Source organism: Vombatus ursinus, unplaced genomic scaffold (assembly GCF_900497805.2).
Source record: "Vombatus ursinus unplaced genomic scaffold, bare-nosed wombat genome assembly UNPS02014941.1, whole genome shotgun sequence".
NCBI lineage: Eukaryota > Metazoa > Chordata > Mammalia > Diprotodontia > Vombatidae > Vombatus > Vombatus ursinus.
Window position 1 is genome coordinate 1385702 of NW_020954719.1, and position 107893 is coordinate 1493594.

The following is a 107893-nucleotide window of genomic DNA, read 5'->3' on the forward strand; positions in this document are numbered from 1 at the left end:
GTCCCCATAAGCAGGACTAATTCAGACTTTGAGCTTTCTGAGGGAGATTAGGTTATGGGAAAAGAGAAAAAGAAAAGAAAATTTGCAAGACTCCTTTTTTCTGTCATTTCAGCCTTAACCACATTGGAACTACAGAAATAAAGTCAGATAATCAAAGTTTGTAGGACTGCTAAAAACATCTTGGTAGATTTTGGGGTTTTGGAGATTAATCATCAAGGAGTTTGGAGATTAATAATTTTAAGATTGCAGGGGAGAACTCCTAGGACTTTGGGTAATTCCGGGAACTCACTCCCTTCTGAAATATCTTAGAGAGTTTTGGGGAACCACTTTATAGAATTTGTTTTAAGGGAAAATTCTGTAAAACTTTTACAAGTCAATGGCACTTAAATAATTTTATCCCCTGAAAATTTTTGTTTTAGTGAAGTGAAGGAAGGCAGCTAGTTTGGAAGTTATCCCACAGTAAAGAAAAAAAAATAGGTATACAGTTTGCACTTTATAGCCACTTCTTATTAAGCCTTCTTTGACCATGAAAAGAAAAAAGATTATGAAAACCAAATACCTCCTGTGACTCCCTCAGTTCAGAAACCCTCTCCTTCAGATCTTGTTAACCTCTCCCAACTCAGATCAGGTTCCCAAATAAAAATATTGGGAAAAAATGCTGGAAAAGTACAGGGAAACTTGAGTTACATTCCAGTTGTAGAAATTTATTAGCTGTGTAATCTTAAACAAACTATCTTATCTTTGTTTGCCTCAATTTCCTGATCTGTAAAGAGAAAAACAATAATGGTACTTACCTCCCAGGGTTTTCGTGAGGATGAAAATAATATAATTATTGTAACGTGCTTAACACAGTGACTGGCACGTGGGAAGCATTATATTATTATTATTTTTTTAATTAAGTTCAATTGTTCCATTCCTAATAACTCTAAAGTGGGTTTAAAATGCCACAACTTCTTTTTTAATCCGGATGCTGTTAGATCATGAACTGAGCTTCTAAAAGGATGTGATAAAAAAAATAGATATTTGAAAACTGTTAAATATTTAATGAGTCATATTTTGTTATAAAGCAGATAATAATAATAATGTTTACCATAATAGCAAATTTTCATTTGAAAATTTTTGGCTATTATGAAAGTGTATAGTGTGGTTTAAAGATGTAACTTCAGCATATTGATGATGAGTCAACTGTCAAATATTTGCTGTATTTCTGAAGCCCCAGAATATGGGTTAGTTGCAATTTATAAGTAAAGGATAAATGAAATGTTAAGTCTAAGGGAAATATAAGTAAAGATATTCAAGCCTTAAGTTGTAGTTACTGAAATTTTGCTATTTGAGGTAAAAATTCTTGGGACTGGAATTTGCTATTGTTTTGAGTTTTGACTACAGGGATAAGTTGTCTGAATTGTCATGAAGCCAATGGTAGAAAATGGCACGTGCTGCTGTCTGGGAACTACTAAAGGTGGAAGTCTGCACCCGGGAAAAGTTTTGGGAACAACCTTGGCATGGTCTAAGGTTAACTCTATTTCCTCATTGTGCTATTTCCTTTCTGAAAAGGAAATTTCCCCTACCTGGTTAATCTGAGCCTTGCTTTTTATATCTTATGACTACATGATTGACTTTCCCCCATGCCTGATATGCTCTCCCTCTTCATCTTCACCGGCTGACTTCTGTGGCTTCCTTTAAGTTCCAGCTAAAAGCTTGTCTTCTACAGGAAGCCTTCCCCAATTCCTCTCAATTTCAGTGTTTTCATTCTGTTAATTGTTCCCTATTTATCCTTATATAGTTCACTTTTAATATATTTGTTTGCATGTTGTTTCCACCATTAAGTTCCTTGAGAGCAAGGATTATCTTTTGCCTCTTTTTGTATTCCCCAGTGCTTAGCACAGTGCCTGGAACATAATAGGTGATTAATAAATGTTTATTGAATGAATGAATTTTTATATTTTGTATATGCAGGTAGTACGTAGTACTAGCAAGCAAAATGGTGACATGAGTTTTAAATTTTCTTTCTATTGGCTTCAGTGCAGCCATTTTATTTGTAAGGAAAATCATATAACTGGCTGAGGCTTTCTGTATAGTATAGAATTTAGCTGAGACCTCTAATAATTTAACTCACACGATTAAATGGTTAGGGGTAAAAGATTTTCTGCTTCAGCTTTATGATAAATATTACCCAGCTAATTGTAAATTCCAAAATAAATTCTCTCAGTTTTGTTGATCAATTTACAACTTGACCTGATGCAAATTTTTTCTCCATTTGCCTGTTAAAATTTTTACAAATTTATTTTGAAATGTAAATCTTTTCCTTTCCCTTTTGGCAGCTGTAAATTCCAGTTTTATCTTTTTTGCTGATATAACTTTTGAAATTGCTATATTGTTTATTAATTATTAATAGATTAATAATTAGGAGTATAGTTTAATTTTAATCAATGGAATCAGTACTTATGAATTAGTTTGATTGAAAAGACATTTTGAGTTTTTAACATTAGGATCTATAAGATAGTTTGACCTCTTTAAAAGAGTGTAACTTCCCTGTTTTTCTGGGCTACAGCTTGGAGTCTTGCTCTGGATAGGAGGAGGAAGGGGATGAAACCCTGGAGTCATAAGATGGTCCGCCTGGCAATAAGTCACAGGTTGCTTACCACTGGATTTTCTAGAGAATGATGATTAACTCTGTTTTGTTTTTTTTTTTCCTGTTGTCATGGATCCTGGAAATCTTCTTCTGTGAATCAGGTTAAAAGTAAACCCACTCTACACCTTTACCAACTGTATAAAAGACTGGTTTGTATGATCTAAGGTATCCTTGGCCACTGAGGGGTTGTAGGATCTCAATTTATTGGTAACTGCTAGCCTTGCTAAATGAATCATTCATGCTTGGAAATTTTGTGCCTCAGTTTCTCTTCATTGCAGATTTTAATGGTGACAAATTAGAGACTATATAAGAGTTACGAAAACTCTATTTAGTACTTAGTGGCCATTTAGACATTGTTCAAACCTTAAATCTCCCTAGAATAATGAATATTCTTGTCTTCATTCTCTTATCCACCACCAAGAATGGTGGCTATCAGGATCAAAAATGAAAGCAAATATTGCTCCCATGTAGACTTCTACTGTCATTGACTCATTTATTTCTATGAGTATCTGCATTGTGAATTAATATGTCTTGTTTGTCCAACCTATGCTCTTGGCACATAATAAACCAATGATTAAATTATCTCTGTGTTGATAAGTATGATTGGTATCAGTACCTATCAAAGTATCTTTAAAAATTTCCATATCAGTAGGCTGAGCTGCTAATGCTAGGTGAGGAAGACATTTCCTCCTTTGTGGAGGCATGGTTTTCTTTCACTTCCCTTCTCCATTAAAGAATGACTTTCCTTCCAAATCTATACCACCAAGCATTCCCTGCAGCCATCTGGCTTCCTTGGAACATCTCTGAGGAACATCTCTACTGTAAGCGTTGAGTTAGACAATTTCTAGCTACATAAAGTTATTTTGATAATAAGTAATAAAGTATTTTCCCACCATGGTGATAAAGACTTTTATATACAGAAGACAGCTATCACACTTTCAGACCTTTTCCATAGCTCCTTCAACAAAGGAAAAAGGATAATGAATTGTCCTGATCCTGTACAATAAGCAGACTAGATGGAAGAAAAGCCCCTTTTATAACTTTTTAACTGGAATATAGGTCTCATTGAGACTGAAGATTTTAAACTTATCTTTCATCCCTTTGTTGGTTGTGTATTCTATAACAAGGTATATACAAGATACATTCTAGACCTGTTTGACTCTAGGAACATAACTATAACTGTTTTCTATTTGATTTTTCTTCTAACTTAATGTCTTTAAAACTACCTCTGTTTTGAGATTAAATGAAGTCTGTTTATTGCTTGACACACAGAAAAAAAATTATACAATTACAGACACAAGAACATATACCTTTTTTTTAAGCAATTAAAAAATAGGATAAGGACTGGATTTGTGATTTCATTGGTATAGGGAACTGCTGAAGAAATTTCCTCTGATACATAGGTCAGCACTTTGTTGTTCTAGAATCGCTTAGAAAATTGAGAGATTAAGTGACTATGCTTTCTGTGTGTAAGTCACTCTACCTGTGAAAAAATAAAAAATAAAGTTTGGTAGTATCAACCTTCAGTGTTTGGTCTAAAAAGAAACAAACAAAATTATGTCATATATGTGCTGTGTATTCTCTATAAGCTAGCAGAAACATACATGTATGAGAGTCTCAGTGAAACTGAGACTCAAAGAAAAGTTAATTGAAAGAGATTATATATCCATAGAGTAAGGAAGTGCTTCCTCCTCTCTTCTGACTCAGGATGCCTGTATCAGCCAAAATTATAGTTTCCATAAAACAAGAGAGTGCTCCCAGGATGTCTGGTTTCTGTCAGCCATAAACAAGGAAATGTCATAAAATATGAGAATGTCATGACAAGAGGGGGCCATAAAACAAGATAAGAGAAATGCCATTAATCAAGATAGTGCATGGTTCAAGGTGCCTGGACTCTATCAGTCATAAACTACAGAGTGCTCCTGGTCAGCTTCGTCTAGTCTTGTGTTTTCTGACATAGCAAGAGAACCTTGGGTTCACTCAGAGAATATCACAAGCTATTGTTGGTATGTTAACTCAGAATGGGCCAAAATACCTTTTCTGATTGGTCAGTCCAAGATTTTGGTGTTTTTTGGGTGATGAGGGGCTTATGTGGGTCTCAAATTCCCACCCTTTTGGTCAAAGGGGTGCCGAAGGTACCACCTGCAGACCAAGGAAGAGATGGGGAAAATCTCATTTTTCTCAGGGATTAAACTGCAAACAAGCAGAAGGAACAGGCTGAAAGGGGGGACAAAGTAAAGGAGTGAGGGGCATAGAATAGTATAGCTAAAGTAAGTTTAAAACAAAAGCTAGAGCTACCAAAAGATATAGGCAAACAGTTTTGAGCATGTAAGGGCTCAAATGGGGAAGAAGCCCTTCTTGTAGACTTGGTCTGGAATCTTGGGAAAGCAGTCAGCATCAGATGTAATCTTCTTCAGGCCCTCATGGAGCCAAAGGGCAAGTCCTCCAATGGGTTCATGCATCTACTAGGAGCAGGGACCATCTTCAGATGATCCAGGAGTCCACATCCACAAGTTGGCAGCTGTGGCAGTAATCAGAAGGACCTAGTAGGGGCCTTTAGAAGACATATGGGTTGACAATTGAGAGAAGACTCCTTGTATCAATCTTTGGATCAAAGTTTCTGATCAGTTTAACATAGTCCTTGATTAAATGCATATAGAGGTGGTCTAGTTTCCCAGCCATGCAGGCCTAGGTTCAAACAGTATAATAAAACTGTTCTCACAGTTCCCGTAATTACTCAATTACATTAAGTCAGGAGCAGATCAAACTACTTAAGAGGGCTTACAATGGACTAGTTTTGAGAAGGGAGATTTATATGTCACTAAGGTAAACAAGAAAAATTAAATATAAACCATGCAAAGCAATACAATCATTATTACCAATGTTAACTAATACCAAGTCTCCTTGTATCCCAGTAACCTATTCTCAATGTCCATTTAACCAACACTTTTTGAGTCCCAGATGTCTCATATAGTATCTGGTCCTTAGGTATCTTTTCTTGGAAAATAGACTATTCTCAGGACAGATCTAAAGGGGTTCTCCTTCTCTGGTTCTGAATTTAGAAATTCCTAGATAATTCTGACTTAGAATAATTTAGTACAATTGTTTAAACTTGGTTCTCCAATTTTGAAACTTCAAAGAATTTCAGTTTAGATACTATTTGCTGTTTTTTATCCTCATCTAAATCAAAACTAGAATACATAGTGAATTAAGATGCAGCTGCACCAAAAGAGTGAAGAAAAGAAAAAGGAGGGATTTTGAAATATATGTATATTTCTTCTGCATATCACTCACTTAGAGGCTGGAGTCAGTTTAAACTGGGAGGGAATGTGAGAAAGTTTTTTTTTTATTATTTCCACAAAAGTCAAGTAGAAAGGAATGCAGTCTGGGGGCTAGGTGGACGTTGAACAAAGGGAGTTGTATTAGAAAACACTCTTGGTGGTGAATAGACTAACAGGTGGGAAAACTAGTTCTGAGGTTAACATAAAAAGGGGTATTCCCAAGTAAGGGCTCTGGTCTCTGAATTGTGGGGAGTGGGAGATGTAATTAGTGGCGGAGACTCACATGGGGAAATCAGGCACTTGGGGTAGGCTGTAACCTCTAAAGTACCCAGTGAATGGAGAAACAGGGGAAGGAAATTTGAATGGGGAATAGGGAATAAAAAGGTGTGCATTTGTCGATATATATGCTCTCACATGTGTGCTCACACATATGGGACACCTGACCTTCCCAGGTCATGAATAAAGCTTCCTAATTCAGCAATGGCTTCATAGAATTCGTGATATTGATACAGATAACATTTAGCATATGCCAGTCACTGCGTTAAGCACTTTACAACGATTTTATCATCTTGATCTCACAACAATAACCATTATTATTTTTCGTTTTACAAATCAGGAAACAGAGATAAAATAACTTACCATAAATTACATAGTTGATGCATTTCTGCAACTGAAACAGAGAAAGGTGGGCTTACCAAGAGCAGAGTCTGGCTGGCTCCCATACCTCATTACTGCCTGGCTAGGTGCTGCCAGAGGCACCCAGACTCTTCCATGCAGCAACTGGGCTTTGTGGTGGGAGAAAAGGAGTGCCGTAGAGGGCCCTGCTTGGGGCTGCAGTGGCTGGTGCCAGGACTTTCCCATTGGTGCTAATTCCTTGTGGTAGGGCTTAGGGAATGCTGGCCATGGGGCCTGACCCTTTCTCCTCCCCACAACTGCAGGTGCTGCTGGGCCTGGGGCCACTTGCAGCTGCTGGAGCAGGGTGGGCAGGATGGACTACACCTGGGTGATACCCCCCCAAGCTTGCCTAGAGGGGCAGGCTGCAGGATGCCCAGGGACACAGGGGTCACTGGGGCCACTGTCAGTGAGGCCCACTGTGGCTGCTGCCTCCTCCTAGGTGGAGAAGAGTGATTCAAGTTTCCCTACAATTCTCCAGCATTCTCTTTTCTTAATCTGATCTGAGATATGAGGGGTGTCGACCTGAAAGTTGGTTAAAGAGGCAACAAATTAGGTGATAAGTAAATTCATATTGTTTATCCCTTAAGTTAGCAACATGTATATGGAGCTAGAGTTTTAACTCTGACTGAATCAAGCAATTTTAGGAGGACATTTAAACCCTGACTCAGGATGTCTGTGTTACTAAAATATATATACATATATATAAAATACATATATATATATTTATATATAGCCTCCATATGTTTTTTAACATATAGCATGGGAAAGGAAGTTTCTTAGTTGAACATGTTGTAAATACAATAAAATAGGTGAATGTCAAAGTGTCAGTTGAAATTATAGATCCAGGATATCTGTGTTTCCCCTGCATAACATATGTCCATATGAGTGGGATGTCCCTATGAAGACTTCTCAGTGTAATTAAGGTTTGGGAGAAGATTATCCTGAATTTGAAGATAAGTTCAGGAGGCAGAATAGGATAAGTATAGATTTCTATAGTTCCCCTTTTCTCCCAGTGCCACATCAGTAGTTAAAGCTTGCCAAGCCTGAAACCCCTGAAACACACACACACCCCCCACCTATCCTGTTGTTACATTCCCGTCACAGTGACCTTGCCACAGCAGCGTCTAGCTTGATTGCACATTCTAAATTGTTTCGTTTTGGCAGCAAACTAAGGTGCTAAATACGGATATGTATGTTGTTTCTTTGTTCTCTGTCTCTGGGGGTAGATTTTCACGCTTAGATTGTAAACCAAATATTGGTCAGTTGGTGGGAGGGGGAATTTTTTCTCATTAGAGTTATTTAACCTGGCTTTCTGCTTCTATACTTTGTCTCCCTTCATCAGAGCATACTGGTGGAGTAACACTCGATCCTCGAGGACTGAAATAAACTTTCTGTTCCTACCTTGAGATACCTCTAAGTGTTTCTTTTTAGGTTGCATTCCACACACGTAGGATATAAAGATAAGAAAAGTCCCACTATTCAAGAGAATGTCTGCTCCCAGGTATCCTGTGCTTAGTGATCACAAACAGGAAGAGTGCTGATTGGCTCCAGCTGGTCCCGCAGTTGCTGACAAAGGTAGGGGCATTTTTAGTTCACTCAGAGAGAAAAGATTAATTCAGGTTTTTGGCTCTTATTGGGGCTCAATTGATCTTAAATGATTATCAGGGGTTAACAGGGAGACATGGGCTATCAGCAGTCCCCATACAGAAATACACTCGACTCTGAGGGGAGGGACTGGGGAATGCTGAGTGATCAGGATTGTGAGGAGGTGTTTCAAACCTAATCTTCCACAGAAAGCTAAAGGTGAAAGTTAGTACTCTTAATAAATCTTAACTCCAGCCCTTGGAAGCTTTTCTGGTCAGCTACAGTTTAAGTCATCAAGGTAATAGAATCTAGTTCACAGCACAAACATGACACAGACACAGAGACAAATATACAAGTCTAATTTTTCCTAATTTTGAATGACAGCAGAGGGAAAGTCCAAAAAGCTCAGAGAAGCTTATTAGAAACACCACCACCAAAAGGCTATCATCACTTTGAGGAAAGGTATGGAGGAGGAATTTCCAAGGATCCAGGACTGACAGAGTAGTCTCTATACCCATCAAGGCAGCAATAGGGTGGCCCTTTATTACCATGGACACCTCTTTTAGTTGAGAGAGGCAGATACGGATTGGATCCTGCAAACTTTCCTCAGAGTGAGGAGGATGGGATCCAGACCCCCAAAAGGAAAAACCATGGACTTTCCCACAAGGCCAAATCTCTGGTGTTCCCCTGAGGCTGTAATCCCATCAACCTGTCCTTCATTGTGGCTACACCCAATCTCCCAATTCTGTTACCCTTAATCTAGCCTAGCCCTTCCTATGGTCCCCCCCAGCCATTTCCCACACTTAATCCTAGCTAGGCTCTATTGTCCAGGCCCCAGGAGTTCTGCTCACCCCAGTTTACTGGCCACTCCCATCCAGATCTCCTTAGGCCTCTCCTCCAGTCACCCCAAACTACTTGGCCACTCCTAGATCCCTCCCACAATCTTTCTATATATAAGGTACATCTTGTCTCCATCAAGATTCTGGGACTCCTAAAATCTAGCCACTGCTCTGATTCTTATAATCTAGCCACTGTGCAGATTTTCACAATCTAGCCAATAGCCCACAGATGGTCAGATTCCTTAAAAGTCTAGCTAATATGGTGAATCTTCAATAAACCTTGTTTTTGGCTGAACGAAGGCTTGGGTTGAATTCTTTCAGGCAGGACTCTTGTGTCGTGATTTTGGGATTCCAGGACCCCTAACCTCTAGACCTCATCAAAAGCACCCCTAAGGTCCTTGGGGAGGGCTTTAGATTAGATTGTATATGTGCTGTTTATTCTTTATAAGCTAGCAGAAACAGAAAATGTTAACAGTTTCATTCCCACAGAATTGATAAGAAAACAGGACAGGGGGAGATTAGGTTATTGATTGATTTATTGGTTTATTGGTTTACTGGTTTACACAAATATGTAAACAAGATGGGGGGAGACTGGTTTTCACGGACTCTATAGAAACAATAGACATTGCATTGCAAACACAGATGTTAAATGGGACATGCAGGAATGTTGGGACAAGTTAGGGATTAAAGCCAAGTAATCCCATATAACTGCTTGCCCTGCTCCAGTATAGGTGTGTGATTCCAATGAGGGAACACACCCAATTCTCTGTTCTGTCACTCCACAACTGTGATTTCTTTATGATCCAGCTAACTCTTGTTTGGGGATTTCACCGAGTCCAGTGTTGGGCTGAATTCTGAATTGAGTCTGGGGTTTGTATAACAACTGTAAGAAATTATAAAGCAAAAGGTTTCAGAGAAACCTGAGAAGACTTATATGAACTAATGCAGAGTATAGTAAACAGAAACAAGAGAACAATTTAAACAAAGATAAAAATATTATAAGGTTAATAACTCTGAAAGACTTCGAAACTCTAAGTGTAATGATCAACCATGATTTCAGAGGACTCAGGATGAAACATGTTTCTTCATATCACTCTGCTCATAGAGAGAGCTGAATGAGTAAGTGCAGATTGAAGCATATTTGGAGGGGGACCCAGCCCATGTAGAAGTTTGTTTTACTTGACTATACCTGTTTGTAACAGGACTTTTGTTGTTCTTGATTTCTCAGTTGGGGGGGGAGAATGGGTAGGGAGACAAAGAAGGTGGATATTTAGCTTGTGGATGTTTAAGAATTAATTTTAAAAATAAAACCAAAGAATATGAATGGAGAAGAAAGGTCAGTAGAGCTCATCTAATCCAAAATCTTACAGAATTTTACAGAAGAAACTGATAGAAGAGGCTGAGTGATTTGTCAAAAGAATTAGTAATTTATAGGGCCGAGATTCAAAACCAAATATGCTGTCAACAAATCCCATGCTCTTTCCCTTAGGTGGCCTTCAAAGCCTTCCCTTAGGTAGCCTTCAAAGCCAACGCTTGGACTACAATTACCATGAGGCTTTACGAGGGTAGGGCCGTCAACAGTCCGGGTTCTTTTCATGGCCCCACCCCTTTCCCCCAGCTGCTTCCGCCCTCTAGAAAGAATGTCGCTGACGTCAGCCACGGTCCCGCGATGGGAGGGGCGGAGTATCAGGACTGTGGCCCGGCTACCTTGGGATTTTGAGGGAATTGGATCGGAGGCTCACGGGCAGTCCTTAGGCCGCCATGCCACATTCCCGGCGGGTCAGTCACCTCCTGGACCTGTGAGTGCCCCGCCCCTGCCCCGTTGCAGCGTCTCCCTCTTAGTCCCATCCGCCGGAGCCTTCCTGTCCCGGCCAGGCCTTGCCCCCTTCCGGCACTCCGTTCCACCGCCAGCCGCCGGTCGCCGCCCAGGACCCCAACCGCTTCGCCTCTCGCTCCTTGGGGCCTCTCCTCGAGAACGGCGCCCTGATTGCCGCGAGCATCGGGCGTCTCCGCGTTCTGTGTCTGTTCTTGTTTTGTAGGGCTTGGGCCCCAGTGTTTAGTCCCCAGACCTGGGGTGTCGGGGGGAAGTAGGAGGAGGGAACCCAAGCCTTTCTGAGCAGGCGCGGGCAAGCTAGGTTTGGCCCCTTCCGGAGGGGCCTGCACCCCAGGATTTCGGTCATTTATTCACTCACTCGGTAAACATTTATTAGACGCCTGTTATGTGCTAGGCGCTGTGCTCCGAGCGTATCTGAAATTATTAGCTCTAAACCTCCATTCAGGTTTAGGGGCTCAAAATGAATGAATGAATGAATGAATGAATGAAATGAAGCGTTTACGAAAAATAGCTAGCATTTTATAGCACATTAAGGTTTGCAAAAACAATTTACAACTGTTGTCTCATATCATAAAGCTACCTTGGGAGGTAGGTGCCATGTCATTATTATTATCATGTCCATTTTACAGAGAAGGAATGAAACTGAGTTTTGTTCAATGGCATAAAAATAAAGCGAGACTGGATTTGAACTTAGGTTTTCCAGATCCACGCTTTGTCCATCGGCCACGTAGCTGATCGTAAGCTATTAATCGCTCACTATGTACAAAAGCACTGTCCTAAAATGCTGGGGTTACAAATAAAAAAGTTGGACAATCTCTGCTCTCAAACAGCTTGTATTCTGATGGAGGGAGAGTAACAGAATATTTCAGCGGCAAATCAAATGGAAACTATCCATGGTCCTTAGGGTGCTGCAGCAAAGCAGATACTAAAAAATGTAAATTGTTAAGTCGTTTCAATGTGCAGACTTTTCTGGACCCCATTTTGAGTTTTCTTGGCAAAGGTACTGGAGTGGTTTGCCATTCCTTTCTCCAGCTCATTTTACAGATGAGTAGCTGAGGCAAACAGGGTTGAGTGATTTACCCAGGTTCACACAGCTAATGTCTGAGGCTAGATTTGTGTTTAGGAAGATAAACCTCAAGCCCAGCGCTCTATCCCCTGCACTACCTTGCTGCCCCTCAAAAGTACCCCACACAATTAAGTTGTTTTATTGTTGTTGTTCAGTCATTTCAGTCATATCTGACTTTTTGTGACCTTATTTATGATTTTCTTGGCAAAAATACTGGAGTAGTTTCCCGTTTCCTTTTTGTTTTACAGATGAGTAAAGTGAGGCAGACAGGGTTAAGTGATTTGCCCACAGTCACACAGCTAGTATTTGTCTAAGGCTGAATTTGAACTTGGGTCTTTCTGACTCCAGGCCCAGTGCTCTATACACTGTGTCACCTAGTTGCCCACAAATGTAAATTACTATACTATAAATAATTTTCTTCAAGTCCTGGGAAGACCCACAAATGAAGAAGAGGTAAAATTTACTTGAAGAACCATGTTACTGAATACACACTCATTGGAAAATGGGAGATATCTTTTCTCTCATTCATGTGATCTGGATTGCTGAAAAGCATGATTTGTCTCTGAGGACTGATACTTAAAGTGAAAGAAATAATTGAAGTCTTTCCACCATGATAGAAGCAGACAGAGCTCATGCTCAGCTGGCATAGTTAGAAAAGCATGGGAGAGATCATCTAACCCTCATTTTGCAAATAAGAAAACTGGTTAAGTAATTTGTCCAGAATTAATCGATTGTTGTCCTTTGTGCTTGAAGAGGACCAAAATGACATCACTCTGTCAGGGCCAACGTACAGTGGGTCTGACTGTGACTAACTGGACCAGTCAACATGAGCTTAAAAGGCTCTACTGTAGGTCAGGCACAAATAGTTCATTTAAACATTTGGAGTAGAGATGTCTCTAAATTTGTGCATCTCACATTTCTTTGAGCTACTACAATTCTGGTTTGCTCATGGAGTACAGTGCCTTCTTTGATGTAGGTATGCCATGCTGTGCCAGCATCACCCATGTCTCACCATTCCACAGTTCTTGATTTTCTGCATCACTTTCATTTCTCTTCCCAATTTTTCCTCTACCTCTCTTACTTGATTTTCAAAATCCTTTTTTGAGCTCTTCTATGACCTGAGACCAATTCATATTTTTCTTGGAGGCTTTGGCTGTAGGATCTTTGACTTTGTTATCTTCTGAGTGTGTGTTTTAATCTTCCTTGTCACCATAGTGACACTATAGTCAGAGTTTTTTTTTCCTGTTGTTTGCTCATTTTCCCAGCAAATTACTTGACTTTTAACTCTTTGTTAAAGTACGGCTCTGCTTCCAGATGGAGGGCTCACTGTCCCAAGTTTCAGGGGCTTTGCGTAGCTGTTTTCAGACACTTACAGGGACCTCTAAGGTTTTAGTTCTTTCAAGGTGATAGGATCTAAGGAGCGGTGTTTATTATTCTCCTGGCCTGTGCTCAGGTCTGTGAGTAACCACATGAACTGTTTTCTGCCCTGGAACTGTGAGGAGACAGGACCACTGTGGTTGCAAGCTCTGCTATGCCAGTGCCCCTCCTCACCCTGGGACTGCCACCCAGAATTACAACCCAGATCTGAGTATGGACAAAGCAACAGAGTCCCCTCAATGCTAGCAAAAAGACCCTTGTAATCTCCTTTTGACCAGTTGTTTGACCCCTTTACCATCTGTGGACTGAGAGCTCCAGAAGCAGCTGCAGCCACCGCCACTGCCTCTGCCGCTGCTGATTCAGTCACTCTCAAAGCCTGCTCCTGGTTTGCTGTGGCTGGGGCTGTGCTGGTGGGGCCTTTGCTGGACTGCATTCCACTCTCACTCAGGTGTGACAGACCTTTTCTGCTGACCTTCTAAGTCGTCTTTGGTATCCTTGGGCTGAGAGGTCTGGAAACTGCCACTGCTGCCAGTGATTCAGTCACCCTGAGGCCTGCCTCAGGTTTGCAGGGGTCCAGTCTGCATGGCACAGCCTGTGCTGTACTGCGCTTCTCTCTCACCCTGGTGCAACAGGCCTTTCTTGCCAACCTTGCAAGTTGTCTTGGGCTGAAAATTGGTTTCACTCCATCTTTGTTGTGGGTTCTTCTGCTCTAGAATTTGTTTAATTTTTTAAAGGTATTTAGAGTCCTTGCCTTTACTCTGCCATCTTGCCTCCACCCCCTCAATTCCAAAGTTCTTCAGAGAGACCTCGAGAGTGTTATATCACTTCTTCTGATCTCCATATGAGTGCTTGCCTTGTGTGAGTTTTCTGTAAAATAGTCTTTTAGGCAAATGTATGTTTGGCATTTGAACAATGTGGCTGGTCCATCAGAGTTGCACTCTGCAGTTGAGTTTGAATGCTTGGCTGTTCAGTTTGAGAAAGGACCTCAGGATCAGGTATCTTATCTTGCCAGGTAATCTTTAGAAACTTCCTAAGACAATTCAAATGGAAGCAATCCGGTTTCCTGGCAAGACTCTGGTGTACTGTCTAGGTTTCATAGGCGTACAACAATGAGGTCAGCACAACAGCTCTGTAGACCTTCAGTTTGGTAGGCAGCCTAATACCTTTTCTCTCCCACATTTTCTTTTGGAGCCTCCCAAACACTGAGCTAGTTCTGGCAATGGATACATCAACCTCATCATATATGTATACATCCCTGGAAAGTATGTGAATTTACCCACAGCATTCAATATTTTTTCAATTTTCTGTAGCCAGTGGTTCTACATATGGATGGTATGGTGCTGGATGGTGGAGAACCGGTGTTTTCTTGGTGTTACTTGTTAGGGTAAAATTAACACAAGCAGCAGAGAATCAATTCATACTTTGTGCATCTCAACTTCAGAGGCTGCATTGAGTGCACAATAATCTGCGAGTACAAAAAAAAATCATGCATCAATTCTCCCTCCATTTTAGTCTTGGCTTATAGCCTTTTCAAGTTTACTATCAGTGTGGTGGCTGATCTTTATGCTTTTTCCATCCTCATTGAAGGTGTCTAATAACACTGCTGAAAACATCATGCTATAAAGCATGGGAGCAAGCATACAGCTTTGTTTCACACCATTGGTGACCTGGAAAGTGGGGGATCATCATCCATTATCTAGAACCTATGCAAGCAAGCTGTCATGAAATTGATGTACAATATTGATGAACTTTTCCAGGCAACCAAATTTTTTCCCCTTATTTCCTTAAAAAATATTTATTTTTCATTTTCAACCTTCACTTTTATAAGATTTTGAGTTCTAAATTTTTTCACCCTCCCTCCTCTCCCCACTCCCCAAGATGGCATGCAATCTGATATATGCTATACATGTACTATTAAACACACTTCTGTGTTAGTCATGTTGTGAAAGAAAGATCAGAACAAAAAGGAAAAACCATGAGAAAGAAAAAAAAGAGAAAATAGTATGCTTTGATCTACATTCAGACTCCACAGTTCTTTCTCTGGATGTGGAGAATGTTTTCCATTATGAGTCTTTTGGAATTTTCTTAAATTATCGCATTGCTGAGAAGACATAAGTCTATCAAAGTTGGTCATCGCACAATGTTGCTGTTACTGGTACAGTGTTATGGTTCTACTCACTTCATTCAGCTATACCAGGGTCTTCAGTAGTAAGTGACCATTGCTGTTGCTGTCATGTTAGCCAATCTGATAGGTGTGAGGTGGCACCTCAGAGTTGTTTTAATTTGCACTTCTCTAATCAATAGTGATTTAGAGCATTTTTTCGTATAATTATACATAGATTTAATTTCTTCATCTGAAAACTTCCTGTTCATATTCTTTGACCATTTATCAATTGGAGAATGACTCGTATTCTTATAAATTTGACTCAGTTCTCTATATATTTTAGAAATGAGGCCTTTATCAAGACACTGACTGTAAAAATTGTTTCCCAGCTTTCCGCTTACCTTCTAATCTTGGTTTCATTGGCTTTGTGCACAATCTTTTTAATTTAATGTAATCAAAATGATCCATTTTGCATTTCATAATGTCCTCTCTCTCTTGTTTGGTCACAAATTCTTTCCTTCTCCATAGATCTGACAGATAAACTATTCCTTGCTCTTCCAATTTGCTTATAGTATCACCCTGTATGTCTAAATCACGTACCCATTTTGACCTTATCTTGGTATACAGTGTGAGATACTGGTGTGTGCATAGTTTTTGCCATATTGTTTTCCAGTTTTCCCAGTAGTTTTTGTCAATAGTGAGTTCTTATCCCAGAAGTTGGAGTCTTTGGGTTAATCAAAAGTAGATTACTATGGCCATTGACTACTGTGTTTTGTGTACCTAACCTATTCCACTGATCCACTACTCTGTTCCTTAGCCAGTACCAAGTAGTTTTGATGATCGCTGCTTTTGGACAACCAAATTTTGACAGAATTTTCCACAAGCCTTCATGACTGACAGTATCAAAGTCCATGGTCACGTCGACGAACATTGTATACAGAACTCTGTTCTGCTTCTGGCATTTCTCCTGCAGTTGTTGGGTAGCAAACACCATATCAACTATTCCTTGGCCCTCTCTGAAGCCACATAGGCTCTTATGCAGTTGACCATCTTCCAGGTGAAGGATTAGCCTATTAAGGAGGATTCTGGCAAGAATTTTGCCAGCAGTGATTAAGAGAGACTGCCCCCTCTTCTTTGATTGTCACAGGACAATCTATTTCCTTTACCTTGATAGGGATGGACAATGCAGGCATCCTTGAATTCCTGGGGGATAACTTCATCTTGCCAAATAACTCGGAAAATTTCAGTCAGCTTTTGTATGAGCAACGGACACCCTGCCTTGTAAATCTCAGCAGGAATAGAATCAGCACCAGGTGCTTTGCCATATGAGAGGAGCCTAATGGCCTTCAAAACTTCTTCAGTTGGCAATTCAGCTAGAGAGGGATTGATTTCAGCCTGAAGTATATGAAATATATGATTTCAGCATTGATTGATGACAGTCTGTTGTGAACACTAGAGGAGTGTTCAGCCCATCTCTCCAGGATCATGTCTTTATCACTAATCAATGTGGTTTCATCAGCACTGAGTAGTTGAGATGTGCCATAGATCTTTGGCTCATAAATAGCCTTCAGGGCATCACAAAAGTGTTTTGGATTGTTATTATCAGCATAAAACTGTATTTCATCTGCCTTCTTACTGAGCCAAGAATCCCTCATCTCTCTAAGTTTTGCTTGCACTTTACATTTGATGGAGTTAAACACTGCCTTCTTAGAGATGGATGAACTATCCTGCTGGTAAACCCCGTGGTGTTCTTGTTTTTCATTTAGCAGCTTCTGAATTTCCCCATCATTTTCATCAAACCAATCTTGATGTTTGTGAGTGTTCTGGGCCAGATGAGTACATGCAGTGCTGTACATCAAATCTCTTAAAGCTGCCCGCTCCTTTTCTGCTCCGCTGTTGCCACCTGTTTGTTGGCTCTTAAATGCCATTGTTTTCTGTGAGGCTGCGTTCACTAGGTTTTATTGCATTTAGGTAAGCAGAAGATAGTGTTGGTGATGAGAAGGTCATGCTATACTAGGGTCTTCAGTAGTAAGTGACCATTGCTGTTGCTGTTTCCAACTCCATTCCTCCCAAGAATTCCCTGCCATGTCTGGTAGTCTGTGCTTTCATTTGCATTAAGGTCTCCCAAAATTATAAGCTTATCTTCTTTTGGTACATTGATGATAAGGGTCTCAGGTCTCCATAAAATTTTTCTTTGACTTCATTAGGGTTCATCATGGTGGGATCATATGCACTGATGGTAGTAGTGTGGTATTTTCTTGCAGGTGGCAGTTATATTATCATGAATCTGCCATTCACTCCTTTGGTAGGCATACAAGTTTGTTGAGTAGATTAGTTTTGATTGCAAAACCTACACCAGCTTCATGGCACTTCCCTTCACTGTGGTCACTCCAGAAAAATGCTTATCCAGCTCTGACTTTGGTAAGTTGGGCTTCATTTGCCAGCTTTATTTCACTTAGGGCTGCTATTTGGATGCGATACCTGCTTAGTTCTCTCACAAGAGCTGTTCATCTTTCATGTGTACTGGATTTTGTGTTGTTCATAAGTGTGCATGTATTCCATGTACTGATGGGTAGTGGATTCACTTTTGCAAAAGTTTTTGTACATTTTTTTGTGTTTCAACCACAGGGTGGGTTCGTTGCCTGCCATGGTAAGCAGGCCGGGGTTGGATGAAGCAGAAAAATTTTAGGACACCTTTTCTAGTTCCTTCCTCACATTAGGAGGTGAGCAATGTGGTCCTTAAAAGGCGGCTCAGACACCGAAATTGTTTTCATTCACCCATTCTGCTGGGTGGACGTCTTCACATGTTTGAGATAGATACCCGCATAACTCACTAAAGGTTTTGAGACCCATTGGTTGCTCTCAACCTGGTTTAGCCCATCTGCCAAAACAGTTTACTGCTAAAAACAGTGGCCACTGAGCATGCTACAGTTTCTTGGAGCCACAGGTGAGAGTTAGGTGAATCAGGTGGACACCAGAGGTGGGAAGCAGCCCTGAAAAGGGCTCAGCAGCCCTTACACCAATGGTATTAGTTTTCCCTGAACACACCCTACACCCCTACAAGATTTAAGTTGCAAAATGAAGAGTAGAACCTAGCATCTTTCCATTACAGATCCAGTGCTTACTGTACTATGGCTTCTGTGCAATACCTCAGAGGTTCTTGGGCATGGGTTGTTTGGGGAGACTTAATTAGACCTTTAGGAAGAAACACTGGTAGTAGTTTGTTGCATACAACTGAATAGCTCAGATAAATAAGTCTTTATAAAACTAGCATTTATTGAATCCCATATCTGAAGTGAAAACATCCCTTCTCACCTTATAATCACTACCTTTTACTGAGTGGAGACTCAAGTGCCACCTCTTATAAGAGGCAAATTCTGATTCCTCACTCCTCCCTCTAACTGAATTGTTCATGCCTTTCTCTCTCAACTACTTTGAATTTACTTTGTATATATTTTGTGTGTACTTACCTGTGTACGTGTTATTTCTCCCCAACAGACTATAAGGTTTTTTTAATAAGCAGAAATTCATTTTATTAACTGTTTTAGGGAGAAAGCTGCTGTATCTACTTTTTATTTTAGTTCTGACCAGTAGAACCAAAACCTCCTGCTCTGTATTCAGTGTCATCTAAGCCTTGGACTTCTTCAAGTTCTGGATAAAAAGCTAGTTCACAAATCAGCTGTGTAATCCGGTTACCTTTTTTCATTTCAAATGTTTCTTTGCCAAAGTTAAATAGTACAATACCAACATTTCCTCTGTAATCTTCATCTATGACACCAGCACCCACATCAGTGAAATGTTTTGTAGCCAAGCCAGAACATGGAGCAACTTTACCATAACACCCAGGAGGGAGAGAATTCGGAATGTCTGTTTTCATGAGGGCTTTCTCCATGGATGATATTGTATAATCATAGGCATTGTGTAGGTCATAGCCTGCAGCCTGCCTGACACTTTGAAGGGGACCATAGCGTGCTCCAAGAGGCAGGCGAAGCAAAGACACACAGAGCTCCCTCATGCTGTGCAGGCCGGACCCACTTGCTGGGAGAGATGGCAGTGGGGAGCAGGGCATGATTACGGAGAGAGAACAGAAGAGACACGTGGGAGAGCAAAGCAATCACTCCCAGACTATAAGGTTTTTGAGGATAGAAATTGTATTCTTTTTTTTCTGTGTATACTCGTTGCCTAGCACATGGTAAGTATTTAATACATGCTCATTGAATGACTAAATGCATGCCCAGTCTATTGTATATAAAGTATACCTCTTAACCCAAGATCTCTTCTGCCTTTAGAAGGCAGAAGGCCCAGTTCAAGTCTGATCTCATAGTCTGATCTCTGCCTTTCCTGAGAGTCCTGGAATCAATGGATCTTTCTCTTCTCTGAATTTCTGTAACAGAAACCTTTTGTGTCAGTCAGTCAACTAACACTTATTAATTACTTATGTGCCAAACTCTAAGCTAAGCACTGGGGATACAAATAAGGGCAAAAATTAGTCCCTGTTCTCAAGGAGCTACAACCTAACGAGGGAGAGATCATCAAACTATGTACAAACAAGACACATACAGGTCAATTTGGAGATATTCAACTTAGGGAAGGGGAGAGGAGGAGAATCAGGAAAGGCCTCTTATAGAAGGTGGGATTTTCCCCAGACTTGAAGGAATCCAGGGAAGCTAGGAAGTAGAGATGAGGGAGAGTATGGCGTGAGAGACAGCAAACAAAAATGCTTAGAGCTGGGAGATGGTGTATCTTGTGTGAGAAATAGGAAGGATACCAGTGTCACCGGTAAATAAGACTGTAAGTTTGGGGATAAGATTGAGGGAGGAGATATAATGAATAAGAATACTAGAAAGATAGCATCGAAAATGGATTTTTAGGAGACTATAACTGATTCTATTTTGTGCTATATTTGCTGTTATACTCCAGTCTCTTTAAGGTTACAAGAGAAAACTCAAAGGACTTTGAATAGTTCCAGGAACTCACCTGCTTCTCTTTATCCTATCTAATTAGGCAAATAGTAGGAGCTTAACAATGCTAATTGACAGAGTGATAAAGAAGATGCTGTTTTCTTTGGTGTGGTGTGAAAATCTATGTTAAAGGTCTTTGTAACAGTTTAAGCATCTTTTTCTTTTACTAAAAACGTATCTTTTCCTGCCTATGTGCCCTACATGAGCTTACCCAAAACTGCGTTATAATCTGCCTGCATGACCTATATACAGACTGTCTGTCTATCTATCTCTCATCTTTGAAATTGTGAGAAACACATGTCCATCACTTATTGATGGTGTGTGTCATGCTTTTGAGTGGATAAATAAACTGCAGTGTTTCTGCCTGTCTATAACCTGTGTTGGCTTAGCTAGCAGTAGTTAGCAAGGACCCTGAAAATTCTTGCAACAATTCTGGTAACCAATGAAGAGACTGTTGGCTTAGATTCTCTCAGATTCTTATTCTAAAGAACTTTCAGCATGTGCTTAAAAGATGATTTCACCAGTTTGGAAACTCCTAGAGAAAAGGAACTGAGAGAGTTGAAGTCCAACACTTTTGTGCTCTAAATTGAGAAAACTTCAGAGACAAATTAGTCTTTTATATTGTCTTACAGTTATTTTAAATGGAATTTCTCTTTCTATCTTTTGCTGCTATAAATTGTTGGCAATATATAGAAATGCTGACGATTTATGTGGATTTATTTTATATTCTGCCACTTTGCTGAAGTTGTTAATTGTTTCAAATAGTTTTTGGTTGATCTCTAGGGTTCTCTAAGTCTCATTTGCAAAGAGTGATAGTTTTGTTTCTTCATTGCCTATTCTAATTCCTTCAGTTTCTTTTTCTTCTCTTATTGCTATGCCTAGCATTTCTAGTACAGTATTAAATAATAAATGGTGATAATGGGCATCCTTGCCTCACCTCCCACCCCACCCACATCTTATTGGGAAGACTTCTAGCTTTTCCCCATTACAGATAATGCTTGCTGGTAGTTTTAGATAGATACTATTTATCTTTTTAAAGAAAGCTCCATTTATTCCTATGCTCTCTGGTGTTTTTAATAGGAATGGGTACTGTATTTTGTCAAATCTTTTTCTGTATCTGTTGAGATAAGCATATGGTCTCCATTGGTTTTAACATGTTAATCTTTTATGGTTTATATTATCTGTCTATCTTATCTCTGATGCTTGAGAAGATTTTGTGTTTCCAGGGGAAAATCTCTTCTCTTTCTGAGTAAATATTTGGGTAGAACTAGGATTTTTCTGATCCCAGTAGCCCTTCATCTTATTTTTCACAGGCAACTAAGCAAGACACTGGACTGTCTGATTGTCAGTGTGTTGTTTGTGATTACTATATTGTCTTGACCGCTTTTCCTGTTTAATTTTTTTGTTTTGTTTCTAAGCTAATGTAAAACTAGAATAGTTAGCAGAATTGCTATCAATAATGATATAAAGCTGATATAAGCCTCAATTCTGACTTGAGTTGCAGTCTTCATTATGAAATCTTCTGTATTCCCTTGGCAAATAATTATTCTCATATCCAAATAGTGACAGAAGTGGACTAGATGGAGCAGTAATTGATCGTAAGTGCAATGGTCAGTAGTATTTATGGGATTTAATCTGTTTCAGAACCAAGCCCAGTGGGACTTCTGTTGGCAAACTGGAAAAAAAAATCTCAGAATGACTGGCCCAAATTACTTGTAGAGCTCTGTTCTAAATGGCCATTAAATGGTACCCTTTACAAATTGTAAAGAGTAAAAGACAATTCTGATGCAAAACTCTCCTTCCCAATGTGAAATTGAAAATTGATACCCTATTTGATTTTGCATTATTTTTAATAAGGCTTAGTCAATTTATTATGTATTAACGATAAATGTACTATATATTGGTTGGCCCCCTCATTGAGTTTGAGCTGCCTTAAGCCTGTAACTTAAATCTGTGAATTTGGCTGACCATAAGAGATGAGATGAATCAACCTGGTCATAGGATGTTATCCCCAGTGCTTAGTACAGTGCCTAGCACAATGGTAGGTACTTAATGTTTATTGATTGATTTTCTTTGTATTCTCAATTCTGGCCAAGTTGGGAAAGTAAAGAGAGAGATAAATAAGAGGAAATGTTTTTGTAAGTGATGAAATGTCCTACTGGATTCTTTTTTGGATTTTTTAAAAATTTTATAAAGTGGAAGAAAATGCTACAATCTACACTCAGAGTTTATTAGTTCTCTCTTCAAAGATGGGCAGCATTTTTCATCATGAGTCCTTTAGAAATATCATGAATCATTGTATTGATCACAGTAGCTAAGTGTTCCACAGTTGGTTGTCATTACAGTATTGCTGTTACTGTGTACAGTGTTCTCCTAGTTCTGTTCACTTCACTTTGCACCAGCTCATATAAGTATTCTCAAGTTTTTCTGAAGTCATCCCCTCTGTCATTTCATATAGCACAATAGTATTCCATCACAAGCATATACCACAACTTGTTCATCCATTCCCCAGTTGATGGGTTCCCCTCAGTTTCCAATTCTTTGCCATCACAAAAAGAGCTGTTCTTTGTGTGTGCATGTGTGTGTGTGTGTGTGTGTGTGTGTGTGTGTGTGTGTATGTATATCCTTTTCCTTTGATCTCTTTGAGGGTATAGACCTAATAGTGGTATTGCTAGGTCAAAAAATATTCTGTTTTATACCCTTTTGGGCATAGTCCCAAATTGTTCTTCAGAATGGTTGGACAGTGCCACCTCTTTTTGCTTTTGCTTTGTCTGAGATCATGATTATTACTCCTGCCTTTTTTACTTCACCTGAAGCATAACAGATTAAACGCCAGCCCTTTATATTAATTCCATGTGTATCTTTCAGTTTTAAATGTGTCTCTTGTAAACAACATATTATTGGATTCTGGTTTCTATTCCATTCTGTTATCTGCTTCCATTTTATGGGTGAGTTCATCCCATTTACATTTACAGTTATGATTGCTAGTTGTGTATTTCCCTCCATCCTATTATTTTCTATTTATAATTTCCTTTTTTTTTAAACTCTGTCTTCTCCTCAAAATCTGTTTAGCTTTTGGCCACTGCTTCCCTTAATTTCCTCTTCCCTCTTACTAGCACTCCACCTTTCTCTTAGCCTCTTCCCTTCCTATTTCTCTGTTACTGTTGTGTGTGTGTATATATCCCTACCTCTTTGAACTAGCTCAAATGAGAATGAGGTTCAAGCATTGACCACTCCCCACTCCTCATTTCCAGTTTCCCCTCCACTGTTATGACTTTTTCTCATGTGCTTCTTTTATGTAAGATAATTTTCCTCATTCTTCTTCTCCCTTCTCCCACTCTATCCCTGCATCTCTCTTTCTTGCCCTTCCAGTCTTTATTTGAGATAATCATAATCAGTTCACACCCATGCCCTTGTTTATGAAGATTCCTTCTAATTGCCCTCAAAAAGATAAAATTCTTAAGAATTACATGTATCATTTTCTCATATAGGAGTGTAACCAATTTAATCTTATTAAGCCATTTATGATTTCTCATTCGTTTACCTTTTTATACTTCTCTTGAATATTGTGTCTGAATGTCAAATTTTTTATTCAACTCTAATCTTTTCTTCAGAAATGCTTAAAAGTCCTCTATTTCATTTTTCCTCCTGTAGGATTATGCTCAATTTTGCTGGTTAGATTATTCTTGTTTGTAATCCTAGCTCCTTTGCTACTCTCCGATGAGGTGTTCAGGAGGACTAGCACTTCTGGTGTGAGGGCTTGCTGAGTCCTTTTCAGGGCTGCTCATCCACCTTTGATGTCCACCTGATTCATCCAACTCTCACCTGTGGCTCCAAGAAGCTGTAACATGCACAGTGGCCACACCCCAGTAAATCATCTTTGCTGATGGGCTAAAATCAGGTAGAGGGTAACTAGCAGGCATCATACCTGTGGTGAGTTTGAACAATGTCTGCCCCAAGCATGTGATGACTTTCCCAGCAAAATGGGCAGATGAGAATAATTTGTTCCAACAACCATAAAGTTGGCTGAATCAGGCACTGTGGAGCACTTAGAACTTGATCCAGCATTGAAGATGCCAAGGTTATCCACTGCATCCTGGGCCATTGCCAGTCATCCTGACTTTTGTTTTTCCACTGGACTTTGATGACTCAGGAAGAGAGAGTGAGGTTGATGACTGTGCAACTCTACCTCACTTAAATGCAATTCACGAGTGAGTCAAGACATTACCCTGTGAAGTTATCTTCACCTGATCTGTTGAGATAAACATATGGTCTCCATTGGTTTTAACATGTTAATCTTTTATGGTTTATATTATCTGTCTGCCTTATCTCTGATGCTTGAGAAGACTTTGTGTTTCCAGGGGAAAATCTCTTCTCTTTCTGAGTAAATATTTGGGTAGAACTAGGATTTTTCTGATCCCAGTAGCCCTTCATCTTCAAAAACAGACAAAAACAAAAATAATATTTCCACAATATTGTGTATTATACCTATATGAGTTTGTGGCATGTCCCCCTGCCTTCTATACTGTAAGATCCATAAAAGCAGGGACTATTTCTTATCCAAAAACTTTCTATCTTCCCCAGTGCTCTTCATGCAATAGATGCCTTAATAAATATTTGTTGATTGATTCTTAATTTAATATATTATTATTATTTCTGTCTTTAGAAGATATAATTCTAATAGTAAGATGTAAATTTCAGTATTTATCCACTCAAAATTATAACATGTTATTGATTATGTTGACTTGTGAAATCAGATAGTTGGGCAGACTCACTAGAGTCTCCTTTCCTTTCTCTTTTGTCTTTCTCTCACCCTCTCTTCCATCTCTGTGCTGCCCGGATCCCATGGGATGTCAGAGTGGGAAGAATGTCATGGCTACTTATACCACTTGGATGAGCTAGTACTCAAAAACCCTAATCTTCCTGGGGAGATGAAGGACCACCATTCCTTACAATCTTCATTACGTGTACACCTTCTGGAACTCAAAAGTACTGTATGTGGCCTGCTGATGGACCCTGAGGACCCGTACACCTCACCATTCACTTCTGTTGCTGAGTCCTAAGGGCTCTTTTTTATAAGTTCTCTTCCAAAATAGAGTGTGAGGTCCTTGGGGGCAGTTCTAGATTTTTCTATTAGTATCCCAAGCAATTAACATAATGCTTGACACACAGATACTTAAAATTCATTGTCTTAATGAATAAAAAACAAGGAGTCATCTAGTCTAAAATTGTCCGACACAGAGGCCAGCAGGTCACATGAATGTGTCTTGAACCAGATTAAAATGTCATTGGGAAATATTTAGCAAAATAAATCCAAATGAAATAACAATAGATAATATCACACTTTAAAATTAAGTTAATATGCCCCTGCAAGGATCTTCATATGTGGATTAATAGCCCCCTTTGCTATTTGAGTTAGATGCCACTAATCTAGTCCAATTCCCTCATTTTATAGATGAAAATATTGAGGCTCAAAGCAGTGCCTTCACCAGTCTCGTATGTCAGGAAGCTGAAGCAGGATTCTAACCTGATTTCTGTGATTCCAAATCCAGTATTCTTTTCCTGTACCACCCTTTTTGGTCGAGGACTCCTTGGTCAGGACAGACTAAACAAGAAAAATTAGAGTAGGACAATTAGTTGCCAAAGTAGGGAGCATGAAGTATAGAGGAAATGTGAGTTGAAGATGGAGATTTCTCTGGGGACCAGAAATAACAAAAAATAGAGAAAGAATGGTGATCTATCTTTTGCAACTCTGGCTAAGGGGAATTTTTTTTTTTAAGTTTTATCTACATTATTAACTTGTTTCCATCACTTAATTCTAGACAATCAACAAAATAATAAATCAAGTCCTGCCCTAATTTGCAGTGTGTGCCAATTCCTGAGGTATAAACGCTCACGATGAAAGGTTAACGGTTGACTCTTTTTAAAAAATTTAATATTTTACTTTTCCCCAGATACATGTAAAAACCATTTTTAAAGTTTATTCTTTAAAATTTTTGAATTTCAAATTTTCTCCCTCTCTCCTCTCCCCCCTCATTGAAAAGGCAAGCAGTTTGATATAGGTTATACATGTGCAGTCATGCAAAACATTTCCATGTCAGTCATGACAAGAAAAATAAAGAAAAGAAAAGACTCCATCAGTTCTTTTTCTGTAGATGGATAGCATTTTTCATCATAAGTCCCTCAGAATTGTCCTGGATCATTGTAATCCTGAGAATAGCTAAGTTACTCAGACTTGATCATTGTATGATATTGCTGTTACTGTATCCAATAACGTTTGGCTCTTGCAAGAGCTGTACTGGTAGCCTACATCACACCCCTGCTTCCAACTCTTAAAATTCTGTGGTTCTATGATAAGCTATCTTACTTTAAGTACAGCTTTTGTCACATTTGCTAATTGAACAACCTCCAAATTGATACATAATTTTGTGATATATTCTCAGAATTTGATTATATTTAAATTAGAATCCTGGCTTTGGAAGATTTCTACTTAGCACTGACTCTACAATAAAAAGGTATCAGGTTTTTGAGGCTATTAGGATACCAATGAGGATATTTCAAAGGTAACTAAGGAAATGGTGTCTGTGTTGATATAATGCCTCTAAATGTAACTCATTTATTCCTTGGGAACAATTTACACACTGAGAGGGTGATTAAATAAAAAAATATGGCATGCTACTTGAAGTCTCATTTCACTTTGTCTACTTAGTGAGATATGAACATTTTTTGCCTCTATTTTTGAAATTACTTCCTTATTTGAACAAAATAGTTATCATTACTTTTACTCATGTTCTAGCTGGAATCTAACTCTCAACATGGAGAGTTGCCTACTTTTCTGCTATATGAAACACACACACGTGTGTGTGTGTATGTATATATGTGTGTATATTATGTGTTACTCTGAATTCTCTTAATCTTTGTCAGCCAACATTCTAGACAATTATAATGACAATTCTTTATTTATTTATTTTAACGTTTCCCCCCAGTTACATATAAAAACAATTTTTAACATTTGTTTTTAAAACTTTGAGTTCCAAATTCTCTCCCTCGCTCCCTACCCCTTCCCCCGTTGAGAAGGCAAGCAGTTTGATATAGGTTATGCATGTTTAGTCATGCATAATAGTCACGTTGTGAAAGAAAACATAGGTGAAATAAAGCTCACGAAAAATAAAGAAAGCTAAAGAGATATGCTTCAATCTATATTCAGGCACCATCAGTTTTTTTTCTGGGAATGGGTACCATTTTTCATCATAATTCCTTCAGAGTTGTCTTGGATTATTGTATCGCTGAGAATAGCTAAATCACATAATATGACAATTCTAAATTATTCCCAGAGAAGCAATGATAACAAGAAAGTTCACTTCTCTTAAAATAATTTCCTTTGGTACTAAAGAGTGATTATTAATATTAGTGAAAAATGTGAGGGATAAAGGGATAAATCTTCTAAAGTGCTAAAAATAACAAATATGAGTCAATGCCATTCATTTCAAAGAAGAACAGTTTCTTCACTTCAATAACCCTAGGGGGTGTTGCGTGCCGGTGGGTCCCCTAGCTGACATAGTGCACTTAGTCAGCTATCCCACCCAAGCCTTCGCTTGCATACTCACCCCGCAGTCTTCGGACGTCTCCGGCCCCCCCGTGGTGAGAGGGGAATGACTAGACAGAACACCCGAGTTGGCAGTTGCGTCTTTATTGATTACATTGCTTGCTAAACTAAACTTGCTCTGCTCGCTCCCTGCCCCAAGTCCTAACTCCCCACCCCCTCCTCGCTGCCCCTCAACTCCCCCTGAACTCCTCCCCCCTACGCCCGTGTTCCTCCTCCGTTCCTCCTTCATAGGTGGAGCTCCGTCCTGTTACAGAGGCCCTCCCAGTGCCCATTCGACGGTTGGTGAATGTCATGCGTCTCTGGGTAAGCCCAGGCGCTCCTGGGCAGGTAATAACCTCCAGGCGTCTCAACTCCCCTACAGGAGGCCAGAGGTCCAGAGCAGGGCCCTAACAAGGGGGAATTTTTTTTTCAGCCAAAGACAAAGTTTATTAAAGATCTACCATATTGGCCAGACTCTTAAGGAATCTAAACATTAGTGAGCTATTGGCTAGATTTTTAAGCATCTGAGCCCTTGGTTAGACTCTTAAAGAATCTGAGCACCTTAATAGAGGACAGATGGACCTTATATATAGAAAGACTGTGGGAGGGATCTAGGAGTGGCCAAGTAGTTTGGGTGACTGGAGTAGGAGTCAGGGAGAAGGGGTATCTTGATGGGAGTAGCCAGTAGGTTGGGGTGACTGGAGGTAGATAGATTGGATTAAGGGTAGGAAGTAGCCAAGGGCCATCAAGAGGTAAGGATGGGCTAAGTTGAAGGTAACAGAATTGGAAGACTGAGCATTGGCTATAAGGAAAGGCCAATTGATAGGATGATAGCCTCAAGCAAATGCTAGAGACTTCTTTCATCAAGTGGGAATTCAAGGAGAGTCTAAGGTGGGGTTTTCCTAGGGCCATAGACAAATGGGACCCAAATTCTTTTTGGGGTAAGGAGTAAAGGTCTCAGCTTGGGCCTGTACCCCATCATTCCCCCCTAAAACAAATGGGACCCAAATTCTTTTGGGGTAAGGGGCTGGGGGAAAATTCTTAATTAAAGTGGACACGACTTCCTCTTTCTCGAAATGATCAGCAAACTAGAAGTAGGGGTGGAGAAAATGAATAATTGGGGGTGGTGTAGGTTGTGAGGGGGCATTAGTAACCTAACTCTGGCACTGTGGCATGGCAAGGAGATGAGAAAAGGAAAGTACTAAACTTTCTGACTTTGAAATCCATACCAGATAGTGCTGATATAGGTAGGATAAGGTAGAATCAAGGAATCTGAGGTCACAAAGAGGAGAAAAATCAGGTGTTAGTGCTATGAAATGGGAGGTAAGAAGATTATAGTTATAGGGAAGAAGTTTTAAGTTTGAAGGGTTGCTGTAGAATGATGGTAAGATTCAGAGTGAAGTTGTTGTTCATTCATTTTTTCAGGCATGTCTGACTCTTCATGACCCCTTTTGTGGTTTTCTTGGCAGAGATACGGGAATAGTTTGCCATTTCCTTCTCCAGCTCATTTTACAGGAAGGAAACAGAGGCAAATAGGGTTAAGTGACTTGCCTGGGGTCACATAGCTGCTAAGTGTCTGAGGCCAGATTTGAACTCTGGAAGATGATGCCAGGTCAGCACTCAACCCTCTGTACCACCTAACTGCCAGGGTGAAGTAGAAGGAATATAAAGATAAATGGAGTTGAGATAAAGATATTTTCAGGTTATTTGACTGATATAGCAGTCAGTGAAGATGCTGGCAGAGTATAGAGTGAAGAGGTGGACTATTAGATTGAACAGATGTAGTCTGGAAGTTGTTCCAAACAAGAGCCTGACTTCCAGGAGCCAAAATGAATACAGCAGGAAATCACCTGAACTCTCCCAAATTCACTTCCAAACAACTATAAAATAACACCTCAAAATAAATTCTGGAATGGCAGAACCAACAAAAAGATGGAGTGAAACAATTTTCCAGACCAAGGCAACTTAGAAGTGCAGAAGGAAAGGTCTGTCTCAAAACGAGAATTGTAGAGAACCTAGTGTATAAGCCTGGTATATAATTTTAATTTTAGAAATTAGAGTTATTGAAGAGTCATAGTTGATATGTACCACATATACATATACATATGCATGTGCAGCTCAAGTCCAAGAATTATTGTGTTATAATCAGCCCAGAACAATTTAAAAAGCCAGAGAATATCAGTAAAGAAGGCATTTTCATACTCCTCACCCCTCTTTGTTCTTATTCCTGCTTTTGCTCAGGACTGGCCCTTAAAAATGTGAAATAAATAAAATATGTCTTTTTTATAGCACCTTCTGTTTCTTTTAACAATCCCCTCTAGAGCCAGGACGGTACCCCAAACTCAATCCAAACTCAAAAATTCTCCCATTCCATTGGCAAAAGTTACCTATCCTATTTCCTCAAGTCTTTGTTGTCTTTTAGGTGACAGTGGTGTCGTATAAGTTAATAACTAGTATATGTCCAAAACTGAGTTATACTAATATTACTCTTTCCTAGCAACATGGAATTTCAGGGTTACGTACAATTAATTGTATGTGTGTGTGGGAGGCCCTGGATGCATAATTTCATTGCTATGGGGAACTCCCAGTAAGGAAACTCCTTTTACCAACCTGCTCTCAAATTTACAGTCCTAGAGAGTGGTCTGATGCATTGAGAAGCTGAATGAATGAGGCATTTATTAAGCACTTACCATATGCAAAACACTGTGCTGGGCATACTGCTTTCAAAGAGCTCTGTTTCTTTTATTATTATTATTAAAATTTTTATTTTTTGTCAATTACATGTAAACAAAAATTTTTAACATTTTTTTTTTTTTAAGTTTTGAGTTCTGGATTCTCTCCCTTCGTCCCTCCCTTCTCTCCCCACTCCTTGAGAAGGCAAGCAGTTCACCGATATAGATTATACATGTGTAGTCATGGAAAACCTTTCCATATTAGCCATGTTGCAAAAGAAAACTCAGACCAACAAAAGCAAGAATAATCAATAAAATTTTTTTTGTAAAGTATGCTTCTATCTGTATTCAGACTCCATCAGTTCTTTCTCTAGAGGTGGATAGCATTTTTCATCATAAGTCCTTTGGAATTGTCTTGGATCATTGTATTGTTGAGAATGACCAAGTCATTCACAGTTGATCATCCTTACACTGTTGATGTTATTATGTATATTGCCAGAGCTAGATCAGTGTTTGGGAGACTGTGAAAGAAAAGTGTGGGAGAGAAGAGGTTATTAGACTGCCTACCAAACTGAAGGTCGATAGAGCTGTTGGGCTGACCTCATAGTTGTATGCCTGTGAAACTTGGACAGTATTCCAGAGCCATGCTAGAAAATGGAATTGCTTCCATTTGCATTGTCTTAGAAAGATTCCGAAGATCACCTGGCAAGACTGAAGTTCTTTTCTGAGCTGGACTACCAAGCATGCAAACTCTACTGTAGAGAGCACAACTCTGGTGGGCTGGCCATGTTTGAATGCCAAAAGTATATTTGCCTAAAAGATCATTTTACAGAAAACTCACTCAAGGCTAGTGCTCACATGGAGGTCAGAAGAAGTGATACCAAGACACTCTCAAGGTCTCTCTGAAGAACTGTGGAATTGATAGTGATAGATCGGAGACAGTGGCACAGGACTGTCCAGTATAGCATGTCTACATCAAAGAAGGGACATCTTTAGAGACATCTCTACTTCAAATGTTTAAATGCACTATTCGTGCCTGACCTGTGGTAGAGCCTTCTGAGCTTGTATTGGCCTCATCAGTCACAGCTAGACAAACTGTACCTTGAACTTGATGTCATTTTGGTCCTCTTCAAGAGCGAAGGACAATGACCAACTACTATGTACAATGTTCTCCTGGTTCTTCTCATTTCACTTTGCATGTACAATCATATTAAGTATATTTCCACATTAGTCACGTTGTGTTAGAAGAATCAGAGCAAAGGGGAAAAACCAAGAGCAAGAAAAAACAAAAGAAGAAAAAATAGTATGCTCCAATCTACATTCATAGTTCTTTGTCTGGATATGGTTAACATGTCTGAGAGCATTGTATTGCTGACAAGAGCTAAATCTATCAGAGCTGATCATCACACAGTGTTGCTGTTACTGTGTACAGTATTCTCCTGATTCTGCTCACTTCACTCAACATAAGTTCATGTAAGTCTTTTTTTTTTAAGCTTTTATTTAGTGTTTTATTTTTCCCAGTTACATGTAAAAACAATTTTTAACATTTGTTTTTAAAAGTTCCAAATTCTCACCCTTCCTCTCTTCCCACACCTCCCCCCCCCATTAAGAAGGCAATCAATTCTATATAAGTGATACCCATGTAGTCATGCAAAACATGTCCATAATGGTCATGTTGTGAAAGAAAACAGACAAAAAAATTTCAAGAAAAATAAAGAAAGTAAAAAAAAAAGTATGCTTCAATCTGTATTCACGTACCATCAGTTCTTTCTCTGAGGATGGATAGTATTTTTCATCATTTTTTTCATCATAAGTCCTTCAAAGTTGTCTTGGATTGCTGCATTGCTGAGAATAGCTAGGTCATTCACAGCTGGTCATCTTACAATATTGCTGTTACTTTGTTCATAGTACATTTCACCTTGCATCAGCTCATGCAAGTCTTTCCAGGTTTCTCTGAGAGCATCTTGCTCATCACTTCTTACAGCACTCCATCACTAGTACATGCTATACTATGTATATATATAGTATGTACATACTAGTACCTACATCCCTGCAGTACAGTATTCCATCACAATCACCTGCCACAACTTGTTCATACATTCCCCAATTGATGGGCTTCCCCTCAACTTCTAATTCTTTACCCCCAGAAAAGAACTGCTATAAATATTTTTGTACATATAGATTTTTTTCCTTGTTTTTTATCTCTTTTGGGATACAGACCTAGTAGTAGTATTGCTAGATCAAAGGGTATGCATGGTTTTATAGCCCTTTAGGCATAGTTTCAAATTGCTCTATAGAATGGTACAGGCAGTTCACAGCTCCACCAACAGTGCATTAAAGTCTCATTTTTCCCACATTCCCTCCAATATTTGTAATTTGCCTGTTTTGTTCTGTTAGCAAATCTAATAGGTATGAGGTAGCACCTCAGAACTGTTTTAGTTTGCATTTCTTCAATCAATAGTGAGTTAGAGTAATTTTTGCTATGACTATAGATAGCTTTGATGACTTCTTCTGAAAACTGATCATATCTTTTGATCACTTATCAATTGGGGAATGGCTCTTCTTTTTATAAAGTTGACTCAATTCTCTATATGTTTGAGAAATGAGGTCTTTATCGGAGAAACGTACTTCAAAATTTTTTTTCAGTTACTGTTGCTAATTATATTTCCTTCCATCCTATTCACCCCTCCCCATTTATTCTATTCTCTTTCTCCTTTTACCCTGTCCCTCCTCAAAAGTGTTTTGCTTCTGACTACCCCCCAAATCTGCCCTTCCATCTATTACCCGCTCTCTTCTCTTATCTTCTTCCTCTCCTACTTTCCTGTAGGATAAGATAGACATCTATACCCAATTGAGTGTGTATGTTCTTACCTTTTTGAGCCAATTCTGATGAGAATAAGGTTCCCTCACTCCCCCCACCTCCCACATCTTCCCCTCCATTGTAAAAGCTTCTTTTTGCCTCTTTTATGTGAGATAATTTACCCCATTCTACCTCTACCTTTCTCTTTTTCCCAGTACATTCCTCTTTCATCCCTTAATTTTATTTTTTCATATCATCCCTTCATATTCAACTCACACCTGTGCCCTCTGTTTATATATACTCCTTCTAACTACCCTAATAATGATAAAGGTCTTGTGAGTTAGAAATATCATCTTCTCATGTAGGAATATAAACAGTTTAAAATTATTAAATCCCTTATGATTTTCCTTTCCTGTTTACCTTTTTATGCTTCTCTTGAGTCTTCTTTTTGAAAGTCAAATTTTCTATTCAGCTCTGGTCTTTTCATCAAGAATGCTTGAAAGACCTCTATCTCATTGAATATCTATTTTCCCCACTGAAGGATTATACTGTTTTGCTGGGTAGGTGATTCTTGGTTGTAATCTTAGCTCCTTTGTCCTCTGGAATATCATAATATAAGCCTTCTGATCTTTTAATGTAGAAGCTGCTAAATCTTGTGTTATCCTGACTCTGGCTCCACTATACTTGAATTGTTTCTTTCTGGCTACTTGCAATATTTTCTCCTTGACCTAGGAACTCTGGAATTTGGCTATAATATTCCTGGCAGTTTTCTTTTTGGGATCTCTTTCAGGAGGTGATCAGTGGATACTTTTAATATCTATTTTATTTTCTGGATCTGGAATGTTAGGGCATTTTTCTTTGATAATTTCTTGAAAGATCATATCTAGGCTCTTTTTTTTTTTATCATGGCTTTCAGGCAGTCCAATAATTTTTAAATTATCTCTCCTGGATCTATTTTCCAGGTCAGTTGTTTTTCCAATGAGATATTTCACATTGTCTTCTATTTTTTCATTCTTTTGGTTTTGTTTTATTGTTTCATGATTTCTCATAAAGTCATTAGCTTCCATTTGCTTCATTCTAATTTTTAAGGAATTATTTTCTTCAGTGAGCTTTTGGGTCTCCTTTTCCTTTTGGCCAATTCTGTTTTTTAGGGCATTTTGCTCCTCATTGGCTTGTTGGACCTCTTTTACCATTTGACCTGCTCTATTTTAAAGGTATTATTTTCTTCATTATTTTTTTGGTGCTTCCTTTACCAAGTTATTGACTCTCTTTTCATGATTTTCTTGCATTACTCTTGTTTCTCTTCTTTACCTCTCTTACTTGATTTTCAAAATTCTTTTTGAGCTCTTCCATGGCCTGAGACCAGTCCCTATATTTCCAGGTGTTTTTGAAAGCATCCTGCTCATCATTTCTTATACCATAGTACTATTCCCATCACAATCATATATCACAACTTGTTCAGCTGTTCTCCAATTGATGCACATCTCTTTAATTTTGAATTCTTTGTCACCATGAAAAGAGCTGCTATAAACATTTTTGTACATAAAGGTCCTTTTTCTTCAATCTCTTTGGGGTACAGACCTCGTAGTAGTATTGCTGGGTCAAACTTTTATAGCCCTTTAAGCATAGTTCTGAATTTCTCTCCAGAATAGTTGGATCAGTTAAAAACTCACATTCTTTTTTTTTTCTTTTTCTTTTTCTTTTCTTTTCTTTTTTTTTTGCGAAGCAATTGAGGTTGAATGACTTGCCCAGGGTCACACAGCTAGTAAGTGTAAATTGTCTGGTATGAGACTGAATTTGAACTCAGGTCCTCCTGACTTCAGGGCCAGTGTTCTATCCACTGTGCCACCTAACTGCCCCTCACACTCTTTTCTTAAAAAATTATTTATTTATTTTTAGTTTTCAACATTCACTTCCATAAGATTTTGAGTTCCAAATTTTCTCCCCATCTCTCCTCTCCCCCCACGCCAAGATGACATGCAATTTGATATAAGCTCTACATATACATTCATATTGAACCTATATTTACATTAGTCATGTTGTAAAGAAGAATTAGAACCAATGGGTGAAACCACGAGAAAGAAGAAACAAAGAAAGAAAAAAGAGAGAGCAAATATTATGCTTCAATCTGCATTCAGACTCCGTAGTTCTTTCTCTGAATGTGGACAGCATTTTCCATCATGATTCCTTTGGAATTGTCTTAGATCCTTGCATTAATAAGAAGAGATGAGTCTACCAAAGTTAGTCATTGCACATTGTGGCTGTTACTATGTACAATATTTCCTGGTTCTGCTCACTTCACTCAGCATCAGTTCACGTAAGTCTTTCCAGGTTTTTATGAAGTCTGCCTGCTCATAATTTCTATATAGTATTCTCAATATAGTATAGTATTCACAGTAGTATTCTATTACGTTCATATACCACAACTTGTTCAGCCATTCCCCAACTGTTGGGCATCCTCTCAATTTCCAATTCTTTGCCACCACAAAAAGAGCTGCTATAAATATTTTTGTACATGTGAATCCTTTTCCCATTTGTATAGTCTCTTTGGGATATAGACCCAGAAGTCGTATTGCTGGGTCAAAGGGTATGCACAATTTTGTAGCCCTTTGGACATAAAGAGCTCACATTCTAATGGCGGAAACTACACATGAAAGGTTCCAGCTGCAGGTCAGATGAAGAAGTCCCATTATTTGCAGGGTGGAACAGTAGCAAATGTTAATACTTCTTCTTTAAAGTAATTTCCACTCATAAAATCTTATCAGTTTCTGATGTTAAACTATTGTTCAACAATATTGTTTAACTGAATTAGTGCCAAAGATTTTGTTGGTAAGATCTTTCCTTTCTAGGTCTTCAGTAGCTATGGCCGTAACACCTGAAGGAGCAGTTGCTAGGATGTATCTCCACCAGGGTTGCTTCCCAGTATAATGGCTATTGGAATTGTGCTGGAAGCAGTGCTTTTGGCAAGGCTCTTGTGTTTAGGATCCTGGGATGTCTTCATCAGGATCCAAGGGAAAATAGCAGTTAAGGTAGTAATGATGATTTGATTTGTCAGGTGTATGCTGCCTTCTGTCTCCCAAGGACCCTCGTTACTTTAGCCAGGATGACTTGTCTGTGCTGTGGGTGTTGGATCGTTGACAGTTGGTGTGGATGGCTATCCCCTTCTCTGTAGTAGTTGCTTTCCTAGATGACTGCTGTGAGCAGGACTGTTTTTTGTGGTGCTACCACTCCCAAGACTCCTGTGCTTATCTCCCTTTTGGTAGCAGTTCCTCAGCAGTTTATGGTAGATGAGGTAGTGATGAGGAAGGCCCCCCACCCGAAGATCTGTCCTCTTAACAATGGCTATAGGGGCTGGGTGGGAAGTGGGTTTGGTGGTTTGATGGAGCACTGCTATTCTCGAGGCTCCTGGGCTGTCTCCATCAAGGTCTGATGGGAGATGTTGGCCAAGGTGTGGTAGTGGTGGTTTTAATAGCCTGGCACTGCTGTCCCCTCTCTTTCCCTCAGGGTACCCTACAGCCTCAGTTAGACTCGCTTGCCTGCCCTATGCTTAACTTCTCCAGGGTCGCACAGCCAGTATGTATCGCACAGCCAGTATGTATTAGAGATGGGACCTAAACTCAGGTCTTCCTGACTCTGATGACAATGGTCTATCCCCTAGGCCACACTGCTTGTCAGAATACTGTTTATCCCAATTAAAATGTCCTTGAAAAATTCTACTCATGTTAGGAATTTCAGACACTTGTGAATTTATGGAAAGACATTCATGAAAGTCATTTAGGATAGATTGTGATCTACATTACTAGAGGGAATATCCATATTGATAAATTCATAGATCTATTGGAATATTGCAGACCCCTATGAGAGATCATAGGATTTAAAGCTAAGGAACCTTAGAGATCCCAACCTATGATTTCTAATCCGTTGCTAAGGCCTGCCAATTTTATCCTGGTAACATATTTCAAATATAATCCCTTCCCTTCTCTAACACTGCCATATTTTAGTGTAGGCTCTCATTACCTGCTTTATGGAATATTCTAACAGCCTGCTTGGTGGGTCTACTTGCCTCAAGTCTCTCTCCACTCCAACCCATCCATATAGCCACTAAGATTGTCTTCCTAAAGTGCAGGCCTGATCTTGTCACCCCTACCCCAACTCAAAAAACTCCAGTGGTTCTCTATTATCTCCAGGATCGAATATGAAATACCCTCTTTGGCATCCAAAGCCCTGCATTATCTAGCCCCCTCCTACCTTCTTAGTCTTCCTATACCTTACTCCCAGACACATACTCTTTGATCTACTGACACTGGACTTCTGGTGATTCTGAGAACAAGACGCTCCATCTCTTGGCACTAGCCATTTTCTCTGGCTGTCCCTCACGCCTGGAATACTCTCTTTCCTTTGCTCCATTTACTGGTCTCGCGGGTTTCCTTTAAGTTCCGACTAAAATCCTCTTTTACAGGAAGCCTTCCCCAACCCCTCTTAATTTTAATGCCTTCCTTCTCTTAATTATTTCCTATTTACCCTGTAAATAGCTTGCTATGTATATATTTGTTTGCATGCATGCTGTCTCTTCCACTGTAAACTTCTTGAGGGCAAGGATCATTTTTTGCCTCTTTTTGTATCCCCAGCAATTAGCACAGTGCCTGGCACATGGTATGCTTTTAATAAATGTTTCCTGATGGATTGATTGAGTAGATAATTAAATCTATGTGAGCCGATAAGGTCACCAAGAGATTGAGTATAGTGTCGTATGTTAGTATGATATGGGTGATGAACCCACAAAGAAGACTGAGAATAAGTACTCAGACAAAAGAACAAAGAGAAAACTGTCACAAAAAAACAGAGGGAAGAGAATCCAGGAGGAAATTATAGTCAACCATCAAATGCTGTAGAAAGGTCAAGGATGACCGTTGAGAAAAGGCTATTACATTTGGCAATTAAGGGATTATTAGCAACTTTGGAGAGTAATTTCAGATGAATAATGTTAGAAGCCAGACTGCAGATGGTTTAGAGGAGAGTAAAAGGAGGGTTTTAGTAGAGGTTTTAAGTAGTAGAGATAAGATTTAAAGCTAGATTACAAATCTGGTACTCTTTCTACTACATTACATTTTGGTGTCATCAAAATCCATTATGGAGATCATTTCAGATCATTTCACACCTTACCTATTTATAAAGCTAACCCCAAACTTATTCACCATTTTGTTGCATATCCCTCTCTTCATGACCCCATTTGGGGTTTTCTTGGCAAAGATACTTTAATAGTTTGCCATTTCCTTCTCCAGCTCATTTTACAGATGAGGAAACTTAGGCAAACAGAGTTAAGTGACTTGTCTTGGTCACATAGCTACTAAGTGTCTGAGGCCAGATTTGAACTCAGAAACATGAGTCTTCCAGACTCCAGGCCCAGTGCTCAATCCACTGCAATACCTAGCTGCCCTATTCATCATTTAGATTATACTATTTGAATAATTTTTTTGGCCGAAGTTCCTTTCTGTATCATTTTTGGTGTATAAATAAATGAAAGGAAATACTGGAAATGACATATATCTTAAAAACTTAAAGAAGGGATGATTAAATGGGACCTTTAAGAGAATAACCATTTCATAACTAAGATTTTTAGGCCCCTGAGGAGTTGAAGGAAACTTGACTGAAGAAATATATTGCAGTAGTCAGTAAGCCAATCAATAAGCATTTATTAAGTGCTTACTGTGTAGTAAACTTGAATACTGGAAAATATGGATTTGGAGAAAGAGTATGCATGGGCAGCTAGGTGATGTGGTAGATAGAATACTAGGCTTGGAATCAGGAAGACTGCTCTTCATGAGTTCAAATTCCATCCTCAACTTACTAGTTGGGCAAGTCACTTAACTCTGTTTGCCTCAGTTTCTTATCTGTAAAATGAGTTGGAGAAGGAAATTGCAAACACTCCAGTATCTTTGCCAAGAAAATCCCAAGTGACCTCACAAAGAATCAGACATGACTGAAATGACTGAACAACAACAATGTAGTATAGGGATGAATAGTTGTTATTTAATAAGGTAGAAACATGTTCAGATGAAAACATAAAGATCAGTACAAAATATGTATATATACTATATGGAAGGAGCATGTACTATTAAACAACATTGGAATAGAAGTGGAAACCATAATACAATTTGTTTTGTCCTACTGTTTATATTTCAGATGCCTTTGGTGCTTGATGAAGAATATTTCCAGATATGTCACAGACATTAAACTTTTGCCTCCTAATATAAAAGATAAGATGATTAAAATAATGAGTTTTCAAGGGCGAATAACAGATTCCAATATTAGTGAGGTAAGAATACATAAACTGTTCAAAATTATGCTAATTATATATTAGATTTAATTAATTTATTCTAGGAATAATAACTTTAAAAAATGTACCAGAACATCAATTTTTCCCTCAGCTCAGCAAAATATTTATGTTTGCCAGCTACTCCTACATTTCTCCCAATTGCTTCCTTGACTTCTTAGTTATCTCCTTTACCTCATCAAGTTCATTAGACTCCACTGCTTCTAAACCAGTGCCAAGCTTTTCTACCCCACTCTCTCTTCCTCACAATAATACTAACCACCTTCAAGACCTCATATTCTTATGAACCTTTTCCTTTTCCTACTTAGGTGTTCTATACCTTTCATCTACCTATTCTTTCTACTCTTTCTAAGTAAATACTCTACTTGAGAATTAGAGATGTTGAGAGAATGAAAGTGTTAGTGAATTCCTGTGCCAGTGGTCAGAACTTGAGTTCTGAAAAGCAAGTGGAGAATTTATATGATGAAAGGGAGCTGCTCCTATTTGGAGAAACCAGATTGGTGGATGTACAGTAATGTTAAAATGCTAAACTGGCAGTATTACATTTTCTTTTCTTTTTAAAAATTTATTTAAGTACTACATTTTCTATGATGATACTATAGACAGTTTTTTTCCTGAGTGCATATGCATGAATATGCACTCAGTTTTTGTATTCATTTAATAATCTATTTTACTCAATCCTGCTGAAATCAGATTCTGTAATTACTGTTCTTATTGTTTTAATAGTTCTTGAAAGTGTATCAGTGTTTAAATATATAATATAGACATATTTTTGCCTTGCCTTATTCTTGACTTCAGAAATTACTCCCTTTTCTACTTTTAAATCTGTGTAAAATATGACTTGTCTCTCCAGAAGGAGACATAGAAGACATGGGAAATTAAGTATTAATCTTGATAGAATAGAAACAGTGACTTCCTCTTTTCAGCCTCACATAGATTTTTGAGAATTATGCCTACAAGAGTCAAAAGCCTGTGAAAGTAAAAATATCACAAAAAGGTCAAGAATATAAAGATTTTTATGAGAAATAAAGAAACAAAACAACTCTCCTATAGTGGGTGGGGGAAGGAGAGATGCTCCTCAAAATGTCAAAGGTTTTAAATATTTTCTCTTATAAAAATTACACTGAAATATCTGTGGAACTCAGTGTTTACTTCTGTATTATCCCAGTGAACTGTTTTATTAATCTTTCTATTCTTGTTCTTTATGTTTAAGAAACTGAAAAAAATACAGTTTCCTACATAGAAATATCCTTTGTATCTATTCAGTACTTTTTATGGTATCTGAACTTATTTTTTTTACATTCTAACTCATGCTTTTTTTTTTCTTGAAAAAGAGCCAAGCTAACTCTTAAGAAAGAGAATAGATTCAGCGAATATTTTAATCAATCAAAAAACATTCATTAAGTGCCTACTATGTGCCAGGTACTATGCTAAGTGCTGAGGATACAAAATGAGGCAAAAAACAGTCCCTGCCCTCAAGGAGGTCACAATCTAACAGACGAGACAATAAACAAATATATACAAACAAGCTACATGTACAGAATAAATAAGAAATAATTGAGAGAAGGAAAGTACTAGAATTAGGAAAGGTTGAGGCAGACTTTTTTATGTAGAAGACATATTTATTAAGCTCCTGTTCTGTGCAGGGCACTGGGCTATGCACAGGAGATTCAAAGACAAAAATGCAATATCCCTGCCCTCAAGGACTTTAACATTCTACTGGGGAGGATGTAACATGCACCCTTTATGCAAGGGGTAATTCAAAAGGAAGAACACAAACATTTCAGAGGATCAGCAGAAGCTTCACAGTGAAAATATGGCATCTCACTTAAATCTTAAGGGATAAAAAAGATGGAAACTTTAATAACCAAAATATAGTTTGTTATTGGATGGAGAAGCAGGATGGAATAGCAGGGCTTAGAATCAGGAGACCTGAGTTTGAATCCCATCTTAGATACTTACTAGCCATGTGATCCTGAATAAGTCTTTTAACCTCTCAGAACCTCAGTTTCCTAGTTTGTAAAATAGGGACAATCATTCTTTCACTGTGAAGAAAGTACTTGGAAATCTTAAAATATTTTATGTGTGAGTTATCATAAGAAAATTATATATTTATGCCTTCTGAGTTTTACCTGTTATAAATATTCAATGTTTCTCTAATTTTAAATAAAACCAAGCATTATATGGAGAAACTCATAGCTTCCTTGGTTTTCTGGTTTTTGCTGTAGCAGAAGTATAGTAAGAATATAAGCTGTTGGGGTGGCTAGGTGGCGCAGTGGATAGAGCACCAGCCCTGGAGTCAGGAGGACATGAGTTCAAATCAGACCTCAGACACTTGACACTTCCTAGCTGTGTGACCCTGGGCAAATCACTTATCCCGATTTCCTTCCCCCCCCCCCCACCCCCAGTAAGCTGCTTAAGGACAAGGACTTTAATTTTTTAAATTTCCACTGCCTAGCACTGTGCCCAGCATATAATTAGTACTTTATAAATGCTTATTGAATGACTGAATCACATTAGCACAGGGTAAACTTTAGAGATTGCATTGATCCATTAAATTTAGACACATCTGTCTTTTCCAAGAGAGTTGCATTTTTGTTACAGCTGTAAGTATGTAACAACTGTAAGTATGTAAGAGTAAATTTGTTAGTCTTTAAAAATAACTTCATCACTGATACTCCTAATCTTATCCATTCATTCTCTATACCTTACCATCTTGGAGCTTATATGTTTCAGTCTGTATTGCTTTGATGGTAGTAGACTGTTTGCTTTCTAGAATCCAATCATTGGTTTTCCTACCTTGTAGTTAGATAAAGTATTGATTAATTGCTTGCTGTGTGCCAAGAACCATGTATTGGGGGTACAAAATCAAGACCATCCTTGTCTCTAAGGAACTTATGCTCTAATGAAGGAAAACAACACATAAAAGTGAGTTGGAAGAAGGGGAAGGGGAAGAGTACCCTACAGTGCCGTGGTATAGTTCAGGGCAATCCCGGAATTTGTATGAAGGCCTGGTAAATAGCAAGATAAGGCAAAAGCTCACCTATTAGATTGGAATGACCCAGGAACAGAGTCCATTGTAACAGTGAGGAGGAGCTAGAGGTGATGGAAAAAGTGTAGAATAGGCTTAGAAGTTAATATTAAATATGATTTCTGTGGAGTTGTTAGAATTGGGGTGATTATCCTGGATTGCTTGATTTCTTTCCCCGTAATACCGTTGCTTATGCCTAGTCAATAACTGAGAAGGTAGCCTGGGTGGGTGGGAAGGAGAAAAAGATATCACTTTGGCCAAAGCTTTTACATCTACAACAATAACAGCTAGCAATTACGTAGCACTTTAAGGTTTGCAGAAATGCTTTATATGCCTATTTGAACTGCTCAGCCATTTTGTGAGTTACTAACAGGTATCATTACTATTTCACAGATGAGGAAACAAGGTCAGAAAGATTAAGGAACTGTGCTCTTATCTAGTGTCAGTTGGGATTCAAGCCAAACACTTTTTGCTATGAAAGGGTATCTTTCATTTAACTCCTATACCACAAAGCAAAAGATTTCAAAACATCCCTCTTCCAAATCTTCATTCATTCTGTTAGTATTTCTTTTTGTGACTTTTTACCTTCAAATTTTTATCTTCAAATTGATGTTAATTTGAACATGATTTCACCTATGTGAAGATATGTGTTGAGGGATTATACAGCATAATTTTTTATGGTCCCTTGCAACTCAATTTCTTTTATAGAAAGATGTTACAAATGAAATTACACAAGAAACCGTATATTACATTTATTAGCAAAATTAGAGAGCAAAGAAATAACAGTTTTTTGTAATTCTTTTAAAATTATATATCTATATATAATTTTTGCATGAAACTGAGGGAAATATCTTCAAATTTGAGTTTATAAATTTATAAACAATACCTGGTTTAATGAAAAATTATGTATTTTTTTAAAATAGATTTTGCACCCTGAAGTAGAGTGTCTAGACCTCCGAAGCTGTGATATTTCAGATATTGCATTATTACAGCTTTGTAACTGCAGGAAACTGAAGAAATTAAATTTAAATTCCTCAAAAGAAAGTAGAATGTCTGTGACGTCAGAAGGTATGTTTTTAAACACTGGTAAAAATTGATTATGACTGTTAACTTATTTTCTTTCCCTTTGTTAAAAGTCATTTTTTTTAAGATCTAAGAGTAGTCTGTTAAGACTTGACATAACTGTTCCATTTTGTTCTGTATTCACGTCTTCTGCTATATATGTCCTATGCATGAACTTTGTGACCAGCTTATAATATCTGGTTTTCCTTTCCTCCCCAAATTACCACAGAAGATAGTTGTAAAAAAAAAAAAATTCAATAGCCCAAGAACATCTGCTTTCCTTTATCTTGTCTCACAAGTGATTTTTGGTCCCCTTTGATTTACTACAACTAACTATACTAACAAAGACAAATTCCTTTTTATCTCCTGTAACTATTGATAAATATTCTCCTTAACAAGCTTACTTTTTTATCTTTGTATAACCAACTGCATTGTAATAAGCATTTTCCCCTCTCTTTGTCTAATGTAACATATAGATATTACTGTCCAAATTGTCAGAGAGACACATGTCTATCAACTGCTTGGTGTAGTATGTTTCATTCTGAATGTATAAACTGCAATGGACCTAAGAACAACTGGTATAACACCTTTTGTGGAAAGAAGAAAGAAGAATCTATTTAGAGAAGCAGTTAACTTTTTTTTTGTCATGGACAAATACATAAAATAAAATGCATAGGATTACAAAGGAAACTAGTTGTATTAAAATAGTTATCAAGTTTAAAAAAATAAGTTCATGGACCCCAGATTAAGAGTCCCTGGTCTAGAGTAAAACTGAAGATGATGAAGAAAGAAATTAAATTTATTAATAAAAATAATCATGGGTCTAGAGTACATAATCAGAATTTTTGAAAAGGAGGAACCAAGGAAGAGAAGACTTGTGAGGATACGATATTTATCTCCAAAATGGTTAGATTTTTTCCTGTGAATGCAGAGGGCTGAATTAAAAGTAGTAGGTAGTAGTTGCAGAGAGGAAGATTTAGGTTTTATGTAAGGAAAACAATTAGAGCTCTCAAAAAATGGGCTGCCTTAGGAGGGAGTGGGTACATTCACCTAACTTTTAAGCAAAGGCTATATGATCTCTGACTGGTTATGTTATAAAATAAATTAGCTACAGGTAGGATACATGACTCCAGAAGTCCTTTCCAATTCTGAGATTCTGTGATTCTGACCTACGACTTTACATTTTAAAGGCACTAAGAAGTAAAACTGTCTATTTATGGATAGCTCCATGTTTTTCCATGGATTATTCATGCATATTTATGGTCTTTCTGGATCCAGATAATAAAATAAGCAAAGATATAAAAGCAAGAAAAATTGTTCACTGCTAAAAATTTCATTCTCTTTTTATGGTCAATTTTGTGACATACCTTTAAAAGTGTTTGTCCATGGCCCACATGCTCAGGCCTACTAAATATATTCTTTTTCCTGTGGAGGTCAGATGATGACTTAATAATATACCAGTGCCACCATGTATATTCAGATCCTTAGACCAACCAGACTCCAAGACCTGTTCTTTTCGTATTGCTCACCTTAATGGCACATAAATGACTCTGCCAAAAAATCTGGGGCCATTCCAATCCAGAGGAAGAATAGCACCCATGGAGAGAGAGGTGGAATATGGTGGTTAAAGAATTACCCAAGGAGCAGCTAGGTGGCATAGTAGATAGAGCACCAGCCTTGGAATCAGGAGGACCTAAGTTCAAATGAGGCCTCAGACATATGATACTCATTAGCTGTGTGACCCTGGGCAAGTCACTTAACCCCAATTGCCTCACCAAAAGAAAAAGAAATTAAAAAAAAAAGAATTACTCAACATTTAGAATTGGATCAGAGAGAAATGATAGGACAGAGGGAAAATTAGAGAGAATGTGGGGCCCAAAATTGAGTATGGCAACGGATGCAAGGGAGATTGTGGGGTTGGAAAGGTCAGAAAAAGTAAATAAATAGTATGAATACAATGGTACTGACCTTTTTAATAAATGACTTTGAATTTAAATAGGTCTTTGTTTTTCGGAGACTTAAATGTGGTCAAAGTTAAGTTTTGAATATCCTATGACAATTATAATTATCATTAAGGATTTTTATAATAAAGTGACACTCATAAGATCATAGATCTCTGGCTGGAAGTGTTGCCATCTGAGAGGTTGAGATCCCTCAAAGACTGGAGTACAGGATGGGGTTGTCTGGAATGAATTCACAGACTCAAGCATTCTTTGAGTCAAGCTGGCAAAGATTTATTGTTACACTATATAGCAAGCAAGGATTCTTAAGGAACCTGCAGCCTTAGAGGGGTTCAGTTAAAGTTTATAAAGGATAAACTGTAGTAAAACCTGTGCCAAATATGCTAACTAGGTGCATCAGGGTGTGGTATTAGGGAGTAGTTAAGGAGTGGTCAGTTCTTAAAGGAACATGTACTTTTTGTATCTACTGTGCAGGTGTTTTACCCAGAGTTCACCAGGAGAAGCCCAAAGGGTGGCTACATGGAGATGTGGTTTTTTAGGTCTGCTATGTCACTAAGTTAACTGGTGGTCAGGGCCAACTGAGGGTTGCCCAGTCTGCCACCAGTCAATGTCTTGTTTGACAAGATAGATGTCTTATGTCTATATACACAGTCGTAAGTCTAGAATACACATAATGAGGAGTCCAGGATAGATAATGAGGTAGGGAGTTAATATAGATGGTCCAGTGGGTATGAATATCTTTATGACCAGTGCAAAGACAGTTCAAACTAATAATTCCTTCAGGTGTAGTTTGTAACTGCACCAGGGAGAGAGAGAAGTGTGTTGCAAGAGAAGTGTGTTGCTGAGGCCCATTCATGAGTAACTACCAGGCATAGTGTCCTTGGGCTGGGGGGAAACTGCCAGGGATAGTGTTTCTGAGGCTAAGGAGAAATATGATCTTGGAATTAGGGTTCCAGTACAAGCACCCCATCAGAAGATACCTCAGAAGCCATCTAATCCAACCTTCCATCCCCACTTTACAGATGAAGAAACCAAAGGCCAAAGAGGTTAAATGGTTTATTCAAAATCATGTGTAGGTGGTAAATGTCAACAACAGAATTTAAACTCAGGTTTTTTTTTAAACTCTAGAGCCAGAACTCTTTGCACTGTGCAAAATAGAGCAATGTTGGAATTAATATATTAAATTTGAAATATACTTTATTTTTTTTTAAGTTTTATTGTTACATTTTGCTTTTATATTGCAAACATTTACAAATTACTCCCAAGCTGTAAGAGTTCTCTTGTAAAATAGGTTAAGGAAAACTAATAATACAGTGGGTAAATGCTTAACAACTGGCTCTCTAGACCACAATTGTTCTTTCTTTTTTTTTTAACCTTTTTTTAAAGTTTAACCTACATTATTAACATTTTCTCCACCATTTAAGTCTGAACAGTCAACAAAACAATAAATTAAATCCTGATTTTTATCATTTAATTATTTCCAAAGTATAGATACTCACACGGAAAATTTAACAATCAGTTCCCAGTTTGGGCTGTCTCCAGCTACCCCTGCAGGACAGCATCTGAAATTACATACAATATTTCACATCTGTAGCTCTCTCCCCACTCTCAGTTTAAAAAAATTTTTAATAGACATCTGTTCTCTCCTTCCCATTCCCTACTCCGTTGGGCAAAAAGAAAAATAAATTTCTTGTAACAAATATGCATAGTCAAGGAAAACAAATCCAGGGATTATATGCAAAAATACATGTCTCATTCTCCACCTAAAATCTGTCACTTCTCTGTAATGGATAACGTGTCATCATTGGCCCTCTGAAATCATGAATGGTCATTGTATTGATTATACAGTTTTCAAAGCTGGTTTTTTTTTTTAGTGTTATTACAGTCTAAATAATTCTCCAGGTTCCACTCATTCTTCACCAGTTTCTAAAAGTCCTCAGAATTGTTTATTTTTATAATACTGATATTATAGTATGAATTGTTCTTCTGGTTCTGCTTACTTCACTCTGCATCAGTTTATATGTCTTTCCGTGTCTTTATGAAATTATTTATTTCCTCATTTCTTAACAAAACAATACTGTTTTGCCAGCACCTAGTATAGTGCCTCACACAATAGGCCCTTGATAAATGCTTGAATTGAACTAAATTGTTTTCTGTTATAAGAATGTGATTGTAAAGTACTAAAATAAGGTGTTTGTTTTTTTTAAAGAAACTTATCAGAATTTTAGTATCTAATTTACTGTGTCCCATTCACACTTGTCAACTTGGAAGGCTGTATATTTATTCCAGTGCTAGAAAAGAATTGCTGAAAAAAACCAAACTTTTAAAGTAACCTTCTTAGAATAACCTTCAAAGTAAATCAATCCACTGACTCTTAATTTTTTTTTTAACCAGAAAATGTCACCCACTATTATCAACCATCTTAGTCACCAAACTTAACTCCAAATAAGTTTTGGCTATTCAAAAAATCATATTCACTCTTTTAAAAAATGAAAATTTGTCACCTCATTTGTGATATTTAAAAGAATGCTTCAGTCTCTGCAAACAATCCCCAAAGAAAGTTTTTTTTTAAAAAAAAACGTTCTTAGTTGTGGCATCATCCTTGGAATAAATGGATAACCTCTTAAGGTAACTTTATTGAAAGGGACATTTATTTGGATATCTAAAATCTAGTGTTTGAGTTTTTAAAAATCAGTCATATCATTTTATAGTCACATCTTATATACTTTTTTCCTTTAGGAATAAAAGCTGTTGCATCATCTTGCTCATTCCTTTATGAAGCCTCTTTGAAAAGATGCAGTAATCTCACAGATGAAGGTGTCCTTGCCCTTGCCCTCAATTGTCGGTTACTGAAGATAGTTGACTTAGGTGGCTGCTCAGGTATTACTGATGTGTCTCTACAAGCCCTTGGAGAGAACTGTCCATTTTTACAGAGTATTGACTTTTCTGCTACTCAGGTAAATTATGATATTGGTTTAATAATAACTACATTGTTTATTTTATGTGGATATATTTTATACCTAGACATTTGTCTCAATTTATAAGATTTATAAATCATTCTTTCATTTCTAATTTTTCTCTAGTTTTAAGCTTTAAAAGTAAATGTGTTCATAGTTTAACCTCTAAAATAAATTTAAACAAAGAGGATGTATGCAAATGATATGTTTTCTCAGTACAGTGAAGTAAAACTTTCCTAAATGATTTCCAGACAGCTAAGTGAGACAGTAGATAGAGCACTGGGCCTACAGATCATACTGAATGAGTTCAAACATGACCTCAGACTCTTACTAGCTGTGTTCTGGCCAAGTCATTTAACCTGTTTGCCTCAGTTTCTTCAACTGTAAAATGGGGATAATAACAGCAGCTACCTATCAGAGTTGTTGTGTGATCAAATGAGATATTTATAAAGTACTTAATGTAGTTTCTGGCATATAGTAGGTGCTATATAAATGTTTGTTCCCTTTTCCCTTCCTGTCTTTTTAAAGAAAAGATATCACTCATATTTCTGTTTTCTCCATTTATAATATAATTCTCTTTCAATCTGTCTAGGTAACTGACAGTGGTGTGGTTTCCCTTGTTAGTGGACTATGTGCTAAGAAATTAGAGGTAATTTTAAAAATATTTATGATGATAAAACAATGCCAACAATAAAATGTATATAAATTGTGATACTTGAAAAATAATTTTTAAAAATTTATTATTAGCTAAATATCTTCCTAACCAAAAATAAGGAATAGGGTCATTCATTCACATATCAGCTGTGGATACTTCTTCAGTTAACCTACTTCTGTCCGCCATGAGTAGAACGAATTTATAGAATTTCCAATTACTGTGAGAATGAACTATGGAAAAAAGGTCAAGTTTACTGCCAGAGGAAGTTAATGATCAATGAAACTTATTCAGGCCTGAGGGAGTCTGCTTACAGAGAGACTGGAGCATGTGGGAGCTAGCAAATATCAAGTGTAATTCTTGAGAACTTGTTCTAGTTTATTGATGTTGTATTTTATATGATGACTGTTTGTTTTCTTGACTTTCTTTCTACTGATAGCCACTTAGCAGAAGTCATTTAGGAAGGTATTGAAAAGAGTTAGAATTCAGATTTTAGCTTTATTAGTTGATGTGGTAACTGCTTCCTAAAATGATAGAAAATTACTCAAGTCAGATTTTTACTTTTTATTTAAAAAAAAAAGAATCCTGAATTTATACATCATTAAATACAACCAGATGTTCTCAATGCCTAGATCTGGAAAACTGCCTCAGCAACCAAAAAAGTAGAATCAGAAATCCTGTTCCCCCAAACCATAGAGTTTATTTGTTTGTTTGTTTGTTTTTTTTGTTTAGGCAATGGGGTTAAGTGACTTACCAGTCACACAGCTAGTAAGTGTTATGTGTCTGAGGCCGGATTTGAACTCAGGTCCTCCTGAATCCAGGGCCGGTGCTCTATCCATTGTACCACCTAGCTGCCCCTTCAAACCATAGAGTTTGGAAATACATTTTGTTGTTTCATCCATTTGATTTTCTTTTGAGATGAAGAACCTGCCCAAAACACAATGAAAAGTTGAGGAACTATTTGGCTTTTTGATGGTGCTGTGCCAGCTCATAGATGTGGACCACATAACTTCATACAATTAATTAGTCAATCAATAAGCATTTATTATGCATCTGCTATGTACCAGCTACTCAGCTAAGCTCTAAGGATACACAGACAAAAATGAAACAGTCCCTGCTCTCCAAGAGCTTGTATTTTAATAAGGGAGACATCATGTACATACAGAAATATATACAGAATAGATACAAAATGAATGCTAAGTTATTTTTGGAGGGAGAACACTAGCAGCTGGAGGTAAAGAGAAGGTCAGGAAGGGCTTTATGCAGGTAATACTTGAGCTAAATTTTAAAAGAAACTAGTGATAATGACTGAGTCTAGTAGCCATCTACTGGAACTCCAAATGGGACAATCCCACAAGCATGCTGCTTAGATTCAAACATAGATCAGGAACTTGCAGAGCTCAAATTAAGAGAGCAATGATCTGATTTTATCTTGGATCAGACCCCTGAAAGCTTTTAGGTCCCAAGCCTGAGCTGTGCCTGAGATCCTGGTATAACACAATACTCAATACTCCAAGACAACAGCAGCAACAGCCCAGACATTTCCTCCAAAAGTGTGCAGAGCCTGGTCATAAAATAAAGTTTAAAGTCAGGAAGTAGACTGGGACGAATGAGCAAAAGAAATAAAAAGGCTACCCCAAATAGCCATTTATGGTGACAGGGGACTCTCAAGACATAAACTCAGAAGAAGAGAATGACTTCAAGTCATCTACAAGAGAAATCTGAAGGAAAAATACAACTTGGACACAATATTCAAATAGAAATCTTGGAAGAGATGAAACGAGAATTTTTTTAAAAAATTATAAATGGAAAAAATGGAAAAGAAATTAAAACTATGGAGTTAAGAATTAGAAAGGGAGTGGACAACTAGGTGGCACAGTGGATAGAGCACCAGACTTGGAGTCAGGACAAACTGAGTTCAAATCCGGCCTCAGACACATAACACTTACTAGCTGTGTGACTCTGGGCAAGTCACTTAACCCCAACTGCCTCACCAAAAAAAAAAACAAAAACAAACCAAAACCAACCAAACAAACAAACAAACAAAAAAGAATTAGAAAGGGAAATAATAGTTTAGTGCAAAACACACAAAGCCTTGCCTAAGCAACAAGTTCCTTGAAAATTAGAATAGGCCAAATTGAAACAAATGACTCAGTGAGATAACAAGAAATATTAAAACAAAGGCAAAAGACTAAAAAAAAGAAGAAGAAAAAGTAAGGCATATCATAAAAAAAAAAATTGACCTGGAAAACAGATGGAAGAGAGATCATTTAAAAATCATTAGACTATCTGAAAACTACAAGCAAAAAAAAAAAAAGAGCCAAGACATTTCTTTTATGCTTTCATGAAAGAAAACTGCCCATATCTCCTAGATCCAGAGAACAAAATAGAAATAGAAAGAATCTACCAGTCATGTCCTGAAACTCCAAAATGAAAAACTTCCAGGAATAGTCAAAATCCAGTCTCCTAGTTAAGCAAAAATACTAAAAGCAGCCAGAAAGTATTCAAGAACCAAGGAGCCACAATGAGGATTGCTCAAGATTTATCAGTAGCCACTTTAATTGAGCAGGGAGCTTAGAATAAAATATTCCAGAAGGCAAACACAACCACAACTACTTTACTTAGCAAAATTGAGTATAATCCTGCAGGGGGAAATGAACCTTTAATGAAAGAAAAGACTTCAAAACATTCTAGAAGTTATAAATATTATGAAATCAAAAGGACTAATAGTTTTAGAGGAAAGAATAAGCTTAGTTTGGGGTATGTCGAGTTTGAGGTATCATTAAAATAGACATTCAGGTCAGAAGTCTATAGTTAGTGAGAGACGTAAGTCTGGAGATGTCTGGACTGAGTCATCATTGTAGCATTTGAAGTCCTTCAAATGTTTGAGACTGCCAAGGGAGAAAATATAGAAAAGATGAGAAAAAACAAAACAAAACAAAAACTAAGGACAGACCTTTGAGAAATACCCATATACATTAGATTAAGCTCAATGGCTGTCAATGTCCTTTCCAACTCTCTAATCCTATGATTTTGTGATCCCAGAAAAAAAAGTTCTTGCCACCAAAGTCCCTTGCAAATGACTCAACATCAGAAATAGAGGGTTTTTCCCAATGGAAATGACATTAAGGAAGATGCATTATCATCTGTTTTGCCATCATATGCTAAGAACAATTGAGTCTTGTGGCAAAGAATTGGAAATTCAGGGGATGTTTATCAACTGGGGAATGGCTAAACAAGTTGTAGCATGATTGTGATGGAGTTGTTGTTCAGTCATTTCAGTCACATCTGACTCTTCGTGACCCCATTTGGGGTTATCTTGACAAAGATACTGAAGTGGCTTGCCATTTCCTTCTCCAGCTCATTTTATAGATGAGGAAACTGAGGCAAACAGGGTGAAGTGACTTGCCCAGGGTCAGACAGCTTGTAAGTGTCTGAGGCTGGATTAGAACTCAGGTCTTCCTGACTCCAGGCCTAGTGCATTATTCACTGTGCCACCTACCTGCCGTGATGGAGTACTATTGTGCTATAAGAAATGATAAGGGGAGTGATTTTAGAAAAAAAACCTGGCAAGACCTATATGAACTGATGCAAAGTGAAGTGAGAAGATCCAGGAGGTCATTGTACACCGTAACAGTAGTGTTGTAATGATGATCAATTGTGAAAGACTTGGCTACTCTGATCAATACAACGATCTGAGACAATTCCAAAGGACTCATGGTGAAAAAAATTGCTATCTACCTTCAAAGAGACAACTGATGAACTCTCAATGCAAATTGAAGTAGGATTTTTTCACTTTACTTTTCTTGCTTTTTTATGAAAATGTGCTTTGCATGATTTCACATGTATAATTTATATCATATTCCCTGCCTTCTTGGTGGGTGGAAGAGGAGTGGGAGGGAGGGAGGAAGAAAATCTGGAACTCAAAATTTAAAAAGAATGCTAAAATAAATGAATAATGGTGGAGGGGGGATTGAATCTTTCCATCTGACTTATAGTTGAAACCTTCTATATGTATTGACTTCCCATCATATTAGAATAAGAGCTTCTCGTGTGTAAAGACTGTCTTGATTTTCTACTTGAATTAACATAAGTGCTTAACAAATGGTTTTTTCATTCAGTTTTTCATTCCACTAGGGGGGTAGAAGAAAGACAAAAGTAATTATGTAAATTTCAGTGAATACTATTCCCATTCAACAATAAACAAATATTTTTTATTAAGTACCTTCTATGTGTCAGATACTGTGCTAAGCACTAGGGGGTACAAATACAAAGAATGAAGTAATCCCTACTCATAAGGAGCTTATACTCTACTAAGGAAGACAACAAGTACATATAAAAATATATAAAGCATAACTATAAAGAGAATACATATATAAACATGCATATGACAGTATAGACAAAGTAGTTAAATGCAAAGAGGGAGGGCACTAACTGGTTGACAAATTAGGAAAAGCTTCATGTTGAATATGGTGTCTGACAGAATCTTTTTTTTTTATTTAATATTTTATTTTTCCCAATTAACGTGCAAAAATGATTTTAACATTCTTTTTTTTCAGGTTTTGAGTTCCAAATTCTCTTCCTCCTTACTCTTCTCCCTCATTGAGAAGGCATGCAATTTGACATAGGTTGTACATGCAAAACACATTTCCACATTAAGTCATGCTGAACAGAATCTTAAAGGAAGAGAGGGACTGCATGAGGTAGAGACAAGGAGGAATTTCATTCCAGGCAAGAAGGGCCATAAGTGCAAAGGCATGGAGACAGGACATGGAATGTAGTAAGTGAAGAACAGAAAGGTCAGTTTGGCTAGGTTGCTGGGTACAGAAGAGAGGATCTTATCCGAAGAGGATGGTAGATTAGAACTAGGTTGCATAGGAAATTCAAAACTAAACAGAGGAGCTTATATTTTATTTTAAAGGTGATAGGAAGCCCCTAGATTTGGCTGACTTGGAGATTCACATGGTGAAAGCTTTGCTTAAGAAAAATCACTTTGGCAGTAGTGTAGAATAGACTGGAATAGTGAAAGACTTGAGGTAAAGAGACCAATTAGGAGAATGTTGCAATAATCTATGTAAAAAGTGATGACCTGAACTCCTTGAGAACACTGTCTACAATAAATGCCTCCACATTTCTTCTCACTCTCAACTCTCAGCAGTATGGCTTCCAACTTCATCACTCAACTGAAACTGCCATCTTCATAGTTACTAATGATCTTTATGGCCAGATCTAATAACCTTTCTCAGTCTTAATCCTTCTTGTCCTCTCTGCAGCTTTTAACACTGTTGATCACCTTTTACTTGAAATTCTCTTCTCTCTAGATTTTGATGACACTGCTATCTCCTGGTTCTCCTACCCATCTATTATTCCTTCATCTCCTTTACCAGATCTTTCGTCCAGGTTATACCTGTTAACTGTGGGTGTCTCCCAAGGCTCTGTCCTGGGTCTTCTACTTTTCTTCCTCTATACTATTTCATTTGATGATTTCATTGGCTCCCATGATTTTAAATCTTACCTCTGTGCAGATGATTCTCTGATATGGTTTTTTTTGTTGTTGTTTTTTTTTTACTGTTTATTTTTATTTATTTTTTTGTTTTCAACATTTACTTCCACAAGATTTTGAGTTCCAAATTATCACCCCATCTCGCCCCTCCCCCCACCCCAAGATGGCATGCATTCTGAATACCCCTTCCCCTAGTCTGCCTTCCCTTCTATCTCTCCCCCCCTTCTCTTATCCCCTTCCCCTTCTATTTTCCTGTAGGGCAGGATGGATTTCTGTACCCCATTTCCTGTATTTCTTATTTCCCAGTTGCATGTGAAAACATTTTTTTTTAAACATGTGTTTTTAAAACCTTGGGTTCCAAATTTTCTCCCTTCCTCCCCACCCACCCTCATTGATAAGGCAAGCAACTAAATATAGGTTATATATGTGCAGTTATGCAAAACACTTCCATAGTAGACATGCTGTGAAAAACTAACTCTATTTCCCTTAATCCTATCTTGTCCCCCCATTTATTCTATTCTTTCTTTTGACTCTGTCCCTCCTCAGAAGTATTTGCTTCTGATTACCCCCTTTCCCAATCTGCCTTCCTCTCTATCATCCCCCTACTCTCTTGTCCCCTTCCCCCCTCCCATTTTCCTGTAGGGTGAGACAGATTTCCAAACCCAATTGAGTGTGTATGTTATTCCCTCCTTATGTCAAAGCCTATGAGAATAAGATTCACTCATTCCCTCTCACCTTCCCCCATTTCCCCTCCACTGTAAGAGCCTTTTCTTTTCTGGTTTTTTTTTTGTGAGATAATTTACCCTGTTCTACCTTTCTCTTTCTCCTTCTCCCAGTATAATTCTCTTTCACGCCTTAATTTTATTCTCCAGATATGACTCCTTCATTTTCAACTCACCCTGTGCCCTCTATCTGTCTATATCTATATATACATACATACAATTTTTTCCCCTCTAACTACCTTAATACTGACAAAGGTCTCATGAGTTACAAATATCATCTTTCCATGCAGGAATGTAAACAGTTCAACCTTAATAAATCTTTTATGATTTCTTCTTTCCTGTTTATCTCTTCATGTTGCACTTGAGTCTTGTATTTGAAAATCAGATTTTCTATTCAGCTCTGGTCTTTTCATCAAGAATGCTTGAAAGTCCTCTATTTCACTGAATGACCATTTTTTCCCCTGAAGGATTATACTCAGTTTTGCTGGGTAGGTGATTCTTGGTTGTAATCCTATCTCCTTTGCCCTCTGGAATAATATATTCCATGCCCTGCGGTCCCTTAATATAGAAGCAGCTAAATCTTGTGTTATGCTGATTGTGTTTCCACAATATTTGAATTGTTTCTTTCTGGCTGCTTGCAATATTTTCTCCTTGACCTGGGAACTCTGGAATTTGGCTACAATATTTCTAGGAGTTTTCCTTTGGGGATCTCTTTGAGTAGGAGAATGATGAATTCTTTCAATTTCTATTTTGCCCTCTAGTTCTAAAACATCAGGACAGTTTTCCTTAATAATTTCTTGAAAGATGATGTTTAGGCTCTTTTTTTGATCATGGCTTTCAGATAGTCCAATAATTTTTAAATTCTCTCTCCTGGATCTATTTTCAAGGTCAGTTGTTTTTCCAATGAGATATTTCACATTGTCTTCTATTTTTTTCATTCTTTTGGATTTGTTTTACAGTGTCTTGATTTCTCCTAAAGTCACTAGCTTCCATTTACTCCAATCTAATTTTAAGAAAGTATTTTCTTCAATGAGCTTTTGGACTTCCTTTTCCATTTGGCCAATTTTGCTTTTTAGAACATTCTTCTCCTCATTGACTTTTTGGACCTCTTTCGCCATTTGGGTTAGGCTATTTTTTAAGGTGTTATTTTCTTCGGTATTTTTTGGGGTCTCCTTTAGCAAGCTGTTGACTTTTTTTTCATGATTTTCTTGCATCACTCTCAGTTTTTCCTCTACTTCTCTTACTTGCTTCTCAAAATCCCTTTTGAGCTCTTCCAAGGCCTGGGACTGATTCATATTTTTCTTGGAGGCTTTGGGTGTAGGAGCTTTGACTTTGTTGTCTTCTTCAGGTTGTATGTTTTGATCTTTGTCACCAAAGTAAGATAATATAGTCTGATTCTTTTTGCACTGCTTACTCATGATCCTGGCCAATTACTTGAGTTTTAAACTCTTTGTTAAGGTAAAAATCTGCTTCCAATGTGGAGAATGTACTGTCCTAAGCTTTGGGGGTTTGTACAGCTGTTTTCAGAAGTACTTCTAGGGATCTGAAAATTTTCAGTTCTTCCAAGGTGCTATGATAAGGGGCAAGGTGTTTTCTTTCCACCGCCACAATAAGCTCCACCACATCAGCGTTCCTCCTCGCCCCAAGACTGCCCCTCAGAACTGTGACCCAGATCCAAGCGTGGGCAAAGCAAGAGATTCCTGCCTCAGCACTGGCAAATAGATCCCTGCAATCTCCCTCTGATCAGCCACTCGATTCCCCCTCAGTCTCTGGGGTGGAAGCTCAGGAAACAGCTGTGGCCCCCGCGCTCGAGATTTGCAGCTGAGACCTAGCTCCTCTCTCACCGCAGACCCAGACTTTTCCCACTGACCTTTAAGTTGTCTGTGGTGTTCCTGGGTTGAGAAGTTTGGAAACCACCACAGCTGCCTGCGTTTCAATCCTCTGAGGCCTGCTCCAGGTTCCCTGTGGCCTGCGCTCCCATGCTGAACTGCGCTTCTCCCCCCACCCGGCCAATATATCTTTCCAATCAACCATCCAGGCTGTCTTGGGCTGGAAATTTGTTTCACTCTGTCTTTTTGTGGGTTCTACTGCTTTAGAATTTGTTCAGAGCCATTTTTACAGGTATTTGGAGGGGTCTGGGGGGAGAGCTCAAGAAAGTCACTGCTTTCCCTCCACCATCTTGGCTCCACCTCTGAGAGATCCTCAGATATGTTTATCTTGTCATAACATATCTTCTGGCCTTCATTCTTGCATCTCCAACTGCCTAATGAACATCTTGAACTGGAAGTCTTATAGAAATATCTTAAACTTGACATGTTCAAAACTGAACTTTCCTCTCAAACCTTCTCCTCTTCCTAGCTTCCCTATTACTGGCTTACAACTGAGATGTCATTCTCAACTCATTACTCTCTCTCCCTCTCTCTCACTCACACACCCAATATCTGATTTTTTGCCAAGTTCTATTGATTCTGTCATCTAAATGTCCCTTCCATGTGCATCCTTCTCTCCTCTAACGCTGCTACCACCCTGGTACACTCTCTCATCACATCATGCCTGTAATATTTTAGTAGCCTTCTGGTTGATCTATTCCTGCCTTATCTCTCCCCACTCTAGGCCATTCACAACTCAGCTGTCAAATTGATCTTAGTAAAACTCAGGTCTGACCATGTCATCCCTTCTATCCCATCCCCTCTATTCATTCGACTTCAGTAGCTTCCTCTTTGTTCCAGCATCAAATGTAAGATCTTATTTGGCTTTTAAAGCTCTTCACTACCAAGCCCCTTCTCACTTTTCCAGTCTTCTTACACCTTACTTCCTTCCACATACAATCCAGGGATATTGACCTTCTTGTATTACTTACACAAGACAATTCATCACCCAAAACAGTGCATTTTCACTGGTTACCCCCCACACCTGCAATTCTCTCCCTGCTAGTGTCTGTCTCCTGGCTTCCTCGACTTCAAGTTTTAGTAAAAATCTTACCTTCTGCAAGATGTTTTTCCTGATCTCCCTTGATGCCTTTACTCTGAGATTATCTCCAGTTCATCCTATATACAGCTTGTTTGCACATACATTATTGTTTGTATTTCATCTCCCCTATTACATTGTGTGCTTCCTTAGGAACAGAGCCTATTTTTGCCTTATCCCCAGTGCTTAGCATAGTGCTAAGTGTGGGGAAAACTTTGTTGTTTGGAAGACCTTATTATTATATTATTTGAACTTGACCTTGTGTGACTAGATATTGTCTAACCCGAAGCTTACATGTAGGTTATGCTTGCTTCAATGATGCTCCAAGGGAGGTAGAGATTACAACAAGGAATGCTTGGACCCTACTCAGGTCTTATTTTGGGTCTACTGAAAAATTGTGGGTTTTGGGTCCACCCAAATAGTTTGTGTTTTGGCTTTGCCCAAATTTTATTGAATGTTTATACATACTTATGTACACCTCAAGTAACCTGTGGAAACAGCCCTTTTTGGAAATTGCCTACATACAGGTCTCTCAGCTTGTACCTTTGTTTGAATTCTATATAATGTAAAACTCACAAAAGCTGAGAGGGGCAGTCAGCCACACATTTTTTGGCTCTATTCCCTGAGAAAAAAATCAAATTAGCTCTGCATCATTTTTACAATTGATCTTATTTTGTAACTCTATTTTGCATTTTGTATAAGAACCTAAGTCTTTTTCCCTGTCTTTAAGTGAAGAAGCTCATGAGTTCAAAAGTTCAGTCTTCCTCTCTCAGTTGCAAAAAGTTTGGTTTTTCTATTGTCACTTTTAATTAAAGGAAAACTTTAAGTAACTATAAAAAGCAAATCACTTTTAATTGAAGAAAACTCTGAGCTAAGTTTAAAAGTTCAGTGCTCTCATAAAACACTTTAATTCAAAGGGAATTGTTATCTCAGCACTACCTGCAAATCATGTCATGTCAAGAAAACTTGTTATCCTCTATACCATTAACTATGCTGGCTCAATTCCAGGACATTTGTTGTTATCTCTGTCAGTCAGAATGGTGCTATTCCAGGAATTATGTGATGCCTAGCTGTATTTGTAGAGTTAGAGGAAATTTGTTATCTTCTATTGGTTATTTCTGTAAGATCCAGATGGACAATATCAATAACATTGTCAAGATGGAAGGAGGAGGGGCAGCTAGGTGGTGCAGTGGATAGAGTACTGGCCCTAAAGTCAGGAAAACCTGAGTTCAAATCCAGCCTCAGATCAAACACTTGACACTTATTAGTTGTGTGACCCTGGGCAAGTAACTTAACCCCAGTTGCCTAAAATAAATAAATAAATAAATAAAAAGATGGAAGGAGGGGTTGTTACTAGCCCACATTCCAGACTTTCAACCAATCGTATTACCCCTGCCTCAATGATGCTGTCAGTCCTTTAACCAATCATATTATTTTCCCCACCTACCAACTTCTGTGCTTTGTTCTATGCTTATAAAAAAGGGGCTGCTTCTCCTCCTTGAAGTCTTTCGGCTCACTGAAGAAGCCATTGATCCTCTTTATTTGTAAATTCATGCTTTACTAATAAATTGATAATGCTTGGTTGTTTGTACTTCTGTTTATTTGATTTTACTTGTGATGCCCCTCTGACTTAATAAAATTCTTTAAAAAAAAATAAACCCTTTTTAGGTTTTGGGTTTATTCTGACCAACATGTCACATGTGAAGATATGAATTGCAATATTTGGCAACTAATTGCTATATAGGAGACCAGAGAGTGAAGAGTTTAGGTAATGCCAAGATTACAACCTGAGACACTGGAGGATGATGATGCCTTTAGCAGAAATAAAGTAGTTCTGGGGAAAAAGATAATTAATTTAGTTTTAGATTTTTTGTGTTAAGATGTCTTTGAAACATTGACTTTGAAGTATCCAGAAGGCAATGTGTTATATGGGACTTATGTTCAGAGAAGAGATGGGCTAGATATGTACATCTGGAAGTAATCTGAATAGAGATGATAGTCAAACCCATGGAAGCTGATGAGGTAACTAAGAGAGTACAGAGAAGAGCATCTAGGACAGGACCTTAGAGGATGAGCCAGAGACTGAAAGGGAGCAGTCAAGACAAAAAAGAAAACTACCCTGTGATTATGATGAAATACTATTGTACTATGAGAAAATGATCAGCAGGATGCTCTCAGAAAAACCTAGAAAGACTTGCATGGGCTGATGCAAAGTGAAATGTACTGTGCATAAAGTAACAGCAAAATTGTAAGATGATCAGCTGTGAATGACTTAGCTCAGCAATACAGCACTCTGAGACAACTCTGAAGGACTTAGGATGAAAAATGTTGTATATCCCCAGAGAAAAAACTGATGGTGTCTGAATATGGTTTGAAGCATACTTTTTTAAACTTTATTTTTCTTGAGATATTTTTGTCCATGTTTTCTTTCACAACATGACTATTATAAATATGTTTTGCATGACTATACATGTATAACCTATATTGAATTACTTGCCTTCTCAATGTGGAGGGGGGGGTGTGGGGAGGGAGGGAGGAAGGGAGGGAATTTGGAACTCAAAAGTTTTAAAAATGAGTGTTAAAAATTGTTTTTACATGTAACTGGGGAAAATAAAATATTAAACAAATAATCAAAAAAGAAAAAAATAGACAAAAAAGGATAAAGCTGGAAAAGAAATTTGAACACCAAATAAAATGGGTGTTTACATATACATAATAAAATGGAAAAAGAGGATTGTCCATAAAACTGCTAATCTCTATTATGTGCAGCTTACTTTTAAAAATAATGTATATAAATTCAACATACAACTTTCAAAGCTATCTTGTCTGATTCTTTGTCTTCCTTTGTTCTTTTCTATTAAAAAAAACTCTTTGGTTGACCTTTTTTCTTTCTTCCTTTTTTCTTTCTTCCTTCCTCTTTCCCTCCTTTCTTTCTTTCCTCTTGTCCCTCCTCCCCCTCCTTCCCTCAGTCTTTTCTTTCTCTCTTCTTCCTTCCCCTATCTCTGTTGCATATTGCCTTCCTACCCTCAACTGCCTTTGAAAAAAAAGAAAAAAATTTGTATGAAGTAGGCATAATCAAGCAAAACAAATTCCCACATTGGTTGTGCCTGAACATATACTTCTTATTTTACATCGAATCAAGTCACTTCTTTGTCAGTAGCTGAGTATCCTGAGCTTTGTCCTCAATCCTACGTAATTTTTGTTGGTTATTGCATTAATCAGAGGTCTTAAGCCTTTCAAAGTTGTCTTTTCTCCATAATCTTGTTATTGTATAAATTGTTCTCCTGGTTTTGTTCATTTCACTCTGCATCAGTTCAGTTCATTTGAATTCTCTCAATTCGTTTGTGTCCTATAAAATAGTGAAATAGGTTGGAATGAATGGTGTTTGAAAACTTTTGTAGGTCAGTTACCTATGCAGTTCATCTATCTTATATGACCTTGGAGATTAGTCATGGACAGAATCTCAGTTATCTTATTTAACTGCTTAATTAACTATAATTTGACCATTCTCATTACAGTTATTTCACATCTGTTCTATAGGGTCTCTGGATCAATTTTGTTTTATTATCCTTCTACCCAGGAAGAATTTAAATTCTTCTGCCTGAATATAGTGTTAGAAAATTAAAAACAAAAACTTGGGTATCTGGGGTCACTGGGAATATTAGTTGGCTGCATGATATATGTTATATATTAAAATTAAGTTTATTCAAGCCAATAGTGCCTTTATTTTGACAATTAAATTTTATAATATCAACGTCTCACTATCATCACAGTTTAGTATTATGGGTAATCTGTCTAGGTCAGTAATCTGTCTAGGTCAGTGTCATGTCAAAGCCCTAATGGTTGGCTTTGGGTTATTTGGAACAAATAAGTGTCGGTCATTAAACATTTACTAAGCACCTGCTTGACTAGTGTGGCCCTTTGACTGAATCCAAACTTCACAGATCAAATCCCCTTAATAAAAAGATTTGTTCTGTAAAACTTGGACTCAAGTCAAAAGGCTGCACCCAAAGACCTAGAAGGCCACATGTGGCCTCAAGGCCACAGGTTTCCCACCCCTGTGCTAGATATTAGGCACCATGCCAAGGGCTGGGATTATAAAGAAAGGTAGTCCCTGTTCTCAAGGAGCTCACAATCTAATGGGGGAGACAACTTGCAAACAACTATGTACAAACAAAGTATATACAAGATAAATAGGAAATAATCAACAGAGGGAAGAATTAGGGGGAGTTTGGGAGAGGCTTCCTATAGAAAGTGGGTGTTTTAGCTGAGATTTGAAGCCAGACAATCCAGGAGGTAAAGATGAGAGAGAGCATTCTATGCATGAAAGATAGCCAGTGAAAATGCCCACAGTTGGGAGATGGAATGTCTTGTTCCTAGAACAGCAAGTAGGCCAGTGTCACTACATGTTTGAATATATGTGTGGTGGAGTGGTGGTGTTAACAAGTTGTAAGAAGACTGGAAAGGTATGGAGGAGGTAGGCTAAGTAATGAAGAGCTGTGAATGCCAGAAGATTTTATATTTTAATTCTGGAGGTGATAGGAAGCCACTGAAGTTTATTGAGTTGAGGGGCTTTGCCGTGTTTGCACCTTTGCTCTAGGAAAATCACTTTAGTGACTGATTAGAGGATGGCCTGGAGTGAGAAGAGAGTTGTAGCAGGCAGACTAACCAGAAGGCTATTATAGCGGTTGAGTCATGAGGAGATGAGGACCTGTACCAGAGCAGTGGCAATATCAGAGAAGAAAAAGAGCATGTTCAAGAGATATTGCAAAGGTAAAATGAATAGGCCTTAACAATAGATTGGATATAGGAGTGGTGAGAGAGTGAAGAGTCAAGGATGACACCTGGGTAGTGTGAAGTATTAATCAATCATCAATCCATTATTTACTCTTAATCACATGTATTGTTTTGCTGTTATAAATCTTAATAAGTTAAACAAGTATGTATAAGACCCTGTGCAGGCTGACAGAGTGTTGGCTCCAGTTAGCTACCCTGATGAGCCAACTTCTTATTTTTGCTCTTGCAGAGCTCAGCTGACAAGCTAACATTTATCTATAACATTTGCATTAATAGGTATCTAATTGTTTTGATGATTTCTGTTTTGTAATATAGTTTGAGGGGCAGTTAGCTGGCACAATGGATAGAGCGCCGGACCTGGAGTCAGAAAAACCTGAATTCAAATCCGGCCTCAGATACTTACTAGCTGTGAGACCCTGGGAAAGTCACTTCTCTGTGTTTGCCTCAGTTTCCTCATCTACAAAATGAGCTGGAGAAGGAAATGGCAAACTACTTCAATATCTTTGCCAAGAAGACCCCAGATAGGGTCATGAAGAGTCAAACATGACTGAAACAACTGAACAACAACAACAACAAATATAGTTTGAAATCTAGTACTGCTCAGTTCCCTTCTTCCCCCCTCCTTTTTTTTTTCATTTTTCCATTGAGATTCTTTTTGCTCCTAAGGATGAATTTCATGTTTTGTTTTTTTTTTCCTAGTTCAATGAAATAATCCTTTGGTAGTTTAATTTGTATGGTGCTGAAGATGTACCAATATGCCCTTTATAGCATATCTAGTCATCAATAACTGAAAATATCTTAATCATTTTGTCTGCTTTTTTCATTTAAAAAGGTTATATATACATGGGTATATTATCTTCTTTGTGCCGAATATCTATGTAGAATTACTGGTAAGGAAAGAGTATATGATTAGATTATAAATTTGTATGCTTTAAAAACAATTTTTGAATAAAGTCAATGGATGTAAGCACTTATTGCTGACTACATATTTCATTGGGATTAAGTTCATTAGTCCGTATAAACACACATAGGAAGAATTACCTAAAGTAATTGTGTTATATTTATGTTTACTTATAGTCTTAACTTTTATTAAATAAAAAAATAGAAGTAAAACAAAAAAGTGCTACTGTACCTTAGCTTTTATTTTTTTTTGGTTTTTTTTTTTAACCTTAGCTTTTATTGAGGAATTTTCACACACACACACAAATTACCATATTGGATTCTACTTCATTTTACTAATTTTGTTATTGTCCTTAATGTTTTTGTTCCGTATAGGAAATTCACATGGGGCATTGTGTAAATCTGACTGATGGTGCTGTGGAAGCTGTTCTTACTTGCTGCCCTCAGATACACATTTTACTCTTTCATGAATGCCCTCTGATAACAGGTTAGTTTGCTATTATATGAATGCTTCTTTATGTTGACTTTCAAGAATGATTAATTTCCATTTTTCAGGTTTTATAATAAATTATCAAGTTTATGTGTAGTATTAGTCTGCCTGCCACAAGTCTCTTTCCACTCCATTGTAATGGAAGAGATAGGCTAGGTAATGAAGAGCTTTGAATGCCAGAGGATTTCATATTTTAATTCTGGAGGTGATAGGAAGCCACTGAAGTTTATTGAGTTGAGGGGCTTTGCCGTGATTGCACCTTTGCTCTAGGAAAATCACTTTAGTGACTGATTAGAGGATGGCCTGGAGTGGGAAGAGAGTTGTAGCAGGCAGACTAACCAGAAGGCTATTATAGCAGTTGAGTCATGAGGAGATGAGGACCTGTACCAGAGTAGTGGCAATATCAGAGAAGAAAAGGAGCATGTTCAAGAGATATTGCAAAGGTAAAATGAATAGGCCTTAACAACAGATGGGATGTAGGAGTGGTGAGAGAATGAAAGTCAAGGAAGATACCTAGGTAGTGTGAAGTATTAATCAATCATCAACCCATTATTTACTCTTAATCACATGTATTGTTTTGCTCTTATATATCCTAATAAGTTAAAGAAGTATGTGCACGACCCTGTGCAGGCTGACAGGGTGTTGCCTCCAGTTAGCTTCCCTGATTAGCCAACTTCTTATTTTTGCTCTTGCAGAGCTCAACTGACAAGCTAAGTTGCTCATTTCTATTAAAAGCCTTGCTGTAGATTACAAATTGTTAACAGTTAAAATTAAGTTAAACTGAGGCACAAAGTTCCAAGCATGAAAATTTATTATTAGTGAAGTATGAATTTGCCAATAAATGGGATCTCAGCTTCCTCAGCAAAGCTAAGACACCATATGAGGGGAACAGCTGTCTTTTATAGTTTTGGGAAGTACAGAACAAAGAACAGGACTTTGTAGGTGGGGAACAAGTTATGACTGGTTAAGAGATCAACATCATGAATTGCAAAATCAATGAAATTGGATATAGTGCTAAGGCATGGGGGACAATATAATTGGTTAAAAATTGGGAATGAAGGGCTAGCAACAACCCTCTCCTTCCCTCCTGTGACTAAGAAATAGTCATTGTTTGAATCTACTTGCAAGGTTACAGATAGTGGAACAGACTTCTTTGGATAATAAACCAGACATCCTTGACTCAAGAATAGAACAGTGATTGACAAGAGAACTGGATTTCTAAACTTAACTCATTAAAGGCCACTGGATTCTGAACTAAGCTTAGCAATAAAGAACCATGACTTAGGCGGTTACAAGACAAAATCAATTAACTATAAATAGGAGCAATTGAAAAAAGGACACAGAATCAATCTGATCATTTCAAAAGCATAGTTACTCTACTATGGGCCATCCCTTGGCTCACTTCTTAAACAGTCCTAATCACTGAATGGGTGAATCAGTGAAAGTAAGAACTTGGAAATACCTTAGCTTAAAAAGGCCAGTCTCCCACTACATCCTGGGCCGTATCCAATTGTCCTGATCTATTTCTGGCCACTGGACCCAGATGGCTCTGGAGGAGAAAGTGAGGCTGGTGACTTTGTACAGCCCTCTCTCATTCAAATCCAATTCAGTTGCAAGTCATGGCATCGTCTTCCTGATATTATGGTCCTCTTCAAGAATGAAGGACAAACCACACAACTACAAACACAACTCTACTATCACTTATTCTAATGCCCACAATTTGAGTGTTGCTAACCTGCTAAAGTTCCATATTCGCAGATGTCAGTTCCCTAATTTTGTCAGTAATGCTTACACAAGACAGATTTCCATGATGATGGTAGTGGAAGCTTTTGTAATGCCCCAGTCAGAAAGTATAAATGTCCATGTTAATCAGTATCCTTTTCCTCAATTTGTGATCAATGTTCCTCATCTACTTTTTTTTTTTCTTTCTAATGTTCCTCATTTATGCCTACAAAATGCTCTGTAAGCTGATAATGAGGTCCTTCTACTAACTAAGGTGGTCTTGAACTTGACTGGCAAAATTGTTAGTAAATTGATTGTGCTTGGACCTCTTCAACTCAGTTTCTCTTACAGATTTCAGACTTAACAGTAGGGAGTCTGGGCTGGGATTCTTATAATCTAGCCACTGCTTAGATTCTTATAATCTAGCCACTGCTCAGATTCTTTTAATCTAGCCACTGCTTAGATTCTTAAAATCTAGCCACTGCTCAGATTCTTAAAATCTAGCCAATAGCTTACTAATGTTCAGACTCCTTAAGAGTCTGCCCAATATGATGGATGTTCTAATAAAACTAAACCTTGTCTTTGGCCGAAAAAAAAATAAAGATAATAAGTTCAGTTTTGGACATATTGATTGTAAGATGCCTACAGAGCATCAGGTTTGAGATGTCTAATAGGTAGCTGTAGATATGAGACTAAAGGTCATCAGAGACAAAGTGCTTCTATGGCTGCATAGAAATGAAGAATCTGATCCACACAAAAGATCAAGAAAAACTTAAGTCATCTTAATTTCATCTTGATTGTCTACAATTAGGATAACAGCAAAAACAACTATAGAAGTTATCTGCAGTTTTATTAGGTCTGATCTTACTTTTTTGTACAAATGGAATATTCATTCATTCAACAAGCATTCATTAAGCACCTACCATCTGGCTAGCACTTTTGAGAAACCTAAGGGAAAGGGACCAAGAAATCTAGAATCCGGGTGAGGTTTACAGTAATATGCAGAGCACAGTCTGTAAAATGTAATAGCAACTAGAACAGTAACTAGAAAGATCTGTCTGCTCTTTATTTAGTATTTTATTTTTCCCCAGTTACATGGAAAAGCAATTATTAACATTCATTTTTAAAACTCTGAGTTCCAAATTTTTCCCTTCCTCTCTCCCCACTTCCCCACATTGAGAAGGCAAGTAATTCAATATAAGTTATGTGTGTACAGTCATGCAAAACATATCCATAATAGTCATGTTGTGAAAAAAAAAACATGAACAAAAAAAACTCAAGAAAAATAGAGAGTTTTAAAAAGTATGCTTCAATCTGTATTCAGACACCATCAGTTATTTCTCTGGGGATGGATAGTATTTTTCATTAAAACTCCTTCAGAGCTGTCTTGGATTGCTGCATTGCTGAGTCATTCACAGCTGATCATCGTACAATATTGTTGTTACTTTGTACACAGCTCAGTTCACTTTGCATCAGCCCATGCAAGTCTTTTCAGGTTTTTCTGAGAGCATCCTGCTCATCATTTCTTATCACACAATAGTATTCCATCATAATCACATACCATGACTTGTTCAGACATTCCTCAATTGATGGGCATCCCTTCAATTTCTAATTTTTTGCCACCAGAAAAGGGTTGCTATAAATATTTTTGTACATATAGGTCCTTTTCCTTTTTGATTTTTTATTCCTTTGGGATACAAACCTAGTAGTGGTATTGCTAGGTCAAAGGGTATGCATGGTTTTATAGCCCTTTGGGCATAGTTCCAAATCGCTCTACAGAATGGTTGAATCAGTTTATACTCCACCAACAGTGCATACATAATGTGTCATTTTTCCTACATCCCTTCCAACATTTGTCATTTACCTATTCTGTCCTATTAGCCAATCTAATAGGTATGAGGCAATACCTCAGAATTGTTTTAATTTGCATTTCTCCAATCAATTCTGAGTTAGAGCATTTTTTCATATGGCGATAGATAGTTTTGATGACTTCATCTGAAAACTGATCATATCTTTTGGTCGTTTATGAATTGGGACATGGCTCTTATTTTTATAAATTTGACTCAGTTTTCTATTATGTTTGAGAAATGAGGCCTTTATCAGAGAAACTTGTTTTAATTTTTTTTCACAGTTACTATTCCTAACTGTATTTTCCTCTTTTTCCCTCCCCCATTTATTCTATTCTTTCTCTCCTTTCACCCTGTCCCTCCTCAAAAGTGTTTTGCTTTTGACCACCCCCCCCAATTTGCCCTCCCATTTATTACCCCCCCTTCTCTTGTCTCCTTCCCCTACTGCTTTCCTGTAGGGTAAGATAGACTTCTATATCCAACTGAATGTTTATGTTATTCCTTCTTTGAACCAATTCTGATAAGAATAAGGTTCACTCACTCCCCCTCACCTCCCACCTCTTCCTCTCCATTGTAAAAGCTTCTTCTTGCCTCTTTTATGTGAGATAATTTTCTTCATTCTACCTCTCCCTTTCTCTTTCTCCCAGTACATTCCTCTTTCACTCCTTAATTTTATTTTTTCATATCATCCCTTCATATTCAACTCACACCTGTGCCCTCTGTGTCTATATACACTCCTTCTAACTACCCTAATAATGAGAAAGGTCTTATGAATTACAAATATCATCTTCCCATGTAGGAATATAAACAGTTTAATGATTTTTTACCTTTTTATGCTTCTCTTGAATCTTGTATTTGAAAGTCAAATTTTCTATTCAGCTCTGGTCTTCTCATTAAGAATGTTTGAAAGTCCTTTATCTCATCGAATGTCTATTTTTTTCCCCTGAAGAATTATACTTAGTTTTGCTGGGTAGGTGATTCTTGGTTCTAATCCTAGCTCCTTTGACCTCCGGAATATCATATTTCTAGTCTTCTGATCCTTTAATGAAGAAGCTGCTAAATCTTGTGTTATCCTGACTGTGGCTCCACCATACTTGAATTGTTTCCTTCTGACCGCTTGCAATATTTTCTCCTTGACGTAGGAACTTTGAAATTTGGCTATAATATTCCTGGCAGTTTTCATTTTGGGATCTCTTTCAGGTGGTGGTCGGTGGATTCTTTCACTTTTTGTTTTACCCTCTGGTCTTGGAATATCAGGGCATTTTTCATTGATAATTTCTTGAAAGATCATGTCTAGGCTCTTTTTTTTTTACCATGACTTTCAGGAAGTCCAAGAATTTTTAAATTATCTCTCCTGGAGATCTATTTTCCAGGTCAATTGTTTTTCCAATGAGATATTTCACATTTTCTTCTTTTTTTTCATTCTTTTGGTTTTGTTTTTATTGTTTCTCATAAAGTCATTAGCTTCCATATGCTCCATTCTAATTTTTAAGGAATTATTTTCTTCAGTGAGCTTTTAGAGCTCCTTTTCTGTTTGGCCATTTCTGCTTTTCTTCTCCTCATTGGATTTTTGGACCTCTTTTACCATTTGACCTAGTCAACAAAACATTTTAAGGTATTATTTTCATCAGTAGTTTTTTGTGTCTCCTTTACCAAACAATTGACTTGTTTTTCATAATTTTCTTGCATCACTCTCATTTCTCTTCCCAATTTTTCCTCTACCTCTCTTACCTGATTTTCAAAATCCTTTTTTCAGCTCTTCTATGGCCTGAGACTGATTCATATTTTTCTTTGAGGCTTTGGATGTAGCAACTGTGACTTTGTTATCTTCTTCTGAGTGTGTATTTTGACCTTCCTTGTTACCATAGTAACTTTCTGTGGTCAGAATATTTGTCTGCTGTTTGCTTATTTTCTCAGCCTATTACTTGACTTTTAACTCTTTGTTAAAGTAGGGCTCTGCTTCCAGGGTAGAAGGCATACTGTCCCCAGTGTCAAGGCTTTTGTGCAGCTGTTTTCAGAAATACTTCTAGGGACCTGGAAGTTTTCAGTTCGTCCAAGGTTGTATGATCTAAGGAGAGGTATTTACTACTCTCCTGATTTGTGCTCTAATCTGAGTGACCCATAAGCATTCTTTTCTGCCCTGGAACTGTGAGAAGGTTCCCCTGTCCACTATCATCACAAGCTCTGCTATGCTAGTGTTCCTCTACGCTCTGGGACTGACACTCAGGACTGTGACCTGGATCTCAGTATGGGCAAAGCAACAGAGTCTTGCCTCAGTGCTAGCAAAAACACCTCTGTGATATCCTTCTGACTCCTTTACTATCTATGGGCTGAGAGTTCTGGAAACAGCCACTGCTGCTGCTAATGCTGTCACTCTCAAGGTCTGCTCCTGGTTTGTTGTGTTCAGGGCTGTGCTAGCAGGGCTTACACTGGACTGAGTTCCACTCTCAATGGGATGTGACAGACCTTTCCTACCGACCTTCTAAGTTGTCTTTCGTGTCTGTGGGCTGAGAGTTCTGAAAACCACCACTGCTGCTAGTAATTCAGTCACTCTGAGGTCTGCTCCCACTTTGCTGGGGCCCAGACTGCACTGGCTCGGCCTGCACTGGACTGTGCTCCTTTCTCACCCTGGGACAACAGGCCTTTCCTGCCAAGCTCCCAAGTTGTCTTGGGTTGGAATTTTGTTTCACTCTTGTCTTTTTGTTGGTTCTGCTGCTCTAGAATTTGTTTACAAACAAAGTCATTTTTTAAAGGTATTTGGAGGAGTTTGGTGGAGAGCTCAGGCAAATCCCTGCCTTTACTCTGCCATCTTGGCTCTGCCCAACATAACTCGAGTTTTAAGCGAGGTCATCAGGCTCCTGACCCAGTGTGAATCTACTCTGTAAAAATGTGTTTAACGATAGTTTGACTATTTTGGCTAAACCTTAGTTTTTGTTCCTTATGAAAGATTTGTTAATCTTGGCTAATTTCTTGGTCATGCCTATTTTTGAAAAAAAATTGAAATGCAAAAAATTTTTTAAATGATTTTAGTTGTGCTTGATTGAATAAGACAATGGACTTGTTTTTGTTTTTTTTTCTTCTCAAATGGTGGATAAAAATGTAACAAGGACAATTTATGCCTAGGTCAGTTCAACACAGAATTTATTGTTTTTCTGCCACAGCTTTTCCTCCTACAAGCTTCTCTAATTATATTAAGGGCACCATATTTCTCGTCATAACTCAGGTTTATATCCTTGGAGTTATCTTTGACTTTTCCCTCTGAATGATCTCTTTAGCCTCATATGTAAGCTCTTCCACAGTTTGGCTCTAAACTCCATTTATAGCCTTGTTTTACATTATTATCCTTTACACATTCTGCATTCTAGCCTAGCCAAAAGAAAACTATCTGTTTCTTGGATTTGATATTCAATTTCCCACCTATGCATTTCCACAAGCTCAATGACATTTTCCCTACACACACACATGTTGTTAGTGCTCTCTTCCTTCCTCAATATATTTTGTACTATGCCTATAGCCCCCCAGTAGATGATATTGAATTGTAATAGAATCCTTTAGGAAAAGGATTGTGTTGGTCTTTATATCTGTAGTGCTTAGTATATAGTAGTCACTTGATAAATGTATCTTGAAATGAATTTGAAAGTTTCCTAAATATTTATTGTATTTCCAAAATAGTTATTTGTGGATAATGAAATGTTGAACAGAATTTGGGTTTTTTTTAATAATTAATTTATTTATTTTTAGTTTTTAACATTCACTTCCATAAGATTTTGAGTTTTAAATTTTCTCCCCCTTTCTTTGCTCCCCCACCCAAGACAGCATGCAATCTGATATAGGCTCTGCTTATACATTCATATTAAGCATATTTTCATATTAGTCATGATGTAAAGAACAATTAGAGCTAGTGGGAGGAACATGAGATTGAAACAATAAAAGAAAACAACAAAGGAAAAGGAGAGGAAATAGTATGCTTCCATCTGCATTAAGACTCCATAGCCCTTTCTCTGGATGAGGGTAGCATTTTCCATCATGAGTCTTTTGGAGTTGTCTTAGATCCTTGCATTGCTAAGAAGAGCCAAGTCTATCAAAGTCAGTCATCACACTGTGTGGCTGTTACTGTGTACAGTATTCTCCTGGTTCTGCTCATTTCACTCAGCAACAGTTCATATAAGTCTTTCTCAATTTTTCTGAAGTCAGCCTGCTCATCATTTCTTATAGCACAATAGTATTCCATTACATTCATATACCATAACTTGTTCAGCCATTCCCCAATTGTTGGGCAACCACTCAATTTCCAATTCTTTGCCACGACAAAAAAAGGTTGCTATAAATATTTTTGTATATGTGGGTCTTTTTTGTGTTTTTATAATCTCTTTGGGATATAGACCTAGTAGTGGTATTGCTGGGTCAAAGGGTATGCACAGTTTTATAGCCCTTTGGGCATAGTTCCAAATTGCTCTCCAGAATGGTTGAATTAGTTCACAACTCCACCAACAATGCGTCAATGTTCCAATTTTCCCATATCTTCTCCAACATCTATCATTTTCCTGTTTTATCATGTTAGCCAATCTGATAGATGTGATGTGGTACCTCAGAGTCATTTTGATTTGCATTTCTCTATTCAAAAGTGATTTAGAACACTTTTTCATATGACTATAGATAGCTTTAGTTTCTTCCTCTGAAAACTGCCTGTTCATATCCTTTGACCATTTATCAATTGGGGAATGACTTGTATTCTTATAAATTTGACTCAGTTCTCTATATATTTTAGAAACGAGGCCTTTATCAGAGACACTGGTTGTGAAAATTCTTTCCCAGTTTTTGTTTCCCTTCTACTCATGGATGCATTGGCTTTGTTTGTGCAAAAACTTTTCGATTTAATGTAATCAAGGACAGCTAGCTGACACAGTGTATAGAGCAGTGGCTCTGGAGTCAGGAGTACCTGAGTTCAAATCTGACCTCAGACCAGACACTTGCCATTTACTAGTTGTGTGACCCTAGGCAAGTCACTTAACCCCAATTGCCTCACCAAAAAAAAAAAAAAAAAATTAATGGAATCAAAATTATCCATTTTGCATTTCATAATGTTCTCTACGTCTTGTTTGGTCATAAATTCTTCCCTTCTCCATAGATCTGAAAGGTAAATTATCCCTTGCTTTCTTAGTTTGTTTATACTCTCAGTTTTTATATCTAAATACTGTACCCATTTTGACTTTATCTTAGTATAGGGTGTAAGATGTTGATCTATGCCCAGTTTCTATCATACTGTTTTCCAGTTTTCCCAGTAGTTTTTGTTAAATAGTGATTTCTAATGACAGAAACTGGAGTCTTTGGATTTATCAAATCATAGATTACTGTAGTCACTGACTTGTGTCTTGTGTGCCTAACCTATTCCACTGATCCACCACTCTATTTCTTAGCCAGTACCAAGTAATTTTGATGATTGCTGCTTTATAATACAATTTAAGATCTGGTACACCTAAGCCACCTTCCCTTGCATTTCTTTTCATTAGCTCCTTTGATATTCTGGATCTTTTGTTCTTCCAGATGAATTTTGTTATTATTTTTTCTAGCTCTATAAAATAATTTTTTGGCAGTTTGATTGGTATGGCACTGAATAAGGAAACTAATTTAGGTAGAATTGTCATTTTTATTATATTAGCTTGGCCTATTCATGAGCAACTGATTTTTTTCCATTATTTAGATGTAACTTTATTTGTATGAAAAGTTTTTTGTAATTGTGTTCATATAGTTCCTGGTTTTGTTTTGGCAGGTAGACTCCCAGATATTTTATAATGTCTACAGTAGTTTTAATGGAATTTCTCTTTCTCTCTTTTGCTGTTGGGCTTTGGTAGTAATATATAGAAATGCAGATGATTTGTGTGGGTTTATTTCATATCCTGAAACTTTGCTAAATTTGTTTATTATTTCAAGTAACTTTTTACTTGATTCTCTACGATATTCTAAGTATACCATCATATCATCTGCAAAGAATGATAGGTTTGTTTCTTTGTGTATTCTAATTCCTCTAATTTCTTTTTCTTCTCTGATTGCTACAGCTAACATTTCTAGCACAATATTGAATAACAGTAGTGATAATGGATATCCTTGTTTCACCCCTAATCTTATTGGGAATGCTTCTACTTTATCCCCATTACATATAATGCTTGCTGATAGTTTTTGATAGATGCTGTCTATAATTTTAAGGATGACTCCACTTATTCCTGTGTTTTCTAATGTTTTTATAGGAATGGGTATTATATTTTGTCAAATGCTTTTTCTGCATCTATTGCAATAATCATATGATTTCTGTTAGTTTTGTTGTTGTACTTCCCAGAATTGTGTTGAGGTACCTGGTGATTTTGCTCCTGGATAACACCATCACCCATAGTGGTTTTCTGAGCTGGTGTCTACTGCTTCCCTTGCCTGTATTTAGGCTCTCAGGGGCTCCTGGTGTTGGCACTTGCCTGCTCCACCAACCTGGGTCTCAGGATCTCCCCCTGGTATGCTGGGGTGGGGTTTGCTGCTGGCTTGCTGGGACACCTCCCATCCTATACTGCTTCTCCTCCCCAGAGAGAGAGAGAGGCCTTTCCCATTAATCCCCCAAGTTTCCTGGGCTACAAGACTGCAGCGCCTCATCTTTTTGCTGGCTCAGTGTTTTTCCTGGGTCAATATTTTCTGGGCTTTTAGAGGTCAATAAGGGAGGGTGACAGCAACTTACTTCTTACTCCACCATCTTGGCACCTGGAAGTGGAGTGAACAGACTTTGTTAAAAACTCTAATGTATCTGTGATCTCATTGATGCAGTTATTTCCCTCTGTGATGCAAATTGTAGCTTATTCGTGTCTGACCATTCTATGAGTTTCTCATCCGTGTCATTCCATAAGCCCAACATAAGGGGTCCACCTTATTTGGTATTATAGGCCTTTCTCCTGTTCACCAGACATACTGTAGCTTATAGATTATCCATCAGTTATCCCTTTTCTTGTTATGTGATTGACCCATTTTCTTTTTGTCTCATACATTTCTTTGGTGACATCCTTTACATAATTATTTTAACATCTCCCATGTAATTTCTTGTTGTCTAGTATATTTTCTGTGCTCTTGCCCATCATGGACCCTTAGCATCAACTTACATTCTTTAGAAAAGTTTGTGTTTCATAATTCACAGTCATATATTGGCAGAAAGTTGATGGTGTTAAAATTATGAACTTTTATTTCAGGGAGAATATTTGGTTAACTAAAATAATCTTAGAATTTCCCAAAGTTAACAAAGTCTGATTACTTCCTCCTCTTCAACTCTGGGCCCTGCTGATTGCCCATTTGCAGTAGTCATTGTGTCTTTCACAGTATCTTTCAAAGATAGAAAAACTCAGGGTAGCTAAAAAAATCCACTGACTTTTTTTTTTTAAAGAAGCCACTCTTTGCCTCTTTTTTTTTTTTTTTTTTTTTGGTGAGGCAATCGAAGGTTAAGTGACTTGCCTAGGGTCACACAGCTAGTAAGTATCATGTGTCTGAGGCCAGATTTGAACTCATCTGCTCCTGACTCCAGGGCTGGTGCTCTATCCACTTTGCCACCTAGTTGCCCCACAAAATCCACTAACTTAAAAATCCCAATATTAATTTAGATATGTATCTAGATAGGAAGTGAGAATGTAAAGCCAATAGTGAATTTTCAAGCACTGAAACCCAGTTATCAAACTTGGTTCCAACTGGCACAAATTAGATAATTATTTGTATAATATATGTGACTAATTTTATCTACAACATCAGGAGAAGAAAAAGAATGGAGAGACTGAGGTTATTAACCTCATACCTGCTTAGGACCGGTCTTGGCCAAGTCTAACGTGCTGCCAATATATATGATGTCAGTCCTAGAAATGTAAGCCATTACCACCATTGTCATTATCACCACCAACATCATTCTATTGAAGTAATCTCTTCGATACACCTAAGATAAACATGGAGTACAGTAATTTGCAAAAAGATTTTTGGAAATTATAATAAAACTTTAAGTACCCGAGATTGTTTCATAAATTAAAGTTCCAGAGAACACCACATACCAGAAGATCTAATTCCTGAAAGTTCTTCAATAGAGTTCAAGGAAGCTCAGTATGGAAGGAAAACTGGACTGAAAATTAGAAGATTTAGATTTTAGTTCCATTTCTGCCATTATCTACTACAATCAAAGACAAGTCATTTAACCACTTAGGCCTCATTTGCTTCATCTGTAAAATGATAGGATTGGATTAGATTTTCTCTCAAGTCCCTTTAAGCTTTAAAATTATATGATCATTAAGTACTATAATTACTTACTTTACAGATCAGGAGAACTAAATTAAAACTAGCATTGTGGTCTTATTTCTTATTATTTAATTTTCCTACCCTTTTACAACCAAACTCTTCAAATTACCAGCCTGTACACATAATTTCTAATTTTTCACTATCCATTCTCTATGAATCTCTGTAGTCTTGTTTCTACCCCAGTCACTCAAATGAAACAGTACACTCAAAAAAGTTATATGACTCAAAATTTATCAATAACTTTCTAATTAGCAGTAGCAACAGTACCATCAGCAAACATTTATGCAGTATCTATTATGCGAGAAAGCCAAATTGATTCTGATTCCATTTGTAATTGATTCTATTCTATATCACCATCAATATTTTGTATAACTACCCAAAGTCACATTCCTTTGTCTTTAAATTCAATTCAGAAATTCACAGGTTCAAAGTTGAGTTTCCCTATTAAAACTCTTTAATTAAGAAGCCTGCTATCTTAAGTTTGAGGTCAGTTTCCCTATAAATCACTTTTAATTGAAGAAAATCTGTTATCTGTACACCATTGGCTGTCCTTGGACAATTAGTGGAAATATGAATCACTCTATGTTAGGGGAATCTGTTTTCTCTGTCAAATTCTGAAAAATAAAATAAAATAAAATAAAACCAAAGAGCTCACAGAGGTTACAAGCAGAAAGCTTTCTTTATTCCATTGGAGGAGGGAAATTAGATATATGTGCTGTGGTCTCATCTAGGAGGCAGCAAGACTTAGTTTTGCTTTTTGTCCCCTTAGTTTTAATACATATAGTTGTGGCTAGACAAAGAACTGAAAAGTAAGGTGTAGCTGTTGCAGTGAGGGGTAACAGCAGCAAAGAAGCAAGTTTAATTCATAGCAGCACTTCATGACCTGAACATAGTACCTGCTGGTGCTTGTCCAAGCTTACATAGCTCCTGGGGCTAGTGTGAAACAGTTCTGGGATTTAGCTGCAGCAGAGTTCAACCAGAGGGTGAGTGTAAAGGGTCGCTGTCATGCCAAGCTCAAGGCACAGTTTCCTTGCAGGACCTTGATTCTAGAAAACAGGGTGTCTCCTAATAGTAAAAAGAGAGGAGTGAAAAGAGAGGGGTGATCCTGGCATGGGGATCCTGATATCTCCATTCCACTAACAAGCAAATAGACTCTATCAATCAACCTTTCCTGATAGCAGAATGGAAGAAGAGGTATTGCTAGCCCCAAATGTCCAGCCAGTCATATTGTTTTTGCTGCCTATGATGCTGCAGGCTTTGTAACCAATCATTGTTTTCCATACCTTGGATGTTTCTAACTTTGTAACCAATCATAATGTTTTTTCCTTCTATGATGCTGCCTTCTAATTTTTGGAGGCTCCTCCTTTTGCTTATAACAATGATCTGTCAGACATCACTTGAAGTCTTTTAGCTTGCTGAAGAGCTGAGAGACCCCTTTTATTGGTAATTGCTAGCCTTACCAATAAATTGGTTGTGCTTGGAGCTTTATGTTTAATCTACCTTAATTTTAATTGCTACATATGTGTTACATAGTATGCTAATCATTGAGGGTGCAAACTTCCAATCTAGTTGGGAATATAGGATATATACAGAAAAAGATAATGATACAAGGTAGCATTTGCTGCCTCACTTCCCATCCCCGCAAAATCTGGCTTTCTTCTTCATTCACCACTCTACTGAAAATGCTGTTTTCAAGCATTAGTGATGGTCTCATTACCAAATTTAGTGATCCCTTCACAGTGTTCATACTCCTTGATCTTCTTCCTTGAATTCTGGGGCCACTGTTCCATATTGGTTCTACGCTTATTTCTCTGACTGACTTTTTGGTCTCACGCTCTTAATGTACATGTCTCCTCCGGCTCAGTCTGTAGCCCTCTCCATATTCTTTTCTTTGGTTATTTCATCCATTTTCATGGCTTCAACTATCTCTTTGACTCCTAACTAAATCTATCCCTGTCCTCAAGCTCTCCTAGAGCTCCAATCCTGTATTATCAACTACTTGCTGTATGTCATGCCAGTGCCTCAAACACAACATGTCTAAAATTAAATTCATAATCTTCCCTCTGAAACTTGCCTCTCCTTCTAATTCTTTATATCTGTTAATGGCATCGTTATCCTCCTGGGACCATCTCTACTTATCCTGATCTATATCTTGCCACTGGACCCAGATGGCTCTGGAGGAGAAAATGAGGCTGGTGACTTTGCACAGCCCTCCCTCACTTAAATCCAATTCACTTGCAGTCGTGGCATCATCTTCCTGATGTCACGGTCTTCTTTGAGAGTGAAAGACAAACACACACACACACACACACACACACACACACACACACACACACATTTTCCTCCCAGTCACCCAAGCCTAAAAATTTGGAGTCATCTTTGATTTTCCCTCCCTCCCCCATATCTATTCAGCTGCCAAATCCTATTTTCCTCCATCTACAATATCTGCCTCTCTTTTTCACTCCTACAGCTACCACCTTAATTCATGCCCTTATTATATCTTATGTGGACTATTGTAATATCTTTTATTCTTTTCAAAATTTTTGAATTAGAACTAAAAGGTTTCATAATAACAAATCTCACGTATTTTATTAGACTCAGTAGCTGATTATTTAGAGCCTAAGCAATCATAAAGGAACTACGCAATTGTATATTCAACCACATGTTGAGATGTTGTTTCTCTGAAAACACTTATATATGAAAAATATTTCTTAGGACTTTAAAAAATTTTTAATTCTCAAATATTGTAATGAGGCATTATTCTCCGTTAGTTTTCACAAGAGATCACAGAGTATTTTGTTAATTATACGTTGTGTAGTAATTTACTTATAGCAGATTCATTAGAATTATTATTCTAAAAGTTGTCTATTAGACTCAATATCTGTGTGAGTTTTTTATTAAAAATATTATGTGAGTATGTTCTACATTATGTTATTTTTACTTTGATGATTGATGCAAAAATTATAAGCTTTTGGGTAGCATTCAGAAATCTAGCATCAAATTACATCATAAAGATTAATTTTATACCAATGGCCACATGATTTCTTTTTAAAGATAGATAAATTATATTAACCTGTTATATTAACTTTTTGTCCTCAAAATATAAAAACATATAGAAATATAGTTAATGTGGCCTTCAGGTGGGGCATTGAGTGAACAAGTAAATGATCCGAGATTACAGTGAGTATCAGGAAGCTAATAATTGCTTAGCAGTTCAGCTAATTCTTTTTTATTAATTATAAACTTAAATATTAAAACATATGCAAAATAAGGGGGGGGGGAGAAGCATTGCCACATGCACAGCAGAACATGAGAGAAGATTCAAAATATAGAGCAATAAATTTCCATTTCAAGAAAACCTATATTATAAATACTACACATTGTGTTCAGAGCTGTCCATCTTTTCTTTTCTTCCTTGTAAGTTTTCTATTGTTCTCTGCTGTGCACTTTTTACTTTGTTCTTTTCGTCCCTTTCCTCCCTTCCTCTCCCAAGAAGGCTACAGTTAAGCATGTGATGGGTGGGTGTGTGTAGATACATATATACATATATACGTACATGTATATATATAAACATATACATATAAAGATATATATATTATACACAAACATACATATCTTATATATACATACTTAGATATCTACAGTCATACTCATATAGACATATACATTCATATGCATCTATGTAAGACCATATTAAGCTTATTTGTCCTCTGTTTCTCTGAGGGTCGATAACCTCTTCCATAATAAGTCCAAGACTTTCTATTTTTCTAAGTCCACCAACTATCATTTCCTGCACCACAGCAATATTCCAACCTTGTATTGTCTAGTTATTTTAAATAGTCTAAAACTATTGATTAATTAATTAATATGGCTGACATATAGTGTAGTTTCCCTATTTTTCTTTTGATTAAATCTATTTTAGCTTTAACTTTGCCTGAGTTCATGATTACTACCCCTGCATATTTTCCCTAATAAATTCTTCTCCTGATCCTTATTTTATGTTTGTGTGTATCTCTTATTTCCTATCTTTCCTGAATTCTCTACTTTACTTCTACCCACTATCTTGCCCTCCTATTATTTAACCTACGCCGCTTCCAAAGATCCATCCTTTATCTTCCCATTCCCATTAATTTAAACTCCCTTCTATACCCCCCTTTTCCTATTCCCTCATCCTTTTATTTCTTTATAAATTTAGAAAACTTTTATTCCTTTCTAAATATATATATATTATATATGTGTGTATATATGTATGTATGTGTGTATATATGTATGTATGTATACATGTATGTATGTATATTGTTCTCTCTAACCCAGATCTGATGTGAATAGGGTTCCCTCTAAAAATCCCTCCCTTATCCTCCCCCCCATCTCCTTAGCCTTTTATTTCCTTCTGAATTTAGAAGATTCTTTTACACTTATAGATATTGTTGCCTCTTTAATTCATTCCCAATGAGAGTAGGATTCCAGAACTATCAGACCTCCTCTCCCATCTATTTCTTCTGTGTCAATTCTTCTTCTCACACCTCATTTGTATAAGATAATTACTGTTTTTACCTTTTCCTAAATAGTTACTTTTTAGAATCACATCATACTTAGGTCTACCCCGATCTTTCTACCCCATGTTATCAGCAAGCAATGTAGACATATGTATCTTATGCAAGAAAAATTCCACCTTTCAAAAAGAACAGCTTAACCCAGCAGAAATGAGCATTGTCTTTCAGGGGAGGAGATGGATATTAAACAAAATAGGGGACTTCCATACCTTCCTGATAAAAAGACCAGAGCTTAACGGAAAATTTGATCTTCAAATACAAGACTCAAGAGAGACATAAAAAAGTAAATGGGGCAGAAAGTAACAACATGTTATTAATAAGGACAAACTCTTTACATTCCTATAAGGGAAGATGACACTTGTAACTCTTGAGAACTGTATTGTTATTACACCATGTAAATGGGGTATACATTAAGGGGGTGGGTATAAATTGACTTTGATGTAATGATGAAAAAATCTAATAAAGTAGGTTAAATGGATCCAAGAAAGTGAATTAATCTGATCTAACTAAGAAAATGTACTGAAAGAAAAGGAAAGGAGGAGGCAGACAAGGGTAAATTACATCACAGGAAAAGACACAAAAACCTATTACAAGCAGAGGGAAAGAAGGGAGGGAGATGAGCATTGTTTGAACCTTACTCTCATCAGATTTGGCTTAAGACGGGAATAACATAATTAGTTAGGTATAGAAATCTAACATGCCAGTAGGAGGGAAAAGGGGAAAGAAAAGGGAGGGAGCTAATAGAAGGGAGGTGGGACTGAGGGAGGCCGTGTTCAAAAGCAAAACAGTGAGGAGGGAAAAGGAAAAGCAGAAAGAAAAGCATAAACAAGGCGGGGGGGAGGATGAAGAGAAAGACACAGATAGTAATCATAATTGTGAATGTGATATATGAATGTAATGGAATACTATTGTGCTATAAGAAATGATGAACAGGCTGACTTCAGATAAACCTGGAAAGACTATATGGTTTGATGCTGAGTAAAGTGAGCAGAACTAGGAGAACTTTGTACACAGTAACAGCCACAATTAAGTGATGACTGACTCTGATAGACTTACCCCCTCTCTGCAGTACAAGGATCTAAGACATCTCTAAAAGGCTCATGATGGAAAATGCTATCCACATTCAAAGAAAGAACTATGGAGTTTGAATGCAGATCAAAGCATACTATTTGCTATTTTTTTGTGTTTTGTTTCCTCTTTCTAGTGGTTCCTCCTATTTATTCTAATTCTTACTTACAACATGACTAATGTGAAAATATGTTTAATAAGGATGTATATGTATAGCCTATATTAGATTGCATGCCATCTTGGGGAGGGAGGTAGGGAGGGAGGGGGAGAAAAATTTAAAACTCAAAAGCTTATGGAAGGGATTGTTGATAAATCAAAATAAATTAATAAAAAAAAGAAAACAAAACAAAAAACAAAAAAGAACAGCTTATTTTCCGGAGGCACATATATCTCTTATGTACTAGAGCCCAAGGCCCAACCAGTCTCCATAGTTTTGTGATTGCTGGGGGCTGTGCTACCTGAGCCCATTGTAATTTCTTAGTAACTGGTATTCCTGCCTCTTTTTCTCCCCTCTCCAATGCATCTTATGTGCTGTTCCCCCCCCCCAAAAAAAAATTCCTTAGGTACAGGTTAAATCTCTCCCATTCAAAATTTTCAGTATCTCCAAGTTGCCTACAAGATAAAACACAAACTCCCTAGTCTAGGATCTAACTCCACCTCCTCTACCACCAGATGACTCCAAACTACCTTTCTAGCCTTCTTTCATACCATTTCTTGTCTTGCACTATACATTCCAGTCAAACCAGACTATTAACTTTTTTCTAGTCTTGTCCATTTACATACTTTGCATTCACCCAGATGTTATAGTTGGGACAGACTCCTTCCATATCTTAGCCTTTTAAAGTCTTTCTCTTCCTGCTCAGTTGTCAAATTCCTCTTTGCTTGACTCCAACCCCATCCTCTGCTAGAAATGATCTCTTTTTCATCACCCTCATCCTTCTCCTTATGACTTTCTCATCTCTCTCTTTATGACTCCTATGCATTTTTTACATTCTGAATTATGTTATAGTCATTTATATACATCTTATTCCCATAATGTTGCAAGCTCCTTTAGGACAAGGACTTTGATGTTTTGTGCCCAGCACCTAGCACAATTCTGTATACATAAATGTTTATTCAATTGCATTTAGCCATCTTACTAACTTAACAAGATCTTACCCATTTTTCAAGGTTCAGATTAGGTGCCATCTCTTCCATAAAGCCTTCCCTGAAACCCCCAGATGAAAGTAATCTCTCCCTCTTCAAATTATCTTAGAGTGTTTTTTGTGTATATCTCCTTAGCCCCATCACATTATACTTTGTGTTATATTTGTTTGTGACAGGTTATATCCTTCCATTTGACTATAAACTGGAAAGCAAGCACTCCATTTTTTTTACATTTTTGTATGTTTGAGTATCTAGCACAGAGTTAAATACATAGTATGTGTTTAATAAATGTTTGTTGAATTTGTTGAAGGTATTCTGGCTCATTTACAGGACATACTGTCTGAAATATGACATTATAGCAGAAGACAATTCATATAGCAAAGCCCAAGATCAGCATTAATTCATCCAGCCATTCCTTTCTCCTATCTTGTTGAATGCTTACTCATGTGGGTAATACAACCTTCACTTTAAAGGTAATGAGGCTTTCAGGAAATGTCACTAAACTGTTCATTACATGCCCACTGAGCTTCAGCTCAGTGATCGCATTACTGGGCATATATCCCAAATGAACTTAAAGATGGGAAAAAAAAATGAATATTCCAAAATATTCATAACAGTATTATTTTTGTGGTAACAATAACCTAGAAACCAAGTGAGTGTGTATCAATTAGGAATGAAAGAATAAGCTATAAAATAAGAAAGTAACTAAATTTTTCTGCACCATAAGAAATGATGAATGTGGGGAATTCGGAAAAGCATGGGAAGACCTATATTAATTGATATGGAATAATAAACCAAAAACAGGGAGAAAAATCAATAAGCATTTATTATGAACCTGCTATGTGCTAGGACTGTGCTAGATGTACTGGTTATACAAATAAAAAAGTGAAATGGTCCAAACCTTCAAGGAGGTATCCTACAGTAATCTCAAATTCAACATGTACAAGGAGAACTCTGTCTTTCCACCTAAATCAACCCTTCCTCCTAGCTCCACCATTTTTCCAGTCGTAGATGTTTACACCCTATGAGTCTTCTCCAGCTAGTCACCGTCACTCAGTTCTATATCCAATCAGTTGCTTCTTAGTTTTTTTTACCTAGTTTTACTACTTCAACATTGCTTTCATCCATCTCCACTTACACCACAGTCACCCTAATTGAGGCCCGCATCACCGCTTATTTGGACTATTTCAGTAGTCTCTTAATTGGTCTTTTCAGCTTTTTCCCTCACCAGTCCATGTTCCACAAAGCTGCTAAATTGATATTTATAAAGTACAGATATGACTGTTCACTTTATTGATCAGTGGCCTCATCATCATTTATAGGGTAAAATATGAACTCAAAGCAACTAGGTGGCACAGTGGATAGAGTGCCAGGCCTGAAGTCAGAAAGACTTATCTCTGAGTTCAAATTTGGCCTCAGACACTTACTAGCTGTGTAACCCTAGGCAAGTCATTTTACCTCATTTGCTTTATTTTCCTCATCTGTAAAATGAGCTGGAGAAGGAAATAGCAAACCACTGTTGTACCTTTGCCAAGAAAACCCCAAATGGAGTCACAAAGAGTCAGACATGACTAATAATGACTGAGTAAAAATACACACTTTTCTGTTTGGTATTTAAATCCCTTTACAATCTGGCTCCTACCTTTTTTTTTATCTTATAGACAAACTAAACATGACTTTCCCCCATACATTATATTCTAGCTAAACTGTCCTATTTGTCCTTCTCCATATATGACATTCTATTTCTTGCCTCCCCTCTGCTTCTCAAAATCCTTAATTCCCTTTATGCCTCAGCTTAAGTATCACTTCCTTCAAAAAGTCTTTCCTGATCAGCCAGTTGTTAACACCCCTCAAAATTACTATATATTTATTTTGTACATTATTCTATTTATCTGCGGACATGTTATATCCCCAGTAGAACATAAGCTCCTTTCGGTCAGAGGCTGTCTCAGTTTTATATTTGTATCTGTAGCACCTAGTCTGATACATAGTTGGCTTAATAAATGGTTCTCCATTAATTGAAGCTTACATTCTACAGCTGTATAATAAAAACAACACTGAAAAACAGCAGATTGTGATGACTAATATTGGTCACACAGGATAGATGATGAAACACTTTCCTTTTTGTATTGATGTAAAGGATTCTGGATATAGAATGTTGCATATGCTGTCAAGGTTGCTGTGTAGGTTGTTTTGCTTATTTGTTTCATCTTTGTTATAAGGTACAGTTCAGTGACAGAGGGGGTATGGGTCAGGAATTACTTGTAACCTAAAAACAAAAAAAATCAATAAAACTTTAACATACGTGTATATTATTCTATCGATCTATACATTCTATCAATGTATCTATGTATCTTCCTTCCTTCTTTCCTTTTTTCTCCTTTCTTTCTTTCTTCCTTCCTTCCTTCCTTCCTTTCTTTCTTTCTTTCTTTGTCTTTCTTTGTCTTTCTTTCTTTCTCTCTCTTTCTTTCTTTCTTTGTCTTTCTTTGTCTTTCTTTCTTTCTCTCTCTCTCTTTCTTTCTTTCTTTCTTTCTTTCTTTTTTTCATCATCATCTAGCTAACTAGGTAGTGTGGAATAAAGGATAGAGAGTTATCCTCAAAACCAGGAAGACCTGGGTTCAAGTCCCATCTCTGATACATACTGGTTATGTGACCCTGGGCAAATCACTTAACCTCTTGGTGCTCTAGGCTAGTGGTGTCAAACTGAAATAGAAATGGGAGCCACTAAACCATACATAAGGATCCCCACAGTTTGCATATTGACAGTTTTAAAATATAATATCTATTTTATTATATTTTTATTTATTTTGTTAAATATTTCCCAATTACATTTAATCTGTTTGGGGCTATACTCCGGGAATGTTATGAGCCATGTGTGGCTCTTAGCCAAATGTGTGACACCTCTGCTCTGTGGGTTGCAACCCCATATGCATTCGTGACCCACAGTTTAAGAAGCACTGAAGGAGTTGTGAGTGGAAAAAGTTTAAGAATCCCTGCAGTCTAGACAGTTCTCTTCAAATAGCAGGAAAAGTGCTGAACTGCATCGGTAGAGGGATTTTCCTCACTTAGGAGTTCTTTATACCAGGGGTAGGGAACCTGTGGTCTCGAGATCACATGTGGCATTCTAGGTTCTTGGGTGTGGCCTTTTGACTGAGTCCAAGTTTTACAGAACAAATAACTGGTCAATATAACTCCTAGCAAGGAAAACAAAGAAGGATACAACCCCTGTACTGAACAATACTGTCATCACATATGTGTGTGTATACATGCAAGTCACATATATACAAACATACATACACATACGTACACACATATACACACGTACATATATACATATATACATATATACATATACACACATATACATATATACACACATATACATACACACATATATACATATATTATGTATACATATATACATACACACATATACATATATACACATATATATACATACATACATACATATGTATATACACACACACACATATACATATATATGTATGTATGTATGTATGTATGTATGTATATACACACACACACATACACATACACATACTGACTGGAAAAGACCCTGATGTTGGGAAATATTGAAGGCAAAAGGAAAAGGGGATGTCAGAGAATGAGCCAGATATATAGTATCACAGAAACAATAAATATGAACCTGGACAGACTGTGAGAGATAGCGGAGGATACAGGAGGGCCTGGCATGCTATGGTCCATAGGGTCAGGAAGAGTTGAACACAACTATATGACTGAAGAACAAAAAGAAAAAACACTCCCTTATGAAGGATTTATGGAATTTGTAGGATGACAGAAACTAGACCCAATGAGAAGACTGTGGGTTGATATCTGTACCAATAAAAGGAATGCTCATATCAATGATTAATGTTTTAAAAATGTACTTCCTTTGAAAGACTGTAAGCTCCTCTTTATAAGTTTTACTGCAGAATTATTAGATGCATATGTAATGCTCCCTCTGATCCTCCACCTTCAGGTTGTACTTGCACTCACAGGTTGGGTCCCTAGAGGGGTTACTACTTGCTCAGATTCTAGGGGTAACCCTATTGATAGCTATTTCTACTCCTATACCCCCACTAGTATGTTTCTAATGGCAATCTACTATAATATTTAGTTAGCTTTTAGCAAAGACATTTAATAAAATGGTGGATAGCAAGAAAAATTGGTACAAAAAATTCTACCCAAAAGTCTGGGCACATGCTCTCACAAATACACATCCACAGGAAGAGTAGTTAGAGTACAATAATAACAAGACAAGTGTAGGGAACACATGTGGCAAAGAATAAATTACACCTTCTGGTACAGGCTGTAAAGTCAGGTTTAGAAGATAGACCTGTAGGAAAGTATCTCAAAATCTAGTTTATACCTTGTGATTATATTTTGTGCTTTGATGATTGAATAATATTGTGACTACCTCAAGTGAGGTTTCTGGGATATTTATTGAGTTTGGAGGGGATTCCATGAGTATATTTACTGTATATACTTGAATTTTGAAATTTAACTTTTAAAATTCTGATTTAAAGGCCCTCCTAAAAAAATTTCCAGATTCTATATGAAACTCTGAATCTTCATTTCATAGTACTTACTTTTTTTTTCTTTTTTAAAAAATTCATCATTTATCTTTACCATTCTTTTTTTTTCTTTTTGGCTAGGCAATCGGAGTTAAGTGACTTACTTGCCCAGGGTTACATAGCTTAGTAAGTATCAAGTGTCTGAGGCTGGATTTGAACTCAGGTCCTCCTAACTCCAAGGCCAGAACTCCATCCACTGTACCACCTAGCTGCCCCATCTTTAACATTCTTTTAAAAAAATTTTTGAGTTTCAATTTCTCTTCTAGCCCACCCATTGAGCAGACAAGCAATATGATACTAATTATACAGATGAAGTCATACAAAACATATTTACATATTAGCCACATCATAAAAAAGCAAGAAAAATAAAGTGACAAAATCATACTTCGATTTGTATTCAAAATTCATCAATTCTCTCTCCAAAGGTGGATAGCATTTTTCATCATGAGTTCTTTGGAATTGTCTTGGATCATTGTATTAATCAGAGTAGTTAAATCTTTGACACTTGATCTTCATTACAATATTGCTTTTACTATGTATGGTACTATGTATCCCCTGGTTCTGCTCACTTCACTCTGCATCAATTCACATAGGTCTTCCTAGGTTTTTCTAAAAACATCCTGCTCATCATTTCTCATGCAACAATAGTATTCCATCACAGTCATATACCACAACTTGTTCAGCCATTCTCCGATTGATGGGAATCCTCTCAATTTCCAGTTCTTTGTCACCACGAAAAGGCCTACTATAAATATTTTTGTATATATGGGTCATTTTTCTTTTTCTTTGATCTCTTTGGGATACAGACCTAGTAGTGGCATTGCTGGTCAAAGGGTATGCACAATTTCATAGCCCTTTGGGCATAGTTCCAAATTGTTCTCCAGAATGGTTAGACCAGTTCACAACTCTACCAACAGTGTGTTAGAGTCCCAATTTTCCCACATCCTAGCCAACATTTTCTTTTTCCGTCATGTTAGCCAATCTGATAAATATAAGGTAGTACTTCAAGAGTTGTTTTAATTTGCATTTCTTTAATCAATAGTGACTTAAAACATTTTTTCATGTGACTATAGAAAGCTTTGATTTCTTCCTCTGAGAACTGCCTTTTTATATCTTTTGACCACTTGTCAATTGGGGAATGGCACTTATTTTCATACATTTGACTCAGTTCTCAATATATTTGAGAAATTAGGCCTTTATCAGAGAAATTTGCTATAAAATTTTTACCCCTTTTTCCTACCTTCCTTCTACTTTTGGCTGCATTGGTTTTGTTTGTGCAAAAACATTTTAATTTCAAGTAATCAAAATTATCCATTATACTTCTTGTGATCCTCTTTCTCTTGTTTGGTCATAAATTCTTCCATTATCCATAAGTCTGACGTAAAATTTTCCACGCTCCCCTAATTTGCTTATGATATCACCCTTTTATGTCTAAGCCATGTACCTATTTTGATCTTATCTTGGAATATGGTGTAAGATGTTATTCTATGCCTAGTTTCTGTCAAACCGTTTTCTAGTTTTCCTAGCAACTTTTGTCAAATAGTAAGTTCTTGCCCCCAAAGTTTGAGTTTGGTTTATCAAACATTAGATTACTATGGTCATTTGTTACTATATATTGTGTACCTAATCTAATCCACTGATCCACCACTCTCTTTATTAGCCAATACCAGGTTGTTTTGATGATTACCACACTGTAATATAGTTTGAAATCTGGTACTGCTAGGCCATCTTTTTCAAATTTTTTCCATTGATTCCCTTGATATTCTTGACCTTTTGTTCTTCCAGATTATTTTTATTTTTTCTAACTCTATAAAATACTTTTTTGGTAGTTTGATTGGCATGACACTGAAAAAGTTATTTAGGTAGAATTGTCATTTTTATTATATTGGTTCAGCCTATCTGAATAATTAATATTTTTCCAGTTGTTTAGATCTGTCTTTATTTGTGTGAAAAATGTTCTGTAATTGTGTTCACATAGTTCCTGGGTTTGTCTTGGTAGGTACACTTAGAAGTATTTTAAATTGTCTGTAGTTATTTTAAATGGAATTTCTTTTTCTATCTTTTCCTGCTGAGTTTTGTTGGTAATATATAGAAATGCTGGTGATTTATATGGGTTTATTTTATGTCCTGCAACTCTGCTAAATTTGTTGTTTCAACTAGTTTTTTAGTTGATTCTCTACAGTTCTCTATGTGGTTGGACTATAAGGAAAGCTGAGTGCCACAGAATCAATGCTTTTGAATTGTGATGCTGGAGAAGACTTTTGAGAGTACCTTGGACAGTAAGGAGATCAAACCAATCAATACTTAAAGAAATTAATTAAGACTATCCTTTGGAAGGACAAATACTAAAACTGAAGCTTAAATATTTTGACCACATAATGAAAAGACAGGACTCATTAGAAAAGACCCAGATGTTGGGAAAGATTGGAGGCAAAAGGAGAAAGGCCAGCAGAGGATGAGATGGATAGATAGTGTCATGAAAGCAACAAACATGAGCTTGGACAGACTTTAGGAGATAGTGGAGGGGCCTGGCTTGCTATGATCCATAGGGTCACGAAGAGTTGGACACAACTGAAAGACTGGACAACAATACCATCGTGTTATCTGCGAAGAGTTGTAATTTTGTTTCTTTACTGTCTATTCTTATTCCTTCAATTTATTTTTCTTGTCTTATTGCTATAGGAAGCATTTCTAGTACAGTATTGAAATAATAGTTATGATCACAATTTTATTAGGAAGCCTTCTAGCTTATCCTCATTACAGATGATGCTTTCTGATGGTTTTAGATAGATCCTACTTATTTTAAGAAAAGCTTCATTTATTCCTATGCTAGAAATGGGTGTTATATTTTGTTAAAAGCTTTTTTGTATATATTGATATAATCACATGATTTTTGTTGTTTTTGTTATTAATGTGGTAAATTATATTTTTAGTTTTCTTCATATTGAACCAGTCCTGAATTCTGGATATAAATCCTACCTGACTATACTGTATGATCTTTATTATGTATTGCTATAATCTCTTTCCCAGTATTTTATTTATAATTTTTGTATCAGTATTCATTGGGGAAATTTGTTTATAGTTTTCTTTCTCCATTTTTGCTCTTGCTGGTATCAAAACCTTATTTGTATCATAGAAAGAATTTGGTAAGACTCCTTTATTATTTTCAGATAGTCTATACAGTATTAGAATTAATGTTTCTTTAAATGTTTGGTAGAATTCACTTGTAAATTCATTGGGTCCTGATGATTTTTTCTTAGGGAGTTCATTTATGGCTTGTTGAATTTCTTTTCCTGAAATAGAGTTATTTAAGTATTCTAGAAGGGGAACAAAGAGGCTGAAATATGAGGGCAAAGGTGTTTTAGTTTAAGTGTTTATACTTGCTCCTGGGAGAGGCAATTGTTAAAATTTCAGTGTGAACATGTGTATCTCAGAAAGTGGTAAACACCATGATTCAGGGCTTGATTTAGGGTTTTGTTAATTGTTTAGATTTAAGAAAGTGATGGATAAAATATTAATAATAGGCAGATTAAACTGAAAAGTATGTTATATAAACATTTTTTTCAGAGAGCTGGTTGTTAAACATTTACCATCCTGTATAAGGGTAAGAGACTGGAAATAGAAATCTATCAAAATGTGAGCTACTTAGAAGCTACTCACCATCTTGAGTGTGAAACACTCTAACCGAGAGCAAGGCTGAAGATGTTAAACTAAGAGGTGTAAAATGATAGAGAAAAATTAGTCCCTTTTCCTCTTCTACTCACTGTGTAGAAATGAATAAGGCATTGATTGCAACCACAGATTGTGCTGTTTGTAATGAGATTCCGACTAGAAAAAATAACTTTCAAGTCTCCATAATTAATGTATTTGTAAGTGAAATGACACAAACCATGCTGCATGAAATGAGTTAAAATTATTAACTGGCTAATGAGGGTGCTCACTGCCTAAGGCAGCAGCATCACATGAAGGACTTTGTGATTATGTTCAACAGGCACATCCTCAATCTCTGCCAAAATCTTATCTTCTAAATAAATTATTGATCATATCAGCACCACAATGTTCATCTTCCCCTACAGTGGCCATCTTCTTCCTAGTAACCTTTGCCACTTGGCACTGCCAGTCTGATGGGAATGACGGCTGCACCTAGGGTAAGGCTGCTGCCTGGAAGGTGTGTGAGGGGCTCAGGAAAATTGATGCTGTACCTTTTCTTCCCTCCTACATGGCTGAACACAGGAAATTAGGTTAAAATTAGCATTAAAGCTAGCAGAAAGGGTAAAAGAAATCATAAAAGGGCAATAAAAAGCCTAAAACATGTGTGGAGAAGGGATTTTTGTGGAGGTAGCTAAGTGGCTTGTTGGATAGAGTGCTGATCTTGGAGTCATGAACACCTGAGTTCAAATCCCACCTCAGAAACTTATTAGCTGTGTGACCCTACATAAGCCACCCAATTTCACTTAGCCTCAATCATCTGTAAAATGGAAATGATGATAATAGAAATCAGAGCATGTAGGTTCAAATCTCATCTCTGATACTTAATATCTATGTGACCTAGGGCAAGTCACCTAAATTTCTGGGTTTCCTTATCTATAATATGAGGGGATTGGATTAGATGGCTTTTGAAATGTCCTTTCCAATCTAAGACAACTCTCAAGGGCTCATAATGAAAAATACTATCCATCCCCAGAGAAAGAACTTATGGTATCTGCATACAGATTGAAGCATCCTTTTTTTCTAACTTTATTTTTATTGAAGTTTTCCTTTGTCTATGTTTTCTTTCACAACACGACTATTATGGATATGTTTTCCATGACTACACATGTATAACCTATATTGAACTGCTTGCCTTCTCTAAGGCAGGGAGGTAGGCAGGAAGGGAGAGATAGAATGTGAAACTAAAAGTTTTAAAAATGAATGTTGAAAATTGTTTTTACATGTAACTGGGGAAAAATAAAAAATAAAATACTTAAAAGAAAAAAAAAAGAAAAAAAAAGAAATGTCTTTTCCAATTATCCCTGATTTCTGACCTTATGAACTTCTGTATAAAATTAATGTAATTGGTGTCTGTCACTTCTATCCATATCTCATTTTTCATCATCAGTCTTGCTCAGACAAATCAGGGCACAGTTGTTTTAATTGCATGCCATGCCTCTTTCATTTAGTTTTGCTCTAATTTTGATCTTTGTCCTATCAGAGTAATGTTATGATTACACAGACAACTGATGGAAGAATGACTACCATGCCTGTAACAAATCATTTCCTATCTTGTTAAAAATAAATCCGTTTCATTTTTCTGATGTTATTCACTGTTCACCATTTCCAACTCTTTCTGGTTCTTTTATTTAAGAAAATATTTATGATTTATGTAGGCATGAGGCATTTTTGTAGTATGCTAATCTTTGGCATTTTCCTCTGCATTTAGTAATTGCCACATTTCTCAAATTATTTTTCTTTAGCTTTTTATTTTTTTGGACCAACCGTCTGACTTCATTGGTGTGGTAACTCCCTTCACCAATGCAGATCATTTCTTGCTCTGCAACTTATAATCCGAGACAAGTGCATAGGCACTGAGAGGTTAAGTTACTTATCCATAGTCACATACCCAGTACACATCAGAGGCGATACTGGAACGAAAGTCTCCCTGATTCCGAGACCAGCTGTCATATATCTACTACTGTTTCTCTATCTTTAGCTTCTTTCACTCTTATTCAAGTATATTTTTCACTCTTTTCTTGTTCCCACCTACACATTGAAGTCACCAAGCATTATAATATATATTGATTTAATTTGGAAAGATTTAATTCTTTTCTGCCTCTTCATCTTCTGCAAGATATGATGGCACGTAAACTTCCAGGTATTTTTTATGGCTGACTTTTAAATTTTTTAATTTAATTTTTCAAATGGACAAAAATCCAACTTCTCTCTGTCCTACTCCCCACTCCCCCCACACTGAAAAAAACAAACAAACAAAAACCCCTTCTAACAACTATGCATAGTCAAGTAAAGCAAATTCTGACATTGGTCATGTCCAAAGAATATATGCCTCAATCTGTACCCTAAGTCCATCATCTTTATCAGGAAATTTCATCATGAATCTTCTGGAATTATAGTTGGTCATTGTGTTGATCAGAGTTCTTAAGTGTTTCAAAGTTTTTTGTCTTTATACTGTTGTTGTTTTTATATAAATAATTCTCTTGTTTCTGTTCGCTTCACTCTGCATCAATTCAGACAAGTTGTCCCAAGTTTTTGTGAAACCATTCCCTTCATCATTCTTATAACATGATAGTATTCCATTACATTCATATACCATAATTTGTTCAGCCATTCTCTAACTGATAAGTACTTGCTTAATTTCCAGTTTAATACAAAGAGAGGTACACATGGGTCCATTTCCTCTTTCTTTGATTTCTTTGAGGATATAGAATTTGTTGTGGTATCACTGAGTCAGAGTGTGCACAATTTAATAACTTTGGGGGCATAGTTCTACATTGCTTTCCAGAGTAGGTAGTTCTGTTCAAAGTTCCACCAACAATTATTAATGTAACTGTTTTCCCATAGCCTGTCCAACATTTGTCATTTTTCTTTTATTGTCAACTTTGCCATTCTGATGGGTATGAGATAGAACCTCAAAGTTGCCGTAATTTACATTTCTGTAGTTATTAGTGACTTGGAGCATTTTTCAAATGGCTATTGATAGCTCGGATTATTTTCCTAAGAAAACTGCCTGCCATCCTTTGACCATTTATCAATTGGAAAATGGTTGTTTTTTGTAAATACGTCTATCGTGAGCACTGCAGTATACATGATCAAACATTCTTTGAAATGATGTTTATTTGCCTTTAGATACATGGTAAAATCAACTCTGCCATATCCTTTATTTACCTGTCCCAGGAGAACCTGTACTGCCCAGAACAGCCCAGTTGTTGCTGAGGGAAGCTGTACAGCATTAAGCAAATCCACTTTCCTGATCAGAGGGCTGGCAAAATCTTTTGTAACTCCTTCTTATAAATGTGATAACAGTCTTAAGACATAAAGCTGGAAGTGATATCAGAGGCTGTCTTGTATAATCCCTTTGTTTTCCAGATTTGAAAACTGAATTCCAGAGATATTAAGTGACTTGCCCAAGGTAAAGCAAGTTGTAAGTGGAGAATTCAGAATTTCAGTCCATGTTTTCTGAATCCTAATCCAGCCCTCATTTAATCGAACCATGCTATATTGTTTTAACTTTGATCCCTTTATCTGCCCCTATGGACTATCCAATAATTTCTTCAGAGGACAGTGTCCTAGAAGATCATTTGAGGTGCTTTTTGTTTTGTTTTATTTTTGCCCTGTGTTGGCTGCTGAGACCCAACTGAGGTAATATTTTTTTTCTCACTAAGCATTCAATTCATTTTAACTCAACAGACATTTATTAAGTACCTAATACTGTGCTATGTACTGGGAAAATAAAGAAAAAAATTAAATTAAAAAAATCAAAAGCCGTTCATGCTTTCAAAATAAAATAACCTTAAGAAATAGAGCCCTAACAACCATGGGGGAAGGAGAGAAGTGGAGGAAAAGACCTTAGAATCAGGAGAGGCTTATGTCAGAAGTGGTACCTGAGCTCAAAGAACAGAATAAGAGGTTAGGAGTATATACATTAGCTTGACAAAATTTAGTATAATTGTTATTTTAATACACCATACAGCATATACTTCATTTTCACACATAGTGCAGTACCATGAAGCAAACCTACAAAAGCAATATATGTGGTAGGTCTAAGCCTTCCAATATCCTTTCCCACCAAGCATTAATATTAGTTTGACATTTAACCCTCACAGCAAGTTCTGCCCAAAGCAAACCGCCATATGTACAATACAGAGTACCTGCAGAACATCTCTACCCACAGTGACACCCCAAACTCAACATGTTCCAAACTGAGTATATTATCTTTCCTCCTAAACTTCATCCTTCTGTCTTCATTATGTCTATCTGGGGTAGACATCCTTTACCCAGTCTCATTTGTCCAAAAGTTTTGACTTTTAACCTCTCCCTCATCTCTCATACCCATTCAGTTGCCAAATCCTATGGATTTCATTCCTATAATATTTATCATATCCATTTCCCCCTCTCTGTTCTCAGTGCCACCATTACCACTTACCCAGACTGTAGTAATTTCACAGCAGGTCTTGCCTCCATTTCATCTACTACAAAACTAATTCTTCATGCATAGGTCAAGTCATGCTATTTATCTGCTAAAAAAAAAATTTCAGTGTCTCTTTTGCCTTTGAAGTAATATCTAAAGTCTGTCATTCAAAGCCTTCTACAATCTGGCACCACCCTACCTTTCCAGCTTTTTCTCATATTACTCCCCTTCTACTCTCCACTCTAGTCTAAGTAGACTACTCTATATCCTAAGTGCTTATTCTACAGTTATTATTAATAGTAAATAAATGCCTCCTCTGTACTTTTGATTACTTTCCCTGTGACTAGAACTTTCTCTGTCTCGCTCTATGATTTCATACACATTCAATAAAACCACCTTTCTTCCCTTCTCCCCTCCCCCACCAGACAGTAATCACCTTCTTGACTAAGGGAGCACCTTTTTTTTGCACTTCTTTAAAGATACTTATTATATATTATTTTGTATTATCTAATATGTGTCATTTCCCCTTACTACAGTTAGCTTCATAAGGGCAAGGACTATATGTGTAAATTTTCTATTTCTGTTTATATTCTAATATTCTCCCCAGTATAGTAGAGTGAACTATGTCAGTTAAGGGATTAATGTTTGTTTAATTGAATTAAATTAACTGGTTTTTAGTTCCCTGATTCAAAATTCAATAAAAGTAGTTTTAAATTAGCTTTAAGCATGTAATAGAGATGTTGTAATTGAATACTTTAAGGACCCATTTTTTCCTCTGTGTATTCACTCCATTGATATAGATCATGGCACCACTCCCTTTCTTACCTCTCAACTCTTTTTTTAATTTGATATTTTATTTTCCCCCAATTACAAGCAAAAACACTTTTTAACATCAAATTCTCTCCTTCCATCCCTTCCCTCTCCCCTCATTGAGAAGGCAAGCAATTTGATATATTATACATGTGCAGTCATGCAAAACATATTTCCATGTTAGTCCTGTTGTGAAGGAAAACACAGATGAAAAAAAGAAAAGAGAATAAAGAAATAGTATGCTTCAATCTGCATTCAGATTCCATCAGTTTTTTCTTTGGAGATGGATAGCATTTTTCATCATAAGTCCTTCAGAATTGTCTTGGATCATTGTATTGCTGAGAATAGCTAAGTCATTCACAATTGATCATCATATAATATTGCTATTATTGTATACAATGGTCTCCTGGTTCTGCTCATTTCACTTTGCATCAGTTCAGTAACTTTAGGTTTTTCTGAAATCATCCTGCTCATCATTTCTTATAGCACAACAGTATTCCATCACAATCATATAACTTGTTCAGACATTCCCTAAATTGATGGATATGCTCTCAATTTCCAATTCTTTGCCACCACAGATAGAGCTCCTGTAAATGTTTTTGTATATATAGGTCTTTCTCTTTTTGTTTTTATCTCTTTGGGATACAGACCTAGTAGTCGTATTGCATGGTCAAAGTGTATACATGATTTTATAGCCCTTTGGGCATTGTTCCAAATTGCTCTACATAATGGTTGGATCGATATACCACTTCACCATTAGTGCATTAGTTGTCTCAATTTTCCCACATCCCCTCCAACATTTGTCACTTTCCTTTTCTGTCATGTAGGTGTGGGGTAGTAGCTCAGAATTGTTTTAATTTGCATTTCTCTAATCAATAGTAATTTAGAGCATTTTTTTCATGACCATAGATAGCTCTGATTTCTTCACCTGAAAATTGCCTGTTCATATCCTTTGACTATTTATCAGTTGAGCAATGACTCTTATTTCTACAAGTTTGACTCAGTTTTTTATATATTTGAGAAATGAGGTCTTTATCAAATAAACTTGCTGCAAAACTTTTTTCACAGTTGATTACTATGTATTTCCCTCCATCCTATTCTCCCCATTTATCCTACTCTCTCCCTCCTTTCACCCTGTCCATTTTCAAAAGTGTTTTACTTCGGGGCAGCTAGGTGGCACAGTGGAGAGAGCACCAGTCCTGAAGTCAGGAGGACCTGAGTTCAAATCCATCCTCAGATCAAACACTTGACACTTACTAGCTGTGTGACCCTGGGCAAGGCACTTAACCCCGATTGCCTCACCAAAAAAAAAAAGTGTTTTACTTCTGACTTTTACCTCCCCCAGTCTACCTTCCCTTCTATTTATAGCAGCTCTTTTTGTGGTGGCAAAGAATTGGAAATTGAGGGGATGCCCGTGAATTGGGGAATAATTGGCTGAATAAGTTGTGGTATATTAATGTAATGGAATACTATTGTGCTATAAGAAATTATGAGCAGGCGGACTTCAGAAAAACCCGGAAAGACTTATATGAACTGATGCTGAGTGAGGAGAGCATTATACACAGTAATAGCCACATTGTGCGATGACTAACTTTGATAGACTTGGCTCTTCTCAGCAATGCAAGGATCTACGACAACTCCAAAAGACTCACGATGGAAAATGATATCCACCTCCAGAGAAAGAACTATGGAGTCTGAATGCAGATGGAAAAATACTATTTGCTGTCTTTTTTCCTTTGTTCTTTTATTGCTTCATTCTCGTGGTTCCTCCCATTAGTTCTAATTGTTCTTTACATTGTGACATACAAAATATGCTTAACGTGAATGTATAAGTTGAACCTATATCAGATTGCACGCTGTCTTGGGGAGAGGAAAGAAAAGAGGGGGGAAAGGAGAGAAAAGAAGGGGGAGAAAATTTAAAATTCAAAATCTTATGGAAGTGAATGTTGAAAACTAAAAATAAATAATTTTTTTTAAAAAAATAGACTCTATCTTCTACTTGTATCTTCATTTACTGTGAGTTATTCATTGTGATTTTCTTTTATAGATCATTCCCGAGAAGTCTTGGAGCGGTTAGTGGGCCCAAACAAAATCAAACAAGTGACGTGGACTGTTTATTGATGCTTATTAAAATACAATGATTTCTGCCATTTTTCTTGGAAATGATTGTGGAGATTGACTTTCCATTTTTATTTAAGCATGCCATATTGATTTATTCTTTTTTTTAAACTGTCAGTCTCAAAATGACTAGTTATATCTGCAGATATGCTAAATTTTTGCTTTGATGGTAAAACTAAACTCCAAAATGCAAATAATACTGTTCCCATTTCTGTGTTTCTTTAGGGAGTCACTATTTTTTAAACGTTATCATTGTTGTGACTATGACCTTTCTCATTTGTTGGGATTTTGTGTTTTTTTACACATTAAAACCCATGTGAAATATGTACAGATTTAAAATGACATTTTCCCTGCTGCTTCTCTTTCTTACCTAAATAACTGATGAATGACCACTAGGAGAATAAATTAAACTAATTTACTTAATTAAATCTTTCCTAATTCCCACCTTTCTAATGGTAAGGGTCTACTTGCCAAATAGCAAATCTGATCATAAGCCCTTAAAAATTTCTTTTAAATCAGTTCTTCAGCCAAACAGGAAACAAACATTTTAGTAATAACTACATCATTCATGACATCAAATTCCCTATCATTCAGCAGAGAAGTGTGATATCAGTTTGGTTCTATCCCTATCCTATGACTTGATTTATTCAGTCTTTCTTGGCTTTCTTCCTCAAATATTTGTAGTTTATAGTCTTAGAACTGATGAAAATGTTAACAAAAAAACTGGAGATACTTGAAATAAAATCATTATGATTTTACATTCAGAAAGACTGAATGAAGTAATGCCTCAAAGATTTCTGATCTGCTTCATGTTTACTTTTCTAGAAAGGAGAGAATACCTTACTTATTTTATCTCCTACTTATTGAGAGATATTTTAGACCCTTATTTGGAAAGGAATAAGGTAGAGAAGCTCTGTAAGAATATCTCAGAAAATAAATTAATGCTCTGTTTATAGCAGTGGAAGCAACTACCAGAGTACAGGAAGATCGACCTTCCATTCTGGCATACCTAATCTTAAAGGAATTTGAGCACTATTCAACAGATGAATTGCTATTTTGTCTCCTAAGCCTAATTTACCAAAAACAATCACCTTGGAAGGAAAAGAAAAACTAAATGACACCGTGATTTAGGAGGAAATCTGAACTTTAGGTTACACTTGTTTTTCAGTATTATCAATGCCACAATCCAAGTTTCTAGAATTATTGTTCTTAATGATGTTATCTTTTACCTATTTTGTTTTTTTTTAAACTCCATTAACACAGATCAGAAGTGAACTCACTAACCTAAGCTACTGAGGAAGGTAAACTGAATTCACTATGTTTTAACTACAGAACTAAAATTTAAAGTTTTGAAGTATTTCCTGTTTGAAGTGATTTCCTTTTACTTAGAAATTTGTTTCTGGCCACTTCACATTCAGAAAAAGACCTTTTTCTTTCCAGAGAAAAAGGTAAAAGCCTTACCACTAACATAACATTCAGCTATAAATAAGAAATGTCATTATATGGTTATATAATGAAAATCTGCAGTTTCCAGATAATAAAATATAAACCTTGTAACTCTTTAAATTGAAGTAGCTAGATCAGATGTGATCACAAATCTTTTCTTAGTTATTCAGGGATTGAAAGGGCATTATGAACTAATTTATCCTAATGACCTGGAAGTGGGACTCCATGTGTGCATATTTAGGTAAGCATTTTTCCTTAAGAAGGAGGTTTTATGGAATTCTGTCCTTTAAACATAAAACTTCTGTGATATGTCAAGATCTTTCCTGTTTCACTTAAGTATAAAATGTTATAAAAGATTGTGTGTCACAAGTAGGGGAGAGGTTGAATGGAGAGAGTGCTAATATATGGTACAAAATTGTTAAACATGTTTTAGTGGAAAGGGTTTATATTTGGCATTATTTCTCTTTACTCTATATATTCACCACTGGTTACTTCATAAATCCTACTAGTTGACATTGTGCATATGTGACCATTACAAAAATAATGTCATTGTACAAATGTTTAAAATGGGTAGAATTTTTTTTCCTGAGCTTGGTATTGTTCTGAAACTTAAACACAATAAAATTTAATGTCAAATATACAGCAAAGCCTCCATTTTATTGTTAGGTAATTTGCATAACCACTTCTAAGCAATTTAAATCATTCAGAAGACACTCTAGTGAAAGGAACACACAAGATATTTGGGTTTTATTTTATAATTTTTTTCCTAAAATTGTCTGTGTTCTACGCTTAGGATTCTAGTTTTCCAGGAAAATTAATGATCATTTTATTCATTCAAAAATATTTCGTACTTTATTGATAGAATTATACAGTTAGGGTGGAAGATAAAGCAACTTGTAGTTAACAAAATCCTATCTTTTGTGGGCAGGGAAAGCATTGTGAAGAATTACTGATCCTTACTCAATAGTGCTTTTTCTACTACCAGAAACACCAAAAATTACCATATTTTTAAAAGATGCCAACTCAGGTGATTCACTATTACATTTTAGTATGGCTGTTTGAGCTCTTCTGTTGTCACATCTGCATTACACTTTAAACTGCCATGAACAATAATAAATGCCTTTTAATTTTGTCAAAAACCTATACCCTTGGCCTTTGATGCCTGTTGTTTGGACTCCCAGTTTGATTTTCCAATTTCTAATCCTTTAATTACAGAACTGGACACATTACCTTCATTCCCTCTGTGGTTCCTTAGTGACTTTCTTTGGTAAACACTCCCACTCTGAACTATTTGACAGCCTCAACCTCATACTGCACCACATACTGGAATGAAACCTAAACAATGTTATGTCAATATTATCAATGCACCTAGGTCATGATAAATTTACTAATAAAAAATAATGGGATAATTCTGAAAAATAGTTGTATTGTATTTCAATTCTGAAAAATAGTTATATTGAAATAAGTTCTGAGAAATAGTTGCATTATACTTGAATTATTTTTAGATACCCATAGATAACTCCGTTATCTATATAAAAAAGAGTGCCACTGTGGTTTTCTCTTGTCTTTCTTTTTTTGAAATTCATTTTTCATTTGATTTGCAGTTCCAGATTCTCTCCCTCCCCCCAACTTTCCCCCAACCATGAGAAGGCAAGAAATACAAAACCCATTAAAAATATCAAGTCCTGGAAAACAAAGTTCCACATTAGCTGTATTCTGAAAAATAAAAAAGAAATTGAAATAGAAAAAAATATGCTTCAAACTGTACTCTGAATCCATGAGTTCTCTATCTGAAGGTAGATAGCATGAGTCCTTTGGAACTCTGATGGGTCATTGTGTTGATCAGAATTACTAAGTCTTTCACAATTTATAATCTTTATAATACTGTTGTTAATGTGTAAATTGTTCTGGTTCACACTTCATTTTGTATCAGTTCATACAAGTCTAACCAGGTCATTTTAAAACCATCCCCTTCATCATTTCCTATATCTCAATAATATTCCTTCACATTCATATAGCATGACTTCTTTGGCCATTCCTCAATTGATGAGCATCCCCTCAGTTTCCAATTCTTTGATACCATGAAAAGAGCTGTGATGAATGTTTTTTTTTTAAACATATAGGTCCTTTTCCTTTTATCTCTTTGGAGTATAAACAATATCTGTGGGTCAAAGAGTATACAGAGTTTAATAACTTTTGGGGCATAGTTCTAAATTGCTTCCAGAATGGTTTGACTAATTTACAGCTCCACCAACAGTGCATTAATATGCCTATATTTCTACATCTCTTATAGCTTTTGTCATTTTTCTTTTCTATCTTCTTAGCCAATCTGATGAGTGTGAAGTGGTACCTCAGAATTATTTTAATTTGCATTTCTCCATTTATTAGTCACTTAGAGCACTTTTTTATATGACTATTGACAGCTTTGATTTTTTCCTCTGAAGACTGCCTGTTCACATCTCTTGATCATTTATCCATTGAGGAATGGCTCTTATTCCTAGAAATTTGGCTCAGTTACATATATATATTTGAGAAACCTGACCTTTACTAGAGAAACTTGCTGCTAAGGTTTTTTTTGTCAGTTTCCTGCTTTTAATTTTAGCTACATTGGTTTTGTTTGTGCAAAAACTTTTCAATTTTCTGTGATTAAAATTGTTCATTTTTCCCCCCGTGAACCTCTCTCTATTTCTTGTTTGGTTATAAACTCTTCTCCTTTCCAGAGATCTGATTTCCTTCATGTTCTACTAATTTGTTTTATTACCCTTTCCATCTAAATCATGTACCCATTTCAAGCTTATTTTGGTATATGGTGTGAGAAGTCTCTGTCCTTTTGTAGTCTCAATAGCACACTACCTATATGCATATGCTCTGGAAACTCTTATTTTCCTCTTTTCAATAAACTCTTTATTACTTCAACGACTCTCTCACATGGGTTCATTCCAACCTAACATGTTTAGCTTTGGACATGTTGAATTGAAGATGTCTACAGGACATCCAGTTCAAGATGTCTAGTAGGCAGTTGGAAATTTGAGACTAGAGATCAACAGAGAGGTTAGATTTGAGAATCATTAGCATAGATATAACTGAATCCATGGCAACTGATGAAATCACCAAATAAATTACTATAGAGGAACCAGAGAAAAGGGTTCAGGATGGAACTCTGTGAAATATATATGGTTAGCAAGTGTGCCCTCAATGCAGATTTAGCAAAGGAGACTAAGGAGTAGTCAGAGAGAAGAACCAGGAGTGAGCTGTGTCACTAAAACCTAGAGAGAAAAAAGCATCACGGAGAAGAGGGTGATTGATAGTGTCAAAGGCTGCAGGAAGCAGGTTTCCTTTTAGGAAGTGGAAGATTGAGAAAAGGCCATTAGATTTGCACTTAAGAGATCATTACTGGTGGGGGTGGAGCCAAGAAGGCAGAGGGAAAGCAGTGACTTGCTTGAACTCTCCCCCAAACCCCTCCAAATACTTATAAAAAATGTCTCTAAACAAATTCTAAAGCAGCAGAACCCACAAAAAGACAGAGTGAAACAAATTTCCAGCCCAAGACAACCTGGATGGTTGATCAGAAAGGTATATTGCGCTAGGTGGGGAGAGGAGCGCAGTGCTGCATGGGCGTGTAGGCCCCAGCAACCCTGGAGCAGGCCTCAGAGGACTGAATCACAGGCAGCTGTGGCGGTTTCCAGACTTCTCAACCCATGAACTCCAAAGACAACTTAGAAGGTCAGTGGGAAAAGTCTGTGACTGCAGTGAGAGAAGGAGCTAGGCTTCAACCGTAAGTCCTGAGCACGGGCTGCGGCTGCCTCCTGAGGTTCTGGCCCACAGACTGAGGAGGAATCGAGTGGCTGATCAGAGGGGGATTGCAGAGATCTCTTTGCTAGTGCTGAGGCAGGAATCTCTTGCTTTGCCTGTGCTTGGATCTGGGTCACAGTTCTGAGGGGCGGTCCTGGGGTGAGGAGGAGTGCTGGCCTGGTGGAGCTTGTTGTGGCAGTGGAGAGAAAACACCTCACCCTTATTGTAGCACCTTGGAAGAACTGAAAATTTACAGGTCCCTAGAAGTATCTCTGAAAACAGCTGTACAAACCCCTGAAGCTTGGGACAGTACATTCTCCACATTGGAAGCAGACTCTTACCTTAACAAAGAATTTAAAACTCAAGTAATTGGCTGGGATCATGAACAAACCTCGCAAAAAGAGTCAGACTATATTATCTTACTTTGATGATAAAGAAGATCAAAACATACAACCAGAAGAAGACAACAAAGTCAAAGCTCCTACATCCAAAGCCTCCAAGAAAAATATGAATCAGTCCCAGTCCTAGGAAGAGCTCAAAAGGGATTTTGAGAAGCAAGTAAGAGAAGTAGAGGAAAAACTGCAAAGAGAAATGAGAGTGATGCAAGAAAAATCATGAAAAACAAGTCAACAGATTGCTAAAGGAGACCCAAAAAAATACTGAAGAAAATAACACCTTAAAAAATAGCCTAACCCAAATGGCAAAAGAGGTCCAAAAAGCCAATGAGGAGAAGAATGCCCTAAAAAGCAAAATTGGCCAAATGGAAAAGGAAGTCCAAAAGCTTACTGAAGAAAATACTTCCTTAAAAATTAGAATAGAGCAATTGGAAGCTAGTGACTTTATGAGAAATCAAGACACTGTAAACAAATCCAAAAGAATGAAAAATTAGAAAACAATGTGAAATATCTCACTGGAAAAACAACTGACCTGGAAAACAGATCCAGGAGAGAGAATTTAAAAATTATTGGACTATCTGAAAGCCATAATCAAAAAAAGAGCCTAGACATCATCTTTCAAGAAATTATTAAGGAAAACTGCCCTGATATTTTAGAACCAGAGGGCAAAACAGAAATAGAAAGAATCCACCGATCTCCTCCTGAAAGAGATCCCCAAAGGAAAACTCCTAGGAATATTGTAGCCAAATTCCAGAGTTCCCAGGTCAAGGAGAAAATATTGCAAGCAGCCAGAAAGAAACAATTCAAATATTGTGGAAACACAATCAGGATAACACAAGATTTAGCAGCTTCTACAGTAAGGGACCACAGGGCACGGAATATAATATTCCGAAGGGCAAAGGAGATAGGATTACAACCAAGAATCACCTACCCAGCAAAACTGAGTATAATCCTTCAGGGGAAAAAATGGTCATTCAGTGAAATAGAGGACTTTCAAGCATTCTTGATGAAAAGACCAGAGCTGAATAGAAAATTTACTTTTAAATACAAGATTCAAGTGGAACATGAAGAGGGAAAGAGAAATCATAAGAGACTTATTAAGGTTGAACTGTTTACACTCCTGCATGGAAAGATGATATTTGTAACTCATGAAACCTTTGTCAGTATTAGGGTAGTTGGAGGGAAAGAATTATATGTATGTATAGATAGATAGATAGATAGAGGGCACAGGGTGAGTTGAAGATGAAGGGGTCATGTCTGGAGAATAAAATTAAGGGGTGAGAGGATCATAGTAGGAGAAGGAGAAAGGGAGAAGTAGAATGGGGTAAATTATCTCACAAAAAAAAACAGAAAAGAAAAAGATCTTACAGTGGAGGGGGAACAGGGGAAGGTGAGAGGGAATGAGTGAATCTTATTCTCATAGGATTTGACTCAAAGAGGGAATAACATACACACTCAATTGGGTATGGAAATATGAAGGGAGCGGCCTGCGCTCCCAAAGTGGCTCGGAGACGCAGTGAAAGAAAAGACGCGGGTCAGGCGGGATGGAAGCGAGCAGTCCGTTTAATGATCTGAGGGAAGGATTTATAAAGCCTTAAACCACAGTTATGTGCCAAGAAGCTATCAGCCTTGTTCCTTGTGACCTAGATATGTTGCTGTTTTCTCAGGCTCTGTGTTTCCAATTCTAGGAACTCCTTATCTACAAGTACATCATGTTTTCAGGGTCATGGAGAGCTGTTACAGATGTGAGCATACTCTCACAGGAACAGGCCTCATGGAAGTTCTGCCTGGACTTAGGAACACACTCCATCTCAGCCCTCAACATCTCCCCCTTTTGTTGTAGATGTAGATAATGGAGTTGAGTATTTACCCGTTTTACATTAGTAGATATACACCGAAATAGTAAAGGAGCCAAAAAGAGAATAACAAGAACGATCAGGCACAAAGGCACCAGGCTAATGAGCCAATCGTATACAGATTCAAAAGGATTAGCATTTTTAAACCATTTCCAGATCTCATCAGCTGCTTTTGTAGGATCCAGCATCTCAATAGATGCTTTATCAATGTCACCAGCTATCTGCTTTAATGCATCAACATCTAGAGCAATATCACTATTGTCCCAAACTCCATTTAAATGATTTTTTATATTAGTCCAATTATATTTGGAGCTGTTATAAGGTACAGAAGTAACGCATATAAAGTGAAATCTACAATCACATCTGAAAGTCATCTTGGTTTCCAGAATATCCAATTCATTTCCTATGGCTAAAATAGTTTGTCTTAGAGCACTGACTCTGTGATAAAAATCATTATTAATTCTGTTTTGTATTTGTAGTGCCCTAATCACATTTCTTGATAGATCTTCCAAGTAATGACCTTGGTGAACCTGATTTTGTACAGAAGTTACAAATAATGCTACAGAAGTAGATGAAGCGAGTACAGATATAAGCATTGTAATTCCTAATACTATGCAACTAATACATCGTTTTTGTCTTGTCTAATTAGTTGATGAAACGTGTGATCTGCTGATGAAGCAAACCATCCTGAAACATCTGCAGGGGTTATAACAAATACAGGTCTTGTCTTGACTTCTCACCATTTGCCCTACACACTCAGTAACAGTACAATTGAAACATGACACATTCCATATTCTACTCCGTCCTTCTCCTGTTATATCGATAGTTACATTACCAATTCTTCCTATCATAAATGCATAATTATTCCCTAAGCATGCCTGTAATTGGGCTGTTTCTGTTACATTGGTATGATGCTTGTGATGGTCATATTCACTGAGGAAAGTAACGTTGTTCAGGGCTGCCATAGCTTTCCAGGTCTGTATATCGGGGTTTCCCTGGTTTGGAATCCATTCTGGGGCAATCCAGCCCCCATACAGTGTTGGGTGTTCCAAAGTCTGTGTTGTCTAGCTTTGTAATATCAAGTCTTATTTATTGTACATCTCCAGAATTGATGTCTGGCAATGAATAAAAGGCGGTATATCATAGTGATTATAGTTCCAAAGGTGTTATTGTGACAGAGTGGAGCCCCACTCCTCCTAAGAGAAAAACCTGTCATGTTAGTCTAGGTTTGTAGTAACCTCTTATTCGGTCGTCGTCGGGGTCGTTGGCATCTGGGTCATCTCCTCTTGTCGTGTGTGTCGTCCCATTTCATTTTGCTTAGTTGTTGAGACAGGTC

General features: G+C 37.1%; 1 protein-coding gene and 1 pseudogene across 4 annotated transcripts; one reads left to right on the forward strand and one right to left on the reverse strand.

Annotated features, from left to right (window-relative positions):
• The first annotated feature begins 10038 nt into the window (after window positions 1-10038).
• AMN1 (antagonist of mitotic exit network 1 homolog) lies at window positions 10039-101126 on the forward strand. Of its 4 annotated transcripts, none has more exons than XM_027844289.1 (7): window positions 10043-10790; window positions 39594-39726; window positions 43699-43843; window positions 48538-48755; window positions 49348-49404; window positions 64672-64783; window positions 98998-101126. In XM_027844289.1, exons 2-7 carry the CDS (start codon window positions 39610-39612, stop codon window positions 99069-99071), a joined length of 723 nt encoding a protein of 240 aa, XP_027700090.1. In that variant the 5' UTR covers window positions 10043-10790; window positions 39594-39609; the 3' UTR covers window positions 99072-101126. The 4 variants fall into 4 exon arrangements, with proteins under 4 accessions (XP_027700089.1, XP_027700087.1, XP_027700090.1 ...); XM_027844287.1 differs by having other exon boundaries at window positions 10044-10810; XM_027844286.1 differs by lacking the exon at window positions 39594-39726 and having other exon boundaries at window positions 10041-10810.
• Window positions 18970-28252, reverse strand: LOC114029694 (annotated as a pseudogene).
• Window positions 101127-107893: the final 6767 nt, after the last annotated feature.

Coding starts and splice junctions, on each gene's coding strand:
- AMN1 (XM_027844286.1), top strand. CDS start 10,607: ATGGCCCCACCCCTTTCCCCCAGCTGCTTCCGCCCTCTAGAAAGAATG. Junction 49,405..64,671: donor TATGTGCTAAGAAATTAGAG/GTAATTTTAAAA, acceptor TGTTCCGTATAG/GAAATTCACATGGGGCATTG. Junction 64,784..98,997: donor TGAATGCCCTCTGATAACAG/GTTAGTTTGCTA, acceptor TTTCTTTTATAG/ATCATTCCCGAGAAGTCTTG.